The 120,031-nt window shown below is 40.0% G+C and overlaps 4 protein-coding genes and 1 pseudogene across 6 annotated transcripts; 1 reads left to right on the top strand and 4 right to left on the bottom strand.

Moving 5' to 3' along the window:
- Positions 1 to 11,242: 11,242 nt before the first annotated feature.
- LOC148373635 (metalloproteinase inhibitor 2-like) lies at positions 11,243 to 12,608 on the bottom strand. Its single transcript, XM_088353596.1, has 5 exons — positions 12,385 to 12,608; positions 12,126 to 12,208; positions 11,947 to 12,049; positions 11,745 to 11,866; positions 11,243 to 11,659 (listed from the first exon to the last, which is right to left on the bottom strand). Exons 1-5 carry the CDS (start codon positions 12,512 to 12,514, stop codon positions 11,465 to 11,467), a joined length of 633 nt encoding a protein of 210 aa, XP_088209722.1. The 5' UTR covers positions 12,515 to 12,608; the 3' UTR covers positions 11,243 to 11,464.
- A 3,182-nt stretch (positions 12,609 to 15,790) lies between these two features.
- Positions 15,791 to 16,853, bottom strand: LOC148373634 (metalloproteinase inhibitor 2-like). Its single transcript, XM_088353584.1, has 5 exons — positions 16,641 to 16,853; positions 16,484 to 16,572; positions 16,309 to 16,411; positions 16,085 to 16,206; positions 15,791 to 16,012 (listed from the first exon to the last, which is right to left on the bottom strand). Exons 1-5 carry the CDS (start codon positions 16,768 to 16,770, stop codon positions 15,815 to 15,817), a joined length of 642 nt encoding a protein of 213 aa, XP_088209710.1. The 5' UTR covers positions 16,771 to 16,853; the 3' UTR covers positions 15,791 to 15,814.
- Positions 16,854 to 19,034: 2,181 nt separating this feature from the next.
- Positions 19,035 to 19,182, bottom strand: LOC148373633 (U2 spliceosomal RNA; annotated as a pseudogene).
- A 425-nt stretch (positions 19,183 to 19,607) lies between these two features.
- On the bottom strand, positions 19,608 to 21,079 carry LOC148373632 (metalloproteinase inhibitor 2-like). The gene is made up of 5 exons (XM_088353573.1): positions 20,891 to 21,079; positions 20,325 to 20,407; positions 20,152 to 20,254; positions 19,925 to 20,046; positions 19,608 to 19,835 (listed from the first exon to the last, which is right to left on the bottom strand). The coding sequence occupies exons 1-5, from the start codon at positions 21,012 to 21,014 to the stop codon at positions 19,644 to 19,646; spliced, it is 624 nt and encodes a 207-aa protein (XP_088209699.1). The 5' UTR covers positions 21,015 to 21,079; the 3' UTR covers positions 19,608 to 19,643.
- An 18,766-nt stretch (positions 21,080 to 39,845) lies between these two features.
- Positions 39,846 to 116,520, top strand: LOC148373631 (rho GTPase-activating protein 29-like). 3 transcript variants are annotated; one of them, XM_088327533.1, is made up of 22 exons: positions 39,846 to 39,975; positions 42,986 to 43,346; positions 63,008 to 63,151; positions 75,168 to 75,264; positions 75,614 to 75,686; positions 75,849 to 75,909; positions 78,150 to 78,299; positions 80,128 to 80,192; positions 80,268 to 80,378; positions 81,028 to 81,108; positions 81,206 to 81,376; positions 81,453 to 81,590; positions 82,880 to 83,067; positions 90,149 to 90,318; positions 94,209 to 94,346; positions 94,440 to 94,538; positions 102,201 to 102,364; positions 102,443 to 102,631; positions 106,097 to 106,234; positions 109,563 to 109,786; positions 111,759 to 112,041; positions 114,455 to 116,520. In XM_088327533.1, the coding sequence occupies exons 2-22, from the start codon at positions 43,079 to 43,081 to the stop codon at positions 115,382 to 115,384; spliced, it is 3,882 nt and encodes a 1,293-aa protein (XP_088183659.1). In that variant the 5' UTR covers positions 39,846 to 39,975; positions 42,986 to 43,078; the 3' UTR covers positions 115,385 to 116,520. The 3 variants fall into 3 exon arrangements, with proteins under 3 accessions (XP_088183659.1, XP_088183675.1, XP_088183668.1); XM_088327549.1 differs by lacking the exons at positions 39,846 to 39,975; positions 42,986 to 43,346 and having other exon boundaries at positions 63,128 to 63,144; XM_088327542.1 differs by lacking the exons at positions 39,846 to 39,975; positions 42,986 to 43,346; positions 63,008 to 63,151 and adding an exon at positions 72,137 to 72,256.
- The last annotated feature ends 3,511 nt before the right edge of the window (positions 116,521 to 120,031 follow it).

The following is a 120,031-nucleotide window of genomic DNA, read 5'->3' as shown; positions in this document are numbered from 1 at the left end:
TGATTTTAATATTTTATGTACAGACCTCGTATCCGTTAGAAGAGCCCTTGACTTGACTGACCTGTTTGGGAGGGCGTCTGGGTCGAGGCTAAATAGAGAATAATCACAAGTGAAGTTTTATGGACCATGGTCAGGGACAGAAAAGGCAGGACTCCCACTGACGGTTTTAGAGACAGACCAGAAAATTCTAGGGATAAAATTTAATGCGGATGGAGGAGGCGAGACCAACTGGGACGATGTGACAAGGAAAGTTAAACAAAGACTTGTTTTTTGGACACTAAGAAAACTGACAATAGAGGGGAAGGTCCTAATCATCAAAGCGATCATCCTACCACTGGTTTTATCAATCAGTTTAATTTTTATGCCCAAAAGAAATGTGCTGCTACAGCTGGACCGAGCCATATTTCACTTTATCTGGGGCTCAAAGTGGGAAAGGATAAAAAGAGATACAATGAAAAAGAAAAAGAAAAAGGGGGGGAAAGGAGTGCCTGACCTCCAGCTTTTCCTGGGAAGCAAATATGTCTCCCTCCACTTCCAAAACGCTATGGGCCCACCCAATAACCCGAGGGGTCAAGCGATGACCCGGTTCTGGATGGGCTCGTACTTGCGGAAGCTAAAGCTTGTACCAAACAATCATTTGATTCCAGTTTCCTTTAACTTGCCACCAGCACATCTCTTTATTAGGGACTTTTTAAAGAAATTTGATCTGGAAACACAAAGTCACACTTTACAAAACCACAGGGCTCTTATTGCTATTGTGCAAGAGCGAGCAACAGTAAGTCCTGTGCGGGGGCTTGCGTTTGGCGAACCGAAAACGGTTTGGAGCAACGTGAGTCATCCTGCCCACCCAAACAGACTACGAGACTTGTCATGGATGGTGGCTCATGAGGTTCTCCCAGTCAGAGCCGTAATGCACCACCGAGGAATGTCAGCGACTTCGACGTGCCCTCGACCTGGCTGTGGCGCCCAAGAGTCGGTGAGGCACCTTTTTTGTGAGTGCAGCGCTGCCGAGGACCTGTGGACAATGGCCGACCAACTAGGAAAATTCCCGGACTTGCCAGCAGGGGAGGTCCCTGACGCACAGTACGTGCTTTACGGGTTGAGTCGGTCGAGGAGGTCACAGAACGACTTTGCCAGGGACTGTCTCACTCTAAACGCCATCAAGGACGCCATCTGGACCTCCAGAAACCTGCTGGCATGGAGTTGCAGGCAGATCCCCCCGTGGCTGTGCTCCAAATGGCTGCAGATACCATACAATCTGCGAGCGGAGGGCCTAGGACGCAGCCATAGAGAAGAATCGTCTGCGCCCACCCAGGGGGGGGGAGCGGAGCTACACTGTGGGGGTCCTGGCAGCAAGGGCCTGGTTGTGGAAAGTAGAAGTAAGAAGGGAGAGGAACCACACAAAGGACTGGAGGATGCTGTTTGGGAAGGTGGGATGGCAGAGCTATGCCCTTGCACAATAGTATTGCCCTTTACACGTTGGTTAACATTGATGTTGAAAATGTCAGGAAAAATTGTTAAAAGGTCATATTGTCACGTCATATTGTTAGATATAACAAAATTGTGAATATGCTTGTTTGATGTTGAGATTGTTGTGTTAGTTTGCTGCTGTTGGTGTCGGTGGATTTGTTCAGAGCAAAAAACAATCGATTTTGGACTGGACGGATCTATTGAAACTGACAAAGATGTTATATAACGAAATTGTGAATATACTTGATTGCTGTTAAGATTGTTGTGTTAGTTTGCTGCTGTTGGTGTCGGTGGATTTGTTCAGAGCAAAAAACAATCAATTTTGGACCGGACGGATCTATTGAAACTGACAAAGATGTTATATAACGAAATTGTGAATATGCTTGATTGCTGTTAAGATTGTCGAGATGGGTTGTTCAAATCTCACATTGTTTGATGTTATTGGTGTCAATGAATTTGTTCAAACTGGACGGATCTATTGATACTATCAAAGATGTTACATAACGAAATTGTGAATATGCTTGATTGCTGTTAAGATTGTCGAGAAGGGTTGTTAAAACTTCACATTGTTTGTTTGCTGTTATTAGTGTCAATAAATTTGTTCAAACCCAAAAAAAAAGCAAAGTTGCTACAGGTGAAAAAAGAGGAGTAGTGCGTACAACTATTGCATTTAAGAAAGAAATAATAGCAAAATATGAAGAAGGTGTGCGAGTTTCCCTTCTTTCAGGAATACAGCATGGCTTCTGCCGACCGGTAAGAAGTCCTATTCATAATTCTTTTCTTTATCCTTTAACCGCTCACCACTTGTTGTGGAGACCAGGGTGCTAAATGACGTGTAAACGACCTGATTTTTTCATTTTTACACATTCATGTTAGTGTAATCTTTCGTACGGAAGATTACGCTAAGGCGAACATACGATTAGCCCGGGTTAGCTTTACGTTAAATATTCAAGATAAACATTTAGGGTGTTGGAACGGATTAAAACAATTTTGCATTACTTTTAATGGGAAAAAACTGCTTCGGTGATCGTACAAATCGGTTTTCGTACAAAGAAATGGAACGGATTATGGTCGAGAACCGAGGTTCTACTGTATATGTTGACTACCATTTACCAGAAACGTTAGGGAGCACCCATCCAGATGTTATTTGATAATGTTGTTGTAAGATAAAAGCCTTTGTTTAAATGTGCTCACCTGGATTGTTTAGCTCTTTTCCTGTCACCAATAAAACTATATGACCAACATAAAAATATTTTTTTTCCATTTTTAAAAATTAATTTGATTTACAAAATAGGAAATGTCCTGTAAGTAAACACTTCTGAGCCCTACTGCATTGTATTTCAATGCAAAAAAAAACACATTTAGATCTCAAAAAAGGATCTAGTCTTTGCTGATAGTCCTAGTTTTTTATTTTCAAATGGATATATTTGTATATTTTGTGTGCATCAAAACCAATTGGATGAAAATGTCTCTTTTTAAATAAATAAACAAAGTGTGCAAGTAAATGGAAACATGAACAGATATATTGCCTCATGTTACACATGTGTTGCCGAGGTATATTTAAAACTATTGGCATATATTTTATTTGATTATTTTTTTGCTTCATTTCCCCCTTTAAGTCATTACTACTCTAAATCAATCAAAACCTCAATTATTTTATGGCAATAAACCCTTCATTGCAGCTAAAGCTGGGACACATTAATACGCATCAATATATCTCATCTCATTAGCTGCACCGCTTATCCTCAGTAGGGTCGCGGGGGTGCTGGAGCCCATCCCAGCAATCATCGGGCAGTGGGCAGGGGACACCCTGAACTGCTTGCCAGCCAGGACAATTTGGACCGGCCAATCCACCTGAAATGCATGTCTTTGGAATGTGGGAGGAAACCGGCATGCCCGGAGGAAACCCACGCAAGCACGGGGAGAACATTCAAAGTCCGGTAGTTGGATTTGAACTCACACAGGAGGTTCCCAAGACCTTAAAACTGCGCCGCCATGCTGCCCGCATCGATATATGTTTTAATTTTAATAGCCTTTTAAAGCCAAGAATATTCCATACCAGGTAAAACGTCTTGCATATCAGCCTTTGCTGCTCTCAAGATAAGCAAAGTTTTTGGACCGGTCACCAACACTCATCTTGATCCAAAAGTCAAACTTTGATTCTGATTGTGAACCCACTATTCGAGTGATTTCACATAACTTATGAAACCCACAAAAACATATCATTTCATGCCTACCAATTTCCCCCCCATATTTATATCTTTATTGATCGTTTCAAATTATGTACTCAATATAACCATTTATGTGCGGAATCAAAAATAAAAGAAAATCGTTCATTTCGGCTCTGATCTGGTTCGTCTTGATCACTGGTAAAAGACAACGTCATCGTAGATTGCTCATATTTTCACGGTACATTAGTAATAGATGACCTCAATCAAGCATTTATTTAAAACTAAACTGGGACAGTCCGTTACAGCGTAAAACCATCTGTAGCACATAGTCAACAAAATCCCACACTGCTACGTTTTGTTTAAACAAATTACCAAATTTACTTCAAGTAAAAATTAAACTGTGACAACTATGCCTGATAGCAGTGGTTCCAAACCACCGGACCACGGGCGGGTACCAGGTGAATTAAGGTTATTAAAATAGTTTGCATGGTCAGGCACAGCTAAATGTAAATGTACTTTATATATACATAGCTTTACAACAATCCTTTTGGTGTACCAAGGTGCTTTACAGTGATAACAGGTAAACAATAAATAAAAAACAAATAAAAATAAAACCAACAAAAGACAGAAAAAAAAGACAAAAACTGTATCAAGTAAGATAAAAGTGTCCTTGTACTACCCAGTAACAATAGCCATCATGAAGAAATGCGTTTTTGCCATGGATTTAAAGAGGCCCAGGTCAGAAATACGACACAACTCAACTGGGATATGATTCCTGGGGGCCGCGACAGAAAAGGTTCAGTCAGCCCAGCGTTTATAGTTTGACCTGGGCACTTCCAGCACAAGTTGGTCCTTGGACCTCAAAACTCTACCGGGATTGCGAATAGTTAAAAGCTCAAGATAAATAAGATGGGGCCAAACCGCCAAAAACTGTAAAAACAAACATTAAAAGTTTAAATCAATTTCAAAACGGACGGGGAGCCAATGAAGGGATTTAAGAATAGGAGAGATATGCCATTGCCTGTTGTCAGTCAGGCGATGCTACTGTCACGTTGGAAACTAGAATCTCCACCATCTGTCATGTCCTGCATGGTCGCCATGACACCCAGGTGGTCCCGCCCCTTGACACCGGCTGACACAGATTGACTTAATTACGTGTGGGATTCTTAAAGGCTCGTTTTGGGACTGCCCGTGGCCATACCATTGTTTTGTTTGACTCGAGGAAAAACTTGTTCATGCCCGTTTGTTCCGAGTTACTGCCTTTCTTTCTTGAAGATCTGTTCGTGCCAGTTTGTTCTGAGTGATTGCCTGTAAGCCTGTTTTTGTTTTGTCTTTGGTCCCTGTGTGTTGGACAATTTTTATTTTCTAAATAAAAGTAACAATTCGTAACGCAAATGAGTTCACATTTCCTGCCTCCTGGTCCGTTCCTTGACACCATCAAGGCATAAATCAAACTCAATATTTGTGCTTGAAGCCAATCTGCATGGTTAATAGACAAGTGCTGCTCAATATGTCATGTTAAAAAAAAATATGCTGGACGCATCATTAATAGACAAATAAACTGGCGGCCATTGAAAAACTTTTGAGGAATAGAGCAAAGATCAATGGTTGCAGTTCCAAGATGCACTGTATCCCTATGTTGAATACACAAGCAGCATACATAGACCACACAGCACCGACACAATTTTTGATCTTTGATTACTTACACGTGGCGCGACGTGACATGTTGCATTGATAATGATGGCAACCAGTATGTGTTGCATTTTGTTTACGCAGAGTTACCCATGTCGTATCATTGGTGTGACGCTACAGAGACCCAAATAGAGGGATTTACGCTATAATGTATATATATATATAAAGCTGTCTGCAAAATTGTCAATAAACCTGTCCACGGTACAGAGAATGTTGGGGCCCCCGGCTTTAGAAAATATTCCAATCAAACTCTGGCCAGTAGCTTAATATGCAAAGCAAATTTACACATTACAATAAGGTTCTTAGTTCGACTGATGATTGAATCAACCCTTTAATTTGCAGGTTATTTGTGCTTTTGTATACATTTGACCATTAAGTTTATGAACTATGTCTCCAGCTGGCACTTAATTTTCTGTTAGTGGCGCAAGGAACTGGTTTTGTAGTATTGTATATGATAAGCTAACAAAAAACAAGCCTCATGTTTAGATTTTTAGAACATTTGTTAATCTGTCACCATAACGAAAATGTCAGTGAATATCTTAACTTACTGTATTAGCTTTTAAATTTAAACCCATGCTACTGGCAAGCAACATACACGTTCAACATGTAACAACCATGGAGCACTTTGGACAAGCTGGACTACTTCATTTGTCAAGATAAAAGTAATTTTAGCTATGCGTTTAATGACACTGGAATTCACTCCCTTTCAGATTTTTCTGACATCATATATACAGAAGTCGTTGTTGAACACTAATCAGGTCAACTAAAGAGATTCTGATCCCAGTCTAACTCGTCTCAGTAGGCAAACATGGCCATTGTAAATTGACACTAGAGCTCAATCACAAATGAAACAAGATCTGCATGTAGCTTTGGCTTTTATTCAGAATCATTGGCTAAAGTAGGGAATTAGTTGAAAAAAAAAAAAAAACAGTCATCCCCTGCACCAAGAACAACAACCATTGCTGCTTTTGACACAAGCAAAACTTTTAGCCTGCTCGCCAACACTCATCTTCTCTGACATGTAGTCAGTCCACAAGCACTCTGTTGGCGCAGTCATGCAGCACGGGTAGGAGAAGCAAGTTTTTACCTGTAGGCGACAGAACCAAGACTTTAGCACATGTTGGAGTGTAGATTATAGGTGGCCCAAATAAAATCAGTGTCTGTTAAAGATGAGATCGTTAAAGCGTCACCACAAATCGCATGACATGTGTACATACCGTGCAGTCACAACCCTCTCCATAGTGTTTAAAAAGGCTGTTTTGAGAGACTGTCAATGAATCCCACTGCTGGTGGAAATAACACAGGCAAACGTGAATGAAGCGAGCCATCCGTTTACATTGAGGGAGTTTCCCAAAAAAAAAAAAAAAAAAAACAAAACAAAGAAAGAAAACACAAAAAAAAGCAAATACCATAAAACTACTAATGCCATGAACAATGATGAACCTTGATATAAGCTGCTTTCCTATAGCCCCCAACAAGCAAAAACCACCTATTAGCTGCCACGAGTTGAAGGATTGTGCAGCTTTTAGCCATGAGGAGATATTCAGTCCACTTGGTCAGAGTGACTCCACACGCTGCAGAGTTGGGAGCAGTGAACAACTTCTCAGCACCCTTGAAGGTCTGATGAGTAAATGCAGTTAAGGTGAACTTAATGTACATGGGTGAATTGAAAATATATCAATCCCAACGCACCTTGATATGACTGGTGTCATACTTGGTATAAGTGAAGCCACCTTTACCTTGTACACCAAACAATACTCCAACAATTTTCACCTTGATAACTGGGACAAAAAAAAGATTTTAATTAAAAATAAAAAGGCACCAACATTTCAGGGGTAAAAATTGACATACTTAAAGAGCATGAAGGAAGCCTACCGTCAACATCCGGTTGGCGCCGCTTTGTCCTGAAGGCCAAACATGTAAAGCAGCACAATTGACAACACAAAGCTAATACCACCCATCCTTGTCACTTAGGGTACCCAACACAATAAATTTTGCAGATTACTGCGCACAACTATGATGTTGCAGCAGACTGTTTAAATCACCAGTGCTGATGGTCTTTTTGTAGCTGCAAACTTCACCCACACTCAAGCAAGGACGTATTCATACACTAATTGGTGAGTGATTTAACCCGAATTGTACCATCTTCGGGCAGCATGGCGGAGCAGTGGTTAGCTCATGTGTGGCACATTTCTGAGGTCATGAGATCGAACCTTACTGAGTAGAATTTGCAAGTTCTGTCACGAGGATTACCAGAACAGAGCAGGGGACCCCAGAGCGTTCGTTACAAGTCTTTTATTTGGGGAAAGAGTAAGGGTTAGCGGGAAACACGATGACCGTCGAACTCAGCAGCAACGTTGTGAAGACAACTTCGGACGACGTAGCCAATCGTAGCGTGGACGGAAGCAGGTTGACTTTACCGGGACTGAAGAGAAGATCGTAGCTTGGGACGGAAGCAGGTCGGATCGGAGGCAGGCAGAATCAGGTAAACAAGGCACAGGTAATCGGGAGCGTCATACGGGGTACAGATGTGAATCCTCCGACAAGGAGTTCTCCGCGTAACGCGTTTAAAAGGGGAGCATTGACCAATCAGGAAGCACATTCCAGCGCGCCACATGATTACCCCAGGTGACTCCACTTGGGTAATCATGACAGAACCCCCCCCTCAAGGAACGGCTCCAGAAGTTCCCCAGGAAAAAAAATAAAAATAAATTTAACCCAAGACACGTCACAGGGAAACACAGGCAGATTAGGACAGGCAGAATCAGACAGGACAGGCAGAATCAGAAGAGTCCAGACTCAGGGGGGTCAGATTCAGAAGAGTCCAGACTCAGGGGGGGTCAGATTCAGAAGAGTCCAGACTCAGGGGGGTCAGATTCAGAAGAGTAGGACTCCGGGGAGCGGAAAGGGAACAGACAAGACAGGAGAGGAAAGACGGGACAAAATCAGTACAGGCAGACTCAAGGCAGGCATGGGAGTCGAACAGGCAGGCATGGGAGTCGAACAGGCAGGCATGGGAGTCGAACAGGCAGGCATGGGAGTCGAACAGGCAGGCTTGGGAGTCGAACAGGCAGGCTTGGGAGTCGAACAGGCAGGCATGGGAGTCGAACAGGCAGGCATGGGAGTCATTGCGCAGTCATACGGCCGGAGGTGCCTCAGCCAATTTCGCCATGTCGGAAAGGACTTGCCGAACTGCGCATTCTGAAGGTGAATTGCGCTGCTGATTCAGGCTTTGATAGTGGTCAGGGGGCAAATGTACGAACGCGGGGTCCATTCTGGTCGGAGGATTCTGTCACGGTACGTGGCGAAGTGGAAGGTGACCGGACCAGAACGGAGGCAGGAGGCATGAAGGGAGAACTCAAATGCGTTGACGATCCATAGGTTTTATTTAATAAAATAAAAGTCGCCCAATACTCCGAGGCAAAACAGAACAATACAGAGTTCCTCCGGCACGAACTCAACAGGACAAGGCATAACAGACTAAAACAGGACAAGGCATAACAGACCGGGATTGTGAATAATGAGTAGTAAACCAGCACCCGCCAAACCCAAAATCCAGCCTTAAATAGCAGAACAGCAATCAGCTGATCTGCTTCAGCTTGAGTTCGGGGGCGTGGCATACTGGTCGTCATGGCGACCGTGACAAGTTCTCCCCGTGCACTCCGGTTTCTTCCCATATTCCAGAATAGAATAGAATAGAAACATGCATGTCAGGTTAATTAGCTGGTCCAAATTGTCTCCAAGTACAAATAAGTGAGTGAGTTGTCTGTCTCCGTGTGCCCTGCGACTTGCTGCCAACCAATTCAGGGTGTCCCCTGCCCAAAGATATCTGGGATGGGCTTCAGCACCCCGCAACCCTACTGATAAGCGGTGCAGATAATGGATGGATGGCTGTCCTATCTTCTGGCTGATCAGTGATCATTGTTCATTTTAAATGAAATGAAATGATCTGCATTTATATAGCGCTTTAAGTCAAGACTTCCCAAAGCGCTTTACAGTGTGCTTCACATTTCCCAATAGTGGCCGTGCAGCCATGTAAGGCGCTAACCTGCTTATTGGGGGCATTAGGGGTTTAGTGTCTTACCAAAGGACCCTTCGACATGTAACACGGAGGAGCCGGGATCCGAGCTGCAATCTCTTGATCCCAAGATGAGTGCTCTACCTCCTGAGCCACTGCCGCCCGACATAAGGCATAGTAAATGAACAAAATTATCTGCCAGAACAATATAACATGTATATATAAAATAGTTTAGTTAGAAATATGTAAAACACTTGTCTTTGAGATTTTGTTTTTGGTAGATTGGCACATAACATTTTAAATGTGGTCAGGAAAAGCACCTAAAGACAGCAAGACCATCTGCCTTATCTGTCAATAGTGCTCATGTTAGTGCAAATTCATATAATTTGGACAAATTAAGACAACAGTGAAACGGCACAGCAGAAAAGTGGTTAGCACCGCAGCACATCAGTGTGGAGGTCAAGGGTTCAAGTCCAGCTACCGCAGCTTCTGCTCTGGGCACTCCAGTTTACTCCCACATTCTATGAACATGCATGTCAGTTTTTTTGGCCAATCCAAATTGTACCTCTGTGTGAATGAGTGACTGGCAGGCAATCAATTCAGGGTTTCCCCTGCTCACTGCCCAACGATGCCTGGGCTGCAGCACCTTAGTGAGGATAGTGGTGCAGAAAATGAATGGATAAAATACATTGCAATGGCAAGCTATTTTTAATATTGTCTCTCACTTTTAATTATTTGTTGTATTCGAATAGCAAGTATGAAACTATATTCCATTTTCACAAGAGGCAATAGTCACTGAGCATTTATGTAGCTTACTCAAGTGAAAATGTATCAATGAATATTTTACCCTTCATTGTTGGGATGTCATAAATGTGATGAATCATTACGCTGTAAATGAGCATCTTTAAAAACAAGAAAGCCAAAGGAATCCCCCACATGATACAGACATTGGGGCAGTGAGTAAAACGATTACAAGTTGTTCGAAATTATGGATCAATTCCAATTATTAGTTTGGAATTTTAATAAATCTAGTAAGGTAAATATTGATTCACAGATTATGTAAATTAAATGTTCTGCATTTATATAGCGCTTTTCAAGTCAAGACTTCCCAAAGCGCTTTACATTTCCCAATAGCAACCATGTAAGGCGCTAACCTGCTTATTGGGGGCATTAGGGGTTCAGTGTCTTACCCATGGACACTTTGACATGCAACATAAAGGAGCCAGGATTCGAACTGCAAACTCTTGATCCCAAGACAAACGCTCCATCTCCTGAGCCACTGCCGCCCCAAAATGCTCAACTTTTCCCAGAAGGCTAGAACTCTGGAGTAGCCTAGATGGTAGTGTGCCCGCTTTGAGACTGGGAGGTCGCTGGTTCACGCCTCGACCGAGACATACCTAATTGGTATAATGGCGGCGCCCTATGGCTGTATCGACTCGCTACAACGGGTCAGATGTATCGACATTTCGTTCTGTGTACATTGTTACAAAGAATGACAATACAAAGGAAGTTATTATTATTATTATTATGATTAGGTCAACACATCAGATATGTATAAGCCAACCCGACAGAAGTCCCCCAGTTAATCACATTAGCAGGTGATAATGGATAACTTTGTTTTACATTTTAATTCTCAAATCAATTTTCTTCTCTTGTGTGATATTCAGAATTTTTATAACACATTAATATCTTTGCTGCAAATTGGCAACCTGACCAAGTTCAACATTGTTAACCATTAATACTAAAATAGAGTAGCACAAGGATCAGAAATACAACTTATGTTTGCTGAAAATGGTCAGCATAGCAAGTTGTCACTTTTAAAGTATTGCTTAGTTGCAAGAATCCTAATACGTAATTTGAGTTGTGTCTATGAAAACAAATTTGGAAAGTCTCAGAGGGCGCATTAATGTAGTCATCATAACCATGTTTCAATCTTGCAAAGCTGATTGGAAAAAAAAAAAAGTCCATGAAGGTAACAAAGTATTTCAAAGTCTTTTAGTAAGATTTTCCTTGTACTCGAGTCTTTTAACACTTGTGCACATTGCATGAAACTAATTAGAGCACTGTTGCCAAATCAGGAATACACACTCCATTAATTCAGTTCCTTTTATCCTCAATTCATTTGCAGAGCAGGGTACTTTTCTCCAGACCAAATAGAGCCCCTCGACCAAGAGCAACCTTTGTCACTCTTTATGCAGGCAAATCCATTGGCCTGCTCACTGGCACCCATCTTCTCTGGTATGAAGTCTGTCCAGAGGCACTCGGTCGGGCCATTCATGCAGCATGGGAAGGCGAAGCAGCACTTGATCTGGGGATGATCAAGCACAACGTTTCGGCATGAGTACAATGAATACCTGTGACAGAGCACAGAGGGATCTAGAAAGTTTTGTTACCGTGCAATCGCAGCCTTCTGCATAGTGGGGCAACATATTTTTTTGAGTGGTGCTCACAGAATCCCAAGGCTCATAGAAGTCACACAGGGAGACATGGAAAGTGCCATCCAAATGAAGCTTGCCTGGAATTTCAGAAGTTGGGGAAGGGAATGAATAACAAGTTTTCAAATGGCCTTGCTTCAATTGAAGACGGTCTTCATACCCATGAGAAGATACTCTATGCCCCTGGTTAGACTAACGCCACATGCTGCAGAGTTACGTTCAGTGTAGACAGCAGCAAATAGCTTCTTGACACCTTTGAAGGTCTGTACATAAAATGATGTAAAGACAGTAGCAGGGGGTAACAAACAAAAAAAAACTTGCAATAATACATCATCTCACCGTTACATGTTTGATTTCATACTTAGTTAAACGATCTTTTCCCAGTGTGGTAGGAATCACTCCAAGAATTTTGGCCCTGAGAACTACATAGAGAAAATTTAAAATGTGCATTTAACCAAATGAGTAGCCAGGTCTGATTGGCTAATCCCAAAGGCCTATAGAAAATGAAGAGCTAAATTTAGATAATCTGTCAACTACAGCGTCACTGCATACACCAATTGAAAGACACCAACTGAAAAGCAAGGCCAAGTCAACTTACCAACAACATCAGTTTGGCAATACAATTGCTGTGGATGAATGGGAAAACAGGTACATGCTTGCGCTCCTTCAGCTTGGAGTCTCCACAAGCACAACAGTGCCATTGGAATCAAAAACATCACCAAGCTCATAGTTGCATGTGTTAGGAGAACTGAAATTCTATTAAGTGAGATAATCTAGAAATATCACCACATCAACTACATTAATCAATGACTTACCCAGACAATGGCCTTTTTGTAGCAACACACTCTGCCCACAATGAAATACTTGCACCTGTACACAGTGATTGGTGATTGACTCCAGCTGAGACATAAATCATCACAAAATTGCAGTTTATCCATTACAGGATAAATGGATGTCATCCTAAAGATCTAGCCATGCCGGTTGGTGTTAGAGAAAGACAATGACTGCAGTCCGGGCGCGCACGCACGCACGCACGCACGCACGCACGCACGCACGCACGCACGCACGCACGCACGCACGCACGCACGCACGCACGCACGCACGCACGCACGCACGCACGCACGCACGCACGCACGCACGCACGCACGCACACACACACACACACACACACACACACACACACACACACACACACACACACACACACACACACACACACACACACACACACACACACAGATTTAATCAGTCTACCGGACTGCAGTCATTGTCTTTCTCTAACACCAATTTCTCTTTTGTAGTATTCATGAATATTAAAACACAAAAAGGTAGTCAATTAAATCAATGTCTTTTAATTTATTTCACATACCAAACGTGTTTACTTTTGGGTCTCTTTGGGCTCCTGAGATCCCATCTGCAACCTCAGTGGAAATGTTTAAATCTAGGATTAAAACACACTTCTACTCTATAGCATATGAATAACCGATATTTTTTGTTGACAGTATATGTGTTTCATTTGGACTTGCAACATCCATTGCAGCCTGGTCATCCTGGAGGGGGGATTACCACATGTGCGGTCCCTTTCCAAGGTTTCTTCATTTTCCTCATGTTGAGGTTTTTGAGTATTTCCTTGCCCTCATGTAGGTTTTAGACCAGGGGATGGTGTAATACTAGTCTGTGGTTTGCAATAACCTGTGCAGCCCTTTGAGACTTTTTGTGATTAAGGGCTGTACAAATAAAAATGACTTGACTTTTGCTAACTATACTTCACCCATACTTTCTATGGGTACACGGCTGCATGTTTTTCTATCTTTGTGGCATTTTAGCAGCTAACCAAATCTTATTATTGAATACCCAACCTTATTTAAATTAGTCTGAACCTAATAAATTCACATTCCTGAAACCTTACATCCTCTAGATTAAACTTTTCCTGATAATGGAAATTAAATCTCACATCCATTATGGTAAGGCTTAAACTATACAAAGCATATTCCAGATTATCATTAGGCCCAAGCTTGTTGGGGCTCCTGGTTCATTGAAAAGTGTGCAAATCAATAACATCAATTCAAGTGTTGGTTCCAAATTAAGCTTGAACACAGCTACTTAGACTGGTTGGGAGCTGCAATGCCCAATTTGGCTGCCAAAGTGCCTTATAAAACTCAAAAGCATAGCATCACCTTTTAGGCATTTCTTGGTGTGACTTGACATGAAAGCTTAAGGACTCTGTCTGTTCTGAAATGATTTTTTTAAAAGTTTGAGTCAGCCGTTTTAGAGCCTACAAGTCGCATACTAACACCGATAAAGTAGTTAAGGAGTTTCAAATCAGGTTCTATTCAAGATTTAAATACACAACTATTACCAAAGAATAAACTGCTCTCATTCTTTCAAAGATACTGCTGCTTAAATGTTACATTGTATCAGCTTATTCGACAGTAAACTTTACTGAAATTGCAAATTAGACTCACATTCCTTAACAGGGTTGGGTAGGGTTACTTTAACTGGATTACTTTCAATTATTTTTGGATTACTCCAATACCAAATATGCTAATAAAAGACAAAAGAAACTAAATATGAATAAAATGATGACTCACAACACGTGGTAAGCTTTCTATCCTGGCTTTAATCTCTTTGATCTCCGGCAAAACTAACATAAAATGCGACAAACAAAATGAAAATAAATCCAAACAGCTTGCCCACATCATTTTTGCCGTTCCATGTGTTCTGTTACTCCCAAAGCCTGCACAAAAGTTAGTAATTTTATTCATATTTAGTTTCTTTTGTCTTTTATTAGCATATTTGGTATTGGAGTAATCCAAAAGTAATTGAAAGTAATCAAGTTAAAGTAACCCTATCCAACCCTGTTCCTTAAATAATCGTAAGCTCATTCAGCAGCAAAGATGTGCTTGTTAGTCTGCATGGAGAATTGCATACAATACACTGATAAAGTAGTTAAAATGTTTCAAATCTGGTAACAGTCATATCCATTCACGATTATTGCCTAAGAATAAATGATTCATATCTGCACCAGCAGTATGATGAGTCAACCATTCCAGACACAAAAAAACAGAAAAATTATACGGAGGTTTTGTGTTTAAGTTTATTTAGTACCAGTAACGGCCTAAATTAGGATAGTCCTATTCCAAGTACAGCATCCATTGCTGCTCTTGACACTAGCAACGTTATTAACCTTCTCACTAAAGGTAGTCATTTAAAAATCAATCTCGTTTCACATACAATTTTTTTTAACCTTTTCAAACTAAGCTTTTTTCTATGGGTACACAGTAGCCTGTTTTTGTATATTTGTGGCATTTTGGCAGTTAACCAAATCTGGCCAATGGATGCCCAAAATGTTAATTTATCTGAAACTCATCAATTCACATTACTACAACTTTGCATTGCCAAGTTTTATTATGTGTGGATTGCAGTCATCCTGATAATGGAAATTAAAGATCACACTATGGTGAGGTTTGAACTACATAAAGCTTAATATCTCTGCCATCATATTGGGCAATGTTGGGGATGATTTGATTTGTTGAGAAGTGTGCACAAGAAACAATAGCATAAATTCAAGTGTTGGTACTTTAACTGGTTGGGAGTTGCAATAACTCAATTTGGCTGCCACAGTGCCTTTTAAAACCCACCCGTCTTTGACTTTTTGGACATTTTTTGAAGTGACTGTATACAAAAGTTTAGCACACAGACTTTTTTTTTATATTGGTCTAGAAGTTGCATACTAACATTGATAAGGTAGTTAAAATGTTTCAAATCTGGTACCAGTCATAATTCCCCAAAAATAACCAATTATCATCCTTTAATAAAGATACTGCTGCTAGAGTGTTTGACAGCAAACTAATGAAACTGCCATTTAAGTTCACATTCAGCAGCAAAAATGAAATAGTGTGAGCTTTCATGTAAGTCTCAGCAGTATGGGAAGCCAACCAGAGTAAACCATTCAATGCACAAAAAAAAAAAAAAAAAAAAGAAAAACGATATCTACAAGCAAGTCTTCTGTTCAAGTTTATTTACCATCAATAGCGGCCTAAATTAGGATAGTCCTTTCCAGGCCAGGCAGTGCCCCTATTCCAGGAACAGCATCCATTGCTGCTCTTGACACACACAAAGTTTTTAGCCTGCTCGCCAACACCAGTCTTGCCGGGTAGGAAGTCTGTCCACAAGCATTCAGTTGGGGAGGTCAGGCAACATGGGTAGGAGAAGCAGGTTGTTATCTGTGGGTGCAATGATTAGTACATTCTGACAACAAATGACAAAATGTTAAGAATCACAAATGCTGTTCATACTGTGCAGTCACAGCCTTCTGCATAGTGCTCCAACAAGTTTCTTTGCGTGGCACTCAGGGAATCCCATGGCTGGTGGAAGTCACATTGATAAACATGCAGCGTGCCATCTGACTTAAGTCGTCCTGGACGAGAGAGAAATAAAAATGAGGGGCAGAACAACGCAGTTAAAGAGGCCAAATTGTTGGCATTTAAGAGTTTTGCAAGAAAGCCAAAGCTTTTCTTACCCATGAGGAGATATTCAGCCCCTTTGGTCAGACTGACTCCACAGGCTCCAGTGTTGGCATCAGTATAGACAGCAGCAAACAGCTTTTCAGCACCCTTGAAGGTCTAATGGGTAATTGACAGCTTTAGTGAACTTCATGTAATAAAGCAAAAAAAAAAAACCAGCCAGCTGCTCACCTTAATATGTATGATATCATATTTTGTGTAAGCAAGTCCACCTTTACCTTGAGTATCAATCAAGACTCCAAGAACCTTTACCTTGAGAACTAAAACAAGGAACAGAGGAATTTAAAATGCAAACAGAAACCCTCAAAGTACTCAACAATTGGCGTACCAACAAAATCTGGTTGGCAAAACAATTGCTGCGGATGCATTGGAAAACAGCTGCAAGCTTGTACTTTTTCGTTCTGCAGCCCCCACAAGCACAGCAGCGCCACAGGTAGCACCAACTTAATCCAACTCATCCTTCCACCTTCAATGGATCAAAGGGTTAAATTGTGCAACAGAAAGAGAACTGTCTAGTATCAAAAGAGCAGAATGACTCTGTGAGCACACAGAAGGGCCTCTTATGGCTGCAGACTCCACCCACAATTAAGGGAAGGTGTCCCTCGCACACATTGATTCTTGACTGCTTTCACTTGACACTTTCAGAAACAATTACAAAGGAAAGGAAATTTCATGCAAAGTGATTTATGGTGCGTCATTCATTATAAGCCATTTGCCTTTACATCTTGATGAAAAAAGTATTATACTATTATTGGAGAGGAAAAATGTGCGTCGTGTGAATGTATCACATTATATTGTTTAAAACATTGTGCTTAATCGGAATTAATCACGTTACAATATCTCACAAAAATCCTACTTTATCAAATCATCCCTTTTGCTTAAAAGCAATTTGCTTTTTTTGGACTTTCAACTTCACAAACTATGTTATTCATGCTGACTGCATTAAATTAGATTACCACTTTGTTTTGAAATTTAATTTTAAATTGATTTCCTATTTTCAAATAGGGCAGATATATCGGTGAAGTGAATCACTACAAACAGTCCAATTTCACCACATTTTAACTATTATTCTACAAACACCAATAGAGCAGAATTATCTGCCATATCAGATCAATCTCTATTTTATGTATCCTAAAATATAGTTTAACCAAACTTTCCTGGAAAGAAAATTAAAATATGTAAAATCAAATGTAAATGGTCTGCATTTATTTAGCGCTTTTCAAGTCAATGAAGACCTCCCAAAGGGCTTTAAAGTGTGCTTAAAACTTCTCCCTTTTACACACTATTTATCTGATAACAGTGTCAGCCATGCAAGGAAACTACCTGCTATTGGGGTCATTAAGGATTCAGTGTCTTTCTCAAGGACGCTTCGACATATAACACGGAGGAGCCGGGAATCAAACCTGCGACCTCTTGAGCCCAAGACGAGCGCTCTACCTCCCGGGCCAATGCCACCTTTCAACAAAAGGAAAGGAAAAACTAAATGAGCATTTGTTTTATCTAGGGTTGGTTAAAACAGCAAAACTGGAAAAAAAAAAACTAAGACATTTGCTCCTTCAACCTGAGTTTTGCATATCTTCCAGGTGGAATAGTGGTGACAAAAATAAAGTTGATTTGTGACCATCATTGTTATCGTTAATACGGTAATAATGGAACATTCACCCATGTTATAAGGGATGTTCCATCAATTATCTGCACCGCTTATCCTCAGTAGGGTCACAGGGGTGCTGGAGCCCATGCCAGCTCTCTTCGTGCAGTGGGCAGGGGACACCCTGAACTGCTTGCCAGCCAGTCACAGGGCACACAGACAACTGACTCGCTAATTCACACTTAGGGACAATTTGGACCGGCCAACTAACCTGACATGCATGATTTCGGAATGTGGAAGTGCCCGGAGGAAACCCACGCAAGCACGGGGAGAACGTACAAACTCCACACAGGAGGTTTAATCTCAGGACCTCAGAACTGTGCCGCTCACTCGCTAATCATTGCGCCGCCGTGTTGCCAATAAGGGATTTTTTTTTTTCATTTGAAAGTACAATTTTAAGTTGACAATCGTTGTGAGAATGGCTTGTTGGACAGTGTTGTGATTAGAAACATCGTGCAACATTTTTTATTCATTAAATTTGACCTTTTCATTGTTACATGTGTTCAGGTCAGCTAAAAATAGTTTAAGATTTTATTAAGTGTAGAACAGCAATAAGGATGTCGAAAAAGTTGTTACGCGATGCTCACAATAATTTAGTTATATTGGATTACAAGTGGAAATGGAAGATTTAACTACTTTAATCTGTGTGCTCTAAATTGACAGGGTTTCCAAGACATATGTTGAGATTAAGGAATAAAGACTAGTATTCTATGAACATAGTCCACTTTGTTCCTGCAAATTTAAAGCCAACAAACTATCCATTGGGTCTTAGACAAGTTTGATTTTGGCTGGTTAAAAGCCAAAAACAAAGCCATTTCAGGAACTGATTACAATTAGCGCAAGGGTTATTGAAGATTAAGAGTAGAAGAGTCTCACTAGGATAAGTTTAACAGTCATTTTGACACTTTATAATACTGTCAGTTAAAGGTGGGGGTTTTTAAGGGTTATTGATCTATCTTCGTTATTCATTATCCGGTCAGTTCATTATATGCTACAAAGCCTAGGAGCCGGGACACTTACTCTCAGCCAAAAGGCTAAGCTAAGGTTCTAGCCTTAAAGCCTTGTTGCGATCATTGCGAATGCACCGTTCCCGGAGGTACTGCAATACCGGGCCGATGCGTGGAGTGGACAGAGCAAGCTCTTATTCCATCTCCGGAATGCAAAAATCAAAAGATCAAGCTGATCCACGACCAGAAGTTTCTGGCCGTGAAGCAGATGCGATAAGTTACAATTTGTAGTTTGTGTCTGAAGTGATTACTTCTAGATCAAGGAATGTTATTATGGCCTGTGCAACCATTTGAGATTGAGTTTATGTAGCATTAATGTCCAAAAAGTTCCAGTGTTGTATGTTATAAAACTAGTCAAATCTTTATGGTTAGTTGTATAATATGTAAACCTAAATGACACTGATCCAAAAATTGGTTCCAGTGCAATTATCAGTTTGCACTGCAGAGAAGGTGGCACATGATTGAAGTCTGGTGATGACAATTTGCTTATCATGGCATAAGTTCTTATGTTACAATTTAAGTCATTGAAGTTAACACATTGGGGAAGAAAATTAAATTTATGAAGCAGCTTATACACACCTGAACCCGAGTACAATTAAGTCACCAGAAACAGCACAGATTATAAAAGAAAACCAAGGACTTTAACATGTACAAAAAGCTTTTATTTTTTTAATCATTAGCCTTGAAAAGCTGGGAATTGCTTTTCAGACCAAGGAGCTCCTCTGGACCAGCTGCAGCACCCAGTGCTGCTCTTGACACAGGCAAAATTTTGGGCTTGGTCATGACCATTCTGGTCTGGCAGGAAGTCTGTCCACAAGCACTCCATCTTGTTGTTCATGCAGCATGGGTATGAAAAGCAGGACTTGATCTGTGGATGATAAGGTACAAAGATTACTATAAACGGCATCTGATTTTATGATTAAGATTAAGTCACAAGTGTTTGCAGTAGCACATTACCGTGCAACCACAGCCCTTTGCATAGAGGGGCAATAGATTCTTCTGAGTAGCACTCAAGGAATCCCATGGCTTATAGAAGTCACATAGGGAGACATGCAGTGAGCCATCTGACTGCAGTCTGCCTGCAATTGTGACCAAGAATTTACACATTTAAGTAAACCAGGCAGTTTGTGTTGCATGCCTTAATTTGTATTTACAAGACTCGAAAATTCAAGTGTGCGTTATACCCATGAGCAGATACTGGGTGCCCTTGGTCAGTGTGACTCCACAAGCTGCCGAGTTGGGTCCCGTGTACACTGCCGTGAAAAGCTCCTTAACACCTTTGAAGGTCTGGGAAAACAAGAAGTCATTTTATATGCATACATACAAGGACGAAATGATCATTAACTCAGGAGCTCACCGTCACATGTTGAATGTCATATTTGGTAAGGCGGCTTTTGGCATATGTGCCATGAGTCACGTCAAGAATCTTGACCCTCAAGACTACATTTCAAAAGATTTAAAAACAGATTTAGTGGCAACAATTTTCACACATTTGATACAAGATTTAGAGTTGCTAATCACAGTCAATGGAAGCCATCTCAGGACGAGTGAAGCAATGTTCGGAGGTGGTCCACATAATACCAGTGATATTTCTGCATTGATAAGTGTTTTACAATGCAATTATAGTGATGTGTGGTATGACATATTTGGAAACCATGTGAGGAGAGTAGACATCAGAGGGCAACATCTGAAAATGCTGCAATTCCCTTTATGGTTTTAGCACTATAGGAAAAAAAAAAAAAAAAAAAAAAAAAAAAAAGGCACTTTTTGCTACAAAGAACCAGGAATGGCGCCATACAGAGAGCGCATGCAAACATTTCCAAGATCCATTATGCACAGAGAACAAATATTTCTAAATCTGTACTGCATTCCAGTGACATAAATCATTCAGATAAATTAACAACAAAGTAATTCTTAACTCACCAAAAACATCTGTTTGACAATACAACTGCTGCGGATGAGTGGGGAAACAGCTACAAGACTGCGCTTCTTCACCTTGAAGCAAACACAGCAGCACAATTGGCAGCACAAACCTCAACCAGCTCATTCTTCAAACTTCAGAAACTCAAGGCAGTGATTAGCAATGTTTTGCTCACACAGATGACTATTTCACTGTTCAAAGCAGGGCCTTTTTTATAGCTGCAGACTCTGCCCGCAATTGGGTGAAATCCTTGGCACACACTGATTGCTAACCAATTTCACCTGCAACTTTCAATTAGTTAAACTTTCCTGTTATGGTAAATCGTGCAAAGGAGACCGGGGAATGCTGAAATTCGGCATCAATCCTTGAACGTACTGCCTCAATTTATTCCACTAGTAGGCAGGAAATTCTAAACGCAGTCACAAGAATACATTGGAGTAGGCGTCAGGTCGTTTTGTTGCGTGCCAGCACTTGCAGGGGAAGGAGGGAGTGGACATGTTGGCAGAAAGGGCACTGGGAATGCACAGGGTTGAAATGTGTGTAAGCATTAGTAGAGCAGAATCTAAATGTCTAATTAAGAGGAGAATTCATCAGAAATGGCATAGCATGTGGGATGGAAAGAGCAGAGCCCCACACCTGTACTAAATTCAATGAAATTTTAGGACAGCAAGGGTTAATGGCAAAAGCAGAAGAGTGGAGACTTCATTGATAAGATTATGGTTGGACACAGTGCTTTGAACAAAACGTTCAAACTAATGGGAAAGTATAACACTAGATAGTGTGAGAAGTGTCAGAAGGAAAAGTCAGTGGAGTATATTATGATAATGCAGGATGACATGCAGAGGGAGGAGATGAAGAATCTGCAAATAGTTGATCAAATAATATTTGCAATTCTTCTTTCGTGGTAAAGAAATGTTGTTTTGTTTATTCTGGTCTTGTGCAGAGTAATTTGATTCATTACTGTTTACTCTTGGGAAACATGTGTAAGATGACATCAGTAAATAAGTAAACAAAGAAAGACAGCTGACAAATATACAAAACATCCATCCATTATCTGCACTACTTATCCTCAGGAGGATTCATCAGTAATGGCATAGTATGTGGGACGGAAAGACCAAAGAGCGACACCTGTACTAAATTCAATTAAATTTTAGGACAGCAAGGGTTAATGGCAAAAGCAGAAGAGTGGAGACTCCATTGATAAGATTAAGGTTGGACACAGTGCCTTGAACAAAACGTTCAAACTAATGGGAAAGTATAACACTAGATTGTGTGAGGAATGTCAGAAGGAAGAGTCAGTGGAGTATATAATAATAATGCAGGATGACATGCAGAGGGTGGTGATGAAGAAGGGGCTGGAAGGAGTAAATAAATTGTCACTAAGATTATTGCTGGACTCGGCGAATAAGCCACAACAAAGGATTTGTTTGCAAAATGAGGAGTACGGGACTTTTTAATAGTATTTCAAAAGTGGCGGTAATGCACCCTATTAATGGTGACAACCGCCGTTAAACTTCAAGAAGAATCGTAAAAATATTTTCCATCACAAAAGGAACTAATCAAATAAAAATACATTTTTCGATCCAAGCACATTTGTTTGTGAGGTCTTATGGTCGGTGATCTGGTTGTGCCCATCCCTTTCCAGGGCAACAAATGTTTGCTAAATCAATATTCTTTTTTGTTTTTGTTTTTAATAAACAGGGTTGGGTAGGGTTACTTTAACTTGATTAATTTCAATTACTTTTGGATTACTCCAATACCAAATATGCTAATAAAAGACAAAAGAAACTAAATATGAATAAAATTATGACTCACAACACGCGGTAAGTTTTCTCTCCTGGCTTTGATCTCTTTGATCTCCGGCAAAACTAACATAAAATGCGACAGAAACAAAATGGAAATAAATTCAAACAGCTTGCCCACATCATTTTTGCCGTTCCATGTATTTCGTTACTCCCCAAGCCTGCACAAAATTTAGTAATTTTATTCATATTTAGTTTCTTTTGTCTTTTATTAGCATATTTGGTATTGGAGTAATCCAAAAGTAATTGAAAGTTAAAGTAACCCTACCCAACCCTGTTAATAAATGACATTCTTCTACCACTAAGAGGTACTGAATAATACACACTTTCCTTTTAAGTGCAGCCCTCGCAGATTATGGATCAATTTATCACTGATTGATTGAAATATTTTCAAAGTAATTGTGAAAGTTTTTTGTTTTATTTTCAGACCTTATTGTGTACGTATTTAAAAAAAAACATACTAAAAAACAGTGGAAAGCTCTTGTCCTAGCTTTTTTTTGTAGAAAACGCGTTGGCTCAATCTCAACTAAATTGAGTTTGAGAACCTTGAATGTTTTTTGTGGATGATACATTGTAAATGAAATGATTTTTTTTTTAAATTAAAAAGACATGCACGTTTAAATCATGTTGTTATGCTTATTTTTCAAAACAATATTCCATCCATCCATTTTCTGCCCCAGGGTCGTGGGGCAAAACAATATAGTTTTTTTTTTGTTTTAATGAATAACCTCATTTAACGCTAAATAATATACACCGTCCAATTCAGAGGATATTAAAAAGATAAGATCAAATTAGACGCCATTAACTTGCGGCATACTAATTCAAAATTGTGGTTGTCAGTTAAACAAAAGAAAACAAACCTCAAGCTTGTCGGTCGCTTCTGACGAGCAACATGAGCTGACATCATTGCACGCTAGATGGCGGCATAGGCAACACGAACTACCCAAATTTCAATAGTCACGTCAAGTCATAAGTCTGGAGGGGGGTGTACAGAGCACATCAACAAACAACCAAATAACTGGTAAAATATAACATCAGCGATATAAAATATTTTTGTGGGAATATTTTCTGCAAAATATGGAAAAAGTAAATATGTAACTTGGTTTGGATACAGTCGAAATACCAAATATGATTTAATCAACAACAATAATAATAAAAGGGAGTTAGCCAGCTAAAAGAGTAAAAGCCATCTAAATAGCCCGACTGAAAGCTAGATGGTTTGCTAAAAACGAGGCCAAAATTTGACTTGATACCTACCATAAAAAAGATTTAATGTTAGCTAGAGAGCAAGCAAAAATGTAAAAAAGCTAGGTAAATAGCTAAAATTGTAGGAAAGTAGCTAGTTACAAAGCTAAAAAATAAATACAAAAGTAGCCAGATAGCTAGCTAAAAAAACGCACATTTTTTTGCTAGTTTGCTTATTATTATACACACACACACACATATATATATATATATATATATATATATATATATATATATATATATATATATATATATATATATATATATATATATATATACTGGACTGTCTCAGAAAATTAGAATTTTGTGATAAAGTTCTTTATTTTCTGTAATGCAATTAAAAAAACAAAAATGTCATACATTCTGGATTCATTACACATCAACTGAACTATTTCAAGCCTTTTATTATTTTAATTTTGCTGAATTTGGCTTACAGCTTAAGAAAACTCAAAAATCCTATCTCAAAATATTAGAATATCATGAAAAAGTATACAAGTAGGCTATTCAACTAATCACCTGAATCATCTAATTAACTCGAAACACCTTGCGAGGTTTCCTGAGCCTTAAAAACACTCAGCTTGGTTCAGTAAACTAAATCACAAGTATGGGGAAGACTGCTGATCTGACTGCTGTCCAGAGGACCATCATTGATTCCCTCCATCAGGAGGGTAAGACACAAAAATAAATTTCTCAAAGAGCAGGCTGTTCACAGAGTGCAGTTTCAAAGCATATCCACAAAAAGTCTGTTGGAAGGGAAAAATGTGGCCGGAAACGCTGCACAACCAAGAGAGATGACCGCAGCCTTAACAAAATTGTGAAGAAGAGCCGCTTCCAGAATTTGGGGGAGCTTCAAAGACAGTGGGCTGAAGCTGGAGTCCAGGTATCAAAAGCCACAGTTCACAGACGTGTCCGGGAAATGGGCTACAATAGCCGTATTCCCATGGTCAAGCCACTTCTGAACTCAAGACAACGGAAGAAGCGTCTGACTTGGGCTATGGAGAAGAAGCACTGGACAGTTGCATAGTGGTCCAAAGTCCTCTTTTCAGACGAAAGCAAGTTTTGCATTTCATTTGGAAGTCAAGGCGCCAGAGTCTGGAGAAAGGCTGGAGAGGAGCAAAATCCAAGTTGCTTGAAATCCAGTGTGAAGTTCCCACAGTCAGCAATGGTTTGGGGAGCCATGTCAGCTGCTGGTGTTGGTCCACTGTGTTTCATCAAGTCCAGAGTAAATGCAACTGTGTACCAAGAGATTTTAGAGCACTACATGCTTCCATCTGCTGAAAAGCTCTATGGAGATGAGGATTTCATTTTCCAGCATGATCTGGCACCTGCCCACAGTGCCAAAACCACCAGTAAATGGTGCACTGACCATGGCATCACTGTCCTTGATCGGCCTGCTAATTCCCCTGACCTGAACCCCATCGAGAATTTGTGGGGTATAGTTAAGAAGAAGATGAAAGAGACCAGACCTACAAATGCAAATGAGCTGAAGGCCGCTATGGAAGCATCCTGGGCATCAACAACACCTCAGCAATGCCACAGGCTGATTGCCTCCATGCCACGCCGGATTGATGCAGTAATCCGTGCAAAAGGATTCCCAACCAAGTACTGAGTGCATCAATGGACATTTTCAAATGTTTGATTTAGTTTTGCTGTTATAAAATTATTTTTTTACTTGGTCTGAGGAAGTATTCTAATATTTTGAGATAGGATTTTTGAGTTTTTTTCAGCTGTAAGCCAAAATCAGCAATATTCAAATCATAAAAGGCTTGAAATAGTTCAGTTGATGTGTAATGAATCCAGAATGTATGACATTTTTGTTTTTTTAATTGCATTACAGAAAATAAAGAAGTTTATCACAATATTCTAATTTTCTGAGACAGTCCAGTATATACCACAGAAATATCCCCCTAGTGGGAGGTGGCTAGAGTCATTTTTTACTCTTTTTGGGAGATTGATTTAGAGGAGGGGATTCCCAGCCCCCTCACTCAACCCAACTGAGGTGTTGGGAGTCATTAGGTGACCAAACCCCACAATTCCAACCCTCAATGCTGAACGCCAAGCAGGGAGGCAACGGGTACCAATGTTTAAGTCTTAGGTATGACTCGGCCGAGGCTTGAACCACAACCTCCCAGTCTCGGGGCGGGCGCCATACCCCCAAGGCCACCGAGCTGGTATAAGTACGCTTATAAAACCCATAAATCAGAATTTAGTTTGTTGTATTCCCTGTCAAATAAATCAATTCTTTCAACCACTTAAAACGTTCAGTGGCCTTAAACACAACAAATTTATTCACAAGCAATGGGAAAAAAGGTGTTAATGTTTGGATTTGAAGGTGTTAACTGGTTTAGAAATACTTCAAAAATTCTACTTTGGAAATACTACATAAAACTGAATTTAGAAATACTACAAAACAAAACTACAGAACCACTACAAAACAACTACAGAACTTCAATAAAAAACTGACTTCAGAAATACTAAAAAAAAAAAAAACAGTGATACTTCAACACTAAATAACAAATGAAGTGCTTAAACAGAGACCCAATATACTGTTTTGCTCTAAATGTGGTTGTTTCAAAACCAATTTGATGAAACAAATCTATTTAAAAAGAAGTATAACATGTCACATGCGGGCCCCCGACTCTAAATAGTTGCCCACCCCTGGAGTAGAACATGGAATGAGTTGTGGTAGGTATGCAAATTAACAATTGATAGGGGGCCCCAAATTTAATTTTGCTTAGGGCCCCAGGGAGGCTCGGACCGGTCCTGCCTCTGTGTAACATAAACAGATTTCCTCGAAGAGCTTAATCTAGTCATTTCTTTTACTTCGAATCACAACCGTGCTGACATGGACTGCGTTCCTAATTTTAGACATGAGTTGTGACACCTTGGATGTCACACATTTCCATGTCGGAAACAAGCAGGCAAATTTTACCTCATATTTTACCCCCAAAACGTTTTTTTGAGTAACTACATCACTGTCTAAACTTCCCTTTCAGAGATGTCCGTCGGGGGAGGGATTTGAATACTCAAATTGAAGTCCTGGGGCATTGGTAACATACCAAAAATTCTTGTATTTATATGTAAATCACATACACTCATACTATTTTCTTCCGTAGCCTACATGAGATGAGCATTGAAGAGGATACATATACTGACCTCAAGGACATTTTGTAAGTAATGGTCTATGTGGGCGTTCAAACATCATTCTTGTAAATATCGTTAAAATATTGTGTCTTTTAAGAATGGGCAATGTATAAGTATATTAGTAGAGCAGACTCTAAATGTCTAATTAAGAGGAGGATTCATCAGAAACGGCATAGCATGTGCAATATATTTAACTGGAAACAAGAACAGCTCAGATAAAGACTATGTACCATTGATTTAATTGCAGTAAGTAAATACCCATAAACTGTATTTGGAGCATGACACTACTTTGGATTATCTTATTAAGATGAAGTGGTAAATGGTCTGCATTTACATAGCACTTTTTCAAGTCACTGAAGGCCTCCCAAAGTGTTTTACAATATACTTCACACTTACCCGTTCACACACACACTCACACACCGATAGCGGCGACAGACATGCTAGGTGCCTACCTGCTTATTGGCATTAGGGTTTCAGTGTCTTGCCCAAGGGAACAGTATTACTGTAGTGGTTTTTTGTAGTATTTCTGTCGTAATATTTCTGTAGCAGTATTTTTTTTTAATGTCGTATTACTGTAGTGGGGTTTTTTGTATATGTGTTTCTGTAGTATTTCTATAGTCTTATTTTCATAATATCTCCTATGTGTTTTTATTTTACATAATTGTAATTTTTGTTGTATTTCTATTGTATATTTTCTTCAGAATGAAAGCAAAAAAAAAAATATTGGTTCCCTCAAAGGTAGGTTCCACTTGGAGTAGAGTGAGCACTTTACCCACAAGAACATACTGAAGCATTTGAAGCTCAATTTACTTTTGTTGTATACTCAAAAAATAATAGTGTGTGTCTGTGTTGTCTAAGGCAAAATATATCCATCCATTATCTGCACCGCTTATCCTCAATAGGGTCTCGGGGGTGCTGAAGCCCATCCCAGCTATCATCGGGCAGTGGGCAGGGGACACCCTGAACTGGTTGCCAGCCAGTGGCAGGGCACACAGGGACAGACAATTCGCTCGCTCATTCACACCCAGGGACAATTTGGACCGGCCAATTAACCTGACATCCATGTTTTTAAAATGTGGGAGGAAACCGGAGTGCCTGGAGTAAACCCATGCATGCATGGGGAGAACATGCATACTCCTCACAGTAAGGTTCGATCTCATGACCTCAGAACTGTGCCGCAGACGCGCTAACCACTCAGTCGCCATGCTGCCATGGCAAAATATATAAAATACCTTAAATGTGAGAAGAAAAAAAGAAAAAATTGGGAAATAAGTGACCACAGTCATGTATTCATTTTCATTGCACTATTGTTACAATACACAATACACTTTCTTTTTCTCTTCAATGTCTTTATGACGTGCTTTACCCTGGAGTGCAATGTCTAATCTTGTGGCATACAATGTTTCCCAACATTGATATCAAGGACAATAAGGACAATTCTAATTCTAATGTACTATACAACTGCCACTGTGAAGACACAAATATTATTTATCATTAATGTATTGTGTCTTTAATGTTTTTGTTTCATCCTTTTGTTCATTTTTACATTTTTACCATTCTCACCTTTTTTTTTTTTTTTTTAATTGCACTAAAAAGAGAAGCCCTCCAATTGAATGACACGCTTGCATGTTGACTCAAAAAATTGTGTTTACTCTGAATACATAAAAATATGAAACAGCTTGGAATAACTCACTGGCTCCCAGATCGACTGGTCTTGTGTTCAGTCAATGCCATTTCCACGGGGAGTCTGCCAGAAGGTAATTGTACTTCAGCCTATAAAGGGGAAAAAAACAAATATTTAGTAGTCATATATGAACACCATAAAATAAATCATGAATTAAGTTTTTGCATTTTCAAAAAAATGAAAGTTTGCTGACAAATTTGACAACATTGCAAACTTTGCAATTAAAAATGTTTTTTAATTTGGATATCACAGAAACCAAATTTTTCAATTTGATGGCAAATGAAATGAAATGATCTGCATTTATATAGCGCTTTTCAAGTCAATGACTTCCCAAAGCGCTTTACAGTGTGCTTCACATTTCCCTTGTATTGCAGCCATGTAAGACGTTAACCTGCTTATTGGGGGTATTAGGGGTTCAGTGTCTTACCCAAGGACACTTCGACATGTAACACGGGCAAGCGGGGATTCGAACTGGGATCCCTTGATCCCAAGATGAGCGCTCTACCTCCTGAGCTACTGCCGCCCCAAATCGTTTTAAAAATCAGCGTCGGTGTCACGGTTGCCATGGCGCCCAATTGGTCCCAGCCGTGTGGCGCCAGGTTCTGTCACGGTTGCCACGGTGCCCAATCTGCCCTGCCCATGGACACCGGCTGAAACGCAGATTGCTCCTTGAGAGTACTTAAACGCGGTCCTTTGAGCCGTTAGTTGTCAGAGCGTCTGCGTAACTCCTGTGAAACTTCTGCAAGACTCCTGTTAAACTCAATGTGAAACGCCTAGTTCTGTGAATTTGCCTGTGTTTGATCCTGTTTTATTTTTGGCCTGATATGTTTGATTTTGACAACTATTTTGTTCGGATTTCAATCCACTTCCACGACCATCGATCCCCGGATCAAGTGTGCACGCATTCCTCCTCTCCCTAATAAACTGTGAGTATGTTACGCGATTGGGTTCTCCATTCCTGTTTCCTGTCCTGGTTCGTGACAATCGGCTTTATAATATATTGATGGATAAAACTGGTCCAAACGTATACCACTCTCTTTCTCTTGGGATACATTCATACTAAATGTCTCAAAATATGATAGACTTACTTCAATACTTGAAGGAATACTGGAAGGCATGTGCAAGGACATTACTAAATGAAAGGAAAAGGCTACTGTTTGGTCACCTGACTCTCCGTAGTTAGCTCTTCTTCCCTCTGCTCTGTAGGGCTCCTCTACAGTCGCACTATACGATACAGTGACACCCAGTGGTCAAATATTAGATAATGTACCTTTAAAGGACAGTGAGTAATATTTTGTGCCTCCTAATGGTTAAAAAAAACTTTTATTCAGTAAAAAAGACATTGATTCGAATACGAGGCAAAATACATGAACTATCATTCCAATAATAACTTCAAAAAATGTGTATTTCTTTAACATAGTGGAATGCATACCTATAAGTCGTAGTTCTGAGGCGTGTTCAGGAGGGTGATCAGACATGTAGTCTCTTGATAATCGCTTGCCGCGCACTGCTGAACGTTTTGTAATCGCTCACTGTGATTGCCTTACTGATCCAAAATGGCCGACGACAGTACAATGGATTTCGTTCTACAGCTTGCTTTGAGCGAGTTGGCTGATATGAGCGACAGTTCGCATATCGACACAGTTAAGGTTATCCTAAACGCAGTGGAAGGGTCATACCTGTCTTGCATTGTTCACAAACATTACCAGGCAATGTAAGACGATATATTACATCGCCAACAGCACTCGTCAGGGTGAGATCCTCCATCTTCTGCACTGTCGACGCCATGTTGGAAATCAAAGTAAGCGGTCTTTCTCCCGTGATTACTCGGGCACGCGAGCGCTCAATAATCACTGGCCGTTCAGAAGCTAGCGATAGCTCGCGATAGCAATCACTCACTCTCCTGAACACGCCACTGTTTGTCTTGCATCTTGCTGCTACGCTGTGCTTTTAGCACTGGTTTTGCTTTCATTCGACAATACAGTGCCATCTAGTGGTCAAATTTCACACACCGGGGCTTTGATGATTGCAGTTCACCTTATTAAGTAATAAAAAACCTTACAAACACAACGAGGAACCTTTTTACTCACAACAAGACAGACTATGTAGAACAAAAACATAATTAAATGAAAGATAATTTGAGTAAACAAGATTATTTGTCAGGATAGTGTGCCAAACTGAAGGTAGGTTGTTGAACTACACACACCTGAGCCCAATCTGTACTCACCTGTCCTAATTAAAATAATTCATAATGACGGTTCAGACAGTACACTGTGTTGGGTAATTGCCACTCTCATCCTGTCTTCGGTCACCATGTAAGATTTGTTCTTGGTTTCTGGTTTGGACACTTTGCTACTTGTCTATAGACCTGGTTTGTTTTTGTTTGTTCCTGGTTTTTGTTAATAAAGACCATCCTTGGTTGAGGATGCCTGCCTCTATTCCGGCTTCTGTATAATTGGGTCCACCTCCTGTACCTTGACTCTTGATAAGACACTGCCCTCTTTCGTCCAGTATGTGGACTGAAAGACCAGGGGAAATAGGACTATTGACCTTCTGTATGCAAACATAAAAAATGCATAAAGTGCAAAACCACTGCCTGCCCTTGGAAAAGGAGACCACAACCTCATTCTGCTTAAACCACAGTACAAACCAAAAGTGAGGAGGCTACCAACAACCACACACTCTTTTAGAAAATGGTCCACCGAGGCAGAGCAGGCTCTGAGAGACTGCTTTGGACGTACGGACTGGGATGTCCTGCTAGGGTCCAGCAGTGGGGACATTGAGGAGATGGCAAACTGCACTACTGACTACATTAACTTCTGCATGGACAATGTTGTTCCTATAAAGACTGTACGCTGCTATGCCAACAACAAGCCCTGGGTCACGAGCGACATCCGTGCCTTCTGAACCAAAAGAAGAGGGCCTTTAAAAATGGTGATCAGCAGGAGCTAAAACGAGTACAGAAGGAGCTCAAAGTCCAGCTCCGGAAAGGGAAGGAGCAGTACAGTAGGAAGTTGGAGAAAAAGCTGCAGAACAACAACATGAAGGAGGTGTGTGAAGGGATGAAAACAATTTCTGGCTGCAGCACCAAGCAGGGTGTGGCTGTGGATGTAGATGTGGGGCGAGTCAACCAGTTGAACAACTTTTTCAACAGGTTTGACCACTCCGCCTCATCCTCACCCCTGAGTACTGCAGCTGTCCTTCCCCCTCCCCCTCTGGACACTAGCATGGAAGACATGTCAAGTCAAGTCAAGTCATTTTTATTTGTATAGCCCTTAATCACAAATAGTCTCTAAGGGCTTCACAAGGTATTACATATAAGAAGTTTAGGTTATTCGTATGCTATAGAGTAGAAGTGAGTTTTAAGCTTAGATTTAAACATTTCCACTGAGGTTGCAGATCGGATCTCAGGGGGAAGAGCATTCCACAACACCGGTGCCCGGATGGAGAACGCTCTCGAACCAGCGGAACACTTCTTGGCTCTTGGGATCACCAGGAGACCGGCGCTCTCGGAACGAAGGCTTCGGGCCGGGACATAGGGGGAAATCAGATCTGAAAGATATGAGAGGGAAAGTCCATGTATGATTTTGTATAGTAATAGGAGAACCTTAAAATCGCATCTTAGGCTAACAGGGAGCCAATGCAGGTTAGCCAAAATTTGGGTGATGTGATCGTACTTTTTTGTCCTTGTTAAAAGGCTCGCTGCAGCATTTTGTACCAGCTGAAGACTCTTGAGTCTGGTCATCGGAAGACCGGAAAGTAATGCATTACAGTAGTCGAGACGGGAGGTAACAAACGCGTGAATTATGATTTCCGCATCCGACTGAGAAAGTATAGGATGAATTTTAGCAATGTTACGGAGATGGAAGAAAGCGGTTCTAGTAATTTTCTTCACATGTGTTTGAAAGGACAGATCGGGGTCGAAAATGACACTTAAATTTTTAAGTGAGTCGCTCTGTGTGATGTGGCAATTGTCTATGTTCACAGCGGTTTTAGAGAATAAGTCACGGGACTTAGATGGACCAATAACTAACATTTCAGTCTTTTCAGAGTTAAGACGCAGGAAATTGAGTGACATCCACTCTTTTATCTCAGTGAGGCAGGCCTCCAAATTTCCAAAGTTTAGTGTGGCAGATTTTCATCAATCGGGAGATATAATTGAGTGTCATCTGCGTAGCTATGGAAACTGATATTATACTTGCGAATAATATCACCTAGTGGAAGCATATAAATGCTGAAGAGAAGGGGGCCAAGCACTGAACCCTGCGGAACACCACAAGTAACACTAAATGGCTCAGATGTCAATTCGCCATATTTAACGCAGTGTGTCCTATCTGAGAGGTAGGATCTGAACCATAATAGGACGTTTCCTGAGAGACCAATCCATTTTTCCAACCGTTCTAGCAAGATATTATGGTCCACTGTGTGAAATGCAGCACTAAGGTCCAGCAGCAGCAAAAGTGATGATGCGCCCGAGTCCATTGCCCGTAGGAGATCATTGGTTACCTTAATCAGAGCTGTCTCAGTAGAGTGGTTAGCCATGAATCCTGATTGCATTGGTTCAAAGAGATTGTTCTCGGACATGAAATCATTCAGCTGCTGTGCCACCACTTTTTCAAGTATTTTAGAAAGAAACGGTAGGTTTGACACAGGTCGATAATTACATAAGTTTTCTGGATCAAGGTTGGGTCGTTTCAGTGTGGGTTTAATGACGGCGGACTTAAAAGCAGCTGGAACTACACCTGAGGCGAGTGTTATGTTTAAAATATTTAGAACTGAAGGTGCAAGAACGCCAAAGAGACCTTTAATAAGTGAACCTGGAAGCGGGTCGAACTGGCAAGTCGTCGGTTTGGCCGTATTCACCATCTCTTTAAGATTATCGAGTGACAGTTCACTAAAACGGGACAAAATCCCTGGACAGCCACCATGTCGTGCATCTATAGATTTGAGTGCTTTAGTATGTGTTAAATTAATACTGTCTTTAGCAATTTCTTCCTGTATGCTTTGGATCTTCTTAGTAAAGAAGACCATTATGTCATGGGCAGAATGAGTGGAGCTATCTGGGATAGTCTGTTGCCTTGTGAGCGATGCTACAGTGTCGAAAAGGACCTTGGGATTGTTCTTTTGTGACGCAATCACCTTCGAAAGGTAGGCTGATTTTGCAGAGGCCAGGGCAGCTTTATACTTCAACAAACTATCACACCAGATTGATGGAAAACTTCAAGCTTGGTAGCGCGCCATTTTCTTTCAGATATCCTGCATTCTCGTTTAAGGGATCTAGTTTCATCATTAAACCAGGGTGTGCGTCTTTTAGGTCGTGATTTATGCCGGATGGGCGCTACTGAATCCAGGGCACTAGCCAGGGTAGCATTGAATTCATTTAGGAGTGGTTCGATGGAGCCTATGTAGGAAGGAAAGGACGCAACTGCTCCTGGAAGAATATCGGAGAGCTCAGAAACTGTGCCTGTGCTTATATTGCGTCCAGTGAATCCTTCAGTTTTTTTGGTACTACATTTAGCTAGCACCTCAAATGTAACTAAATAAAGATCCGAGATAACTGTAGTACACGATAGCACCGTCATGTTTGAGGTTGAAACTCCTCGAGTCAGAACCAAGTCGAGCGTGTTTCCATCTTTATGGGTTGGCAAATCAACCAGTTGATTAAAACCAAATGCATCAATTATAGACTGAAACGCAACAGTGAGTGTACTGAGTGGGGAGTTCATATGAATGTTAAAGTCCCCCATGATTATAATTTTGTCTGCATAGGTTACTAGTTCAGACAAAAGTTCAGCAAATTCGTCTAAGAAAGTTTTGTATGGTCCTGGTGCGCGATAGATAGTTATCACATAAATTGACACTGGAGAGGACCTCATAACAAGAGCCTCGAACGCCTTGTGATTATTAGAGGTACGAGGAGTAAATTTGAGCGTTTTTTCAGAAATGAGCGCGACACCGCCACCCTTTTTCAAAGTGCGTGCTATATGGCTACTCTCGTAGTCTGGGGGAGAAGCATAATTTAGCGCTAAATACTCATCCGGGCGTAACCAAGTTTCACAAAGACCGATACAGTTAAGTTTATAATCGCGAATAATATTATCTACAAGTAAAGCTTTAGGAGCAAGCGATCTAACATTCAAAAGACCAAATTTTAGCTTTGAATCATTTAACTTAGCTGTAGTCTTTGTAGAGATCGTCACGAGATGCCGTTCGTGCGCGTTGGGCTTCAGGCGTCGGTGGACTCGCAGAATCGAAGATAAAATGATGGTTGGATTAGACAGATCTTCATGTCGTTGCTCCTTCAACTTCACACGCTTCCCTGCACGACATCCTCGCTTCTGTTTTCTGTCTTTGCGCCGTCTTCGTCTTCGATTTTTCTTTTTCTTCGGTGGAGCGGGAAAGCAGGGCGAACCCGAGTCCCTTTGGAGCTCATTCGGGATGTCATGGGTGGTATAGAAAGTGCCGGAAAAGTCGAAATTTAGACGCCCACCCAGTCGGATGAGCTCCTCCCGGCTGTAGGTTTTATTGGCCACGCATGTATCCAAAAAGGAAAGCAGGAGGACAGTGGTAAATAGTAGGATAGCCGGATAGCAACTAGCCGCTACGTAAACACGTGCCGCCATGTTGGAAAGACATGGCGGCTAAAATAGCCGCAGCCCAGGTGTGTGGAGAGCTGAGAAGGCTGCGAACCAGCAAGGTAGCTCCAGATGGAGTATCCCCCCGACTGCTGAAAGCCTGTGCGTCTGAGCTGGGAGACCCACTGCAATTTGCTTACCAGGAGAAGGTGGGAGTGGAGGATGCTATAGTATACATGTTACACCGATCCCTCTCTCACCTGGATAGGGCTAAGGGGGCCGTGAGGATTACATTTTTGGACTCCAGTGCCTTCAATACCATACAGCCTCTGCTACTGAGCAGGAAACTGACAGATGGGAGTTAGCTCACACCTTGTAGAATGGATTACTGACTACCTGAAAGGCAGACCCCAGTATGTGAAACAGGGGGGCTGTACATCGGACACTGTGGTTAGCAGCACAGGATCTCCGCAGGGGACCGTGCTCTCTCCGTTCCTATTCACTCTATATACATCGGACTTTAAGTACAACTCTGAGTCCTGCCATGTGCAAAAGTTTGCCGACGACACTGCGATCGTGGCATGTATCAGAAATGGGCAGGAGGAGGAGTACAGGAAATTGATTCAGGACTTTGTCCGATGGAGCGACGCAAACCACCTGCACCTGAACACCACCAAGACCAGGGAGATGGTGGTGGACTTCAGGAGAACCAGAACTCACCCGGTTCCTGTAACCATCAAAGGAGAATGTGTAGAATTTGTCCAGACCTACAAATACCTGGGTGTGCAGCTGGACAGCAAACTGGACTGGAATGCGAACACAGAAGCTCTATGTAGGAAAGGGCAAAGCCGACTTTATTTTCTCAGAAGGCTGGCCTCCTTCAAAATCTGCAAAAAGCTCCTGAAAATATTCTATGAGACAGTTGTAGCAAGCGCCCTCTTCTATGCGACAGCGTGTTGGGGAGGCAGCGTCAAGAAGAAGGATGCCTCTCGTCTCAATAAACTGGCGAGGAAAGCGAGCTCTGTTGTGGGCAAAGAGCTGGACAGCCTAACAACAGTAGCTGAGAGACGGGCACTGGAAAAGCTGCGGTCAATCATGGACAATCCATCGCATCCACTACACAGCATTATCTCCAGACAGAAGAGCAGTTTCAGCGACAGACTGCTGTCACTGTCTTGTACTACGGACAGACTGAAGAGATCTTTTCTTCCTCATGCCATGAGGCTCTTTAACTCTACCCGGCAGAGTAAAAGCCCACAGTAAACCACACCACCTACATTGCATATTACCGAATCTTATTGCAATATGTATTCTGTGAAGCACTATTTAGATATTCTATATAACACGCTACAGTGGTTATTTGCACGTCACACTGGGTATTTGTATATTGTATTCTTTTTGTTTTATTATCGTATTGTTCTCAGCAAAGGGATGCTGCTGGAAATGTGAATTTCCCTTCTGGGATGAATAAAGTATCTATCTATCAATATATCTATCTATCAATATATCTATCCATCTATCTATCCATCCATCCATCCATCCATCCATCCATCCATCCATCCATCCATCCATCCATCCACCCACCCACCCACCCACCTACCTACCTACCTACCTACCAACCTACCTACCTACCTACCTACCTACCTACCTACCTACCTACCTACCTACCTACCTACCTACCTACCCTGCCCGGGCGACAAGTTCCCTGTCTTGGTGGCGGGAACGTTCCTATCCTGGTGATGAGAAAGTCAATCGGTTCCTTCTGGTCCCTGTTCCGACAGGCAAGAACAAGGAACCTCTCAACAGCTAGGAGAGGAATCCTTGGCTGGCTCTGGCCACGTTTTGTTGAGGACTGAAAAGGACCTTCAGCCGGCAGCCCTTCCTGTGGAGAAAGTCCGTCTGCTATAGCCTCTGATTGTTCTGTTTATTTTGTTTTTCCATCCTGTCTTATGTCACCATGTGCGGTTTGGATTTTTTCCTGGGTCGGACACTGCTGTTTTTGTTTTTGTTATGGTTTTGTGTTAATAAATACCATCCTTGGTTGAGCACACCTGCCTCTTTTGCGATTCATCATAATAACTTGTTTGTTCTTGGATTATAAAACAAACGTTTGACATCAAAATATATAGAAATGGATAAAGTGACGTGCATGCGCGTATCAAGCTTCATCGACAAAGCCGTAATATGTGTCGATTTCACAGATTTCTCAACCATTAGGGTTGTCGGGGCACCACTCTATGTCGTGTGTTTTGGGCAAGTACCGCCTGGTTATGCCCATCCCTCTCTAGGCCGTTTCTTTTTGGGTAGAAGTTTGCTCCCCCACATTAAACAGATTATTTCCATGGATACCAGTAGCTGGATAATCTCCTGATCTGACTCTGATACATCACCTTCATCTAGTTGTTGTTGCCAGTGTAAAGTGTCTTCCGACTATTCAGAATTTTTTTTTTTTAATAATGAAATTCTGAGTAGGGTCGTTTTTTTCACTTTCCCACTGTACAATCTGATTGCATCCCTTGTTGCTTTGATATTTTGTTGAAAAACAAACTCAAAAGCAATGGCATCATGTCCTTTTCTTTTGTGACATATTAAAGGCTCTTTGTCCAGTGTATGAATTTGTGTTTTCTATATATTTTTTATGGATATTCAAATGATTTATGTATGTATTTTTTGTTTGACCCTTATCCATACGTTTTGATTTTGATTTTAGTAATTTGCATTATTTTTGACATATGCATTACTGAATTAATATCCTGCACTTGAAATGTTTTATACAGCTCTTTGAGCTGCGATTCGTTTGATCTACAGTGCTATACAAATACGTTTGATTTGATGTAATTGTATAGTAGATTGAAATACTTTTGGTAAAAATATGTTTTACATGTATTGAATTGTCTTGTCGTTGATATCAACATCATACATAACGGCACTCTAGGCTAAAGATGCAATAAAGACTTTAAAGAGAGTGATAAAATAAAAGACGGTCAAAAACATGAGAAAGTAGTACTTAGAGACTGGCCTGAGTTGTAATAATAGCGCAATGAAACAATTGTAACAGTGGTGCAATGAAAAGTAGTGCAACAACAGAAAACATTTAACAGCAGCAACAACTAAAAATCTAAAATAAGATACAACATATATATTTTCACAGTTTTGCAAACTTTTTTAGGTTGGTAAGGCCCTGGAGAAAAATATGTTCGTCCTTGGTTTAAGGGACTTTTAGCACCTACTATAGGGCAACAGGTCAAAGAGGTGGTGGCCGGGGTGAGAGGTATTCTATAATGTTAAAAGGGTCTGCTGCAATTATCGCGAGCCAGCAATGTCCTCCAAATTGGTCAAAGAGCAGCCAACGATCTTCTGAGCTGAGGTGATTACTCTTTGAAGTTTTTTTCTGTCATGTAAAGGAAACCAAAATGTATTTACCCTTTCTATATTTTCTAGTTTACCGTATTTACCTGGTTGGTTGAATCCCTTAACCACATGGGTCGTAGAGGCACCATTTCCTGTGGTGTGTCTTGGGCAAGTACAGCCTTGTAGCACCCATTCCTTTCCGGGCCAACAAAGGTTTCCACCCAGTCTCAAAACGGGGACCCTCCCCTGTGTCAGGGAATGTGCAAACCACTGCACCACAGAAACACTGTTTCGAATCGTTCCCCGACAATATCAGAATCTACTAAGTTACCGTCTGCAACCAATGACTGAGACGATCTGGAGTTTTTTTTTTTATTCCCTGGACAAAAAAGAGACCGTCAACAGTGGAGAAGGCTGCCCAGAATTGCTTTCTCATTGGTGCCCCGACGACCCATGTGATTGAGGGATCCGTGGACCGTGAACAAAAAAAATCTTAAACTGCGTATGCATTTTAAAAACGGTTGAAAACAATGGAGGAAAACATTGACAAATGTGTATGTGTTAGATACTATACACCAAAACCAAATTATTATTCCAATCCAAACTTGCCTATCCATCATTACCTGCCTATTATGCCCCCCCCCATGTTTATACTTTGTTTTTATTCGGTGTTTATTGTCTGTTTTTATGACTCACTGTTTTCATTCTGTGTACAGTGACCTTGGGTGTCCTGAAAGGCGCTTCAAAACAAAATGTATTATTATTATTATTATTATTATTATTATTATTATTATTATTATTATTATTATTATTATTATTATTATTATTATTATTATTATTATTATTATTATTATTATTATTATTATTATCTAGTTCAACACCTATCTGCTCTGTTATAAATTATCTTGCTGTAATTTATCTTTACTCTAACAGTGATAAAAATGAACTCTTAAGATACATTTATTTTCGTTGTTGTCACTTTGACGATTATGCTTTTTAAATCCCTTACGGGTGCGCTAATTCTGTAGACGTCACAAAGGTCCCGCCCTCTCTCCTGTTTTTGGCCAATCAGCACGCGTTTGGACCACCACATGACTAGCGGACTAGTGAATTACAAATGATTTGAGCGTTGCCCCCACTAGGGCTCCTGTAGCTGCTCGTACATTTACAGTGGGTACGCCGTTGCACACACTGTGCTCTTCGCAACTTATTTTTCTTTCTACTTATAATTTTGTCCTGTAACGGTCTGGATACTTTTGTTGCCATGCCCTTTGAGTGCTGGATAGGTGAGTTGTGGAAAATGTTTTCTTTTTATTATTTGGGTAGACTTTCATGTTTAAAGTATTAACATAAAATGCGAGTTAGCTTTACACTGTAAGCATTATGCATACAGCAAATATACTGTTTTAGTGTTTACTCATACTATACTAAAATCGTTTTCAATAATAACATCGCACTGTAAAGATTTATCGAACGTCATGACTTCTCTTTCATCATGAAAGATCTTTATCGTTGCAATCAAGATCTGTATCGATACCTCAGCATCTAATGTCGATATCTTCGCAGCCTGACGAGCAGTGTAAACCGCGTTATAATGTAATTCGTTATATTTACTCGTTACTTAATTTTAAAAGTAATTGTGTTATCCCCAGATTACTGACACCCAAAAGTAGTGCGTGACTGTGAAAGTAACGATCTAGATGCAAATTACTTTATATAATTACATTGAAGCTGACCCCTAAAGGTGATTAGAAATGGCCACATAGTAAAATAAATTGGAGAAAACATATAAGCCAACCTTTGGAAGTGGTGAAGCCTGCTTATTTACTAGCTGGTGGAATTTTGAGAGCTTCCTAACTAACAGTTGTCTCTGAGCTTCAAACACTCAAAGATTCCCTTAATTTCTGGGTAATGTCCATGATGTTTTATTTTTTATCCACGGATATCATACAAATAATTTTAAAAGCACAAAATTCTGCACTCTTTTACTGTAAATTCTGAACTTGTGTCACCCCATTGATTCATTGTTCCTGAATAAGCCACAAACCCTCCTCACACGCTGCTGGTTATATTACTACTGGTGACACACAACTAAACTTGCACATTTGTACTGACCCTTCTGTAGTGCAGTGGTTAACACATTCAATTAACATGTGAAAGGTCCCTGCTTCGAGACCACGCGAAAATAGTTGGCCCAGAGAAGAAAGGGTGCCACTAGGTTGTACTTGCTCAAGACACATCACAGGAAATGGTGCCCTTACAACTCTAGGGATCCAACCAATTTTATGACCGTAAATACAGCTTATATGTGAGTATATACAGTATGAAGAATGTCACAATGTCAGAAATTACGGGGCCTTGTACTTTGTGCTTGAGATGGCGCCACTTTAACTGTACTCAGTTGTACTTTGTAGGCTCATATAACCAGGCCCCCCTCAAAAAGTTGTGTCGTTGGTGGATCACAAATTGTATGTTAGGTCCTGAACAAAGGGATAACCGTTATGGATTCAAAGATATTATAATCCACGATTTGCTTTTAAAAAGTATCGCAGTAATTCACCATGTTGTAACGACAGGAGAGTTAAACATTTTATTAATACCGCGTTACCCTACCCGTGACTGAGAAAAGGAATTGCGTTCAAGGAATGTGTTCTTTGAAACGCGTTACTCTCAACTCTGGTCATGACTTATCTTTAACCATGAAAGATCTCCATTGCGATCAAGATCTATTCTACACGACTGTCTCGGAAAATTTTATTATTGTGATATAGTTCTTGTATTATTTTTGGGAATGCAGGGGTGTCAAACTCAAACGATTCGAAGGGTCGGATGGAAAGTTATCGTACTTTCTAGACTATGAGACACACCTCAAAAACAAAACTTTCCCAGAAATTAGAAAGTGCCCCTTATAGTCTGGAAATTCAGTAAACGGAATCAGAAATGCATAACGATACAATGTAATGCCTTAAGTAGAATAATACATTTTCTTATTCAAATTATTAATTCATTTTCTGCATTCAATTATTGTTGGTAATATACTGATTAAAGGGCTAACCTCAAACCTGTCTTTTTTCATATTCTCCTTTTATACTTACTTTTTTCTTAACTTCTTTATACAACATAATAATTCGTAATATAACGCATCAAAGCAAGTGAGCCGGCTCTCTTTAATGAGTTGAGCCGAAAAAGAGACAGACTTCCTTTCACTACACAACTACCACTTGGATGCAATGGGAAATCCCTAGGTGGCAGACGCATGCGCACAGTAGCATCAAACTGCTCGCTTCGTTTGCAAAAAAAAATAAAATGATATCGAGATAGAGGCTACTGCGGCAAACTGGTTTGACTTGATTGATTTGCCGTTTTGTGATAGTCGGTGTATACCGGATGGTACCCATAATTGATTAAATTTGCGTTTTTCCGTACAGATTTTCTAGTACGTCGTACACGTCAAAATACATAATAAATGTACATTGTACAGGAAAAACATACAGGTTGACAGGTCTGTGACCAGTATGGATACTCTTTGCTTGTATACGTCATGATCATTGAAAATTTGAGTTAATTTCAAATTATGATAAACACAGCACAGATTTTAGGCACTAAATTTTCTTATTTTTATAATTAAATAATAGACTGCAAACCTTTACAATATACAAAATCAATAGAAATATTTACATTACACCTGTTTTAAAGCAAAATCCCCCAAAAATCAAAACCAAAAAGCAGCTATGTAACAATAATACAAATACATTCTCCACTAGAACACTGGAATACCTTACATTTTACAATATTTTGTTGCAAATAAGGTGCCAATTTTTCTCATTGGCTCTGTTATCACAGTGGCAACTGATATACAGACTTTTGTTCCGCAACATGTTAACAATTTTGGTTTCAGCTTGTTGCTTGCTGTTTGCATTGTGAACCTTTTTCGTGACTTTTTAGATGTGTGATGTTTCACTGTTGCAGACCACTCTACCACACAAATTTATACTTGTCAACCAACCTCAGCCTATTTAACCTCTTATTAATGACTAATTGCTCTTAATAAACAATAATAAACCTCACAAACACAACACGGCACCTGTTTACTGACTGCAAGATAGACTATGCAGAATAAAACACGGTTTCCCCGGACCTTATGAGAAACACTGAAAGCTATTTTTTCCTTTGGCTGTCAGTAATCTTTTATTTTCAACTTAAAAATATGGTCAATTATTACAGGATCCATTACTTAATCAACCAATGTGAAGTTTAGAGACCATTGCTCATCTTCTTGACCCTACGTGTTTTTAGGGGGAGCCGATCAAGTTCTGTGCGTCCGCACAGTTTTGTAAGTCCCAAACTACGCTGCCCGGGAGCCTCCGTAAAAACTGCGAAGGCAGCGACATGAAGCGCGCTCCCGCTTTTGCGGCGTCAAAACATCACTCCAACTCCCTGACGGGCTCCTTGCCAGCCTGCTCCACTAAGACTTGGGATGCAGGCCACAGACGGCGCTCCCATGTCCCGCTGACTGGAGCTGATCCGTCGCACAGTACATCGGGGTCGGCTTCGTGCCCACCCGGATTGGACCCGGAATATGTCATGATGCTGGTGAATGATGTCAGATGGTTTGCCAACGTTCTGCTTCACCTCAAAGAAGCCCTCCAGAATCCAGGTCAGACAATAATTTATTACAGTGTTTTGAGAAACATTGCATCACTACGACCTTGAAATTAGAATGAAGAACTTCTATCCAAATTAATATGTATTGAGCCTCTTAAAAGAATGTCATCAAAAGGCCAATTGAAGTCGCATTTGTTTGTAATACCGTAGTTTCTGGACTATAAGGCACAACCAAAAACTCCAAATTGGCCATAAATTTGAACATGTGCCTTATAAACTATCTTATGTACAGAAGAAATTGGAAATGCATACTGGTGTATTATTATATTTGTTCAAATATTGATCAGTCTGTAATGATTGTTGGCCACAGATGCATGACAAAAGTGGCAGAGGGTATCAAACCCGGGGAGTGACTGTAAGGGCGCCGAATCCTCACCCCAAGGCTAATAGAGACATAGGAAAAGGCAAAAGGTCTCATCTCATTGCCACACTATTTTTAGTCATGGTACCAGTTACAAATGTTAGAAAATGGAGAAAACAGAAAGTGATTAAAAAATTGTGATAAAACTTTGTTTCACTTTTTCTTAGCTCAAACGAAGCATTGGATGTGACAAACGTTGCTAAATGCGTGCGGCCATGCGTTTATAACTTTCAGGATGACCAAATTAGGGCCCAGTACAATAATGTGGACTAAAAAAAGTGTCATGATAACATAAAACCTAATGCCTTTTTGTGTATCGTCTGTATCACTAGAACTCGATTGCATAGAATCCGGCGCGCTCCGCTCCTCCATCTACTGTAGGTTCAACTCCCGTTGCTTCCAAAATTTGCAATTTTGATCAACGACATATTTCAACCATTCAATCAATGCTCAATTTTGGTACTTATGTTTTTAGTGCAATCTTAACCCTTACTGTACTTTAATTCTATGCACCTTATAGTCGGTTTGCCTTATATATGAAAACAACAATCACAAATGACCTATTTTTGGGAGTGTGCCTTATAGTGCGGAACAAACAATAGCCTTAACTCAATAACCACCATTTACGATTATAAGAGTTAAATTATTTTTATTGGACTAGCAGGAAAAAAAAATAATTGCCACATTTACAGGTGATATATATTGACATTGGCTTAACTTTTACTGCTGTACTTTTTTATTTTAGTGTCAGCAATCACAAAATTCAAATTATGTTGTATATCGAGATTGTTTTTTACAAGACAAAAGCAGTATGGCATTTTCTTTTCTCTGCGCCCTGAGTGTTACTGGCACTGGTGGATCGATACTGTACAAGCAAAATTGATACATTGCTATCAATATTTTGTTCTGGCTGGGTAATGTTTTCATTTGCTTTCTTTGTTACGCTACAATGACTTTGCTGCGGTTTGACCCCTCATTGCTCTGCTGCACACACGTGCACTCTTGCACACACACAGTCACACAACCACTCCGGGGTCTAAAAGTGCTTCTGGCAGCGGGAGTGATTTGTTTAACAATTCCTGTGCTTACTGGAGGATGGCCTCCGAGAGTGAGTCATTGCTTGTGCATTTACATGGCAGAAAATGAACAAAAAAGAAAAATATAAATCTTGTTCTGTTGGCTTATCAATTTTGCTAAATTGAAATATTATTCTTCATTTATTACTGTACTTTCTTTATTATTGTCTTGCTATATTTATTTCTCAATGTTTAACATACTTTTTGAAGGCTGTAAATAGTAAAAAAGGAGTACATTTTAATAATGAAAAATAAAAACTTAAAATGAGTAGTAAAGTGAGGATGCACCAAAATAATAATAAAAAATGTTCTAAAACTGAAATTGTAGCCCTTTTTCGAAATACCAAAACAAAAAAAAAAGAAATAAATTTGGTGCCACCCACAAACCCACAAAAGTCCCCTGCCAAAAAAACAAGAATAATTTAGAAACATTTCTGTAACCTTGTTTGAAGATGGCACTACTGGATTTGATTTTTATACAAATTTTTTTTCTTTTTATGCGTGGGAGTTAGGAAGACGCTGTTCATACATTTCCATAATTCCCTAATTTAACTGTTGGCATGTGATAATGACCCTACTACTTACATACCCACTAATGTGCTTTAAGCCCTTTATTACATACAATATCATTTTGAAATCCATTTTTTTTTCATCCATGTTTCCTAGAAATTTATCAGAGGTTGGTAAGGCCATTAGGTGTATTAAATTATATTTCCTGTCAGAAAACAAAGTGGAATAGATGAAGTAATGCTGCTGAAAGATCTAAACTGCAAAAAACATGATTTTTTTATCCTCAAGGTCACTAAAAGTTTATGTGTCCTCTCCTAACTTTGTAAGAGTTTTATCCCTCCATCCTTTGCAGGTCAATAAAATAACGTATATTTCAGACTATAAGGCGCTTTTAAGAATTCGCCTTATAACCTGGTGTGCGTTATATCCCGCCAAATAAAATTGGAAATGCTTACTGTAAATATAGGTGTGAGTTACTACATGAGGTTTTACAGTATGGTGACATTCCGTATTTGAGAAAACACTGATCAATCGATAATTATTGCTGGCCCAATATATTGTGTTACGATTTGCTTGTCATAACTTCTCAGTTTTATATGTTTACGAACATAAAAAAGCTAGTATGGTATTTTGTTAAAATACTTTTTTTTTCTGTTTCTTTATTTTACACCATTTTAACACAAAGATAATAGAGAGACAGTTAACCTAACAGAATACAGAACAAAATGCACAATGCAAATCAGTGTAAAAACATGTGCTCCCGAGAAGCTATAATGCCTTTTCATAAGTCCTCTGTACCCTAGTGGTGAAGTGACTGCGCCGCTATTGCCGTGATCCGAGTTCGATTCCTATTGCAAACAATGTGATTAATTAAATAATGTGTGTAAGTGTATGAAGACCCCAACAGTTACATGGGAAGTCTTACTGTAGTCTCAACAGTATTTGACAAAAGACTATTTTTGGGGGGTGCACCTTGTAACACAGTGCGCCTTGGAGTGAAAAATACGGTAATTGCTTTTCTCAAGGTGTGGAATCGTTTATCCAGAATCATTTGCCTGACGCACTCGTTGAAATTTGTTTTCCACTAGTGGTTTATTAGAGGTACACTGAAAAGTTATGGTTACAGAGTGAAAAATATTTATGGTTACTAATGTATTACTAGTAAAGATATATGGCTGGGTAAGGCCTATTGGAGTAAGCTGGAGCAGTCAAAACATGTACTAAAACAAGTTTGAGAAAATTTCTCGTTTCAACAAATAAATTATATTGAAAAATATATGTACATTATTTTCTAAATAGCACAACAATACAGCTGAGGGAAATAAATTAAGACTCCCAATGCACTGGGATAGACACACACAGATAGTCTATAGAATAGAATAATATTTGTTGAATGGGCCCGTCTGCTAAGCTTGCCAATTCTCTCCACGTTTAACAGAATGCAAACAAACAAAATGGCGCCCTTGGTCGGTGTCGCGTTTATTACTATCTAACGTGTCAAGTCGTTACTACACGAATGACAGTGAGACCAAGAATAACAGTAATTTGTTAGCCCAGGAATTTAACAACTTAGCTGATATGCATTTGAGGCTTTAGCTAAGCAGACCACGGGGTACAACAACTTGTGTTAAACCCCAACCGCAACCACTGAGTCGGGGTCTGGAGGAGGTGAGGCCCTCATGACCCAATCGGTGAACTCTGACCCCATTCTCAGAAAAGTCTCTGTCGGACCCTTTTAGTTTACTTTATTTCCCCTGACGACTTGTGATTTCCACCGTTACTTGGTTGGAAAGTATGGCTTTTGAGTCAGATATGGCCTTTTTCATGAGTACGTCTACCTCTGTTATTTCAATCATGCTAATCATTCTAATTTTGCAAACCAAGGCAACACAGTCATTGAATGGTTTTGCTCCAGGATATATAGGGCAGAATAGGGCTGCATGATTAACCGAAATCTAATCGATATTGCGATGTGACGCAATGTTTTTCAATGATTTACAGTTCCACGTTTGGGTTTCTCATCCCCGTAGTCATTTGAGTGAAGGAGTGTTTGGCCAACCAGAGTTGTCACAGTTCAGTTTTTATCGGCACCGGGCCAATCAGATGCAAGTTTTATCGTCACTAGCCAATAAAGGCGAGGCAAAGTTCGCAAGATGCACGCTATGCCACACAGAGCATACAGCAACACTTAACAAAGCTCCCCAGAAAAGCCTGTCAAGACAAAATGTCTGTATGATTTATCTTTCATGCCAAGTCTGCAAATTAGTGTTCAAATTGACTAGCGTCTTTTTCGTCAACTTACAAGGGCTGTTAAAAATGAACCTATCAATTTAAAAAAAATATATATATATCTTCTCATTCCCCTTTAAGACATTTTTAATTACTTGTTTTTCAAATCACCGGCCACCATTATATCCACAAGGTGTCACATAACTCGTGTTGACATTCATAGCATCTGCTAATCATTCTACGTCCCTATGTCACGTGCTACCTTAGCTAATGCTTTTAATCGGTTTTGGGGGTGATGAAAAAAAAAGAAGAAAGAAGCTGTGGTCGACGTTCTCGCTCTAGCTGATGCACCCTCCTTTCCCCCACTCTCTTGCATACTCTGCATTCCTTTAGAACAAATGTTCACTTGTGGCCGTGCAGTGCCTTCAATAGTGGAGCACTAGGGAAGCTGTGAGCCAGGCTGATATGGAAAAAGCCTCCCCTCCCCGGAATAACCCACAGCCAACCTGCTAAATTTTGCTTGGAGGGCCACTGAACACCACAGTGTCCGGTTTTTCTGGACGCCGCCTTCGGGGCGCCCTTACAAAACTCCTTTACGCAAGAACCTCAGGCATCTCTATTTTCAGACTTTCCAATTGTGTGACTGCAGTTGGAAATATTTTATGAATGTTGCAGAATGCAGCACAGACACATGTGGTCTATTTCTGCAAAAGAAAAAAGGTGTTAGCCAGTGTCATCATGGCATGCTGATAAGATTGGATTCTAGTCAAACTGCATTGTTGTATATCACATAGCCACATGCCATTGTGGCGTCCCAACACCTGCCTGTAAAAGCTGTTGTCGTTGCAATCATCTTTAATATGGATCCAAGTTTAATGTAGATTCTACAGACCCGTAATAGTGGCAATTTATTCAATTTGGGGTGCCTACACTTTGCTTTTGGGGGTACCTGTATAAGAACTGTAATTTGGTAGTAACTCTGTGGGTAGATGCTGTCGAAGTCCTGGTCAATCGTTGTTATATGTAATGGGTATCAACTCTGACCAAGTGCAGGTAAATGTAACCTAGCAGTTATCTGATAGAGCTATGACAGAAGAAAAATGCTGCATTTTGCCCCTTTTAAACTGTATACCAAATCTGGCTTTTCCTGGGGTCACTGTTAGATTCCGATGTACAGTGGAACCTCGGTTCTCGACCATAATCCGTTCCATTTCTTTGTACGAAAACTGATTTGTACGATCACCGAAGCCGTTTTTTCCCATTAAAAGTAATGTAATTTTTTTTTAATCCCTTCCAACACCCTGAATGTTTATCTTGAATATTTAACGTAAAGCTAACCCAGGCTAATCGTACGTTCGCGTTAGCGTAATCTTCCGTACGAAAGATTACGCTAACATGAACGTGCAAAAATAAAAAAATCAGGTCGTTTACACGTCATTTAGCACCCGGGTCCCCACAACAAGTGGTGAGCGGTTAAAGGATAAAGAAAATAATTATGAATAGGATTTCTTACCGGTCGGCAGAAGCCATGCTGTATTGCTGAAAGAAGGGAAATTCGCACACCTTCTTCATATTTTGCTATTATTTCTTTCTTAAATGCAATAGTTGTACGCACTACTCCTCTTTTTTCACCTGTAGCAACTTTGCTGCTTGCACCAACCTTCTTCCGAGGCATAATTAGGGGTAACACTCCCTTCACCGCTTTTGAAAAACGAAAACAGAAAAGGAGTGCGTGTTGCCGTGACAACAGTTCTTCACGAGGGGTGGGGGCAATTTACACTCGTACGCCGCTCAGCGTCACCCCTAGCGTACCGGCGTTCGAACTCTGATTTTTTTGAACGAAAAGCGAAGCAAGAATTTCTCAATTTTTGGTCGAGAACCGATTTGTTCGAACTGAGAGGCGTTCGAAAACCGAGGTTCCACTGTATTATTAGTTGTATGATCAAGCTTTGTTTTAGAATTAACTGACTGGCACATTTTGCAATTTTCATTCAATGTAAATTACTAGAAACATAGTCACACAGAAATTGAGTTATTTATTTGAAAAAACTTTTTAAAACCATCATGAAAGGGGCTGTCAGAATTCATGCCTGATACTTTCTAAAATAAAAGGGTTGAATTTTTTTTATGTCAGACAAGAGAAAAAACATGGTGGCGCAGTGGTTAGCGCGTGTGCGGCACAGTTCTAAGGTCTTGGGAACCTCCTGTGTGGGTTCAAATCCAGCTACCGGCCTTACTGTGCGGAGTTTGTATGTTCTCCCCGTGCTTGCGTGGGTTTCCTCCGGGCACTCCGGTTTCCTCCCACATTCCAAAGACATGCATTTCAGGTGTATTGGCCGGTCCAAATTGTCCCTAAATGTGAATGAGCGAGCGAGTTGTCTGTCCCTGTGTGCCCTGCGATTGGCTGGCAACCAGTTCAGGGTGTCCCCAGGCCCACTGCCCGATGATTGCCGGGATGGGCTCCAGCACCCCCGCGATCCTACTGAGGATAAGCGGTGCAGCTAATGAGATGAGATGAGAAGAAAAAAATTAAAAGCCTTTGCCCCAATTTCATCCCTGTTTATTGGTTATAAATCTGGAGCGGTTGATGTGCGTACCCGCCCAAGTGTGCCAGCTCAAGTGGCGGGTGGCGCCCTCAATCGAATGCCATCCAAACAACATAATGGCCTAATGGGCTGGGAGAAAAAAAGAGTGAGATTTGTTGGGGGGCTGTAACCCCCTCCCATGCCGCGATGCCACGTGAAGGATGTTTTTGTGTAAGGTCTTGGTTGTGCTGTGTTTCCTGAGGTGGTTATTTACGATTATGGGCCAGGGGGAATGTTTGTGTAGTAGATTGGTCACAGTAAAGGAGGGTCGAGAAATTTACAACTTGGGACCAATTTCTTGTCTAGCTTTGTGCGTCACTTTGTTGTTGTACCAAAAGTCATCTCCAGGACACATCCTCATAGTTGCCATACTTTCCGGAATTGGGCCAAAGACGTCCTGCACAAGAAATGGAGAGCGCCTTGTCCCTAATGCGCAGCGTTAGCATTTGGCTTAATGTGTAAAATGTGCTTACAACATAATTTCAAAAGCCTTTTGATGTTCTCTTTCAATTCTTTAACATTGCATTTGACATATAAGGGGTAGCACGGCAGCGCAGTGGTTAGCACATGTGCGGCACAGTTCTGAACCTTCCTTGGTGGAGTTTGAATGTTCTCCCTGTGCTTGCGTGAGTTTCCTCCCACATTCCAAAAACATGCATGTCAGGTTCATTGGCGGGTCCAAATTGTCCCTAGGTGGCGAATGCGTGAGTGAATTGTCTGTCTCTGTGTACCCTGCGACCGGTTGGCGACCGGTTCAGGGTGTCCCCTGCCCACTGCCCGAAGATAGCTGGGATGGGCTCCAGCTCCCCCCGACCTACTGAGGATAAGGGGTGCAGATAATGGATGGATGGATTGACATATAAGGGTCTCAAGTAAGAAAAGTGCTGTGTGATAAAAGAGACACAAGTGCATATCAATTCTATTCTAAATTGTATATATTTAATTTAAAAGGTATATTCCAATTGATTTTCAAGATGCTGAGCTGTGACGTCAGCACCAGCAATCAGTCGGTCGCCATATTGTTTGAGTTTTAATCGGTTGAAGATGTTACGAGTGTTTTAAGCAAAGTTTTAGTAGTTTTTTTGAAATGGTCTAGGCATTGTGTCGCAGATGGATTCATAATGCTAAAACAAAGGGAAAGCAGCCAAAAAGGGTTTAACAGGCAAAAACCCACAGGGAAAAGCGCCAAAAGGGGCCTAACAGAGACAATTAGCGAAATCTGCCCGCAGCCTCGGCAGAAAAACCCAAGGCTGACCGACCAAAGAACACGCAGTGAGCAGTCAGGCTAACCGGGAACCAACAACAAAAAGCAGCAAGGGCTAAATAAACTAGGGAACACGGGAATACCAGTGCTATTGCGAGGCTACCCGATCAAAACACAGGAAACAAAAAGCTGCTAGCCAGGAATTAAAACAAAGGACATGGTAAAATCGGCACTAAAGCCAAGATAGCAGGCCAAACGACACACGGCGGCAAACTAACAAGTGCCAACTTGGGGAAAACAAAATAGGAAAGCCCTCGATAGGTCCGACACTCACGTGGAGCTTGCAGGACAAAATTATACTAAAAGTGACACACATGGTGGAAAAAACAAATGAAAACCCACAATTGCCTATCTCCAAGCTGAACTGAGCGGTATTTAATGGCTGTTCACTTCAATCTCTTTCTGTTTCAAAGCTGGCCTGATGTTATGTTCGCAACAAACAAGCCAGATGTGTCAACTTTAAGACTAAATTCCTCAAGTACCCCTGCGCGTGGAATTTTTTTCAACATATATGCATATTTGTGGCGAGGAACACTACACGTTCTGTGCCTCATTGAAAACAACATTGTGTTTTTGGCAAATGCTTTATGGTGTGCAAGTATGGCTTTGAATTTCTGCAGTCTTTCAATTGATTTTGACTGGAGGAAGTTGTTTTGGTGCAGTGTCAAGCGACCTAAGGCAGAGGCCAGACCTCACACATTGCAGTCGGAGCTATTAAGACCCCACCAAACCTCTACCCCATCCCCCCTTTCATTGCACTCCCAAGCAGGTAGCTGTTTATGGAGCGCCTGCTGTTTACTGTCTGGGCAATGTCTGCGGCCCCCACTCACCCTCCAAACAAGGCATGCAAAACTCAACAGTGGTAGCTAAAATCATTTGGGTAAGGAGGCTGTAAATTGTGGTTGCTGACCAAAGCAATTCCAGTTGGTACCCATCACGTCTCACATGGCCTGTAAAGGCTAAGTTCTACCTTTTCTGCTTTCCGACACCATTTTCATTTCAAAATGCTGACGTTTCTCTCTATGAATGACTCAACATGACTGGTAGCGGGTGCAGCTTCTGTAAAGTGAACTGAGTCAACACGCGTCACCCCTTTTGAATTCTTATGGAATACATTGGTCGCACTCAGAAGTTTTTTCCCTGATGCTTTTCTCGCCTTAGCTGCTGGGGCTTGTTTTGCGAGAAGCTCATCACGTGTTTAGACAGGCTCGCTGATTGCCGGTTGTTATCAACCAGCGAAAGAGGGGTTTGAAAGGGGGTTATAATCTCTGTCAGGCCACCTAACACTTTGGATTCAATTTGACTACCCCAATTCCAATGCTGCAGATCCTCTTAATCAAAATTATTTATGGAATTACATTTCTCAGGAACTACAGCCATTTCTCCTTGCTCAATTTAGTGAGATGCCTGATTAATTGTCAAAAGTCTCAAACTAACAATAATCATAGAAACTGCCTTAAATGTTTCCGTCACCCCATCAAAATGTAATTACCGTATTTATTTGTGTAAAACGCGCCCCCGTAATTTCTGATTGAAAACGGGTATAAAATTCAGTTCTACTTCTCAGCTCAAACTTTGCAGTTGGATGCAACGGGAATCGTACCTAATCCTAACCATGAGACAACTAGTCACATAGATGACATATGAAAAGGCATTGAATTTTATCTCATGATCACACCATATTTTTGATGAGAGGAATTTTGATTTCGTTTTGCATTTCACATTCAATGACAATACATTTGATTCATTTTTTTATTGTATTCCAGAAATCGTTAGTGACACATGTTGTTGAATATGTGCGGCCATGATTAAAATTATTTATTGTCAATGTGAACTATGAAAACAGTGACAACATAACATTTACAATGTATTCATCTAATTTCCTTTTAAGTCTGATTCATCAGCGGATAGAGCAAAGATTTGTTTCCTTCATTGTGCTTTTTTACGTCTATTTATATCTTTTAGGACGACTTTCTATTTTACCGTTCTCTCACATTCGTCTTTGATATCCAGACTAAAAATAGTGTGATAATGAGATAAAACCTAATGCCTTTTGGTATGTCATCTAGGGTCATTGTAGGATTCAGGTTTGATTACCTATGCGACCAATGATTTGCAATTGTGGTCAACGATATTTTTCGACTGATCAAATATTGTGCAAATAAGAGAAAACCCTGTGTATAATGCTGGCCAAACTTTGAGTTATTTTTAGGTAAAGAAAACTGCGTGTCATACAGAAATAAAAATAGTAAACCTTTTTTGTATTTTGAGGTTTATAAATCAAACATAAACATAAAAAGTAATGTTGGGGACAGTCCTCTCAGAATTTAGTATGGGGCAGTTGCTGTTTATCCCAATTCTGTAAGAACAAACTGATTTGCTCCTGCTTTGGGTGCATTGCATTTGGGTTCTTTAAGCCATGGCAAATTTAGTGTGAGACTGTTTAGTATTGAGTACTGTAAATTTTTCTCAAAAATGGTGGTGGGACTCCTCTTTGCAAGGGGAAACGAGTTAGTTGATGGTGACTGATGAGGGCTTGGGTCAGGGGTGTCGCTTCCTTTTTACAATACAGGCCCTGGCCACTGTTATCTCTACCAAAACAATGGCACGGACACCCCTACTGCCACCTCAGCCACCATCATCGTAATCAGGCAGCCTGTTTCCAGGCCTCTTTTTTCGAAGGCATTGTTGTGACAAAAGCACTCATTCCTGATTCTCGCCGCCTTTCTCTTTTCTATCACACACTGCCTCCCGCACAAACAAAAGCGAGCGGTTAGTGTGAGCTGTCACTTGAGATCGCAGCTCACAGCTTCATTTCTTTTTATGTTTTGAAGACGCTTGTCTCTTTTCACATGTTTTTCTGTCATTGTAATTCATCAAGCGGTGTGTCCGGGTGGAGAGTGGGTATTGTCGATTATCTGAGTGGTGCAATTAGACCAAGCTCATATTATGACTCTCAGTTCATTAACGATATATTAAACATGTATATCAGGGGTCGCCAAACTAGGTGTGCCAACGAATTTAATCCGGCCCATGAGACGATGCTGAGAGAAGCACAAGAAAAAATATGAGCGTGTTCTTGTCAACAATGACCTGCAGTTTTAAATACAGTGGAACCTCGGTTCTCGACCATAATCCGTTCCAGAACCCTGTTCGAAGACTGATTTGTTCGATCACCGAAAATCGTTTTTCCCATTAAAAGTTATGTAAAATCGTTTTAATCCGTTTCAACACCCTGAATGTTTACCATGAATGTAAACATGAAGCTAACCCAGGCTAATCGTACGTTCGCGTCAGCGTAATCTTCCGTACGAAAGATTACGCTAACATGAACGTGTAAAAATAAAAAAAAAGATTATGAATAGGATTTCTTACCTTTGTGGTGGACGGTGGGGAGAGAAAAATCATCAAAAGTTTTTCAACCTCTTCCAAAACTTGCGGCAGTTGCTTGCTTATAGCGCTAACTTCCTTAGCCGCATCACTCGATTTCACAGCCTCCTTATTCTTAACTATCGTACTGATAGTAGATTTAGCCATGCTGTATTCACTAGCAAGATCGGAAATTCGTACACCTCTTTCATATTTAGCTATTTTGTCTTTCTTCAAGGCAATAGTTGGACGAACAACTTTTTTTTTCACCTGTCCTGTTTCCACCGACCTTCTTCGGAGGCATAATTAGGGGCTAAAACACCCGTACGCCGCTCAGCATCGCACCCTAGCGTACCGGCGTTCGAACTCCGATTTTTTTGACCGAAAAGCAAAGCAAGAATTATTCGAAATTTTTGGTCGAACACCGATTTGTCCCAACTGAGAGGCGTTCGAAAACCGAGGTTCCACTGTACATCCATTGGATACCACCAAAGCCATGCGCCACTCCAACTGTTGCTGTATATGCTGACTACCATTTATCAAACAGAGAACATTTATGGAAACCCCTATGTAGATGTGATCTTATTTAGAATAGAAGTCTCTGTTTAAGGCAATACAATTGCACTTACCTTGTTTTCCTGGACTGTGTCCCTTTGTGTACCCCCATAACAACTACATTTTTAATTTCGCCCATGGCCAATATTGAAATAGCTGGCAAAATTTCTGTATATGCTTTTTTAAAAGCCAATTTCATATATCAATATATCACATTTTATGCAATAAAACACTTATGAAGTAGACCTTTCGCATTTAGTTTTCCAATGCAAATTACCACATTTAGTGCTTAAAAAGGGAGATGTTACTTTCTATTTAAGGTTAATTAAAGTTTTTATTTGTAAATGAATGTTTATTTCTGTTTTGTGTGTTTCAAAAGCAATTGCATGAAATGGTCCCTTCATAAATAAACAACTTGTGCAAGTACATGCAAATGAAAGAAAAAATAGATTAGCTTATGTTATCTATTTTCCTCATGTATTGCAGAGGAATCGGATTCAAGACTCTATCGGTATATACAAAACCTAAATACATCAATCAGCTAATTTATTTTCCGGTGTAGCCCCTGCGCACATATTTTCAAAGCAATGCAGCCCGCTACTCAAAAGTTTTACCCCCCTCCCTGGTTTATATAGTCATTAATTATATCATTTAAAAAGGGTAATCAATAAAAAATAGCATTCACAGAATAAGACATTTAGGGAATATGTGTGGGTTGCTTTTGGTTTTTGTGAATTTCAATGTGATAAAATAGCCTGGCAAATAAAAAATTATAACAAGGATGGATCAATAAATTTTATAACATCCAATAAGAAAGACGTGTTTGCGATGTTAATTCACATGCATGCTTTGAATTGAAAGCCCACCTGGCATCATGCTTACTGGGTTTGTGCTTCTTGGGTCGCCTTTGATTTTCAAAGCACCTAAAGTACTGGTGAGCTAAACAAACCAGAAAAGGAAAGAGGGCGAGCTCTTTAATGAGGGTCTATTGTCAGTGACTTTAAGTCGAGGGGGTTGGGGGCACTTCAAAGAGCAACTCTTCAGGCATGGGACCGTACGCAGGCGTGCTGGGGGTGGGGATCTTGTGGTAAACAGGTAAGCCATCCCTCTCTCCTGGGAGCTTTGTTTCAAAAATTTGGGATGCCAATATTCCTCCCAAAATGTTTGAAACTTAAGAGCATCCGTACTCCCTGGTAAATGGTAAATGGTCTGCATTTATATAGTGCTTTACAATGTGCTTCACACTTCCTCTTTCACACACACATTCACACAGCCAGAGGCAGCCATGCAAATCGCCTACCTGCCCATCGGGGGAATCAATACTTAAAAGTATTTCTAGGCAGAATTTTTGTTTTCAATTGGGCACAGAACGTTTGTTGTTCCTCCCCACAATTATGCAAATATGTCGCAAAATGTCGACGGGGGACTTGAGAAATTTAGTCTCAAAGTTCCTTGGTTTGTTTTCCCTGGCTTAGCGTTTGTCGCCATAGCCGTTGTTCCCAGTTAGCCTGGATGCTCACTGCGTGTTTTTTGTTCAGCCAGCCTTGCGTTTTTTTCGCCGACACTGAGGCCGCTTTCGTCGATTGGTTCCCGGTAGCCCATTGGGGGGCAATTTGGTACTTTTTGCTGGAAAACAATTGTTTATCATTACTACCAAAACTTTGCTTAAAAAACTCCTATTTCACTAATAAAGATGTAAAACAATATGGTGACTGGATTGCTAGGGTGCATATGTTCTGCCAATAACGTCACAGCTCAGGATTAAGACAAGATATGATGTCTACATAATGTATTATCTCGAAAATAAAACATGGAGAGATTTTATGGAAAAACCTTGAATTTTGCCTGTTTAAGAATTTGGGATTACCGTATTTTCCGCACTATAAGGCGCACCTAAAAGTCTTAATTTTTTTCAAAAGCTGACCATGCGCCTCATAACACAGTGCGCCTTATATATGGCTCAATATTAAATTTGCAAGGTCTCGCAACTTACTCAACAGCCGCCGACTAGATTCTCCCCCGAGCGCGAAGTCGTCCGCGGTGTATGCTGGGATTTATATACCGACGTTTCATTGGCTAACCAATGTGTCAATTATCATTTGAATCGATCACTATTGGCTGAAGTTATTCGGAGCCTCGGATTGGCTAGATGCCCAAAACAAACCCTCCAATCGGCCGAGTTTAACAATGGCGTAGCAAGTCCGCGGTGTATGCTGGGATTTATATACTGGCGTTTCATTGGCTAACCAATGTGTCAATCATCATTTGAATCGATCACTATTGGCTGAAGTTATTCGGAGCCAAAACAAACCCTCCAATCGGCCGAGTTTAACAATGGCGTAGCAAGTCCGCGGTGTATGCTGGGATTTATATACCGGCGTTTCATTGGCTAACCAATGTGTCAATCATCATTTGAATCGATCACTATTGGCTGAAGTTATTCGGAGCCTCGGATTGGATAGATGGCCAAACCAAACCCTGCAATTGGCCGAAAAAGATGTGTCAATCATCAGTTAAATCGATCGCTATTGGCTGAAATTATTCAGAGCCTCCAATAGGCTAGATGACCAAAACAAATCTTGCAATTGGCCGAGTTTAGCAATGGCGTAGCAAGCTTAGCAAGCTTGCTAAAGTACACCATAGAGAAACATGTTTTATCAGTCTGTATTTGCAAATAATTTACTCTCCTGGATTTACTTCACTAACGGTTGTAAGAAGACCATGATTGCGTATCATTATTGAACGTGAGAACTTAGGTGAGTTATGCGGCTTTATGTTTTCCCGGTATCTTGTTTTAGAACGATCTTGATGTTGCTGTGATGAGTTGAGTGAATTAAACTCAATTCCAAGTGTTTATTGTCATATGCACAGTAAAGTTGCGAGTGAAAAAGAAAATAGAAACATAGAAATGTTTGGCATTTCTTGAATCCCAAGACTTCAACCTTCCGAATGATATTTGAAATGACGCATTTAAGTGACATCGTACGGACACCGCATCCGCACGTGTCTACGACACGTATTTGCTTCTTTGCAAGCTTTGGGAATGTTAAGGGGGTAATCAGTTGGACTGAATCATCTGACTGTTTTGTCGACGTTCCCATTGTAGCGCCTTATAATCCGGTGCGCCTTATCTATGGAAGATATAGGACCAAAAACTATTTTTTGGGGGTGCGCCCTATAACCCGGTGCGCCCTATAGTGCGGAAAATACGGTACCTTTAAATGATACCATTTGAAATGAGCAGAGCTGTGGTCAATCTTTTCATTGAGCTATTGTGGTCGTCTTATATTATGAGACTAAGTGTTTTAAAAAATATATAACCGCAAAATGTGTGTCAAACTATATGTATATTTTGATATTTGCGGACTTTTCTGGTCCCCATTCCGCAATTCCACTCTTGTGTTACTAGTTTGTTTTTACTCATCTCAGAGGCAAGCTTTACCTCTGGTAGGACATGCCTTCAGCACCAGGAAGGCGGACATTCCGACCACATATTTAAGCCATTTAATATGGCTGCAGTCCTAACCCCAAAGTGACAATTTAAGGGACAAAAATGTTATAAACAACTTTTTCCTCTACGTATGGAGTCCTTTCAAACTTTTGGGCTAATTTTTACTCCAATTTTCCAAAACTTGTCAAGTTTGTGCAATTCTCAAATAATGACACATCACCTTGAACAAACGATGCTGTATAACCTTGACATATATTTATTTCTTTATTCCTTATTTTACCAGCCTCAGGGGTGCTGGAGCAAGTCCCAGTTGTCTTTGGGCAGTGGGCAGGGGACACTTGGTTAGGAACACGCAGACAGAGAACCACTCACACCCTTAGTCATACCTGGGGACAATTTGGACCTGCCAATCAACCCGCCACGCATCTTTTTGGGACAAAGGAGGAAACCAGAGTGCCCGCAGAAAACCCACTCAGGCACAGGAAGAAAAAAAAATCCACACAAGGAGGCTGTTAGTTAAATAAAACCCGGTACCTCAGAACTTTGAGAAAGATGTGCAAACCAGTTAATTATTTATTTATGAATTGGGCACAGTGATTTATGGAAGACAATCAAAGCAAAGTAAATAATCCGTTTCGAAAAAGGTAAAACTTTGACAGTTTTTTATCCAAAAATCCAAAAAGTAATCCAAACAACTGCTTGATCATTAAACATGTTGGGAATTTGCACTTAATTTATTTATTCTCATTCTCATCATCTGCACCGCTTATCCTCAGTAGGGTTGCGGGGATGCTGGAGCCCATCCCAGCAGTCATCGGGCAGTGGGCAGGGGACACCATTTACTGGTTGCCAGCCAATCGCAGGGCACACGGGGACAGACAACTCACTCGCTCAGTCACTCCTAGGGACAATTTGGAATGGCCAATTCACCTGAAATGCATGTTTTTTTTGGAATGTGGGAGAAAACTGGAGTGCCCAGAGGAAACCCACGCAAGCACGGGGAGAACATACAAACTCTGCACAGTAAGGCCGGGAGCTGGATTTGAACCCACTCAGGAGGTTCCCACGACCTCAGAACTATGCCGCACACGCGCTAACCACTGCGCCGCCGTGCTGCTAATTTATTTATTATTGGAGTTAAATATATTTACTGTATTGAAAGCTCGTACAACACTTAACTATATCCCCAGCTTTGCCTTTTTTCAGCATCTAAGTCAAAAGCACTTCTAGATTTTGTAACTTTTAATTACCAGCCCTTAGTACTTAGCAGTCCCCGCAAGGTTACATTTAGGTCAGTATAGCTGTGTAGTCATTGCATCAAAGGTTTCCTGGATGGTCTACTGTAGCTTATTTTTGCTGCACAGTTTAAAAATAAATGAAAGTCTCTGCAGGCCAAAAGCACCAAAAGGTTTGGGATAAAAGAACCTAGAGGTGTTAAAGCACCAATACACTCCATAGAGAAGTTAGAGTAATCTTGTGCATCTATGTATGGGTGTGCGCGAATGTGCATGTGTCATGTTGTGGGTAGGACTGAGAAAAACACCAAGCCTCTCATTTTCACTCCCCCCTGTAATTCCTTCAGGGTTACAATAAATCCAGCCTCTCATCCCGCATGACTCTTGATGAAACCCAGATGACTCCTGCACACCTCCCTTTTAACACACAGATACACACGCAAACAGACGTCAACTTACCTGTTGTGTGTTCCCAAAAGATGACAGAATTCACCTACTTTATCCCTCAAAGGTGCAAGTAATGCCAAGAAAGGTGAAAATCTAAGATAAAAAATGACACTCTTGTTTGTCATTGTCTAATTGCATGATTGCATCATTCTGGATCACGATAAGTATCGTCCACAAGCCCTAAAAAGTCTTGTCGATTTTTTAATTCATTGCAGCATAATATCTAGTTATTACTGTATTTTCCGGACTATAAATCCCACTTCTTTTCGTAGTTTGCTGGTCCTGCCATATATACTCTGGAGTGATTTATGTTGTTTTTTCCTAACGTACATATTATTAAGTACATCCAGGATGCATATCGGCTTATTTTTAAGGTAGAAATCTTTCAATCTGAGACAGCAAAGTAGTGGAACACTGTTTTATATCCAACCCAGAACGTTTTTATGTTTAAGAATGAAGAAAAAAAGAAAAAAAGTCGAGACATAAATCGTAATTGTAAATATCACTCAAATTACATGGCCACATTATGTTTAAAGTATTTTTGCAGAATGAGCGTTAGTTAACATTGAACTTAGTTGGACAGTCTGGTCGAAAAGTTTGGTGCGGGTGGCTTGATTGTGAATGGGTCAAGTCGCAGTGTTCTGCATGTGACCTTTGCTACAGTACAGTGCAGTTATGTTCTTTTTTTATGCAATTACGCTTTTTTGGCCTTTTTCCATAACACATTCTCCAGAGCGACTTATAGTCCGTAAACTATGGTAATTGCTGTTGCAACAGAGCCTATGCAATTGTTAAATACGTCTTGTCAACATCAGTGTCCCCTGAAAGGGAGCAAAGTTGTGCAGAGAATGAACCCACCACTAAAGTGCAGCATCCTGTTGTCTAAGCATCTTCTGTTAGCAGGGGTTTTATCACCCTTTGTATAATGATGCAATGTGTCACTGTTCTTTCCTCTCAGCATCTCAACCAACCAAAAGTATACTTTTTGTTTTATCTCCTCTTTTTTTGCTGTTTTTTTTTCTTCAAAAAGCTTTCAGTCTACTCTTCCCCCCCTCCTTTTTGGTCTTTTCCCACATGTATGATTGCATGGTCAGTTGGGGCCCAGTTTTGCTTCCACAGGTCCTCATTACTCCGCTTCTGTGTAGTATGCAATTTACTGTGGGCTTTTGCGCCAATGTTGATAGCCGAGCCGTAACCCTCAGGTTGTGTTCGGGATTGGCACTACTATCCGTTGTTATTCGGTGTCTAACTCAGTCCTGATCACAAAAAAGGAAGACGTATTCCTCGATATAGATAATAAAACATTCTAACAATGCATACATAGCCATGTATTCCCATTTTAATTTGATTGTACCTAGAAAGCACGCAGTGTGAAAACCTGTAGTAGAGGAACTTCCATCCATCCATTCATTATCTACACCGTTTATCCTCACTCCGGTCGTGGGGGTTCTGGAGCCCATCCCAGCTATCTTCAGGCAGTGGGCAGGGGACACCCTGAACTGGTTGCCAGAGACAGACAACTCACTCCCTCGCTGGTTCACACCTAGGGACAATCCGGACCAGCCAATTAACCTGACATGCACGTTTTGGGAATGTGGGAGGAAACCGGAGTGCCCAGTGGAAAACCACTCAAGCACGGGTAGAACATGCAAACTTTGCACAGGAAATCTGGTAGCTGGATTCGATCTAATAGAGGAACTTGTTTTATCTGTATAGATCAACTCTAATCATAATTACAAATTCGAGTAGACTTGGCAACAAGGTGTCTTTACATTATTGTAAACTATGTGGTTTGCATTTATCAGCTCTTACAAAATGTAGACACCCCACAATATTGTGTGTATCATTGAGATGTTCCAATGTGACTTCATAGTTCAGACATGTCTCTTTTGTAATAGATTACCCAGCGTTGTGAAGAATGGCCTTTTTTAGTCTCAATTAGCTTTTCTGTTGACTGTCATATGGTCCCTCCACAACAGTGTCTACTTCCACGTTCGTGTTCTGAGAGTTTAATTAGTGTTTAAATGTGTTTGTTTATTCGTTTTGCTTTTAGTCTACCTCTGTGGCAATCTTATCAAGTAATCCTGCATTGTGTGGAAACATTACTCATAATTTAATGATCATTTAGTACTTTGATAGACGGGTGAATATTGTCAAAGACTACGAGGAGGAGTATCTTATTCCGTCATATCTGCTTCAAAATTATGAGTCTTAATCAGACAGTGACATTTATTTGTTTTCTGGTTGATTTTGCCGTGCTGTGTGCTTCCTTTTTTATGTTCTCGAGCGACCAATTATTACACTCAATCTGCCTGCTGTTTTTGTTATGTTGAGACTGAGTTTTTGGCTGCAATTAGCACCCATGTCGTGTGCTAGGCCACATAAACAGGTTTTACAGCCATAGAAGAACAATTTCCACGTGTCTAATGTGTTTTAAGGCAAGATAAGCAGATTCCAAGTCATTATTCGGAGTGCTGTTGCAGAAAAAAATGTCAATTATGAGTTTGACCACAACCTTGGAACAATTGACTGAACCAACAACACTTTGGTGGCTCTTTCTCTTTTCCTCAGAGGGCTCAGAGGCTTTCCAGCATGTGGTCCAGGAGCGTCTGGCTGAATTGCTGTGTGTGCTCAAGGCTGTCATTGCTAAACACCAAGCCCTGAACTCAGTCGACATCCTAGGCAAGGCGGGCACGCTTATTGCTAAGGTGAAAGGTGAGTGACAAACATAAAGCATTCTTATCAAATGTCACAGCATATACACTTACTGTATTTGGCCAAGAGATCGTGGCCTAATGCCAGAGTTTGATTGTGTATGATGCCAAAATCAAAACAACACGGTTTATTGCAATCCAATCATACTGGAAACGTGGCATCTGTCCAGGCAATGGCTGAACTGTAAACGATAACTGACATTATTTATAGAGCAGGAATTGTTTTAGACGGGCTGATAATAATAAACTGCCTTTAAAAGAGCATGTAGGCTGTGGGGGGTGATATTGGGGTAGCTGTGAAATCAGTTTTTTTAGAGGACAAACTGATTTTTGTTAAAACTTTATTTAAATATCACAAGCTTATGGAAGGAAAGCTTTCATTGCCAGCTGTATGAACTCTTAAGGTGTTAAATGCCATTTAACATAAATGACATTTAAAACATTTCTTCTAAATAAATTCAAGGTTGACATTTCTGCCCTGATATGGGATTCCAACAATAGGGGATTTATTTAGATACATTAATTAATAATCTACTACTGCCGCATACTTTTAATCTTTAAATATTTTATCAAAGTCTTACTAAGCGCATGCAATTTTGAACTGAATAAAGAGGGAAGCGACGCATCGTGGGAAGTAATTTGCTCCTCCTGAATGAGATATATAAACTCTTGGCTGCACGTATTTTACCACGTCTACATTCTTCGTTTGAGCTGAGAAAATGTGGAGCAAATGTAATTTCTGATTTTTAATCACTTTTTGTTTTCATATTTCTCTTACATTTGTATCTAGAACCTTGACTAAAATTTGTGTAATAATAAGATAACACCTATGGATTTAGTCAATAATTGCACAAATATGATAATACAGTTATGCATTTCCAATTTCTTCAGTTTATAAGGCGCACTGGATTATAAGGCCCACAAATTTCTGGCCAATTTCGAGTTTTCGGGCGTGCCTTAAAGTCCAGAATATACAGTACGAGCAAATATTTTTCACAATATCACAATGGTTCATAGTTTCTTATCCGCTCGAACCAAGTTGAAGTTTATTCTTTGGGGCTTTTCTGAAATTGCTTTTATTTATCTTTCCATACAAGAAGAGCACCTGTGATCAATAATGACTACGCAACCAGGAGCTCCACTCTCGCACGATAACATGCTTCTATGTGTCTCTTCACCGGCATTGTCGCGACACCTGCGGCGTTTTGGATTCCTCCCAGCGCGCCTTTTACACAGACACTGTAAACACGCTTGCCCAACCCGTTTGCATACGCCGCTGACACTGAAAGCTTGACGTGTGTGTCGCTACTCAATTGTTCTGAAAGACTCCCAAAGGCATCCTTTTTCACACATGAGAAAATACCATGAATAAACCCGTCATTCAGCGGTTGATTGACAGTGGCATAAAAGCATTTGTGCATTTTTCACTCAGTGAAAGTTGCACATACAAAGTGAGAAAAGAAATAGAAACCTCCCTTTCTTCTAACACAAGGGTGTTTAAATTAAAACATAAATAAATACAATAAAGCCTCAGGACATGATGTTGCTCCTTCATCAATCAGCTAACCACCATTAGTTATGCATTCACACATTTTGCCGTTTCCTATTTGTATAACAATATAATTTGCTGTTAGAATTTTTTCTTCAAGTAACGTATTAATTCATGTATAACATGCACTTTTTTGTACCCATCAAGAATTCATAGTTTGGGTGCATGTTTTATACGAGAATTTACAGTAGTACATTACCGTATTCAAGCAGTGACTAATAAGTAAAAAATATTGCTACTAAAATGTCCACAACATTTGATGCAGCGGTATTTGAACCTGGCTTGCGGCGGTTAGAGCGACGAATAATGACCCAATAATAGCATAATAGATGCTTCCCTACTTACGACCATTTGACTTACGAAAAACGGTAAATACAAACATTTTTTTCAGGATGTCGAAAAATATCCGGACATTGCTGTAAGTTAGATTTTGTATTGCGTGCACCTTTTTCCTAGTACAGGACATTACTGTAGTGCCTCTTTCCTCCACTACCGGCGTGTGGCGCTGTGAGAGGTCACCCAGCATCCACCCAGATGGTAAAAAATCTGCTTCCTCTTCCTAATTCTTGTGTAAACATCTCTCCTTCACCTGTTCGTAATCCCACAGCTGCCACCAATGTAGCGTGTCGTTTTGTGTGGGTAATGGTTGCTCCTCGTTTGTGAAAAAATACTCTGAAACACTTACGGTCTCTTTGGAGAGCGACAACCGTCAGCATCTGTTTATTGTAAACACACCAAACTTTCGCCAAAACTAAACTCTTGCGCTCTCCTAAACTCTCGCACCAACTTTCGCAACATTTGTCGCCCCACTGACATCATTCATGCGCACCTCACATTCTACGCCTACACTATCTCCTATCTCCAGCGCGCTAAGAACTTTCATTGTTTAATATCTTGCATCTATTCAATATGGTTGGTGTAAAGTCTAAAGAAAAGGCAAGCCGCTTCTTTTAAAGTGAAAGTGGAATAAGAAAGCTTGATGCGGTTGACCAAATGGTCGGAACGATTTTTTTCGGCCCCTTTTTACCAGGGAGGAGGACCTTTTTAAGCGGACCCCCAAAAAGTAAGTTAAACTAAAATTTATTTTATCTTTATAGAGCATATTATTTGATGAAATGTTTATTTTTTAGTACAAAATAATACAGGTTACTGATACAAGCCTTAAACATACTTATATAAACCTTAAACATACATTCCATACAAAATATATCACTGAAGCAACTTACAAACAAAATCAAATTACGAACCATCTCTTTCGTGAATTGGGCAGCGTCTGTAGTAATAATAATGTTAACAGTGATGCTAATGATGATAGTAATAGTGATAATAATAATAATAATAGTAATAGTAATAACAATAATAATATAAAGCTTAAATCCACTTTGTAATCACTAGACCACTTGGGTTATACAGTAGATGGCATAGGAAAAGTCCTCAGCTTTTATCTCAACAGGCAATTTTTACTGTACTACATTGTTGAATACCTGAGGCCATGATTAATAAATTAATATTGAAAACGTAAACTATGAACACAATGCCAAAATAACATTTGCATTGTGTTTATTTAATGTATTTTAAAGTCTGATTCAGTGTCAATAAATTATTTAAATCATGGTCCCATGTATTCAACAATATGGTACAGTAAAATAAGTTGAATTATGAGATAAAATGCCTTTCGCCATGCCATCTATAACCCTTGTTGTCTAGTAGTCAAAAATCGGCACTCTTCCTACCGTGGCCCAGGTTTGATTTCCGTTGCGATAATTCTCAACATGTTTGTGACTTACATTGGTTAGTTTGAGCTGAGAAAAAGTGAAACAAAATGCTTTACCGTTTTTTCATCAAACTATTTGGGTGCGCATTATAAAAGAGAGAGCGAACGAATAAATATTGCATTTATTGTTTGCAGTTTTTTTTCTTGTTATGCTTTAAAAAGTGTTAGTGAAGTCATTTTAGTTTTACACCAAGCAGTGTCACGAACCAGGAACGGATACGGGACCCAATTGCGTTCGTTTTACTCAGTTTTATTTAGAAGAAGGAAAGTACTTGCACTCACGATTCGGGGTTTGTCGGTCACGGGTAGCAGATCGCTGGGAACGTGGAAGTGGCACTTCCGTGTCGAGCGCAGGCGATGTCGAGAGCGAGGAATTAACAGATCGATGGCCGGGACGGAGGAGCAAAAACATAAACGGGTCCAGAAAAAAAGTTCGGCAACGGGAATCAGACAGACCAACAGGGCAGGATAGAGTCAGGAGTCACAAAAGTTTGCCTAGCGTGTAGCGTAGGTTCACAGACGATCCGACGAGTGATGTCAGGAAGGAGGGGGTTCAAAAAGAGTGCAACAGCCAATCAGGGACCGTGGCTGTCGGCGCCAATGGGGCAGACTCAGGTGCCCCGCATCAGTAATTATGACACACAGGTTTAATGTACAATACAAAATGTAAAGTAAACAAGAAAGGTTTCAAATATAATAATAAAAATCTAAGGGTAAGTTCACAAAGTATTATCCTTTTTTACTTTATTTTGTGTACTTACACTATTTCGGTGGATAGATAAAATGAAACCGTCTTGAAACAGCAAATTGATATTATTTAGATTTACAATAATAAAACAGGAAATCATTTGTCTACTGTAAGCTTTTTAGTACAAGCTGAAAGACACAGAAAAATAACGTTTAATGATAACATATTTAATTGGTAAAATGGTATTACAGTTTGTTTTGATCAATTCAAGTTATATTTGATGTTCATTCATATCATGTGCTGTATACAGTACCCCCCTGTTTTTAACTGGTGTTGCGTTCCAAATAAAAACCCCAGTCAAATCCCACAAAGTAGAAACATTTCTGTTTGTATTAGATATTTGTAACATATTATACATATATATTATTGCAACAAAATAACCACTATAGATATACAAATAAGAACACAGAACATAAAATTGCAGTTGAATGGATGTTCTTTATTTTCAATAAACAATAATACAAATACATTTGAGGGCTTCTCCTTTCAGTGTAAGATAGCCATGTAGAGAGCGACTGGCTAGCTCCACGCTAGCATCGGGGAGCTTTGGTTTGAGCCAGGTGTATGTGACGGTTAAATACTAGAGTCACGGGTGTAGCAGTTTCGTACTAATTGTAGCTCCTGGTCTTCCATTTCATGGGTAATGGATCTAGCGATGAAATACCGTGGTCAACAGCATTCCGTAGCGCTCTTCTGACTTTCTGCAGTGTTTTATTTAATTGGGGACTTTATTTAAGGCTGAAAGATTAACCGAAATCAAATCGATATTGCGATGTGACGTAGTGCGATTGTGCAAACGCAAACCACTGCGTTTTTTTTCAAGGATTCATAGTTCCACTTTGTTAATTGATTGACTGAGTGTTTGGCTAACAATAATTCTCACATATCAGGGTTTAAAATTGCCGACCAAACAGAAGCAGGTTTTAATGGCACCAACCAATAAAGGCGAGGCAAAGTTTGCTAGACGTGTGTGCACGACTTTGATAGGCTGGAGTAAGCTGCCAATCAGTCCTACAGCGTGTACTCAAATGGCCACCAAAACAAACGACACATATTTTAGCTTTACTATCTCGTTACATTGAAAATATATTCATTAATCAAATCAGATTCTGAAGAAAGTCAAAGAAGCGCAAAGAAAAGTGGGTGCTGCCTGGATTGTTATCGCATCCGGGAGTTGACTGAGGCGGCGTTGGATGGCTAAGCTAACAACTCTTAAGCCACCACTGCCGAACGTGGCAAGTCAAAAACGCCAAATCCATTACCAATAAAGTGGACAACTTGGAGCTACCACTCGTGGAAAACCGCTACATTTGTGACTCATGTATTTTAATAATCACAAAGACATTGCAGAAGTCGCGGGGACCTGACTCTAGCCAGGGATCGGGAACCTATGGCTCGCAAGCCATATATGGCTCTTTCTATGAGTACCTATGGCTCAGAGACAAATATGATTGCAAATTTTCTCCATCTTGTTCAAAACATGACCTATTAATCCTGTTCAGATACACGCAAAGCCAAACCAAACTGAATTTTACAGCAGTACTTCGCAGAATATATAGGGCACGTTTTTCACTACAATTTACAGTCAAGGTCTCACACCAAAAAAAAACTCGTTTTGGCTGTACAAGGCTAAAGAATCCTTTATATAAAAGCTCACTATATAATCTGTGTTTAGTGTTCAGATACCTTATGATGAATCCACAGAACAAACTGTAAATACGCCAAAACACCGGAAAGAGAACTTAAAGTTATTTGATTGGGTGAGTGGGAGGGATGGGTGGAGCTATGCAAAAAGTCCAAGCACCCCCTCCCTCCTCTTGCCCTACGCCGTCTGCGCCAAAGGTAAGCACATCAGAATGTTGTGACGTTTTTACAAAATAACTGCTTGCATCTGGTTTTTAAACCAATATGTATGAAAAAAGGGTCAAAATGAGTTTAACCGATCTTGAGTAATTGCAAGAAAGAGACAAGTTTAAAGTGGTATGTTTGTTGATTTTGGGACACGGGCTCCAGCATTATTCTCTTTTCATAATTTTTATCAAATCATCAAAAATAATTGTGCTGAAGACTAAGCTTTTGTCTGGGGCGCGGGTTTAGCAATTTAGTAAATTTGTCTCATAATATATGGTGTGGCTCTTTCCCAAAATAAAATTAATATACTGTATTTTGCTTTTATGGTTCTTTGAGTCAAAAAGGTTCCCGACCCCTGCTTTAGCGTGTAGCTTGCCCCCCTAATCGTTTATTTACACTGAAAGCAATAACCCTACAATTTCGTTGTCCTTTTGAATAATGACAATAAAGACCATTTATTCAACTGCAATTCTGTTTTTGTACTTCTATAGCTGATATTTTGTAACTGTCTGTCTCTAAGTATGTTATCTCCAGTTATGTTTGCATGTCACTATGTTGATGTTCTCTCGGGAAAAAAAAACCAACACAGAAAATGCTCTTTTCTTTTAAAATCGAAAATCGCATCAATATTGCAATTTAGGTCTGAAAAATAGCAATTAGGTTTTTATTTTTTCAAAATCGTGCAGCCCTAGTTCATAATTTCCTTTTTTTCATATGTTATTAATGATACATGTTCACTTTGTTTTGTCCGGTGTGGGTTATTTTAAGTGCGCAAAGTTTATTTTTTATAGTGTGCAATTTTTCTAAAGAGTTCATTTTTTTCCTTTTTTCAAATGTTATATATGTTAGATGTTGATTTTGTTTGGTCATGAATACATGTCCAATCAAATACCTGAAATGTTATCTTGTGATATGTATTAATTTCCTTTTTTGTTTTTGTGTATGAATTTTTCTTGCTGTCGGTCACCCCTCACGAGTTATATGACTTGGTTAGAAAGATAATTTATTTTGAAAATTGTGTGGATTGGACCACTATTTTAATGAGCTTGAAGTGCTATTTATTGCAATTCACAGGTAGGTAGGTACTGTACTTACATCGAATGAGGAATCAAAAAGTAAAAAAATTCTCAAAAGACAACAACCCTAACAACGCTCCACAGAAGAGAGCGCTGTTTTCTCAAGGTTAAGCATGTCAATATGATTTAGTACTGACCAAAAAAAAAAAAACAACTAGCACAGACAATGCACTTAAAATGAAAATAAATTGAAAATCGCATCAAAATCGTAATACTGGTCTGAAAAATCACAATTAGGTTTTTTTCCTAAATCGTGCAGCCCTAGTGACAATCCACTAAAATACTAGCTGTCGCCGTGTTTGGCATTTGTCTTTGGTGGAATCATTGATTTGTGCGCCCGCCTAGCTGTTTGACTGACAGCATATACCAGCTCATCACAGTCACGCACAGTCATGCCCACAAACACAGACACACACAAGCACTCAAACAGCCCTCTGGCACCTGCCACCCCTACAGCACTTGCTTTGTGTTCTCTGCTACAGAACACAATGCACGATCGAAACACTAAAAAATAAAACCGCGATACAGTGAGGGATTACTTTAAATTTGTCAACATAACTGCACTTACTGTTGCTCTTCTCTCCTGAAGATGCACCATCGATAATTACTATTATTATAATCATTACTGCATCGCATCTCCATGGCCTGGATTTTCGTTCTCAGTTTTGCTGTGATATTCCATGACCCGCTAGCGTAAAGGAAGATGGAAGTACCTTGCGCTGCTTGCATGAATCTGATCTTTGCATCAGTTACTTAGCTCATGTGACAAACGGTGTGCACCACTATCAGAGGGCACATTGGACCCTACAAAGAACTGTTGTCAACTGTGCGAAGATGAAAACTTCAGTGGTATGGTCATGTCACAAGATCATCTGGACTGACCAAAATCATCCAGGGCACAATCCAAAATGGGCAGAAGGACAGGAAGACCAAAAGAGAGCTGGGTCGACATATTAAGAAATGGACTGGTTCCATGTGGTTAATGGATCTGTGAACCGTGATAATTATTACTGATTTGCCTTTTATATGAAAACTGGTTTTTCATCTCATCTCATTAGCCTTACCGCTTATCCTCATTAGGGTCGCGGGGGGGCTGGAGCCCATCCCAGCCATCTTCGGGCAGTGGGCAGGGGACACCCTGAACTGGTTGCCAGCCAGTCGCAGGGCACACGATGACAAACAACTCATTCGCTCATTCACACCTAGGGACAATTTGGACTGGCCAATTCACCTGAAATGCATGTTTTTTGGAATGTGGGAGGAAACCGGAGTACCCGGAGGAAACCCACGCAAGCACGGGGAGAACATACAAACTCCGCACAGAAAGTCTGGAGCTGGATTTGAACCCACGACAGGTTCCCATGACATGAACTGTGCCGCACAAGCGCTAACCACTGCGCCGCCGTGCTGCCCAAAACTGGTTTTTAATATTGTTTATTTATGTTTTGTTTAAGGGGGTTTGTCTTTTGGTGGTGCCAGGAATATAAAATAAAAACAAATAGGAAAATATTACCCATGAATGTTTTCTAGGACGACACTTTTATTCAACTTCTTTGGATGCTATTTAGGTGAGAGTGAAACAGTGCAGAGGGACAGGCGGGAGGTAGGGGCAAGCGCTGGAATTATTGTTCTGAGAGTCACAGGATGTCCTGAGGAAGAAACCAGTGCAGTACAGAAGTGTGCAGCAGCATTCAACAGTGGTCCTTGATAGTCTCTTTTAAACTCACGATTCAACCTTTTTACATTAGAAGGGAATAGCACTGTCATCTATGAACTGGTGCCATTCGCTAAAAACGACAAAAACTTCAAACAAAATAGGCGACAAGTCTTATGTATTCCAGATTTTAAGGTAAGTGAGAGACTGATAGAAGTGGAGCTTTGCGCTACAGTTTCCTGTTGCAACGCAGACAGGAAACTGTAAGGCCAACGTCACAGACTACCGTCACAAACGGCATTCTTGCAGAGAAAAGTTCTTCCAGGATATTTTACCTTCGACGGTCCTCATCTTTTTGTTGTCATTTTTCTCTTAAGGATGGGCCAGAATTGACATTTTTTCGCAGTGGATTACAAAACCTTGGATTGGGTTTGAATACAAGATTTCTCTAAAGGTGATCTTTTGAATACCTGTTTAATTTTTAAACGAAAGCAGCAAAGGACTTAAATCACATGACTTGAATCGGTTGAGAAAATTGTTTGAAATGGGATTGTTTGGCTGGAATACACTTAAATTTGGTATTCCTAATACTTGACCTACCTAAACTTGAGCTGTATCTGAACAAGACATACATTTCTTGCTGTGTGTTTGCTTTGTGGAGATTTAAGACAAAATAATGTCTTTCATTTTGAAATGAAAGGTATCCTATGTTGCGCTCACAATCCAGGCCACTAGAATGTCTTCATGCCATACTCATGCCCACTTCATGCTAGCAGGGATCATTAAAAGAGCTCTTATAAATGATAATCCAAATATTGGTTTGTCACAAAAGCGCCAGGATTGGTGAAACGCTCTCTTTAAATACATCAGACCCTTCTGGGCCAGAATTGACCATTTTTTTGTTGTGGATTAGTCATCCTTTAATTGGGGTTGAATACAAGACTTTTCTTAAGGTTATTGTTTTGAATACTTTTTATGTCTTTGAACAAAACCAGCAGTAGTAGGAGGAAATAAGTCAAATGACTTTAATCAGTTCAGAAAATGTTTTAGGTAATGGGATTGCTTGGATGTAATTCGTGCAAGACACAACACTTACCGTAAATTTGGTATCCCTCATATTTGACTTTCTTTTGACTAAAATTGACCTAACTTTGAACAAAACTTGTTCAAAGCTCTCTGTTTGGATTGTTGGGATCTAAGACAGAAGAAAAGTTTTCACTTTGAAATGAAAACTCTATTGTTGATTTTTACTTAACATTTGTTGGCCTGGAGAGGGCTGGGCGCCACCAGGCTGTACTTGTCCGCGACACACTACAGTAGGTTGTGCCCCTACGACCCTACTGATTAAGGGATACAAACAAACAAACAAAATCGTCCGTTGATGCCGTTGCAGCCTCCATTGCAGCCTGTCATCCCGGAAGGGGGATTACATCATGTGTGACCCCCTCTCAAGTTTTTTAAATATTTGTTAGTTTTTCCTTGCCTTCATGTAGGGTTGAGATCAGGGAATTTTATAATGATGGTCTATGTGATTAAGGGTTATACAAATACATTTTACTTGACTTTTATGTGGTACTCAAAAACTAGACAACTAGTATGCCTTAAAGCTTTGTCCATGCCCACCTCATGCTAGCAGAAGTCATTGAAAAACATCTAAACTAAAATAGCTGTCCATCACCCGCACTATGACTAGAATCCATTTTTGAGTGGCATTTTCCTTTTTTTGCTGGGTCGTTCTACCTGACTGTTCAACAATATCAAAAGTGCTGAGTCAGCTTTATTGGGCAATTTTAGGGTCACCTTCCTGACTGCCGTTAAATATGGTGTTGATATTTAATGTTGTTCCATCTAGGAGAGTGGATTGTCTTTCTGGGAAAAATACAGAGTCAACAAGACCAAAAGTACTGATTCAGCTTTTTGGAGCATTTTTCACAAGAGTAATCTAGTTGACTGTCTGTAAAAGATGGTGTTGATTTTCAACGCCTTTTTGGCCTGGGAGAGAGGAGTGAAATTCTGAGAGAAATGGCTGAGTAAAAAAACAAAACAAAAGTAATGATTCAGCTTTTTGTTGGCATTTTTCACATCTAGGGTAACCTATCCGACTGCCTTGGAAAGATGGTGGTCATATCCAGGGTTGGCTAGCGTTACTTTAACTGGATTACTTTCAATTACTTTTGGATAACTCCAATACCAAATATGCTAATAAAAGACAAAAGAAACTAAATATGAATAAAATTATGACTCACAACACGTGGTAAGCTTTCTCTCCTGGCTTTGACCTCTTTGATCTCCGGCAAAACTAACATAAAAAAGTCAGAAAAAAAATGAAAATAAATCCAAACAGCTTGCCAACATCATTTTTTCCGTTCCATGTATTCCGTTACTACCCAAGCCTGCACAAAAGTTAGTCATTTTACTCATATTTAGTTTCTTTTGTCTTTTATTAGCATATTTGGTATTGGAGTAATCCAAAAGTAATTGAAAGTAATCCAGTTAAAGTAACCCTACCCAACCCTGGTCATATCTAAACTTCTACCTTTTCTTGGGTGGACGGACACACGAACAGACATTTATACATACTGAGATCCCAGACAAAAAAATTATCACCACCCTCGCTTTGCTCGCGGTTGATAATAAATATTCAAGAATATGTTGTTTTGTCAAAAAAGTGCCAAGATTGGTGACACAACACCTTTACATACAGAAGACCTCTCCTTACAATGGCTTATATTTCTTGATTTTTTGGTTTGAACAAATTTATTGACACTAATAACAGCAAACAAACAATGTGAGGTTTTAACAACCCTTCTCGACAATTTTAACAGCAATTAAGCATATTCACAATTTCGTTATATAACATATTTGATAGTGTCAATAGATCCGTCCGGTTTGAACAAATTCATTGACACTATTAACAGCAAACAAACAATATGAGGTTTGAACAACCCTTCTCGATAATCTTAACAGCAATCAAGCATATTCACAATTTCATTAAGACACTAATTAACAACAACATTGCCTTGCTGAAGCTAGAGCAACCTCACCACTTACCCTATTTGCAGGCTTAAGGAGGTCATCAAAGGGTTAGTGGATGACATAAAAACGACATCATGACAACATTGAGATGATGAAGCTCCAGAAAACTGTTGCTATCCATGAAAGAGAATGCGGGTCAACTTGTGCAATTACTCCTAGGTGGGAAAACGTGTAGCATGTTTGCACGATTAGTAAAAGCTTTGATTCAAGCTTTTACTGCACTGCTGGTTTTAAGCAGCCGGAGGCTTTAAGACCCGCAAAAGTTTAAATATCACATGTGGATTAAACACATTACTAATTTACTTCAACAATTTTCTCTGTTTTTGTAGGTATCAAATTCAAGGAAGACAGACGGGACGACCAAGTTGGTACATTTGATGAAATTCATGCGTCCATCGACACCTTGGCGTTCACATTCGGCAATGTGTGAGTGCAGCATCTTTAGGAGGATGAGAAATAATAAAATTCTCCCCTTTGCGAAAATTTTTATTTTTAAAGAAATACCCTCAAACCCAACAAAACAATTTTCCCTGAATGAGTCATTTATCAATTGATAAAGGCAGTTATTCACACAGATATTATACCCTGTATGGTCACTCGTCTATCCCTACAACAATCACTCTACTTCAGCTTTATATTTGTGCAGGCTGCTCCATTTTCCAAGTATTTAATTTGACATTACTATGCCAATGCCAAACTATTTTCCCCAAACAAGTTGATGTATAATTAGAAGCAACACTTTTTAAATTGTAGTTTTCGCATTTCTTCATTTCAGAGTGTCTGACTTCCTTATGGGAGATGTGGACAATGGCTCAGGGTTGGGGACCCCTCAGACCAGGAGAAGCAGGGTACAGCACTTTTTACTCATCTCTTTTTCCTTGTTTTTGTGGTAGGCTTTGATCCAAAATTCTAAAAGGTACAAATGCAAACTGTTATGTGAGTGTGGGGAGCCCAGCTGCTATTTGAAATGCCTGGTTGCTTTTGCAATCTTGTCTTCTTATTATTGGCAGTCTTTTGACAACCTTGCCGTGGATCCTGAGGACTTTGCGGCAGAGAAGAGTGACTTTGCTGGTGAGTCGGCATCACCTTACATCTTTCACAGGGTGTGGAATGGCGTGTTTATGGCGCGTTGGCCAAGGGCAGGCCATCTTTGTCAACTTTCAAGCTTCCTGCGTGATTTAGGAATGCTTGAGGTGGAGACCCGCCCTGTTATTTCTGCCGGACCACACGTTTTCCCTGCTGGCCCGAATATCTGACATTCCGAAGCCTGTTTGGGAAACCGGACTGCATTAGATGGGAAACACATGGGCTTTAAGTAGTAAAGGGATAGTGAGTTAGAGGGGGGGTTAATTTGTCTTTTCATTAAGATGCCAGACTTTTCACATCCTATTCTACTTCTTTATGGTCATTTTTCTCAGCATTTTTGTAGGTCTAATCACTTTACCTATAAATGTGCTCGTACTTAGAGAAACCTGTTTCATGGGGGCTATTCTGTGGCATTATCAGTCCATTTAATGGGTGAAAATTTGGTAGGAACGGTAGAAAACCAAAGAATATTCACTTCTTCAAAGCAGCCTTGGATTTATACAAAAATGTCATTTGAACTTAAATAAAAACATGTTGTGAATAGCATTGTGAAAATGTGTTCACATTTTCATGGAATTCTCTCCCACATTGTCACTTGAAGGTCAAAATATATCCAGCAATGACTCTGCAACTACCCAACCAACCATTTTTCACCTTCAAACCTGAGATAGTCTGGCATTCTTTCTGTTGGGATTTGAGACAGCTGGACTATTGGCCAAAGGAGGATTATTGTAGAAACCATCTCCCTTAAATGCATTATAATTCTCACTTCATGAAGATCAAATCAAAAAGCATTTGTATAGCACCTTTGAGACGCCCAATTTCGTTGCCACAATATGTTAACCCATTTTGTAACAATGACAATAAAGGTATATTCTATTCTATTCTAAATGCAACTTAAAGAGCTGTATAAAAGCATTAAATGCACAATAAGAAAATAACCACTCCCCACCAAACACGATGGAATGTCAAATACACAATTACACACACAAAATTGTTAAAAACTAAATGAATGAAAAAAGAATGAATAAAATAAAAACATGACATCTCACCCCTAAACACTCTCAATTGATGTGCAAGAAATAAACAAGGAGATTAACAAAAAAAATATATCTACATATGTTTTTTTCGTAACGAACTAACTATATTTAATTTTAAGTTAGGAGGAAGACACTGACTTTTTTTTTGTGAGAGATTTTACCAAAATATCTAGTCAAGTCAAGTCACATTTATTTGTATAGCCCTTTATCACAAAATTCCTCAAAGGACTGCACAGGTTACAATTACACCATCCCCTGATCTAAATATTACTGTATTTTTCATTTTCATTATTTTTTTCGAATCGCTTATTGGCGTGTCATTAAACCACGGGACTCTGACACAATTTACTTAGGGTGCCTCCAAAGCTAGGGTCTGGGTGAGGTTGTGCCCCATTAGACTTTCCACAAAAAAGTGCTGAGAAAAACATTCCACTGCATAAACTTAAATACCCCATCTCAAAATATTAGAATATCATGAAAAAGTAGACCTGTAGGTTGTTAGACATAAACAGTACTATCGAAATTATAAAATGCTTGCAAAATTTCAGCTGATTTCTAATTAATCCAGAATGTATGATGTCTTATAATTCTCATATAAGAAGATGAAGTTACTTCTATCCCGTATTTAAGTATATACATACATATATATACATACATATATATATATATATATATATATATATATATATATATATATATATATATATATATATATATATATATATATATATATATATATATATATATATATATATATATATATATATATATATATATATATATATATACACACCACAGCCATATCCCCCTTGTGGGAGGTGGGAGATTGATTCAGAGGAGAGGAATCCCAACCCCCTCGCTCAACCCAACTGAGGTGTTGGGAGTCATTAGGTGACCAAGCCCCCCAATTCCAACCCCTAATGCTGAACGCCAAGCAGGGAGGCAACGGGTACCAATGTTTAAGTCTTAGGTATGACTCGGCCGAGGCTTGAACCACAACCTCCCAGTCTCGGGGCGGGCGCCATACCCCCATCAATTACCAAATTAGATTATATCGAATGAATTTGTTGGGTAGCTTAAAGCAATTAAAATGTTAGCAGCCCCCTAAAAACCTGATTGGACACATTAAAGTGGATTTTTATGCTACATTGAATCAACTGAATTGTTTTTAATCGTTGAACCTAGGCTCAGACGTGCCTTTATCACGTGAGGAGGAGGTTGACCTGATACTGCTGAAGCATGACAGCGGGGTGGAGTCAGCCCTGCTCTATGCCAAAGCCTGGTCCAAGTACATCAAAGACCTGCTATCCTGGATGGAAAAAAGAGTGACCATGGGTAAGGACCGTGCATTTCGAACACTAAAGGCCTTTGTTGAAAAACATTTTTTTTATAATGAGTAAACAGAGTTCCTGAACATGTTATCCCCACATATGACTCGTCGAGTCTCATGGAGTCCTTTGTCAATAGTTGGCGACTGTCTTCTTGGCTATGGTCAATATTGAGTCACGTTTGTTGGTCTACTCACAACAGTCATTGCAATAAAATTTTAGTTCACTGAAGAAAACTGCTTAAAAGGGTATTGGGTGATTAAGTCATATGACATTCTTTTCTGTTCTTTAACGTTAGGGGTTCGCTTGCGACCAGTAACTTATATCAGTAAAATAATTACAAATAATACATCATTGTCGCTATCAGCCCTTTGATTACCACACCCTTATCTGCTTTTTGTAACCTTGAGAGTTGAATTAAATAAATATGGCTTGGGGAGGGCCTTAGAGTGGGTAGGAATTCCTTAGCTCTGAGGGTTTCTCTCCCTGTTCTCCTTGAAAGTTAAATCCCATTGATGTATTTTCTGTTTTTGCCAAGTGTCTACTAAAGTTTAAACTTATCAGTGGTTATACACTAAAAATAATAATTGTTGCAGTAATTCTTTTTGATGCCACTTGCAGCTTTTTTCGTGTACATTTGAGTCTGGCATCACAGGCTACCCGGATTTTGATGCCATACTTCCTTGGCCTACTTTTATCTGAAGGGTCGAGAGTGACATTGTTGCCTGAAAAAAAGAATCTGCAAATTATCAGCTCTATACTGAATTTGCGTTATATGTCTTGCAATTCTTTGTTTTATTTGTTGTGCCGCCAAGCTGGAAAAACAGTAAAATGAGCATCATCTAAAGCTCACATGTGTGGAAGATTGGCTGGTTGTCACTATGGTGACTGGCAGTCTATTATTTCAGCTTTGGCAATATTTAGTGGTTTTTAATCTTGTTTTCTATAGGCGAGTCTAAACCGACCCTAACAATATAAACGTAACAATTTCAAATCAGCGCATTTTATAATGTACTGACAATTTTGTAATTTTTATTTAAATAAACATTCCTGACATAGTCAAAAAGCTTTGATGTCATAAACAAATGTATGTTTTTTTCCGTATGCATTTAAAATACAAAATGGGTCTGTGGCGACCCTAACACATGAGGAGGGTTAAACTCCGTCGGAGTAGTACAGTTTTTGATTGAATACCTGGAAGTCGTCAAAATTCCGTTCAACTAGAATTTATAATTTGTGGTGTGTTTTCGAAATGTTTTTTTGAGACGCCTCATGTGTTTACACATAAAAAACACAATTTTGGTAGCAATTAAATTAAGTCTCGGAATATTTTGACTTTGAAGAACCCTCATCCAAATGCCCTAGCATCTCATGACGGTATTTTTTCAACTTATTTGGTAACAGTGGGCATAATTTCTCAGACTAATGTCAAGTCCATCATCAAAGAACCTCAAATATGTAAAATAATGCTTTAAAATGTCAAATAACACCTGGGATATCTACATTTTTCATCATTGGCATCTTCATTGCAGACTGGTCATCCCGGAAGGGGATAAATTACCCCCTCCTCTCAAGGTTTCTTATTTTCTCATGCTGAGGGTTTTGAGATTTTCTTTCCCCTCGTGTAGGTTTTAGATCAGGTGATGGTGTCATTGTGGTCTCGACAGCCCTTGAGACTTCTTGTTATGAAGGGCTATACAAGAAAACATGACTTTTACTTGAATTCAGTAATTTTAGGAGGGGAGCTTTGGTCCACCCACTTATTTGCTGCTTAATGTCATATTTCTAAGCAAAACTATTTGAACTGACATGTATAATCTTTCTATGCTGTCTAGATATGGAGAGTGCTAAAAGTTACCACAAACTGGCCGAATCAGCCAAGTCGCTTGTGACACTGCAGGTTATTTATTTTAAACTCCACACACCTTTTTGATGAATGATTTGGTTTTTAATTGAGACCTTCTGCTTTATCCAGGACTACATGCCCTTTAGCGACATCTACAGTTCGACCTTCAAGAACGACATTGACTACAACCATCTGATCATGCAAACCGCCGTAGCGCTGCAAACCAATAAATTCATACAGGTTGGAAAGTATTAGAACATATTATGTTAGTGACTGATTTGTTTTAAGATGTTTACTTTAGTTGTTTCATTCTCTGGTAGCTAGGACTGAACCCAGGACATATCAACTGTTGCAGAAATTCTAACCCGTCAGCCACTATGCCATGTGTTAAAATCTTCTTTGGACTAAATGTTATATGAATAATTTTTTATAGATTTTTTAAGCTCATGCATTAGTTTAAAAAATAAAGTCCCAAAATCTGGAATTTTATAAATGCCTTTTCCTGTCCTTCAAAAAGCAAAACTATAGCCAAAATTCAAACAAGGTTTACAGGTTGTTGCAGGCTTCTGAAATTTGCTTCATTTTATATAGAGAATTGCATTGGTCTTAATATACAGTATATATTAAAAATTATCCTGTATTTTGCAATTCAAGATTTTAATTAATATAATTTACTACATACAGAGGCTTTTAAAACGCTAAAATGAAAAATGCAATCGATATTGTGGAGATAATCCTTTTAGCTTCAAAGCAAAGAAAATTATTTATTTATTTTCTTCCCCAGCCCTGTCATTTACTCTGTGACTTAAAATATGTCTTTAGCTAAATCATTAATCATTATGAAAAATGTTATTGCAAATTGTTTCTTTATTTTCTACCCACATATTAGCCTCTCCTTGCCCGTAAGAATGAACTGGACAAATTAAGAAAAGACCTCAAGGAGCAGTGGCAAAAAGAGCTCAAGAAAATGGTGAAATACACCTTATTTTATCACAATATACAAACAATTCTGGGAAGAAAGAAATAAATAGAAAACATTTCTATTTTCTTTTCATCTCATATTCCAGCACGAGGCAGATACAAATCTTCGAAAGAATCGTGCGCTGAAGGCTCAGAGGCGAGAAGAATATCAAAAGGCCCGCTCGTCAACCAGTCGCTCCCTGGAGGAGCAGTCCATTGCCAGCAACAACAAGCAGCTGGAGAAGAGGAAAAGGCAAGAAGAGGAGGCGCTTCAGAAGGTTTGTTGAATGCGGCTTTCATTACTTGTTTTCCATTTATAACATGTCTAATGGTGCTTTTGTGTCATGGCATCAGGCAGAGGAGGCCCAGGAACAATATCAGAGCAGCGCGGCTGACGCAGGCGTCAGGAGGATGGATCTGGCCAATGTCAAACGCACCATCCTTACCCAAATCAGAGAGACTGTCTTCCAGTGTGACCTTACACTCAAGGCGGTAGGCTACTTTTTATTTTCATTTTTATTGTAACTTTTGTCACTCAGGATCAAAATATTGGACATTTTAGGCTCATAGGTAGGATGTAGTTTAATTTCATTTTTTATCACTTTTTCTTTTTCAAACTCGTAAGATTTTGCTTCACTCTGATTTTTATTTGCAGTTAATTATGATTCAATTTGCTTCCCAGTTGTTTTTATTTAGTAAAAAAATACACAGCCTTTTTTGTGTACTTTTGTTTTTATTATTCAGTTTTTTTTTTTTTTATTTGATACCAAGTCTAAACTCTACTGTACTCCACCTTTATCTTCTTTAGATAATTTTTTTCTTTATAGTGCCGTGACTGGCTTCTTCTTCATGTTGTATTTTTTACCCGTGAACTATTACATGCGACTTATTCATTTAATTTTTTTGATTACCACTGGTCTAAGATTTTCTGCTATGCCAAAATTTTCACTGCTCATTTATTTTACCTTAGTATCTCAAACCACACTGAAAGTCATACTTTTATCATTCCATATTGGTCATTTATCATTTTCAAAAAGCAGAATTTGGTGCCCCTAAGAGTTATGTGTTTATTCGTGTACGAGGGGCACTTGTTCATAATCAGCATCCGTAATTATTTATTATAACATTTTTTTCACTTTGTCTCAGCTCAAACTAAGAGTTCTTGGTCACCAACTTTGTGTCGAGAATGATTGCATCTGGATCAGAACCAGATCTCATCATCAGGCTCATTTTTACTCCCAGTACTATCGCGCTGTATATACGCGCCATGATTAGAATAATTTATTGACACTGAATCAGATTGTGAAAGACATTGATTATATGCACGGTAAATTTTGGTATTGTGTTCATTGTTTACTTTGTCGATAAATTATCTTAACTATTACCCCACATATCCAGCAATGTGGTACTGTGAGTGAATTTAGTGTGATGATGAGGTCAAGCTCATCTATAAATCTCGTGGTTTAGTTGTTAAGAAATGACGGTCTTACTGCTGCGATGCAGGTTCGAATCCCGTTGAGTAAATGTGGTCAGGGATATTTTTCGGCTGATCAATCGTTGCTCAAAACCTTTTGTATACCGTGCACCCAAACTTGGGTTACAAAAGTGTACATGATACATGAAGAAGTATATCTTATCCTATGTTTGACCTCAGACAAGTAATCCGCTAAAACCCACACTTGACTCGGGATTTAGGATGACGTTCTGTGCCACTATCAGGTGTCCATCTGTACTCATGAAGATTTTTGGCCTTAATTGGTCCCTGACTTTCCCCTTTTCAGGTGACAGTCAACTGGTTCCAGATGCAGAATGGACTGTTAGCACCGCTTGCCACCCATCACCAGGCACTGAGCGACGGCGCTAAGCTGTACGAGCCCGGCGAGTGCTACTCAGAGTTTGTGCGTCGTCTGCCCCGACGCTTGCCCAGGGAGCGTGTGCATTCTGACTCCACTTCTTCAGACGGCACCAGGTATGAACGGAACTACCTTAAATGCTTATAGTTATCATATAAGAGGTAGATCAAGCCTAAATTTCTTTTTTTCTTTTTTCTTTTTTAAATGTTTTATTTGTGAGGACTCGGGAGGAGGAGAGGTGGTTTATGATACCAAATTAAAGCCTGTCTTTTGTAACGAAATCTGAGAATATTAATAAATTTACATCTTGTAATATTTCTGTTACATACACCAACAATTTTCCATCTCATCTCATCTCATCAGCTGTACCGCTTATCCTCATTAGGGTCGCGGGGGAGGCTGGAGCCCATCCCAGCCATCTCCGGGCAGTGGGCAGGGGACACCCTCAACTGGTTGCCAGCCAATCGCAAGGCACACAGGGACAGACAACTCATTTGCTCATTCACACCTAGGGACAATTTGGACCGGCCAATTCACCTGAAATGCATGTTTTTGGAACGTGGGAGGAAACCGGAGTGCCCGGAGGAAACCCACGCAAGCACGGGGAGAACATACAAACTCCGCACAGGAAGTCTGGAGCTGGATTTGAACCCACGACAGGTTCCCATGACATGAACTGTGCCGCACAAGCGCTAACCACTGCGCCGCCGTGCTGCCAATTTTCCATCATTGATTGATTTTTCGTTTAAATGTTGAAGGGAAGATTTTATGGTTGTTCACCATTTTGAAGAGTAAAAATTGTTTCACAAACCGCAGCAGCAGTACTGCCATAAGAATCTAACGCAGCACTTTAAGGGCGAGAGAGTCTGAGAGACAATGAAAAACAAACACGGGTGGATAAAAAAAGGCACTGAAAGAGAAACCCGGCCTGACGGGTACGTAATTGTTGACATTTTTGGCACGACCTGGCCCAAAATTAAGGTTAGGCTTGGGTTTAAGATCTTACTTCTGTTCAGGACAGTGTTGTAATTATATTTGTCCATTTATCTTGGCTGTTTTTATCTTAAATTACCCTACGTCCCATTTCTAAACTTGTTGCATACAATTTTTCCCCACCTATTGGTCAATGACAATTTAGACAATTCAAATTAATTAATTATTATTAAGGGTCCAAATTGTGTTTTTCAACTGGTGGGTCGGGACCCAAAAGTGGGTCTTGGCCTGTCTTTAGTGGGTCATGGGTCTTTGGCTTGGCAAAAAATTGCTAAAACAAAACAAAACAAATGAATGAGAGTCAATTACTTTCCTTAACAGTAGATGGTGACAATGCCCGGCAAATGTGAGTTAATACCTGCTCTAATACATCACAGAAAAAGAAAGTTCAAGTTTGTCTTCTAATGTTGAGCATGGCAAAACCCAGATACCATAATATTTTGAACTTAATTAATAGGAACCAGAACCCCCGCAACATCCCTAAATCTACCAAGTAGCCTCCCCTCCCCCCATTTTAACATGCCCCTGCTTGCAGCAATAGTCAACCGGCGATAAAAGATCACAGTCACACGGGGAAATAAAGTGTCACCACGTAAATACAGGTCACTGGGCAGTGAAAAAGCCGTCAGTTCCAACAGAAAAAATTGCACGTTTTTATTTCATTCTTTTTCATTGCAATTTAAGCATTTGGGATTTATTTAAAATGCAGCTAATTAAACATTACTTGTGTTTAGCTGGTAATTTTGTTTAAAAAGATGAATATATTCTACTATTTCTGGTTTGAACTGCCTTTCAATAAATTTTGAGAAGTTAATTTTCTTTTTATTTGGGTCGCAGCTTGTAATTAGGGTGGGATTATGGGTCCTCAAGTCAGACCAGTTAAGAAACACTGCTGTAAAGAAATCAATAAAAATAAACAAATATCCATATACTCCTTTGTATTTGTCAAATGTCTCTTCCACAAACAGGAAGGTGTGGTGACCACAAGAACATTCTTGATATTGACTCAAACAAGTATTTTGGCTTGAAATTGTGTAAAGAAAACTTGTCGAGAATGAAAACACTTTGGAGGTGTGCTCAAGCTAGGAAATTAATAAATTGTGCAAACAAACGCGCTTTTATGGTTTCTACATTGCCTGTGTGGTGGGATTTTTCTTTCAGCGAGGATACAAATCGCAATGAGTCAAACTGGAAGGAAGAGAGAGAGAATTTGAGAATTTGTTGGCTTTCCTCTCAGGAAATATCTGTAGCTTGAGCTTGAATGCTTTTGTCCAGATTGGGAGCGTGAGAGGTTGATCTCCTGGTTCTGTCCAAACAAACTGTTTACGACACACCTGTATACACCTGAATGTTTCCCCTGGAAGGAAACATTAAAATGCAAAGGTTTAAAGCCACAGGTGCCATATTTTCCTTACTCTAAGGCGCAGCCAAGAAAAAAACAAATTAGCCAGAAATTTGAACGTGAGCTTTATAATCCATTGCGCCTTAGATGCAGGCAAAATTGGAAATGCGTTACTGTGATTGTGCAATCAATTGTTTGTTGATAAAGTTTGCATATTAATGGTAGCAACAGTGATCGTATTAAAAGTGCAATGGTAAGAGCGCCGATTACTTAGCACCACGCTGCTAGGTATGAGGGACAGTTGTTCACAATCGTACAACAATGAATGACAAATTACTCCCACCCCCATCGCAGCAGAGGAATGTTAAATTTTATCCACTAGACCACTAGGGATACAATGTCTGACAATATCCTCACGGCCTGTCATGGTCGCCGTGGCGACCGGTCTGCCCCGCCCCCTGGGCACCAGCTGAAGCAGATCAGCTAATTGCGTGGCTGCTATTTAAGGTTGGGTTGTGGGTATGGCGGTTGTTGGCTCATTACACCTTTTCTGTTCTGTTATGCCTTGTCCTGTTTAGTTTAAGTCGGAGGAAACCTGTACCTGATCATTCTGAGTGTAAGAATGTTTTTGTTCCGTTTTGTCCCGGATTTTTTGGACAACTTTTATTTTGGTAAATAAAAGCATTGATCGTACGCAATTGAGTTCTCCCTTCCTGCCTCCGTTCTGGTCCGGTCACCCCTTCCATGCCGTGACACGGCCTGGCCCACTGATATCAACAATTTAGTACTGTGACTAAAAAAATGTGATGAAATAATATCTTATGCCTTTTCATGTGCTGTTTGTATCCCTACTGTTCTAGTGGGTAGGACCATGCATTCTCCATGCCACAAACCTGGTTGCATTCCTATTGCATCCAATAATAGGGGCCGGTCACACAGCCGTTTGCGGCTGAATCACGGCCAGAAATTCCTGCCTGTGAGGCGGACGCTATTGGACGCTTTGAGATCGCCATACATGCGAGATACAGCAGTGCTTAACACGCGGTCGGAAATTCGCGCGCGGGTGGCAGCGCGAAAAAGTTTTGCGCTGCTCAATTCTTTAGAGCGCGGGTACACAGCCTTTCACGGGCGTATCGAGGCTGAATCACGGCCAGAAATATCTGGCCGTGAAGCAGACGCTGTTGGGCGCTGTTGGCTGCTTTGAGACCGCCATATAGACGAGATACAGCAGTGCTTTACACGCGGTCGGAAATTCACACGCGGTTCGCCGCGCGAAAAAGTTTTGAGCACGTGTTAACCGCGGGCGGCACACGAGGTAATGACGCGGAAATGACGCGGGACGACGTGCTCTGGCCGCGGCCAGGGCGTGGTTACACATGGGTAGGACGGGAAATTTCAGCGGGTAATCGTGGGTGGAGCATGGTAATAGCATGTTCTGCGCCTGTATCGCGGTGTTATTACGTGAAATTAGCGTGTTACGCGTGTGACGGTCAAACGCCTTTCTCTGCGTATATACAGCGCGATTTGCCGACCACACGTCAGTTGTGCTCGAGACGTCAAGGGGGTGAACATGGATCCCCGTCAGCGTAGTGACCTCGTCTTAATCCATTTTTATTTCTTGACATTTATTTTCATTTCATAACAAGATAATAAAATCAAAATGAAAAACTATTACAATAATAACATATTGGCTTCTTCGGTGCCATAGCTTGAAATCTTGATCTTCACGGGACTGTGTCTCGAGCGGTTTTGATTTCTACAGCCCGGTGTTATGCCGAGATTTGCATCCCCTCGCTACTACAACCACTTTTACCTCGTTTTATCTCACTTTTATATCACTTTTAGGGAATGTAATGGCGAACATATAACCAAAACCACTTCGTCTTGCATTTGTTGGAATGTAATACAACTCAAACCATTCCGTCTTTGTTTTTGTTGTGAACGTAATCGAACGGTAATGCACACCGTATATAAAATCCTCCCCCCCTCGCGTGAACGCGCATTCCGCTGCGCTTCCAACAAAAGCGATCGTATTCTATATAAAACGCTTATTAAAACAATAAAACGAGCTAATTATAACAATTGGGAGATCCTAGTCTATATAACGCGTTTATTTAAACAATAAACTGCGATCGTATTCTACAAAATGCGTTTGTTAACGCGGATGAAAAAGTCACCAACGTCAATGCACGCTTCCAACAAAAGCGATCGCAGCAGAATGCGCGTTCACGCGAGGGGGGGGGGGGGGGGGGGGGGTAAGATTGTTGCATAGGAGTCGGATTTGGGCACAACACCGGCTTGGGAGCTTTTATACCCACACGAGAAAATGATGCGGAAATGACGCGATGAGGAAGCGGAACAGTCGCCGGCGTCTGTTTTGCGGGCATACCACAGATGAACAGCGGGTTGGCCAATTTTGCGCATTTTCCATCACGGGCAAAAAAAACCCGCAAAATTTTAGCCGTGATTCAGCCGCAAACGGCCTTAAGCAATTGAATGCAATTGTGATATATTTCAGTTGATCAATTGATGCGCAAAGACAACACTTTTTGAAATTTTGTAAGCACCTAATAATCCGGTGTACAGTACATCGCAAAAGACTATTTTTGGTCGTTGTCGTGTGGAAAATGTTGGTGAATAAAACGTACAAAATTTAGAGAAGTTAATACTCTTTAAACCAGAATGACTATATCACGATGATGATGATGATAACACCATGCTGTTTTTACAAAGCTCTGGTATTTTTTATAAATCATGTCTACAATTTAAATAGCAGTATAAAGGGATGTTTAATAAAATAATCATGAATTTAACATATACATACACAAACACACACATATACATATATATATATATATATATATATATATATATATATATATATATATATATATATGTATATACACATACACATACACAACTAAGTATCATTTGTATTAAGCAAATAAATGGAACTCCTCCAAAATGGTAGAATCCTACAATTAGTCCCTTTTCCTTTATTTATGGAATGCTTAAAAATATCACTCCCGTTATTAATTGTACTATGAGCCATTTTATTTTATTATAATTATAATTATCTTCATTCTCATTGATAACAACGTAGTGAAGGCTGTTTACAAGATTAGACATGGCAATCAAGGACGAACAAGTAATAAAGAGTTAACAAAGAAAATAAGATAACAAGAAAAGAGTTTTAACACTTTTTTTTTAAATTAAAAAAAACAACAGATTACAAATCTTTTATACGTTTTCGTCAATATGATACTCGAAGACAATGCAAAACAGCACTGACAACATTTCGGAATTCTTGTTTTAATAAGGAGCTTACTTTTCCACAATATTTTTTTTTTCCAGAAAATGCTATATTTCAAATTTTTGTAAGATGAATACTAAAATACCCAGCATTTACAGTTTGCTTCTTGTTTCACACACTTGGGGGAAAAGGCATCTCTCTCTAGTTGGATTCACGAGTGTTTACATTACTGCATGGAGCTTAAGAAACCCTTAATATAAACCACATACATCTTGACTTTTAATTCAGCTGCTAAGCACAGCACATGAAAGACAGGACCAACCTCACATGTATCATGACATGTATAATATATGTGCCTCTTATACATGAGTGGGGTAAACCCTCATCAAAGGCAGAATGACATCAAAAGTCCTCTCTGATGCTCCAACCACTTTGGAAAACAACAAGGAACAACTTGTGCCTGATTGTATTAGCTCTGCCTTCCTACACTAGAGCAATCCACATTTTAGCTTCAATGTGTCTGTAAATGATATGTGTTTAAGTGCTTTGTCTTTTGAATACATAATTCTATTACCTCAAAGTTCTCATCAGTGGTTTGGCAATGTCATGTTTTTTTCTCTCCTGTAGGGTTGCAACAAACAACTGTTTTAATAGTTGTCTACTCAACAACTTGTAACAATAAGTCGAATAATCAGATTTGTTTTCCCTCAAATTCAGGATGAAGTTAATTTCATGATGTGGATAATAATAAAACACAAGAAAAATGTGTACAATGAAAAATAAATGTTTTATTAAACATACTGCTAATTCGCACAAAAAAAGTACAAATGCACTACATGAAACCAATTACATGCAGTGTTCAGTTAGTAGAGACATACATAATAATAAACCTCTTTCCATTTTTAGAGACAAGCAACAAAATATCGGTTATAAATTCAAATCCTTTAAACATTTTTATCGCTGTACACCTAGAACTGGCTCATTATCAGCAGTAGAACAGTAAACAAAACAAACGCATTTTCTAAAGTACATTTAATGTACGAATCAACGTTTTTAACAACTGATGTTTGTTTTTCTGATTGCATGTATTTAAATAAAAATATGTTTGTCAGGCAGTCTCACATAATGCTCAAGCTTGTTTTTATAACGAAGTATACCTGTATATAATGTACAATGCATGTCATCAAAACCACATTGGCTTGATCTATACCAAAGTGAGTCAGACTCCGTTTTGTTCAATTTGCTAATGGGATCATTACATTTTCGTTGGTCACCAAGCTACTACCATGATAAGCAAGGTCTGCTTTGCAAACTCTGTAAGTTGGCTTTTTATTCGCGTTATCTAGGCTAAATCGCTCCCAAACTATACGTTTTGGTTGGTACTTGATGTTGACGCTGTCATTTCTGTATGTTTACAGTATGTTACCGTTTGACACAGAGATGCAATTGCAGATGTGTGATTCTCAATAGAGATGATATTCATATGGAAATGCCTCTTTCTGTAAAAAATGTGTCTGGTGACAATAGTCAATAGTTAATTGGCGACTATTTCTCTTATCTTTTTTTGTCGACACAGTCAACTAATCATTGCACCCCTTTTTTCCTGCAGGTTCATGTTTGCCAAGCGCTCGTTGGGCAGCACCCACTCTTCCCACGGCAACCTCTCCCAGTCTTCCCTCACTTCCTGTGATGTCCTCAGCGGCGACGAGGTGGACAGCCCACTGCACGGACGGCCGGGGATCGCAACGTGCCGCTCCAACAGCAGCACTGACATCACAGGTGCGGATTCGTATGTTTCCGTCTGGCCTCTTCGTGGTCCATGATGCCAGCTGAGGTGGTCAGTACAATGTATCCGAACTGTCTTGAAGGCAGAAGGTTGTTCTGCCACTTCTCCAAATCCTTGAGCTGGAGATCAAAACGTGGACTGATCACGCCACACTTGTTCAGCCTTCCTGTGAGATTGAGATTGATTGAGAGATTTGCAAAAACAACAAGGGACAATGTCCGATATTTTCCGCACTACAACTATCATAATATTACTGTTATTTTATGCTATTATATACTATTATAAGGCGCACCCCCATAAAATGTTTTTTTTTCTCAAAAGATGTTCATACACGAGGGGCACTGCAATATAAGGCGCATGAAATTAACGTTACAGTAGGAGCTACTGTTTTATTTATTTTCCCATTTTCACCTTCCATTTCAAAAACATATAATCCAAATTTAAAGATTCTCCTAGTCAAAATCGTCCGGGTTGAACAAATTTGCATCCTGGTAAAGAGACTGGAACTTTCCCTGATGGCAAACTTGTTTGAAAAGAAAACTTTAACGTGTAGATCTTTAAAATGTTACACAATTACCCAATGTTTGCAATCCCCGTGCTTGTCCACACCCCATTTGCGCGTGAGGAATGGACATTTTCGGCTGAAGACCTTCCGGCAAAGAAAGTGGTTAGTGTCGGGTATTCCTGCAGCAAGAGATGAGGACTATTCAATTTGGGATAGTTATCCTGTGGGAAACAAACCCCTACCCGAAAAGAAAAAAAAAATGCCTGGAGAGGGATCGACGCTGCCAGGCTTTACTTGCCCAAGAAACAACACAGTAAGTGGTGCCCCAATGACCCTGGAGGTTAAAGGATACCTGAACCTGAAAGAGCTACTGTCTTTATTCGTGTATAACCGGTGGGCACCTTACACACATACAGCATATAATTAGATAGTTGATAAGTATCACTGATTATAATCGCAAATTATTGTTTGTAACAGTAATTGAACCCACATCACGGCGGTGCATGAGATGTTATCTCATTATCACACTATTTTTACTTATTGCGCCAGAAACATTGATTTGCATAGTGCATTCTGATAGGTTAAGCAGTCTCTCTACTTTTTCACCTGTGCGTCAATAACCTCTCGGTTTAATATGTTTAAGAGCTTGTAAAGTATTTTGTTTTTGTTTTCGGTTTCTGTCTTTTGCACCTTTGTTCACACACAGGTGAAGAAGTGGAGGGACAGGGGTCAGACCCAGGTTGGGAACCTTTATGACCCAAAGAGCCATAAAAGCAAAATATTGAGTTTCTTTTTAGAGAAAGCCGCACCACATATTTTGAGACAAAATTCAACTAATGCCGGACATTGTGTCCCATATCAACAAATATACCACTTAATATTTGTCCATTTCCCGCAGTTACTTAAGTTTGCCTAGTTTCATTTTGACCATCCTTTTTATTGTAGAGAATGGTTTTAAAACAAAGTGTGAGTGGACTTTTGTTTTAGAAAAAGGAAAACAAGAAAAATATGGATGTGTTAACTTTGGAGCACAGTTCGCTGGGCGAGTAAGAGCCTGCTTCGTGTGCAGTGAACTGCCCAAACTTACTGCTCACCCAATCAAATTGCTCTGGGTGCTTAGCTAGCGTTTTTGGGTGTTTACATTGTGTGTTGTGCGTTTTATTATCATACAGTGTCTCAGCAGTGAAAATACATAGTTTTTTCCTTGCCCTCATGTATGTTTTAGATCAGGGGATGGTGTAATAATAGTCTGTGGTTTGCAATAATCTATGGTCTGGTTGGTACCCACAGTGCCGCTATCTGGGTTTAATTACTGTTACAAGCAATAGTTTGCAATTATAATCAGTGATACTTATTGACTGATTAATAAGTCCAGTAATATATGCTGTAAGTGTATAAAGTGCCCAGGGGTTATACAAAAAGAGATACAGTAGATGATCTTACAGTAGTCTTAATGTAATGTGCCTTATAGTTTGGTGCGCCTTTTGTGTACATACAATGCATGCGATCTGGGGCAGTGATGACAATCATTGCTTTTGTCTCTGTTCTTCATTCGATGGATCCATAACTTCCACATGAACAGACCACAGGCCGTGAAAACTGTTTGTCACCTCATCAAACATAACAACCAACACTGGAGCCCGGCAAGGGTGTGTACTGAGCCCCTTTCTGTTAACCCTCTACCGATGACTGCAAAAGCCCCAGCCCTGTTACTACATACTGTATTTTCTAGACTGGTCTCTCTGGAGTATAAGTGGCAGCAGCAAAAAAGTGCATAATTGAAAAGGAAAAATTATGTACTGTATAAGTCGCACTCGGAGTATAAGTCACATTTTTTGGGGCAAACCTATTTGATAAGATCTACCACCAAATCATAAGTGTCATCCTGAAAGATAATTTACAATGAAAATAAAATAGAGAACACAATATTCTAACGTTACTTGTACATGCATATCTTAGACATGTTTGTCAGTCACGACGTGACATATTATGAGTTATTCAGACAACTTTAGCATAAAGAACATGCTTATCAAGCAATTATATTCTCTTCAAATCACTAAACTCAATAAAATATAAATTCTCTGGGACTTTTTTACCAGTAAACAATTCCCAGTAGGCCCCAAAGTTAGACGATGTGCCCTCTTCCTCTTTCCTCTTTTACATTGTGGTGAATTGAAATGATCAACACAGGCCTAGAGCACCCTCTTGCGGTTTAGAGTGTAAATAGCATGTGAATTGATACACAGTACTGGTAATTAAAATTTAAAACTCTGATATAATAATGCGTTAATAATTTCACACATACATTTTATCGGATTAAAATTTACCATCTCGACCAACCTATGAAAAAAAAACTGCAATTAATAGTCTGGGATATACGGTACTTAAAATATTCTGATAACATTCTCGCACTCCTCAAGAACAATAACTTTATACCTGCTTACCACAAGACTGTCACTGACTTGCGCTGACAACTTTTTTTATCTGAATTGTAGTCAAGGCAAAGGAATAACTCATCTCCAACCAACAACATACCCCGGACGTGGTACCTACTATTCCACACAAAACAATAGTTAAACGTGTCACTCACTTCACACTGGACAATAAACTCTCAACATATCACTGTTGTCCATGAGCATTTCTAGCAGAGAACTACACATCTTCTGCAAACTCTGTGCTTTCTCTGTCACTCCCATCTTCTTTTTCTCTCATACACAAGCATTATTCAACACATCCTTCTCTACTGCTCCCACTGGTTATTTCAATATACTCTCCATCACCAACAGAAACAAACTCTCTAAAGTCACCCGTACTGTCTCCAAAATCATTAATCTGCCCGTCACTGACCTTTCACTACTCAACAAGAAAAGCCATCACACGTATTGCCAGGACAGTTACTACAGACCATCAACTACACAAACACTTCTGTCTGTTTCCCTCATGCTCCAGGTACGGAACTCTGAGATAGAAGTGGATACGCTTCAGTAAAAGTTTTGTCCCTTCTGCTATTGCTGCACTTATCTGTCTGTAATAATCTTATTCAGTCATCTTGCATGCCTTGTGTATCGTTCATATTTGTACTTGTTAGATATTTATTTGTCAGTGTCTGTAAACACAAACTTCCCCCTTGGGGACAATGTCTGTCTGTCTGTCTGCCTGTCTGTCTGTCTGTTGCTCCAATTTGGAAGTTTAAACTTTGCGTAGTAGTGTAATGCACCGCTATAAATACTATATACATTCCCAATCTTATCCACCGTATTTCGCGGTATATAAGGCACAATTTCAAATTTCTGGCCAATTTGGGGAACTAAGTTGCACCTCATCCTCTGGAAAATATGGTACATTTCCTTGTACGCCACAACTTTCCTGTCCCCGCAGAGTCAAGGAGCCAGGCCGTGCCGCTCCGGGCCTGGACGTCTGGGAGTCCAGGGAGCCAGTGTGGTATGTGCAGCGACTCAGAGAGTGCCGGTGGTAGCAGTGAATCCAGGTCTATGGACTCCCCCTCAGCTAGTCCAGGTGTGACGAGATATATTAAGCGACTGGACATATTGAAATGCAGAGCAAATTGCACTAAAGGGTTTATTTTACATATCAAATGTTTTAACGCAGGTGACTTCAAGCGACTCCTACCCAGAACTCCTTCGACCGGCACCATGTCTTCTGCTGATGACCTGGACGACAGAGAACACCCATCACCTTTGGACAATGGTAAGACCCACTTCTCCAAGATTTACTAGAACCTCTGATGTTCTCTTAATTGAAACCATTGGTCAGCAACCACCTGGTTGCGGTCCAGTCATGGGCCATGTGTCTTTTGGTACCGGGCTGCACAAAAAGAAAAAAGTTTCCTTATTTTTTGCCTATACTGTATTTATCCGAGTATACACAAAAAAAAAATTCTCCCCATACAACTCAAAGTTTGGGCGCGCCTGATACACAAGGCTTTACAGAAAATACAGTATTACTGTATTTTAGTAATGAATTGATCATTAGACAATTACCGCTGACCATGCAACATTGGACGCTCAGAATTGGATGCAACTGGAATCAAACCCCCCGGGGTTGTGGTAGTGTCAGTATCCCAACTTTTAGACCACTTAAGAATATAGATGACGACTTCCGGTGGCGCTATGAGGTAGACGGCAGCAAGGGAAGTAGCTCTGGCAAAAATCACTAAAGACTAATGTAATACTTACTAGGAGAAAGACAGAAAAGGTACAATTTGTAACTCATATCAATGAAAAACACTTCAACAAAACATGGTCAAGAAGGGGAGACTTGTTGAGAAAACTGGCGCTAAGGAGAAAAAGATCGAGGGAGCAGAAGGAACGTCATCGGTCGACGAAGGACGCGACTCGGCCATCCTCCATGAAATCCGTAAATTAAAGCAAGAACATACCGAAGCAGCCAGCGAGAACAAGATTGCCATGGCAAGACTTGAAAAAAAACATCAAAGAGCTTCTGGAGCGCACTGTGTTGCTGGAGCGGAGGGTGGAAGGCATGGAGGAGCTAGATGCTAACACGAAAGAGCGAACGATACGACTAGAACAATTCACAGCCTTCCTGCTCCAACAAACCGCCAAACTACCAACAAAGTGTGAGGACTTGGAGTCAAGATCACGACAGAACAACATTCGAATACATGGCATTCCGGAGGGTGCCGAGAGGAACGACACAATCGGCTTCATAACAAACTTCGTTAAGTCAAACATTCCGACAACGTGACATATGGATTTGCGCATTGAGAGGGCACACCGCTCACTGGTGAACAAGTCCCAAGGTAAAGCACCGCCACGGGCAATTATCGTACGTTTCACTGACTACAGAGTGAAAGAATCCGTGATGAAAGAAGCATGTAAACAGAAGACAACGTACGAAGGCAAGACCGTTTACTTCAACCAAGACTACACCACGGAAATCCAAAAAAAGAGGAAACAAGTAAGGGACGTCATCAAAAAGCTAAAGGAAAAAAACGTAAAGGCTCAATCCCCTTATCCCGCCCAGCTGAAGATGTTTTTGGACTCAGGAATAAAAACATTTTCTACACTGACGGAGGCAGCAACATTGCTAAAAGAAATGGGGATCGAAGTGGAAGAAGACAACACGCAGACATTTCAAAAGATGTTGTCAAAGAACATTTGGACCACAGTGACCGGAATGAGAGGAAGGCGAAGGAACACCCCCATCACAGAAAGTGACTTACAAGCTCTCATGGAGCAAAACAAAGCTAAATTCTGATATGGGGTAAAGGAGTAACGACCATTTCTGCCCTTTCTACTAAGTATTCAATAAGTTAGAAGTAAGTAAAATTATTATTGCTAAATTAAAACAATATTTGTATTTTTGTATAGAGCTACTCTAAAATATTTAGTTAGTTATAACTATGGACAACTGTACAAAAGTTGTCCATGCACTGAGTGCATATTTCCAGGAGGGTAGCCACAACTCTCCGCTTGGACTCTTGGAAGACATGTGTTTTTGTTTTTTGGGTGTGTTTTTTTTTCTTTTTGGTGGGGTATTATGTGTGCTTGTTAGGATGTTTGCTAGTTAGTTGGTTTGTTCTGTCAATGGAGGGAGGTGTTAGTAGTTAATGTATTGTTTTTGTATGCTTCAAGAATCAGTGGGACTCAATATAAATCATGAGCAATCTAAATATTGTTTCATATAATGCACATGGGCTAAACTACCCCATCAAGAGAAAGAAGATATTGAATCAACTCAAGACATTGCAAAGCTCAATAGCCTTATTCCAAGAGACACATTTGACAGAGATTGAACATAAGAAGCTAAAAAGAGAATGGGTGAACCGCGTGTCTTACGCCTCTTATGGTAAAAGAAGGGGAGTAGCAATTTTACTTGGAAAATGGGTGGCGTTTAAAGTTGAAAAAGAAGTGAAGGACAATCTGGGGCAATATATAATGATTATAGGGTCACAGGCAGGTAGGGAAATATCAATAATGAATGTTTATGCACCAATTGAGGAAAAGGGGACATTTTTTCAAGTATTAGCCAAAGTAATAACCAACTGTGCAAAGGGAATGTTACTTATAGGAGGTGACTTTAATTAACACTGTACAATATGGCAAATTGGACAAGGATCCAACAGTACATGGAACAAATACAAAGAGGTCGAGGATGTTGAATAACATAACTAAAGAATTGGGATTGATAGATCCATGGAGAGAGAAGAATCCCCAAACTAAAGACTATACTTTCTTTTCAAACCCTCATGGCAGCTATTCAAAAATTGATTTATTTTACATTTCAAGGCAACATGTGCATACAGTAGTGGAGTGTGGTATAGAGAATATTACTATAAGTGACCATGCTCCAATTACTTTGAAATTAAGTTTAGACAATGAACCACATTTTAGGTATTGGAGGATGAATGTATCTCTCCTCTCAGATACAAACATAGTACAGGGAATAAAACAGTGTATAAAGGAATATTTTCAAATCAATGACAACGGGGAGGTTTCTTCATCAATATTATGGAGAATTAATTGAACGACTGAAATGAACCCGATTAAAGAACCAGAAGGAATTGGAGGAACAGATTAAGGAACTAGAAGAAGAATATAAAAAAAAACACCAAATGAATCCAGATTACAGGTACAGTGGAACCTCGGCTCTCGGCCATAATCCGTTCCAGAACCCTGTTCGAAAACCTAATTGTTCAATCACCAAAATCGTTTTTCCCATTAAAAGTAATGTAAAATCGTTTTGATCCGTTCCAACACCCTGAATGTGTACCATGAACGTAAACATGAAGCTAACCCAGGCTAATCGTACGTTCCCGTTAGCGTAATCTTCCGTACGAAAGATTACGCTAACACGAACGTGTAAAAATAAAAAAAAATCAGGTCGTTTACACGTCATTTAGCACCCGGGTCTCCACAAAAAGTGGTGAGCGGTTAAAGGATAAAGAAAAGAATTCTGAATAGGATTTCTTACCTTTGTGGTGGTCTGCAGAAGCCATGCTCTATTCCCTCGAAAGAATGGAAACTCGCACACCTACTTTATATTTTGCGATTATTTCTTTCTTAAATGCAATAGTTGTACGCACTACTCTTCTTTTTTCACATGTAGCAACTTTGCTGCTTGCACCGACCTTCTTCGGAGGCATAATAAGGGGCTAAAACACTCCGTTTACAGATATTAAAAGCGAAAGCAAAACGAAGCACGTCCGCACGCGATAACAGTTGGTCACGAGGGGTGGGGGAAATCTACACGATCTACACTTGTACGCCGCTCAGCATCGCACCCTAGCGTACCGGCGTTCGAACTCTTTGAACGAAAAGCGAAGCAATAATTTCTTGAAACTTTTGGTCGAGAACCGATTTGTTCGAACTGAGAGGCGTTCGAAAACCGAGGTTCCACTATACCTCAGATCGAACAAATCGGTTCTCGACCCAAAATTTTGAGAAATTCTTGCTTCACTTTTCGTTCCAAAAATCGGAGTTCGAACGCCTGTACGCTAGGGTGCGATGCTGAGCGGCGTACGAGTGTAGATCGTGTAGATTAGCAACAAAAGGAGATCCCCCCCAAATCATGGTCAGAAGCCATCATAACAGTCTTGCACAAAGAAGGAAAAGACCCAATATTGTGTGATAGCTATAGACCAGTTAGTTTACTGTGTAACGATCTAAAAATTCTTACAAGCATACTGGCAGAAAGAATGCAGAAATTCATAGCGGAATTAATTAGAAATGATCAAACAGGGTTTATTCCGGGAAGGCAGGGTGCAAACAATATTAGGAGGATACAAAACATAATTATGAGCACAAAATCTAAGACCCAACCCTCGATGTTACTAAGCTTGGATGCACAAAAAGCTGCGGATAGGGTGAAATGGAGCTTCTTACATCAAACACTTATAGCTTTTGGCTTCCCTCAAAAATTTGTAGAATGGGTGAAAATAATCCATAAAAATCCTAAATCTCGTTTTAGAGTAAATGGTCACTGCTCAGATTTCTTCGATATCAAAAGAGGAGTCCAGCAAGGGGATTGTTTAAGTCCACTTTTGTTTGCAATAAGCATAGAACCACTCGCGGGATCAATAAGACAAAATGAGCAAATAAGGGGGATATTAGATGAAGGAGGAACAGAACATAAGATATCATTGTTTGCAGATGACCTGTTGGTAATGCTGAAAGAACCTTCGTTATTAATACCACCACTGTTGGAGAGCCTTAAAATATATGGAGAAGTAGCTGGGTATTTAAATAATGAGAGCAAATCAGTAGCATTGATGATATCAGGAAAATGTCCAACAGATGTGATTGAAAGATTTGATTTCAAATTGACAAATAAAGGGTTTAAATATTTGGGGGTGACCATTACACCACATTCCACAGAGCTGTTTGATGCAAATTATGGAATGTTGATAAAAGAAATAAGGAAAGATTTGGAAAGATGGGAAATTTTGCCCTTAAGCCTTATCGGAAGGATAGAAACAATTAGAATGAACATATTACCAAAACTATTATTTCTGTTTCAATCTCTTCCTATTCTGATCCTGGCATCCACATTTAAAATGTTAAATAAATTGATAACAAAATTCCTTTGGCAAAACAAGAAACATGGAATAAAATACAAAACCCTGTTAGCTTCTAAAGAAAGGGGGGGCCTAGGCCTACCCAATATTAAATATTACTATTGGGCAGCTCAAATTAAAGCACTTATTGTGTGGATTACTACAGACAAAGTTACGATATGGGTGGACATGGAGCAGCGATCTTGTCCAAATATGCCTGTGGAATCGTTACCATACATATCAGTCACGAGGTGGAAGAAATTAAAAATCCAGAATGAATGGATTAAGGGAACTATTAAAACGTGGTCAACGATACAAAAAAAAAATTGAAAATATCAAGATCTGTGAATAGGGCTACAAAAAAACCCAGACTTTAAACCCGGGGTTATGGAGGTAGGATTTAAAAAATGGGCCCAAAAAGGATTGATGTTGATTACCCAAGGACAGTCAATGAAATCATTCGAACAACTCCAACAAGAATTTGACCTACCTAGAAATGATTTTTACAAATATTTGCAACTAAGGCATTACCTCCAGAAACATTATGAATGGGGGAAAATATGTAAGGAGCCAACTAAAGTTGAGGAATTAGTGATATCATATTCAAAAGGACAATCAATAAAGGCTGTTATATCAAAACTATATAAAGCCCTGGGAATGGATCTCAGTAATGATCACATGGTGGTTAAGGAAAAATGGGATCAAGAAACTAATGTAGTGATAAAAGACAACAAATGGGAAAAAACATTGAAAGAGGGACACAAAATAACCAACAATGAATGGAAAGTAAAAATGCGATTCTTCTATACACCCTCTATCACTTCAAAATATAAAAATACCTCAAAATTATGTTGGCGTAACTGTGGGAGGGTCGGAGACTTTACGCATATTTTCTGGAATTGCCCTGTAATATTAAATTTTTGGAGAAGTATCCAGACAGAAATAAAATTAATTATTGGCTGGGAGTTGCGGTTGGACCCAATGGCTTACGTAGTAGGAATTTTGCCAGAAGAATTACTGTTTGGTCAACAGAAATATATACTAAAGGTTATGCTTCTGGTAGCAAAGAAAATGATCACAGTGTCCTGGCTGAACCCACAACCCCCTGACATAAAACAATTGAGAGTCAAATTAAAGCAACTGTACATTATGGAAAAAATCACTGCAAGACTTCAACTGAAACTCGATCAATTCGAGAAAAGATGGAAGCCTATCACACAAATTTTACTTGATGTCTAAACAACCCCCCCCCATTTTTATTGTATTGATTGTATTGTATTAACATTTATTATTTTATTTTTTTTCTGTTCGTTCTGTTATTTATGGGTGTGTCAAGTGTATATGTTTTGTGTTTGTGTTGGTCTATGATGGTGGAATCAAACCTTTGTCAAAATTTTGTGTGAGAAATAAAAAGTTATATAAAAAAAAAAAGAATATATGACATAGGATCTCATTATTACTCCCTTTTTACTCATGGTGCTGCATTGTACAATGTTATAATAGAGCATTATGGAAAAGAATACAGCCAAATAGAGTGTGAATTATTTTTTGGCGGTGTATCTGTGTTTTCTGTAGGTTTCATTGAAAAACTAAGGAACTACATTTAGCAATTAGTTCCAAATGCTCAACAAGATTCCAAAAGTTGCCAAGTGACCCCCATTCTGAGGAACCTTCTCAGATGAGTCACTTAACACACAAATTACATTCTTTGTATTATTTTGTCTCTCTCTGAGTCATGAGCTACTAAGTTCCTGTTCTAAGTAGCCTGTAGAGATTCTACAGAGTTACACCTTCACCACAGCGAGGTTGTGATTTTCTTCAAATCATGACACGTATAACTTTTAACGCATATTGCCTTATAAACATTGCTATTTCAGTTTTAAATCTATGTTTTCAATGCATTATCTACGCATGTGTACGTAGGCCTAGTTTCGGCAAGCAACACTCCACTGTTCAAATAGTACATTCAATAAATGAATGGTCTTGATTGTCATTGATATTACGATTTGAAACATGGTATGCAACAATATGAGACATGGCACTTAAGGGATAACATGTAATAAAGACATTTAAACAGAAAAATAAGATAATATTGTTTGCGCGTTGCACCAGAGTTGGTGATTAAAAACAATGCAATGATTTTAGGACAGCCTGGTTATAGAAGCTATAAAACTGACTTTTAGCTAGTCTTGTATCACAGTTGTGGGAGTGATTAAACTTTCAGAATGGCCAAAAAATGAGAACTTTCGTGTGAAACTGGAGAGTATATTCTTATTCTTAAAAAAAGGCTTTTCCATGCGAGAAATGGCCAAAAAACTCGAGATCTCCTAAAATGGTATCTACTACTCCCTTCAGAGATCAACACAAACAGGCTCTAACCAGAGTACCAAGAGAAGTGTCAAAACAAGAAGTACATTGGAGGCTGAACTATCAGCTTGGTCAAATAGTACCAGCAATACACCATGTCAACATCTACAGTGAAGAGGCAACTCTGAGATGCGGGCTTTCAAGGCAGAGTGGAGGATATTCATACAGGCAAATGAACATATATTTAACAACTCATTTGATAAATAAGTGGGACATTTTTAATGGAAAACACAAAATTGTCTTTTCTCGGTAGTGTATATCTACGTACATATTGATTACGTGATGGCATACTAAATGGTTTGAATGAATTCATTTTTATTGTTACAGGTAACAAGACGTGGTGTCCGTTTCTTTTTTTTTGTTGTAATTTCTTTTATATAGAGTGTGTTATTTTAGGCTAGACTCCACTTCCTCCATCTGCTCTCATGTGACATTGTCAGAGTGAATGTCCTACTCCCTTTTTTCAGGTCTTTCCGAGATGGTAACGGAGACCGCTAGCTCTCCCGGCCCGTTCCGGAACGCTCAGATGTCTAAAGCGTCGCAGACGCACAGACTGAGGAAGCTCAGAGCACCGTCCAAGTGTCGTGAGTGTGACAGCCTGGTGGTCTTCCATGGCGCAGAGTGCGAGGAGGTAAGCTTTGCCTGTATGCTGCATTTTCTGAAACCTACCTGGCCTTATGTATTTTTTTTCCCTTCCATGTTCCTCCAGTGCTCGCTGGCATGCCACAAGAAGTGCCTGGAGACGCTTGCTATCCAGTGCGGTCACAAGAAGCTGCAGGGCCGGTTGCAGCTCTTCGGCATCAGCTTCACTCAAGCATCTAAAAATAGTGTAGATGGAATCCCCTTTATCATCAAGAAGTGCACCTCAGAGATTGAGAGCAGAGCGCTCAACATTAAGGTGAGCCTTAACAATGTCATCAATAAAGCAAGGAGCCTTCGTTGCCTGCGATGCTCAACCTTTCAATGATAGAGTACGAAATTGTCAAATTGTTTTGTGTTTGTATTTACACAACATAAACCTTGGCAAATGGATAATTAATTTTCAGACAGGTGATGCAAATATTTCTTTGTTTAGGCTCCAAATCCACTTGAAAACAGAATTTTTAAAATAACCACTGCCTCGGGTTGTTCTTAATGCCACAATGTGTAATATTTGACCACTAAATGGCACTTGATTACCTGCTGTGAGCGCACTAAATATTACACACTGTTTCTTTAAAAATGTACCTTCCCTGGGGATTGTTTGTTTTTAGTAAAACAACCCAATTTTGGGCAGGTTAACAGATTTAACATATTTTTGGGTTGTTAGAAATATTTTGAGTTTTGTGTGTTGTTATATTTAACTAGGGATGGGTACTTTTTGCAGTAGAACCAATACTCTTCCAATTCTCTTGTACAAATCTATACCGGTTTTAGTGCCAATTTTCGGTATAATTTTAATGTTGTTGTTTTTTGTGGTAATACATGTCAATGTACTTTTTTTTAAAAACTCAACCAAAAAAATGTTTGTTTACATCTACAATTACCGTATTTAATCTTGTTTAACACACACTCGTGTTTAACATTCAACCATAATTTTTGATGAAAAATTGGTTCGATATAATACATTGTTTTACTTTTACTCAGCTAGAACTAAGCATTGTAAATCACAAACATAGTGTCTAAAAGTAGTGTCAAAAAGTATCACAACAGGATTAAAACCTAGATCTTGAGGCTGAGACCCCAATTCTTAACCACTAGACCACTACCTTCGCTCTGAAAACGCTGGTCTACTAGTGATCTCAAGAGCCAAGAAGAGATCCGCAGGTTCGAGAGCGTTCTCCATCCGGGCCCCGGTTCTGTGGAATGCTCATCCCCCTGAGATTTGATCTATAACCTCAGTGGAAATGTTTAAATCTAAGCTTAAAATACACTTCTATTCTATAGCATATGAATAATCTATATTTTATGTTGATAATATGTGTATTATTTGCCCTCATGTAGGTTTTAGATGAGGGGATGGTGTCATAATAGAATGTAGTTTGCAATAGTCTTTGATCTGTGCAGCCCTTTGAGACTCTTTGGGATTAAGGGCTATACAAAAAAAAACATGACTTGACTTGACTAGTTTTATATATTATGTCACAAAAGTGAGAACACTTCTCCCCTTTCTGCTGGGTTTCAATCATAATGTTTAATAGAACAACACTGAAGAAACATCGCTTTGACGCAATTGAAAGAAGTCTGTCAATACTTGAAGGACATCCTCTGGTCTGCTGAGTCATTAATTTAATTGGCTCAGATGCTGTGAAGCATGTGTGGTTGCAACCAGATGAGGAGTACAAATATGCTTGTGTTGTCCCTAAAGTCAAGCATGGTGTTGGGAATGTCATGGTTTGGGGCTGCATGAGTGCAACTGGAGTTGGGGAAATGCATTTCTTTGATGAAAACACAAACTAAAGTAAAGAGTTTACTTTGAAATACTGGAGCAAGGAATGATCACCTCCCTCCAGAAACTGGGTCGCACGGCAATGTTCCAGCCTGACAATGACCCCAAATACACCTCTAAGATGAACAAGGCTTTTCTAAAGGCTAAGGGTAAACCGGATGGACTGGCCAAGCATGTCTCCAGATCTTAACCCAATGGAACATCTTTAGGGCATCGTCAAGTGGAAGGTGGAGCAGCACAAGATCTCAAATATCCCCCAGCTCAGTCATGTTGTCCTGGAGGAGTGGAAAAGCATTCCAGTGGCAATTTGTGAGGCTCTGGTGAAATCCATGGCCAGGAGGATTAAAATGGTTCTGCAAAATCAGGGTGGCCACACAAAATAATGAAATTCAGGCACTTTTACTCAAGGGTTTATCTACTAAAGCCTATTTTTTGGGTTTATAGAGGGGGGAAATAAATTGACACTGCTTTTTATGCTTTATACAAACTACCTTTCTTTGTCTCAAAGACAGTGTTGTTCAATCAAACATAATAATTAAATCTCTGCAGAAATGTGAGGGGTGTACTCACTTCTGTGACATACTGTAAATAACACAGGAAATTAAATTACATTTTATCTCATCATTACACTACAGTGGATTCTCCGTTCTCGACCATAATCCGTTCCAGAACCCTGTTCGAGAACCGATTTGTTCAATCACCGAAATCATTTTTACCATTAAAAATAATGTAAATCGTTTTAATCCGTTCCAACACCCTGAATGTTTACCATGAATGTTTAACGTAAACATGAAGCTAACCCAGGCTAATTGTACGTTCGCGTTATCGTAATCTTCCGTACGAAAGATTATGCTAACATGAACGTGTAAAAATACAAATATCAGGTCGTTTACAAGTCATTTAGCACCACAGTGGCTAGCGCTTTATTGGAAAGGGGGCTCCGTTCCAACACCCTGAATTTTGGGCTCAGTTCCAACGCCCTGAATGTTTACCTGAATGCTCAACCTAATCATAAAGCTAACCCAGGCTAATCGTACATTCGCGTTATCGTAATCTTCCGTACGAAAGATTACGCTAACACGAACGTGTAAAAAAAAAAGTTAAAGAAAAGAATTATGAATAGGATTTCTTACCTTTGTGGTGGTCAGCAGAAGGCGCATGCTGTATTCCCTAGCAAGATCGGAAACTCGCACACCTCTTTCATATTTAGCTATTATGTCTTTCTTAAAGGCAATAGTTGTACGAACAACTTTTCTGTTTCACCTGTCCTGCTTGCACTGACCTTCTTTGGAGGCATAGTTAGGGGCTAAAACACTCACCGATATTAAAAGCGAAAGCAAAAAGAGGCAAGTGCGCACGTGATAACAGTTGGTAACGAGGGGTGGGGGCGATCTACACCAGTACGCCGCTCAGCATCGCACTCTAGCGTACACACTCACGCATTACCGGCGTTCGAACTCCAAATTTTTGACCGAACAGCAAAGCAAGAATTTCTCAAAATTTTTGTTCGAACTGAGAGGCGTTCGAAAACCGAGGTTCCACTGTATTTGTACTCATGGTACCACATTGTACAATGTTTTGGCTGAACTCTTCCATAACATACATAACAACGTTGTACAACAAGTAAGATGATTAAATAAACTTGAATGGGTTCTCGGGCGTTTTGTACAACCTGAGTGGTCCATTTGATAAGTATCGGCACCCTCACTACCGTGATCTGGGTTTGAATCCCCTTGCATCAAATGGTGTGCAAATGTGGTCAGCGATTTATTTAGATTGATCAACCATCCCTTAAAAATGGTATTCTACTACCGTAAAACCTCGTGTATAACATGCACCTAAACTTTAGAGTCCCCTTTTCGGTTACAAAAATGTACGCAATTAAACACGGTACTTTTGGCAAACGTTTATGCGTCTACATTTCTGTTTTTGTAGGGCATTTATCGCGTGAATGGTGCCAAGTCGCGTGTGGAGAAGCTTTGCCAGGCCTTCGAGAACGGCAAAGACCTCGTGGAGCTCTCGGAGCTGTCGCCACACGACATCAGCAACGTACTCAAGCTCTACCTGAGACAGGTGAGGCAGGCAACATCAATGAACGCTGATCCGATTCGGACATAAATTAGACGCTAGTGCACTTTGAAAGAAAGTTCCGAAAAGGCTCCAACCATTATCAGGGATACAGCAATCCTTTGTTTCTGCGAGGGTTGTGTTCCAAAAAGGACCCACGATAGGCAAAATCCACGAAAATTAATCAGGCACATGGTGCGGGGGTGTTGGTGCTGGCAGGTACTCTGGAGGCCCGCATGTTCCTTGATCTCCCCAGCATAGATAGATAGATAGATAGATAGATAGATAGATAGATAGATAGATAGATAGATAGATAGATAGATAGATAGATAGATAGATAGATAGATAGATTAAAACAGGAAACTTGAATGTTTGATTAAAACAAATAATCTGTGATTTTTGCACAATTATATGCAGGTGCGGCTTGTGTAAGTACAAAAGCGGTTATCCTCTAAAAATGCGGTGGGTGCGGCTTATAATCAGGTGCGCTCTATAGTCCGGAATTTACGGTAAATAAATTCAATGAAGCACGGGTAAACGGCAGGAGTAACAAAATATTAAACACTGTCCCTTTGATACTTTTAAATTTAATTTCCCTCAACATTGTGCTTTCCAAGATATTTCCATCTCAAAGGACACCAGTTTTTTAAACACCATGTACATTCAAAATACAGTGACCACTCTACAAACGACAAAGTTAATTTCGGTTCGAGCTCATTTATAGCTTTTCTCGTATCTCGAACAAATTTTCCCCATAATGAATTTGTTCCTGCCCGCAGAAAATTACCTGAGTTAACTTTAAATAGCTAAAATACCTACATATTAGGTCATGAGCACTTACCCTGTCTCTGAAACTCACAACAAAAAGTTACCGGACACCAGGGCAGGCAACTTTTCAGAGTTGTCTGCCCAGCCATAAAGTTGCCTGCCCCATTTTTCACAACTTGAAACACAATAAGATGGTTAATTGCAAAAAAAAAAGTATTAAGTATTAAGTCACGGTGGCTTAGTTTATATATTTAGGTTAATATTTTAGCTGTAATTTGAATTTTTACTATATTTTTTTTTACCAGTTTTTCCAAGAAAAATGCTTAAACTGGGCAAAATTGATCTGCCAGTGGAACCATAAAATGCTTTTAGTATGCTGTAAGTGTATTTTGAATCAGATCTTAACCAGCTTCATCAAACAAAATGAGTGTGAACTCCTCTTTCCACGATGCTTTTAATGTACGTTTACGTTTTGTAGCGTCATTAAGGTTGCCTCTTTTGAATCTTTCTTCTGGGGCTGAGGTTTTGGCTTGAATGCTCTTATGTTGATAATATGTGTATCATTTGCCCTCATGTAGGTTTTAGATGAGGGGATGGTTTCTTAATAGTCTGTAATAATAGTTTGCAAAAGTCTTTGATCTGTGCAGCCCTTATTAAATTTCCAAACCGAACAAAGATTTCTAAATCGGAAAATCGCAAACGTTTGATTTGAACAAAAAAAAACTAAAAAAAAAAAAACCCTGAAAGATTCTTTTTTTCTTTCTTTCTTGAAAAAGTTGTTAGCCACCTGGGCAGAGACGTTGTGTAAGTTGTACGCCCGATGTAAAAGATGCACCCCCCGAGCGTCCGGGCAGACGTTACTTCAAACACTGACTTTACCATAGAGGAAGTTGTTGGTTGTTCACAAAGTCTGTGCATGGTTAGTGTTAGTGAGCGAGATGGGTGTGGGAGGCTCTGGGAAAGCCGGTGAACTGAATTTTCTTTTATATAGCGAGCAAGATTTTTGTTGCAAATATAACTCATTTATCCAATTTCTCGTGTTTAGAGGTACTTACCGTATTCCTCAGACGACAAGTCTTTCCGGAGTATAGATTATATAAGTCTCACCGCTGTATACGTCGCATCTTAAGGTGAAATTTATTCGGTAAAATCCAACGTATAATATATACATCATCTTGAAAGGCGATTTCAAATAAAAGAGAACAACGGGGTGAATAGGTTTGTATACAAACGTTGCATGCCGTGCCTAACTTTAGCATTAATAACATCCTTACCAAACTATGATTTTCACTTCAAATCAGCAAAGAATGAAGCAATGAATTTTTTATTTTCTGTGTGACTATCATAGTAAACAATCCGACCGCTTCCGTTTTTCACTTCGACGTCGCTTACGTCAAACTCATCGTCGGCTCCGCTTTATGCTTTTCGGCTTCACATTTCACTATTTGCAGCTTGTAATATGCAGAATATGATTTTCTTTTTAGTGCCATTTTTGGTCAGTGGATTTTATAAATTACCAATGTCGTGCCGAAAACTGTCACTGGCGCAAAATTTACGAGCACAACTGTCACTAAAACGACTTTGTATCTCATTTTTTGGGTGGAAATTTGATAGAACAGTAAGCACAGAGAATTTGTATTCTGCATAGAAACCACTTTTGAGCAAGTTAAATATATTTACTTTGGTGCACGATTAGTAAGAAAAAATTGTGTCAATTCGCCACAGTAATCATTTTCAACTTTCTCAAAAGGGATTTCTATACAAGGTGCATATTCTCAGTGCTTTACTGTTCTATTACATTTCCTTCTCGTGGTTTATTGTGAAAATGACATGTGAAATGATATACCTGGTCATAACATGTGTTAATAATTTCACATATAAGTCTCACCGAAGTATAAGTCGCACCACCACTCAAACTATGGGAAAAAGAAAACCTGCAACTTATAGTGCGGAAAATACGGTATATGAAAAGATACCTCTGTGTCTCTAATGTCTTGGAACTAGAGCCTGATGTTAATAGATAGATAGATAGATAGATAGATAGATACTTTATTCATCCCCGAAGGGAAATTCACTTTTCCAGCAGCATCCCTGAGCTGAGAACAATCGAAAATAACACGGGAGCTGCTGGAGTGGCTGCCATTCGTGACGGCGCCGGAGAAACGATTCAATTTGAATCATGTACAAACAAACAAACAATTGAATCATGTACAAGAAACGATTCAATTTGAATCATGTACAAACAAACAAACAATTGAATCATGTACAAACAAACGAACAAAATATTTATGTTTCAATAAGTGGAGTGTTAATAAAATGGGGGGAAAAATAATTTCTGATACTGATATAAATAATTTCTGATACTGATATAACCAGGTAAAACTAATTTTAAGTTACCTGTCCAAATGAATGTTGTGCCATCTCACCTTTCCCACTCTCTCTCCTGCAGTTGACTTGCTGCTGCTCGCTCCTGAAACTTTATCAAATAGTCCAAAATTTTACCTCATCTTCTCCGCTCACCTCGTCGTCCTCTTCGCTATTCAATGAAAATGTTTTGTGCACACAGTTACCAGAGCCCCTTATCCTGTATCGCTTCTACAATGACTTTATCGGCCTGGCCAAGGAGTACCAGCGTGTTGTGGTGGAGGAGGTCCGGGACGTAAAAAGCAAGAAGCCCGGCGAGCCTAGCACGCACATCAACCGAGTCGTCCTCCGCATTAGAGACCTTCTGCGACGGCTCCCCGCAGACAACTACCGCACGCTGCAATTCCTCATGGCACACCTGAACAGGTACGGTGTACTTTTACGTCAGGCGTCTCATACTTTATTCACTTCGGTGGGAGGCTTACCAAAAGAAAACTCCTGACAAAAAAATCCCAAGATCTGATCAAAGCCAGTGATTTATCATACTGAACTCATTCCCAGAGGCTTGCTACTTACTGATGAGCAACGCCAAACCCTTCACAATATTCCTTCAAAATAAATCAAGTTTCATGTTGGTGCTCAAAGACAATTCTTCTGAAAATATATTTATACGTTATGGCATTGAATACGTTAACAACTAAAACGATATTTGTGTGGGCTGTACTTACATGAAAGGAACAGTGTGTATTAAGTGACTGAGATGTCGCTGTACTGTGTAGTGATATTGAACACCAGTGCTACAAAGAACGCAAACTACGGAGACTCAAAGTGACCCAAAAAGACCATTTTTTTTGCCCAGCCATTTCATAGAGAAAGAACGAAAAAAAAGAAAAAGGTTAAAAATAACTAAGAAAAGAAAGAGAGAAAAGAAACATTAGGGAAAAGAAAAATGGGAATAAGGAAAGAAAATCACTAAAAAAGAACAAAGATGAAAAGAAAAGAGGAAAAGGGATAAAGTAATGAAAAAAACTTTTTAGGGGAAACAACATGGTAGACAATTAGCTCATGTGATGTAAATTGAATGCAAATTTCTCGACATCTGAGTATTTTAAAACATCCACGTTTTTAACTGTAGTTCATGTGTTTTTGCTTATTTCTTAAATCAATATAATTTTATTGATGATGTCAACATTTGTCAATTTCCCTCACCTGCGCTCACTCTTTCAGCCCCACTGCCACTCGTTCCCTAATCAGTCCTTCTATTTAAGCACGTCATTCAGTCAGTCTATCAGCAAACCTCAGCATGCGCAAGGCAAGAACTTTTTGACTCTGTCCCAACCTGTTCCTGTATCCTGCTCGACTCCGTCCCCTTTTCCTGTATCGATCCTCCGTCCCTGGCTTCCCGATCGTCTTTGCTTACCTAACTGTTCGGATCTCCGACCACGCTCAGTTCTCCCATCCCGGCTGCCCGACTTACTTCCGATCTCCGACCACGCTCCGTTCTTCTGTCCCGGCTGCCCGACTTACTTCCGTTCTCCGACCACGCTCCTTTCTCCCAACCCGGCTGCCCGACTTACTTCCGATCTCTGACCACGCTCCGTTCTCCTGTCCCGGCTGCCCGACTTGCTTTCGATCCCCGACCACGCATCGGCCAGCGAGCACTAGGTCGTCTTTCATCTCGCCCCGACTTCCCCAATCTCTTAATAAAGCATTGTCTGAAACATTACGCATTTGGGTCCACTGCTTGCCCCGGTCGTGACAGATGAATATTTTGTTTTTGCATTTTTACCACTTGGAAGCTCTTAATAATACACAGTTGGTTGGATAATTATTATTATGTTTTTAATAAATGCAAACTAGATGCTCTCTCCGGCCGCTAAAGGGCAGTGTTGAATTTGTATAGCATGCTGGGTTGGTTTAGGTGTAAAACTGCATTCTCTCAACTGTTAAACCCGTTAACACATTTAATGCCAAACATGAACATTTTTTTTCCCCATTGTGAATACAGCATGTATGCATTTAGAAAAGATCGCCCGTAATAATATGTAGGGTAGGTTACAAATATAGGCTGAATAACATAGCATAATACTGAAAAACCAAGCCCAAAATTTTAAGTTGACAATCTTACTGATCCGGCCCACTTCAGAACAGAAGTCTGGATCTGGCCCCAGAGCCAAACTGAGTTTGACAGCCCTGCCAATAAAAATTTCCTAATAAGGCGTCGGGGCCACAAGCTGTCAAACGATGCCTGCTGTCATCCCGCGGGCCACAATTGGCTGTCGGGCCACGAGTTTGAGGACATTATCTTATGTCATGATGACATTATCTTATGTCATGATGACTTGTACATTTGAAATAAGAAGAACTTCCTGCTCATTTTTCGTGTCGTCATGGGCAGAGTGGCCGAACAAGCGGAAGAGAATAAAATGACGGCGAGCAACCTGGGCATCATCTTCGGTCCCACCCTAGTCAAGCCGCGACAGGCGGACGCCGAGGTGTCCCTGTCCTCGCTGGTGGACTACCCGTACCAGGCCCTCATGGTGGAGCTTCTGGTGCGACACTTCCAGGAGGTCTTCGACTCGTCGGGCGCCTCTTCAGCCGCCTCAGATGGCCTGACGTCGCCTCAGGAGAAGCTGCAGCGCCTCAGCAGACATTCGACCTCCCTCACCGACATCAAAGAGGTAAACAGTGACGTTACAGTGACGTTTGTGCAGGGAAGCAGCAGGGATAGTGTATTATGCAGACGTTTTGTTGATTACTGCAATTTCTGGACAATAGAGCACACCTGATTAAAAGCTGCATGCTCGAATTTAAGAACAAAATTATAACATTGGGCAGCACGGCGGCACAGTGGTTAGCGCGTGTGTGGCACAGTTCTGAGGTCTTGAGATCGAACCTTCCTGTGTGGAGTTTGTATGTTCTCCCCGTGCTTGCGTGGGTTTCCTCTCACATTCCAAAAACATGCATGTCAGGTGAATTGGCTGGTCCAAATTGTCCCTAGGTTTGGATGAGCGAGTGAGTTGTCTGTCTCTGTGTGCCCTGGGCGTGGCTGGCAACCAGTTCAGGGTGTCCCCTGTCCACTGCCCGAAGATAGCTGGGATGGGCTCCAGCACCCCCGCGACCCTACTGAGGATAAGCGGTGCAGATAATGAATGAATGAATGAATGAATTATAGCATTGTCTTCATAAAAGCCACTTCGGTTTTACAGGTATTCCCAGACAGAAAGATTTTTTTTCAATTAAGCACAGAACATGTAGTGTTCCTCCCCACAATTACTTAAATTTGTCACAAAATATTCCAAGCGCCATGGGACTTGAGAATATTAGTCTCAAAGTTGATTCAGCTTGCTTCCTTGCTGTAGATCTGTGACGTCATTTAGTACCCTATTTTCCGCACTATCAGGGGCACCTAAGAGCCTTCAGTTTTTTTTTCAAAAGCTTACCACGTTTTTATATATATATATATATATATATATATATATATATATATATATATATATATATATATATATATATATATATATACATAACAGGTCTTGCAACTATGGTGACTAGCCACCGACCCGATTTTCCCTCGTAGAAGTAGTGCACGGGGATATACATACTGGCGTCAATCATCATTTAAATCAGTCACGATTGGCTAAAGTTACTTGGAGATAGAGTATGACTATTTACAGGCTCGTATAGGCTAAAGCAGGGTAAAACGATGCCTGCGAGTTGGCCGAAGAAGATGTGAATCACAAGTTAGGTTGGTCTCCGGTCTCAAGAAAAGCATTTTATGGGGCTAAACAGACAGCTAGCAACAAGCAACATCCATCGATGCTGAGATCCTTTTCCCCGGATGTTTTTTTATTTGTCAGCATAATCGCGTGTTTTGGAACACAAAAATATTTTACAAGGTGGGATTCACTACTTTCACAGATGTCAAATGTGATGTCTGCAAGACGTCTTTGGTGAACTACTGAGGCTTTATATTTTTCAGGTGTCTTCTTTCAGACTGATCGTGATGTTTCTGAGATGAGTATATTTTTAAATGATCAGCATATCTTGAATCCTAAATAATTCAAGCTTTCAAATGATACTGTATGTGGCATGACGTATTTCAGTGACTGGTGACGTCGTACAGACACTGTACGTGTCAACAGTCCTGAGTTAAGGGGTTCGTAAAGTTTGACTGACCTATCCAACTGTATTGTTAATGTTCCTGCTGTAGGGCCTAATAGTCTGGAGCGCCCTATGTATGGAATTTACATGACAAAAGACCAATTTTTGGGGGGTGCGCCTTATAGTGCAGAAAATACGGTATTATATAAATCTAATTTTGAAACCTAATCACAGGAATTCACATGTTTAAATCACAACATGAAATTAAATTTGCAAATAATATTACTATTGATTCATTATTCTGATACAACGAGAAGTGAACCTGGGTCTACTATTTTGAATCACGATACCAGAGATGAATGTTAAATTCGGTGTGCATTTCACATGTTACAAACTGTTCTATTCTAAGCATTGCAAGTGCATGTTGAATACATGCGGCCATCATTAAAATAATCTTTTGTCTGATTTATCGTCAGATACACAAGTTGTTTCCCTCTGCGGGGTTTTGCGGCTGTTTACATCTTTCAGGACGACTTTATGTTTTCTCTATTCTCTAACATTTTGTCTCTGGTATTGTGAATAAAAATGGTGTGATGATGCGATAAAATATACTACATTCTCAAACATCATCTATGTCACTGGTAGTCCAGTGGTTAGGAATCGGCACTCTCAACCGCTGCAACTGGGTTTGATTCCCGTTGCACCCAATGGTTTGCGATTGAAGTCCGTGATATTTTTGACTGAAAAAAAAACTAGCTCGTGTATAACGCGCATCAAAACTTGAAGGTATGAAACAATTTGCGTTTCACAAATAAATATGAATTATTAACCTGGCAATGTTCAGATTGGCAACTGGGAAGTTCGTCACAATATTAATGTGGGAAAATGCTGCTATGTTTCCAGGACCACCCAGCTTTTGTTTTGACTAATCACAGCAACAGTTAATTCCGCAAGACTGTTTTTCATCAAACGTCTTATTTTTCTTTGCAGACCGGCAAGGTGTATAAGCGTTTCTCCTCCGTGATACCGTCCTCTCACATATTGGACGAGGTCCTGGAGGTCCAGCCTGGAACCAAACGGACAGACTCCTCAAATGGCATCGACGGAGTCACAGAGGGATCGGGTCTCAGGAAGTCCGGCCCCAGCCCCTCTGTCACGCCCTCGCCTACCCTGGCGTCGATGGTGCAGTTCCGAGCCCATCGTGGCCGGCTGGCGAGCCGCCCCATCAGCATGCCTGCAGAACGCCACCCAATGCCCGCAGAATGCCCAGACGCGTCGGCGGAAATCTTTGCTGAGGCGCCGGCAACAGAGCGCATGGCGGGCCGCGGTGGATCGTCGCGCGTTAGCGCCTATTACATCGCGCCCTTCATCGACACCCGAGTTATGCAACGACAGACATGGGACAGGAAGTACAAACATTACGACATCACGCCGAGGACTGCTATGATTGTGGCCAAGCTGCCCGCAGATAGTGCTGTCTCTGCTGCCGGTCCAGACCATGCAAATACCATCAGCTCCATGTTCCCCATCAACCCCTACGTTGTGTCCGTCACATCCGCAAAGACTCCAGAGCAGGACAAGCCCAACATGCCCTTGACGCTTAGACCCCCGAGAACCCTGCAGCCTCCGCCTGGGACTTTCTACAGGCCCCCTATTAGCAGGGCCAGTACGCTCCCCGACTGGACCACCACTACTTCAACCGCCACCGCGGCCCTCCCAAGCCCCCCGCTCACTCGCCTAGAAACACAAGACTCCACAGATAGTGCTATTGACCCCGGGGCAGCTTCCGCGTCGCCCCCACAGTCGCCGCCCCCCAGCAGCCCAGACGACTCAGATCCTGGCGAGATCAAGGCGGTCTACCAAAGACTGCGACCTCGTCGGCTTCAGGAACTGGAGCATAGAGAGGCCCATTTTGTGTAAAATAATTTTCTGCTCCAACAATGTGTTTCTAATTCTAAGATTGCAAACCCCCCTCCAAACAAAACAAGCCAAACCTGTTTCCTTCTTTGTGCCTCTAACTGGGCTTTTTCTGGCATCCTGTAATGCAGTGGTCAGCAACCATCAGAAAGAAAAACAAATGCCCTAGCTTTCGCTTGGACTGAATTTATTTGTGTATTCTTTTTTTTTTCCCCAGCCCAGAACAAAATCAAAGTTTGGGTGCGCGAGGTTGTCTTCCACCGTAGTAGAGCAATGATTGGTCGATCAACATATTTTCCCGACAACGTTTGCTGAGCACTAGAGCAAGACACGAACTCGAGATTTAGTCGAAAGTGCCCAGTTCTAGCCACAAACTTACAAGGATTGTAGGTGTCAAAGCAAATGGTATTAGGTTTTAACTCATCATCGTACTATTTTTACTCAAAATTCCATGTTGTGTAGCGTTGTTATCAGCTGTGCAATTTCCCATTATGCTCCATCACAACCAAATCAATGTTCTTCAAACAAAACAACATTGTACCATGTGGTACTGTTAATAAAGATAGTGTGATGATGAGATCAAATGTAATGCCTTTTCCTATGTCATTTAGATCCCCAGTGGTCTAGTGTTTGCACTGTGGATTTTAGCTAATTATTATAATTGATATTATTATTGTTATTACTAATTGTATTATTATGCCAGGCCACGAGAACGTAGTCAGACATTAAACCGGTCCGTGGTACAGACAATGTTGCCGACCACTGCAAGTTTTAGACCCGCTCAATCTAAATGTTTTTTACAACTTTTTTCCCATTGTCTTTACCAAAGAGCATTAGAGCCACCCAGAAAAAAAATCGTAACTGGGGGACATTTTTTTGCAGGAGGGTGGGAATTTTTCATACCTTGTTTACTGCACAAAAATGCTTTGGAGTGGCGAATTTGTAATAATTGAGACACAACAGGTCTTGCAACTACGGTAAACAGCCACCAACTCGATTTTCCCTTTGACCAAAGAAAAAATACATATTGTGTCTTTTACTAATCTTGATTAAATTTAAGAAATGTCTAAGAATTTGCAACAAAGCGTAATACCACCTCAATTATTTGGCCATCTGGAAAAACACATTTTGGAAGGGGGGGAAAGACTATTCATTTTATTCTTTTTTTCTGTTCCAGTGTAAATGTATTACACTTTGTTAAAGAAAAAGAAATTAATGGGATGAAAGTCACTGTCACACTATATGAGATTCCTTTCAGAAAAAAATGAGGTTTATCTTTTTTCTAGACTTTTGAAAAATATACATATATTTTTTTGTATGGGGAGCAATGTTACGTTTTCCGTACTATGGAAAAATAGAGCTTTATCATAGCTTTTTGAAGAAATGTTTCTTTTTTTTCCTTAGCCCAACACTTATTATATAGCTTGCTATAGTAGCCAACCACATAGAACAAGATGGTCTTGATAAATAATTGTCTTTGGCTTGGTTTCGTGTCAAGGCCCCCCCCTATAAATACCAACAAGATCGATAAACATCTGCTTTCGTTTACAAGTGGCTCTGCCGCATAATACACTTGCTAGTGGCTCCCTGATGCTTTTTCAACTAACCACGGCCCCAACCACCTTGCTATTCTAGAACTCCTGGCAACACCGAGCCCGGCAACGCCAAACTGTTCTACTCGTGATTTTTGAGATAAATGCATATCAAATGCTCCCTCTGACCGCTCGAGGGCAGTAGAGGATATACTCTACAGCTATTAGCAATAATAACTGATGTACTCCAATCAGTTTGGCCATGCACTGCAAAAACTTTTATTTTGTATTTATTTTGTATTCATTTCACACAATTATGACAATTACAGGTAAAATTAATTTCATTTTATAGCTCCAATTTGAGTTTTTATAGTGTGGTTATGTGAGTTGGTTCAGGTGTAAAACTGCATTCACTCAACTATTACAATACACCAGTTAACACGTTAAAGGTCAAACATGAAAATATATATTTTCCAATGTTTCTAAATGGAATAAATTATGCTTGGAAAATACCCTTTGTCATCAATGATTATAATATTTAGGGTAGGCTTCTAAAGTAGGCTTAATAATCAAGCATAACACTGAAAATCTACGGTAAGCTAAAAAAGTTATTTTACTGATCAGGCCAGGGCTGTCAATTTTGGATCCAGCCCTAAAGCCAAACTGAGTTTGACATTCCTGCTGTAGAATGTCTTAACAGGTGTTGCATCCCTCAGCTTGGTTTTTCCCTTTTGTTTGTTGTTGTTCACTCCTGTCCCAGCTCTTTTGGGACACAAAGCAGCCATAAAATTCTGTTGACCAAAATTGAACTTTTTGGGATGAATGCAAAGCGTTACATTTAGGGTGAGAGTAACAATGAATATCACCCTGAAAACACCATCCCGACTGTCAAACATGGTGGGCTTTCTATATACAGTATGCTTGTAACAATATATTTTATTGTTGTGAACATGGAATATCTTTCCACCTTTTTCAATAACAGGTCGGATGAGGTTTGCAAAGCATTTTATTGTGTTATTATTTATGAAGGTTCCGTTGTTTTGCAATTATTTTTCTGTTCATTAATAGAGGTTATATTTTTACAAGAAAGTACTAGTAGTTGTTGCACGAGAAGAAATAAAACAACAATCAAAGAAGCCATATGTCTGTTGCAAATAGATGAATTTCCTAACAACATAAATCTAAATAATAAAATAAAATCTTGTTATTGCTTTTGGAGTTGCAGTTAGTATATATGTATTATAGAATTTAGTGGTAACTGGATTCAAGTATGAAACAAAGTTTAGTTTTATTCAAAAATGACAGCTTTTATTTCTAAATCTGATGTGGATTTTCATTTTTTTAAGCTGTATAACTCCTACAATAACTTTTTGTCAATTTTCTTTTTTGTATGTGGCTCTTAATCTTTTTTATGATTGGTACCTCTCATTGTGGGTCTGTAAAGAATATTTATCAATTGTTACTTTTCCATCCTATATGTACATACTGCATGTTTGTTGCATCTGGTTGCTGACACAACCTCACAAAAGACGTGCGGCAATTCTCGCCGCTGATTAAAAGAAAATATTTGAAACTAACAATTTGGGTTTATTCCTGTCTAAAGAATATGACAAGATCTGTAATGCGATGGCGCGATTAGCTTGGTAGAATCCAAATTCGCTTGGCGAACTGCCAGGCGACTCAACTTCCTGAGGGTCCTCAGGAGGAATAACCTAGAACAGAAGTTGCCGTGGTCCCTCTACGAAGCCACAGCGGAGAGTGTTCTGGCATCACTGTATGGTATGCTTAGGAGCACGGCAGCAGACATCAAAAAGAAGTAAACCCAGAATATGCTTTCACAGTTTTGTGCGTTTGTTTATGGTAATGGCAGCCCTGGGCAAGAAGCTGTCTTTGAGCCTGTTAACCGTCTACATACCTATTTTTGAAAATACTAACTTTGAGATATAAAGAAAACAAAAGAAAACTGGAGATGGGAAATTGAAAAGCAACTGTTCCATCATCCTATTGCCTTGTTTTGCTGAAAAAAGGCTGACTCAAAACCAAAAGTGCTGAGTCAAATTTTAGGGGATTTTTTTCACATCTAAGGTAACCTATCAGTCTCCCTGTGAAATATCTAAACTCTCCCCTTTTCTTGGGTGGACAAACACACAAACAGACAAATAAACAAAACACACATCAATCCATTTTTGGCAGCATGTATCCTCACTTGGGTTGCGGGCAGAGTTAGGAGGGTTACTTTCTAAATGTTATCTGAAACAGTTACTAGTTACCTGTTGAAAAATTAAATCAGTAACATAACCCGAAAACTATAATATAAAGCTAGTGTAACTGGATTGCTTTCAATTACTTATGGATTACTACAATACCAAATATGCTAATGAAAGAGAAAAAAAATGTGTTTAACATAAATAAACAAGGGCAGCACGTCGGCGCGGTGGTTAGCGCGTGTGCGGCACATTTCTGAGGTCGTGGGAACCTCCTGCGTGGATTCAAATCCAGCTACCGGCCTTACTGTGCGGAGTTTGTATGTTCTCCCTGTGCTTGCGTGGGTTTCCTCCGGGCACTCCGGTTTCCTCCCACATTCCAAAAACATGCATTTCAGGTGAATTGGCCGGTCCAAATTGTGACTGAGCGAGTGAGTTGTCTGTCCCCGTGTTCCCTGCGATTGGCTGGCAACCAGTTGAGGGTGTCCCCTGCCCACTGCCCAGAGATGGCTGGGATGGGCTCCGGCCCCCCCGCGACCCTAATAAGGATAAGCGGTACAGCTAATGAGATGACATAAATAAACAATGCAATCTTGAAAAAGAACTGGAGGAAACCAAGGTTATATAGTTGCTCCTAGTCCAACAAAAAACTTGAACCACGTAGCAGTTTGGTAAGCTAAATTGGAACTTTATCTTTCACATGGCGGCCGAGATATGTTCTGTTTTAGGACATTAAGTGTCAGAATCCGTACAGACGGTGGACCCAGACACGCAACCTTTTCACACAAGCTTTATTTTACGGGAACGGGGCAGTCATGCGCGGGAACACAAACGCCAGCCATTTGGCGATCGCTGGGAAGAAGAGATTGAAACGGGACGGGACGGACGGGATCGATACCAGATACACGAGCAGA

This window comes from Urocampus carinirostris, chromosome 1 (assembly GCF_059441175.1).
Source record: "Urocampus carinirostris isolate Australia breed hairy pipefish chromosome 1, RoL_Ucar_1.0, whole genome shotgun sequence".
Classification (NCBI taxonomy): Eukaryota; Metazoa; Chordata; class Actinopteri; order Syngnathiformes; family Syngnathidae; genus Urocampus; species Urocampus carinirostris.
Note: the sequence above shows the minus strand (reverse complement) of the source record. Positions and strands in the feature narration are given on the sequence as shown.

Bases quoted from the DNA above. Each gene is read 5' to 3' on its own strand.
- LOC148373635 (XM_088353596.1), bottom strand. From the start codon at position 12,514: ATGAGCTTGGTGATGTTTTTGATTCCAATGGCACTGTTGTGCTTGTGG. The intron at 12,209-12,384 runs GTAAGTTGACTT...TTCTCTATGTAG, and splicing joins TTGCCAAACTGATGTTGTTG to TTCTCAGGGCCAAAATTCTT. The intron at 11,867-11,946 runs GTATGAAGACCG...CTGAAATTCCAG, and splicing joins CATAGAGTATCTTCTCATGG to GCAAGCTTCATTTGGATGGC.
- LOC148373634 (XM_088353584.1), bottom strand. From the start codon at position 16,770: ATGAGTTGGATTAAGTTGGTGCTACCTGTGGCGCTGCTGTGCTTGTGG. The intron at 16,573-16,640 runs GTACGCCAATTG...TCCTTGTTTTAG, and splicing joins TTGCCAACCAGATTTTGTTG to TTCTCAAGGTAAAGGTTCTT. The intron at 16,207-16,308 runs GTAAGAAAAGCT...TCTCTCGTCCAG, and splicing joins GGCTGAATATCTCCTCATGG to GACGACTTAAGTCAGATGGC.
- LOC148373632 (XM_088353573.1), bottom strand. From the start codon at position 21,014: ATGAGCTGGTTGAGGTTTGTGCTGCCAATTGTGCTGCTGTGTTTGCTT. The intron at 20,255-20,324 runs GTGAGCTCCTGA...TTGTTTTCCCAG, and splicing joins ATGACATTCAACATGTGACG to ACCTTCAAAGGTGTTAAGGA. The intron at 20,047-20,151 runs GTATAACGCACA...TCACAATTGCAG, and splicing joins CACCCAGTATCTGCTCATGG to GCAGACTGCAGTCAGATGGC.
- LOC148373631 (XM_088327533.1), top strand. From the start codon at position 43,079: ATGAAGCGCGCTCCCGCTTTTGCGGCGTCAAAACATCACTCCAACTCC. The intron at 81,377-81,452 runs GTTTGTTGAATG...TCATGGCATCAG, and splicing joins AAGAGGAGGCGCTTCAGAAG to GCAGAGGAGGCCCAGGAACA. The intron at 106,235-109,562 runs GTGAGGCAGGCA...TTGTGCACACAG, and splicing joins TCAAGCTCTACCTGAGACAG to TTACCAGAGCCCCTTATCCT.